Source organism: Mustelus asterias, unplaced genomic scaffold (genome assembly GCF_964213995.1).
Source record: "Mustelus asterias unplaced genomic scaffold, sMusAst1.hap1.1 HAP1_SCAFFOLD_655, whole genome shotgun sequence".
In the NCBI taxonomy this organism is placed as follows: Eukaryota; Metazoa; Chordata; class Chondrichthyes; order Carcharhiniformes; family Triakidae; genus Mustelus; species Mustelus asterias.
The window spans coordinates 1-139,711 of record NW_027590604.1 but is presented as its reverse complement, the minus strand read 5'-3'; the positions used below and the strand labels follow the sequence as shown (position 1 = coordinate 139,711).

Sequence of the window (139,711 nt, the reverse complement as noted above, 5' to 3'; positions counted from 1 at the left end):
CAGAGAGAGAGACAGAGAGAGACAGAGAGACAGAGACAGAGAGAGAGAGAGAGAGAAAGACAGATAGAGAGAGAGACAGAGAGAAAGACAGATAGAGAGAGAGACAGAGAGAGAGAGACAGAGAGAAAGGCAGAGAGAGAGACAGAGAGAGAGAGACAGAGAGAGAGAGACAGAGAGAGAGAGACAGAGGGAGAGAGACAGAGAGAGAGACAGAGAGAGACAGGGAGAGAGAGTCAAGGAGAGACAGAGAGACAGAGAAACAGAGGCAGAGAGAGATAATGCTGAAGCAAGGAGGGACAGCTGACTGTGTTGTGGGCGTTATGTGAATGCAGGTTGTTGTTGTAATGCACCCACACTGTTGTTGACAAGTCTTTATTTTCCTCCGCTCAGGTTCAAGTCTGCCGAGGTGATGGTGGGTCTGCTCGAAGGCATTACCTCCAGATTCTCCACCGAGGAGGACCTCGAGGAGGTCAGAATCCGCATGCTCAGCTCCGACACCGCGTCGACTCACTGACACAGTCTCCCACAGCCGACAGGAAGAGCCCCGCGTTTCTCTAACACTGCTTACGCTGTAGGGGGCGCCCCACGGAGAGTGAACCACGGCAAGAAATGTAGTTCCGTATGGGTAATGCGCAAAGCAAGATCCCACAAACAGCACTGACCCTCCCATAGTGCGGCGCTCCCTCAGCACTGACCCTCCCACAGTGCGGCGCTCCCTCAGCACTGACCCTCCCACAGTGCGGCGCTCCCTCAGCACTGACCCTCCCACAGTGCGGTGCTCCCTCAGCACTGACCCTCCCACAGTGCGGCGCTCCCTCAGCACTGACCCTCCCACAGTACGGCGCTCCCTCAGCACTGACCCTCCCGCAGTGCAGCGCTCCCTCAGCACTGACCCTCCCACCGTGCGGCGCTCCCTCAGCAATGACCCTCCCGCACTGCGGCGCTCCCTCAGCACTGACCCTCCCGCAGTGCGGCGCTCTCTCAGCACTGACCCTCCCACAGTGCGGCGCTCCCTCAGCACTGACCCTCCCACAGTGCGGTGCTCCCTGAGCACTGACCCTCCCACATTGCGGCGCTCCCTCAGCACTGACCCTCCCACAGTGCGGCGCTCCCTCAGCACCGACCCTCCCATAGTGCGGCGCTCCCTCAGCACTGACCCTCCCACAGTGCGGCACTCCCTCAGCACTGACCCTCCCACAGTGCGGCACTCCCTCAGCACTGACCCTCCCACAGTGCGGCACTCCCTCAGCACTGACCCTCCCACAGTGCGGCGCTCCCACAACACTGACCCTCCCACAGTGCGCACTCCCTCAGCACCGACCCTCCCACAGTGCGGCGCTCCCTCAGCACTGACCCTCCCACAGTGAGGCACTCCCTCAGCACTGACCCTCCCACAGTGCGGCACTCCCTCAGCACTGACCCTCCCACAGTGCGGCGCTCCCACAACACTGACCCTCCCACAGTGCGGCACTCCCTCAGCACCGACCCTCCCACAGTGCAGCGCTCCCTCAGCACTGACCCTCCCACAGTGCGGCGCTCCCTCACCACTGACCCTCCCACAGTGCGGCACTCCCTCAGCACTGACCCTCCCACAGTGCGGCGCTTCCTCACCACTGACCCTCCCACAGTGCGGCGCTCCCTCGGCACTGACCTCCCACATTGCGGCGCTCCCTCAGCACTGACCCTCCCACAGTGCGGTGCTCCCTCAGCACCGACCCTCCCACAGTGCGGCGCTCCCTCAGCACTGACCCTCCCGCAGTGCGGCGCTCCCTCAGCACTGACCCTCCCACAGTGCGGTGCTCCCTCAGCACCGACCCTCCCACAGAGCGGCGCTCCCTCAGCACTGACCCTCCCACAGTGCGGCGCTCCCTCAGCACTGACCCTCCCACAGTGCGGCGCTCCCTCAGCACTGACCCTCCCACAGTGCGGCGCTCCCTCAGCACTGACCCTCCCACAGTGCGGCGCTCCCTCAGCACTGACCCTCCCACAGTGCGGCGCTCCCTCAGCACTGACCCTCCCACAGTGCGGCGCTCCCTCAGCACTGACCCTCCCACAGTGCGGCGCTCCCTCAGCACTGACCCTCCCACAGTGCGGCGCTCCCTCAGCACTGACCATCTGACATCACTCAGCCAAACTCACAGTGAAACCAAGCGCTGTTCCCGTTACCAGGGAAACGATACCCAACTTGGCTTCTGGAAGGTTGTCCCAGAATTGGCGGGGCAGAAGGGGGCGGGGGGGGTGCAGTGGGTGTAGGGTGGGGTCGGGAGCGTGACGGGCAGTAGGTGATTGAGTGGAGTGGGCAGGGGGTTAGAATCGAACTGGGCACACCCACCCCACTCCCCATCACCACCCAGCTGGCACTTACTGGGGGCAGAGCGAGGTTGGGGGACATTGGTTGACACCACCACTGGGGGGGAACTTGGCTGAGAAGTCACCAAGAGGTCAACGGTTGACCACTTTTGCCCCCCCCCCCCACCCCCACCCGCCCCAATTCGCCAAGCCCCGAGTGATTGTCCGGCTGCGCGAGGTGGCTGAGAGATGGGAACCGCTGTCCAGTGTGCCCTTCCCCTGCCCGCGTGCACCTCCTTGGCATGGCGGCCATCTCGACCACCCCCTCTCCCCCGCACGCACCCTCACCTTGCTTTGCAGCCATCTTGACCGCCCCTCCCCCCCAGGCATGCCCTCACCTTGGCATGTTGGCCATTTTGACTGCCCCCCCCTCCTCCACATGTGCCCTCACCTTGGCATTGCGGCCTTCCTGACCACACCCCCCCCTCCCCCACTCCCCCGCACGCGCCCTCACCTTGGCATGGCGGCCATCTTGACCACCCCCCCTTCCCTGCGCGCCCCCTCAACTTGCCACGGCGGCCATCTTGATCGCCCCCCACTCCCCCGCGCGCGCCCTCACCTTGGCATGGCGGCCATCTTGACTGCCCCCCCCACCCTGTGCCCTGACACTCTTCTCGCTCTTTCCCCTGCAGCTCCAGCACTTCAAGGAGACCCTGGAGACCGGCGGGTATCACTTCACCAATCGCATCCTGACCAAGGCCATGGAGAGGACCAGGTCCTACATCCAGTGGAGAAAGGAGAACGAGGCCGCCATCGACCAGTGGGTTCAGAACAACCTGTGAATGCCCCAGGCGTTCCACGTCCCTCCTACCCCTAGTATTTCGGTTGGCCCTTCACCCTCTCCCCCCACCCTCTGTCCCCCCCCTCCCCCTCGTAGACCCTCCACCAGTGTTGGAGACGCCATTCTTCACTCCAGTGGGAGATGCCAACCTCACCATGTTGGCCTGACAGTTGGTGCCCCCAGTGGGTGAGGCCAACCCCGTCCCCGCCAATCCCATTGCCTCTTTCTCTCCCCTCCTCCCACTCCTCCTGCGGACAATCCTTCTCCCATTGGCACCAGATTGCCACTGTAGAGGGGGGGGCGTCTTCACTGGCGTCACCTCTTGCAGCCCACCAGGCAGCCAATGGGCGGCCCCGCTCAGGAGTGTGCGAGGGAGGGCCGAAGGTGAACGCGACTCGTGGCCATTCTCCCCGCCTCCCCCCTCCCTCCTGTCCCTCCGGCACCGATCGGGAGGGCCGCGAAGAAAGTAGGCCTCAGGCTTCTGCGGCTTCGATCCACACCGGCCTTCCAGACATTCTCTTCCCCAAGAGACATCGAATTCCGCTTCCCCTGTCAACAGGGATGAGGCCGAGTGGGATGCGTAGTCAACGCCCCCTCAACCGCCATCGCAAACACTTTCCCCCCCCCCCCCACTTCACGTGGGTCCTCCCCAAACGGACACAGCTCCTGACAACGGATGGCAGGCCTTCAGAATCCATTAACTGGTCAATTCTACTTCAGTGGACCCGGGCAAGGCCTGATGGTTGATGACTCCGGGCTGAGGGAGGGGGGAAGCAAGGGGGGTTGGTTTCCATACATGTCCCAGTTGGAATTTGGCGTCCATTCGGAATGCTCCCGTCCAAAGAAGTCATGGGGGTTTTTTTTCCGGGATGACGTTTCTTCTCGATGGCCTCCACTTGAGGCCCCACACAAGCCGGGCGTGGCAGAGCCAGGGTGGCTAACGGAAGCCATGTTGGAGGATCGTCATTGGCGTTAGTTGTCCCCAGTGGCTTTCCCTGGGTGAGGAAGCCATTATGTCTGTGTCACTCCTCGTGTCTCGAACTCCCTGGCATGCAGTTTTCAGGGAAGCCTCTCTCCACTACCACATGTCCAATCGGACATCCGTTGGCATGAGTCACAAGCGAGGATGTCCACCCCAAACCAACTACCTCATGGAAAGAACTATTTTGCCACACTCTTATCAAATAATTAAAATTCTTTTGCCATTTGTTGAAATTGGGTGTCGTTATTCTTGTTCCTCCCTCCTGAACCCTGAACTCCTTCCTACGGTGGTCCAGCAGAACTTTAACTGGGCTTCACGGTGGCACAGCGCCTAGCACTGCAGCCTCACAGCGCCAGGGACCCGGGTTCGATCCCCGGCTCGGGTCACTGTCTGTGTGGAGTCTGCACGTTCTCCCCGTGTCTGCATGGGTTTTCTCCACACGGGGACTGACTGATGTCCAATAACAATCCTGGAACTCCCTCCCTAACAGCACTGTAGGTGTACCTACCCCACACACGAGGACTAAATGATATCCAATAACAATCCCAGAATTCCCACCCGAACAGCACTGTGGGTGTACCTACCCCGCACACAGGGACTGACTGATGTCCAATAACAATCCTGGAAATCCCTCTCTAACAGCGCTGTGGGTGTACCTACCCCACACACGGGGACTGACTGATGTCCAATAGCAATCGTGGAACTCCCTCCCTAACAGCACTGTGGGTGTACCTACCCCACACACGGGGACTGACTGATGTCCAATAATAATCCTGGAAGTCCCTCTCCAACAGCACGGTGGGTGTACCTACCCCACACACGGGGAATGAGTGATGCCCAATAAGAATCATGGTACTCCCTCCCTATCAGCACTGTGGGTGTACCTACCCCACACACAGGGACTAACTGATGCCCAATAATCATCCTGGAACTCCCTCCCTAACAGCACTGTGGGTGTACCTACCCCACACATGGGGAATGACTGATGTCCAATAACAATCCCGGAACTCCCTCCCTAACAGCACTGTGGATGTACCTACCCCACACACGGGGACTGAGTGATGTCCAATGACAATCCTTGAACTCTCTCCCTAACAGCACTGTGGGTGTACCTACCCCACACACGGGGACTGACTGATGTCCAATAACAATCCTGGAACTCCCTCCCTAACAGCACTGTGGGTGTACCTACCCACACATGGGGAATGACTGATGTCCAATAACCATCCTGGAACTCCCTCCCTAACAGCACTGTGGGTGTACCTACTCCACACACGAGGACTGACTGATGTCCAAAAACAATCCTGGAACTGCCTTCCTAACAGCACTGTGGGAGTACCTACCCCACACACAGGGACTGACTGATGTCCAATAACAATCCCGGAACTCCCTCCCTAACAGCACCGTGGGTGTACTTACCCCACTCGCAGGGACTGACTGATGTCCAATAACAATCCCGGAACTTCCTCCCTAACAGCACTGTGGGTGTACCTACCCCACACACGGGGACTGACTGATGTCCAATAACAATCCTGGAACTCCCTCCCTAACAGCACTGTGGGTGTACCTACCCCACACACGGGGACTGACTGATGTCCAATAACAATCCTGGAACTCCCTCCCTAACAGCACTGTGGGTGTACCTACCCCACACACGGGGACTGACTGATGTCCAATAACAATCCTGGAACTCTCTCCCTAACAGCACTGTGGGTGTACCTACCCCACACACGGGGACTGACTGATGTCCAATAACAATCCTGGAACTTCCTCTCTAACAGCACTGTGGGTGTACCTACCCCACACATGGGGACTGACTGACGTCCAATAACAATCCTGGAACTTCCTCTCTAACAGCACTGTGGGTGTACCTACCCCACACACGGGGACTGACTGAAGTCCAGTAACAATCCCATAACTCCATCCCTAACAGCACTGTGGGTGTACCTACCCCACACGGGGACTGAGTGATGTCCAATAACAATGCTGGAAATCTCTCTCTAACAGCACTGTGGGTGTACCTACCCCACACGGGGACTGTCTAATGTCCAATAACAATGCTGGAACTCCCTCCCTAACAGCACTGTGGGTGTACCGACCCCACACGGGGACTGACTGATGTCCAATAACAATGCTGGAACTCCCTCCCTAACAGCACTGTGGGTGTACCTACCCCACACGGAGACTGACTGATGTCCAATAACAATGCTGGAACTCCCTCCCTAACAGCACTGTGGGTGTACCTACCCCACACGGGGACTGACTGATCTCAAATAGCAATCCTGGAACTCCCTCCCTAACAGCACCGTGGGAGTACCTACCCCAGATGCGGGGACTGACTGATGTCCAATAACAATCCTGGAGCTCCCTCCCTAACAGCATTATGGGTGTACCTACCCAACACACACGGGGACTGACTGATGTCCAAAAACAATCCTGGAACTGCCTCCCTAACAGCACTGTGGGTGTACCTACCCCACATGGGGACTGACTGATATCCAATAACAATCCTGGAACTCCCTCCCGAACAGCACTGTGGGTGTACCTACCCCACTCACAGGGACTGACTGATGTCCAATACCAATCCTGGAACTTCCTCCCTAACAGCACTGTGGTGTACCTACCCCACACACGGGGACTGACTGATGTCCAAAGACAATCCCAGAACTCCATCCCTAACAACGCTGTGGGTGCACCTACCCCAGACACGGGGAGTGACTGATGTCCAATAACAATCCTGGAACTCCCTCCCTAACAGCACTGTAGGTATACCTACCCCACACACGAGGACTAAATGATATCCAATAACAATCCCAGAATTCCCACCCGAACAGCACTGTGGGTGTACCTACCCCGCACACAGGGACTGACTGATGTCCAATAACAATCCTGGAAATCCCTCTCTAACAGCGCTGTGGGTGTACCTACCCCACACACGGAGACTGACTGATGTCCAATAGCAATCGTGGAACTCCCTCCCTAACAGCACTGTGGGTGTACCTACCCCACACACGGGGACTGACTGATGTCCAATAATAATCCTGGAAGTCCCTCTCCAACAGCACGGTGGGTGTACCTACCCCACACACGGGGAATGAGTGATGCCCAATAAGAATCATGGTACTCCCTCCCTATCAGCACTGTGGGTGTACCTACCCCACACACAGGGACTAACTGATGCCCAATAATCATCCTGGAACTCCCTCCCTAACAGCACTGTGGGTGTACCTACCCCACACATGGGGAATGACTGATGTCCAATAACAATCCCGGAACTCCCTCCCTAACAGCACTGTGGATGTACCTACCCCACACACGGGGACTGAGTGATGTCCAATGACAATCCTTGAACTCTCTCCCTAACAGCACTGTGGGTGTACCTACCCCACACACGGGGACTGACTGATGTCCAATAACAATCCTGGAACTCCCTCCCTAACAGCACTGTGGGTGTACCTACCCACACATGGGGAATGACTGATGTCCAATAACCATCCTGGAACTCCCTCCCTAACAGCACTGTGGGTGTACCTACTCCACACACGAGGACTGACTGATGTCCAAAAACAATCCTGGAACTGCCTTCCTAACAGCACTGTGGGAGTACCTACCCCACACACAGGGACTGACTGATGTCCAATAACAATCCCGGAACTCCCTCCCTAACAGCACCGTGGGTGTACTTACCCCACTCGCAGGGACTGACTGATGTCCAATAACAATCCCGGAACTTCCTCCCTAACAGCACTGTGGGTGTACCTACCCCACACACGGGGACTGACTGATGTCCAATAACAATCCTGGAACTCCCTCCCTAACAGCACTGTGGGTGTACCTACCCCACACACGGGGACTGACTGATGTCCAATAACAATCCTGGAACTCCCTCCCTAACAGCACTGTGGGTGTACCTACCCCACACACGGGGACTGACTGATGTCCAATAACAATCCTGGAACTCTCTCCCTAACAGCACTGTGGGTGTACCTACCCCACACACGGGGACTGACTGATGTCCAATAACAATCCTGGAACTTCCTCTCTAACAGCACTGTGGGTGTACCTACCCCACACACGGGGACTGACTGACGTCCAATAACAATCCTGGAACTTCCTCTCTAACAGCACTGTGGGTGTACCTACCCCACACACGGGGACTGACTGAAGTCCAGTAACAATCCCATAACTCCATCCCTAACAGCACTGTGGGTGTACCTACCCCACACGGGGACTGAGTGATGTCCAATAACAATGCTGGAAATCTCTCTCTAACAGCACTGTGGGTGTACCTACCCCACACGGGGACTGTCTAATGTCCAATAACAATGCTGGAACTCCCTCCCTAACAGCACTGTGGGTGTACCGACCCCACACGGGGACTGACTGATGTCCAATAACAATGCTGGAACTCCCTCCCTAACAGCACTGTGGGTGTACCTACCCCACACGGAGACTGACTGATGTCCAATAACAATGCTGGAACTCCCTCCCTAACAGCACTGTGGGTGTACCTACCCCACACGGGGACTGACTGATCTCAAATAGCAATCCTGGAACTCCCTCCCTAACAGCACCGTGGGAGTACCTACCCCAGATGCGGGGACTGACTGATGTCCAATAACAATCCTGGAGCTCCCTCCCTAACAGCATTATGGGTGTACCTACCCAACACACACGGGGACTGACTGATGTCCAAAAACAATCCTGGAACTGCCTCCCTAACAGCACTGTGGGTGTACCTACCCCACATGGGGACTGACTGATATCCAATAACAATCCTGGAACTCCCTCCCGAACAGCACTGTGGGTGTACCTACCCCACTCACAGGGACTGACTGATGTCCAATACCAATCCTGGAACTTCCTCCCTAACAGCACTGTGGTGTACCTACCCCACACACGGGGACTGACTGATGTCCAAAGACAATCCCAGAACTCCATCCCTAACAACGCTGTGGGTGCACCTACCCCAGACACGGGGAGTGACTGATGTCCAATAACAATCCTGGAACTCCCTCCCTAACAGCACTGTGGGTGTACCTACCCCACACACGGGGACTGACTGATGTCCAATAACAATCCTGGAACTCCCTCCCTAACAGCACTGTGGGTGTACCTACCCCACACGGGGACTGACTGCTTTCCAATAACAATCCTGTAACTCCCTCCCTAACAGCGCTGTGGGTGCACCTACCCCACACATGGGGACTGACAGATGTCCACTGACAATCCTGGAACTCCTTCCCGAACAGCACTGTGGGTGTACCTACCCCAGATGCGGGGACTGACTGATGTCCAATAACGAGCACGGAACTCCCTCCCTAACAGCACTGTGGGTGTACCTACCCCACACACGGGGACTGACTGATGTCCAATAACAAACCTGGAACTCCCTCCCTATCAGCACTGTGGGTGTACCTACCTCACACGATGACTTACTGATGTCCAATAACAATCCTGGAACTCCCTCCCTAACTGCACTGTGGGTGTACCTACCCCACACACAGGGACTGACTGATGTCCAATAACAATCCTGGAACTCCCTCCCTAACAGCACTGTGGGTGTACCTACCCCACACGGGGACTGACTGATATCCAATAACAATCCTGGAACTCCCTCCCTAACAGCACTGTGGGTGTACCTACCCCACACGGGGACTGACTGATATCCAATAACAATCCTGGAACTCCCTCCCGAACTGCACTGTGGGTGTACCTACCCCACACACAGGGACTGACTGATATCCAATAACAATCCTGGAACTCCCTCCCGAACTGCACTGTGGGTGTACCTACCCCACTCACAGGGACTGACTGATGTCCAATAACAATCCTGGAACTTCCTCCCTAACAGCACTGTGGGTGTACCTACCCCACACACGGGGACTGACTGATGTCCAATAGCAATCGTGGAACTCCCTCCCTAACAGCACTGTGGGTGTACCTACCCCACACACGGGGACTGACTGATGTCCAATAATAATCCTGGATGTCCCTCTCCAACAGCACGGTGGGTGTACCTACCCCACACACGGGGACTGAGTGATGCCCAATAAGAATCATGGTACTCCCTCCCTATCAGCACTGTGGGTGTACCTACCCCACACACAGGGACTAACTGATGCCCAATAACCATCCTGGAACTCCCTCCCTAACAGCACTGTGGGTGTACCTACCCCACACACAGGGACTAACTGATGTCCAATAACCATCCTGGAACTCCCTCCCTAACAGCACTGTGGGTGTACCTACTCCACACACGAGGACTGACTGATGTCCAAAAACAATCCTGGATCTGCCTCCCTAACAGCACTGTGGGAGTACCTGCCCCACACACAGGGACTGACTGATGTCCAATAACAATCCCGGAACTCCCTCCCTAACAGCACTGTGGGTGTACCTACCCCACACACGGGGACTGACTGATGTCCAATAACAATCCTGGTACTCCCTCCCTAACAGAACTGTGGGTGTACCTACCCCACACACGGGGACTGACTGATGTCCAATAACAATCCTGGAACTCCCTCCCTAACAGCACTGTGGGTGTACCTACCCCACACACGGGGACTGACTGATGTCCAATAACAATCCTGGAACTCCCTCCCTAACAGCACTGTGGGTGTACCTACCCCACACACGGGGACTGACTGATGTCCAATAACAATCCTGGAACTTCCTCTCTAACAGCACTGTGGGTGTACCTACCCCACACACGGGGACTGACTGAAGTTCAGTAACAATCCCATAACTCCATCCCTAACAGCACTGTGGGTGTACCTACCCCACACGGGGACTGAGTGATGTCCAATAACAATGCTGGAAATCCCTCTCTAACAGCACTGTGGGTGTACCTAGCCCACACGGGGACTGTCTGATGTCCAATAACAATGCTGGAACTCCCTCCCTAACAGCACTGTGGGTGTACCTACCCCACACGGGGACTGACTGATGTCCAATAACAATGCTGGAACTCCCTCCCTAACAGCACTGTGGGTGTACCTACCCCACACGGGGACTGACTGATGTCCAATAACAATGCTGGAACTCCCTCCCTAACAGCACTGTGGGTGTACCTACCCCACACGGGGACTGACTGATCTCAAATAGCAATCCTGGAACTCCCTCCCTAACAGCACCGTGGGAGTACCTACCCCAGATGCGGGGACTGACTGATGTCCAATAACAATCCTGGAACTCCCTCCCTAACAGCATTATGGGTGTACCTACCCCACACACACGGGGACTGACATGTCCAAAAACAATCCTGGAACTGCCTCCCTAACAGCTCTGTGGGTGTACCTACCCCACATGGGGACTGACTGATATCCAATAACAATCCTGGAACTCCCTCCCGAACAGCACTGTGGGTGTACCTACACCACACGGGGACTGACTGATGTCCAATACCAATCCTGGAACTTCCTCCCTCACAGCACTGTGGTGTACCTACCCCACACACGGGGACTGACTGATGTCCAAAGACAATCCCAGAACTCCATCCCTAACAACGCTGTGGGTGCACCTACCCCAGACACGGGGAGTGACTGATATCCAGTAACAATCCTGGAACTCCCTCCCTAACAGCACTGTGGGTGTACCTACCCCACACACGGGGACTGACTGATGTCCAATAACAATCCTGGAACTCCCTCCCTAACAGCACTGTGGGTGTACCTACCCCACACACGGGGACTGACTGATGTCCAATAACAATCCCGGAACTCCCTCATTAACAGCACTGTGGGTGTACCTACCCCACACACGGGGACTGACTGATGTCCAATAACAATCCTGGAACTCCCTCCCTAACAGCACTGTGGGTGTACCTACCCCACACACGGGGACTGACTGATGTCCAATAACGAGCACGGAACTCCCTCCCTAACAGCACTGTGGGTGTACCTACCCCACACACGGGGACTGACTGCTTTCCAATAACAATCCTGTAACTCCCTCCCTAACAGCGCTGTGGGTGCACCTACCCCACACATGGGGACTGACAGATGTCCACTGACAATCCTGGAACTCCTTCCCGAACAGCACTGTGGGTGTACCTACCCCACACACGGGGACTGACTGATGTCCAATAACAATCCTGGAACTCCCTCCCTAACAGCACTGTGGGTGTACCTACCCCACACATGGGGACTGACTGCTTTCCAATAACAATCCTGTAACTCCCTCCCTAACAGCGCTGTGGGTGCACCTACCCCACACATGGGGGCTGACAGATGTCCACTGACAATCCTGGAACTCCCTCCCTAACAGCACTGTGGGTGTACCTACCCCACACGGGGACTGACTGATGTCCAATAACGAGCACGGAACTCCCTCCCTAACAGCACTGTGGGTGTACCTACCCCACACACGGGGACTGACTGATGTCCAATAACAAACCTGGAACTCCCTCCCTAACAGCACTGTGGGTGTACCTACTCCAAACACAGGGACTGACTGAAGTCCAATAACAATCCCGGAACTCCCTCCCTAACAGCGCTGTGGGTGTACCTACCCCACACGGGGACTGACTGATATCCAATAACAATCCTGGAACTCCCTCCCGAACTGCACTGTGGGTGTACCTACCCCACTCACAGGGACTGACTGATGTCCAATAACAATCCTGGAACTTCCTCCCTAACAGCACTGTGGGTGTACCTACCCCGCACACGGGGACTGACTGATGTCCAGTAACAATCCCAGAACTCCATCCATAACAACGCTGTGGGTGTACCTACCCCACACACGGGGAGTGACTGATGTCCAATAACAATCCTGGAACTCCCTCCCTAACAGCACTGTGGGTGCACCTACCCCACACACGGGGAGTGACTGATGTCCAATAACAATCCTGGAACTCCTCCCGAACAGCGCTGTGGGTGTACCTACCGAACACACGGGGAATGACTGATGTCCAATAACAATCCTGGAACTCCCTCCCTAACAGCACTGTGGGTGTAACTACCCCACACACGGGGACTGACTGATGTCCAATAACAATCCTGGAACTCCCTCCCTAACAGCACCGTGCATGTACCTACCCCAATGGGGACTGCAGCGGGTCACCCACCACCTTCTCAAAGGGGCAATTAAGGATGAGAATGAATGCTGGCGCCTTAGCCAACGAGGTCTACAATCCCGTGAAAGAATTAAAAACACTGGGATGAGCGGGAAAGTGGGACTTGTCGATGTGGGATGCTATTGGGATCAAGGGAGCGAGCGGGAATGTGGGATGAGAGACATGTGGCTTGTTTGCGGGGATTTTTTCTGTAAAATGCGACATTGTTAATGGGAAGGGGGAGCGACGTGAGACCGGAAATATTCACCCTGTATCTTTGGGACTGCACGGTGACACAGTGGGTTAGCACTGCTGCCTCACAGCACAGGGACCCGGGTTCAATTCCTGGCTTGGGTCACTGTCTGTGCGGAGTTTGCACGTTCTCCCCGTGTCTGCGTGCGTTTCCTCCGGGTGCTCCGGTTTCATCCCACAATCCAAAAGACATGCGGGTTAGGGGGATTCGCCATGCTAAATTACCCCTTAGTGTCCAAAGATATGCAGGTTGGGTGGATTGGCCATGCTAAATTGCCCCTTAGTGTCCAAAGATGTGCAGGTTAGGGGGATTGGCCATGCTAAATTGTCCCTTAGTGTCCAAAGATGTGTAGGTTAGGGGGATTGGCCGTGCTAAATTGTCCCTTAGTGTCCAAAGATGTGTAGGTTAGGGGGATTAAGGGCTATGGGGAGAGAGCGGGTAAATGGAGTTGAAATCAACCATGATTAAATTGTCCCTTAGTGTCCAAAGATGTGTAGGTTAGGGGGATTGGCCGTGCTAAATTGTCCCTTAGTGTCCAAAGATGTGTAGGTTAGGGGGATTGGCCATGCTAAATTGTCCCTTAGTGTCCAAAGATGTGTAGGTTAGGGGGATTGGCCATGCTAAATTGTCCCTTAGTGTCCAAAGATGTGTAGGTTAGGTGGATTGGCCATGCTAAATTGCCCCTTAGTGTCCAAAGATGTGTAGGTTAGGGGGATTGGCCGTGCTAAATTGTCCCTTAGTGTCCAAAGATGTGTGGGTTAGGTGGATTGGCCGTGCTAAATTGTCCCTTAGTGTCCAAAGATGTGTAGGTTAGGGGGATTGGCCGTGCTAAATTGTCCCTTAGTGTCCAAAGATGTGTAGGTTAGGGGGATTGGCCATGCTAAATTGTCCCTTAGTGTCCAAAGATGTGCAGGTTAGGGGGATTGGCCATGCTAAATTGTCCCTTAGTGTCCAAAGATGTGTAGGTTAGGGGGATTGGCCATGCTAAATTGTCCCTTAGTGTCCAAAGATGTGTAGGTTAGGGGGATTGGCCATGCTAAATTGCCCCTTAGTGTCCAAAGATGTGTAGGTTAGGGGGATTGGCCATGCTAAATTGTCCCTTAGTGTCCAAAGATGTGTAGGTTAGGGGGATTGGCCGTGCTAAATTGTCCATTTGGGTCAGGGGGACTAGCAGCGTAAATGTGTGGGGTTATGGGTGTAGGGGCTGGGTGGGATTGTGGTCGGTAAGGCTCGATGGGCCGAATGGCCTCCTTCTATCGGGATTCTCTGATCTCTCTCCACAGACATTACTGGGACTTTCCAGAACTTTCTATTGCAAATTTCCAGCATCTGCAGTATTTAACATTAATTATCGAGCTTTTCCAGTCAGTTTGAACTTTATTTGATTGTAGGGGGCTGTAGAAAGATGCTGTTAAGGGAACACTGTTGTCCATTCACATCTTTATGTGTTTATTGCTCAGGACAATTGGATTCTATTTCTGATGCCCTCTGGATCCAGCTCCCCTCCCCCTTTTATGGGTGGCTCTCCTTTACCAACATGGCAGCCCGCCACCTGAGGCCGCCCCACTCCGCCCACGCTCCACGCCTTTATCCTAATGATGGAAGGTGGCCGTCCCTCGCACTCCCTTAACTGAATGAGGGCGACCTACCTGTACAAAGATGGCCGCCGCACACACTTTGAGGGGAGATGGCTGAGACTGCGCATGCTCATTATGGATAATCCCCCTTTACGAAGATGGCGGCTGCGCATGCCCATAATGGAAAAAACGCTGCCACGGAACTCTACTCGGCGTGCTCAACGTACAGATGCCCCTTGCACAAATATGGCGGCCGCCATAGTGTAAAATAACCCTCTACAGAAATCCACTACATATGCCTCCTCTACAAAAATGGCGCCCGCGCTTGCTCATCGTTGCGTAATATCGCACCCTCAAAGTGCAGCTGCCCCCTCCACAAAGCTGGCCCCCGCGCATGCCCACAATGCAAAAAGCGGCTACAGATATCCACTGCGCATGCTCAACCTACATCTTCCCTCCCCCTTCCTTTCCCGCGCATGCTCATCGTCGCACCTGAACATCTCCGAAAACGGAAGGTGCTGGCTGCGCGCATGCTCCTTGCCCAGCCGGCGGATCTGACCATTACAAAGATGGCGATGTTCGAGGTGCAGCAGCTTCAAAAGCAGAGAGAGAGAGAGAGAGGACGGGCTTTACAAAGGTGGCGGCCGCGCATGCTCAGAGCAGCAGAAGCAAGATGGAGTTTGCAGAGAGACATCTGAGGGAGCAGGGCTGGAGCTGGGGTAAGAGATAGAGTTATATCCCCATCAAACACATGGAGACAGACAGATACACATCATATATTATAGTTATATCACAGAGTGAGATTTCATATCATAGAGAAATATCATATTATAATTATATAGCAACAGAGAGAGATTTTATATCATATAAAGTAAAGAGATATGTATGAATAGTGAGAGATAGTGTGTGAATAACATGGTTTCTTTCCAGGGAAAGGATTGGGAAGGCATGAGGATGGGATGTCTGAAGCCCTGAAGGTGAAGGTCAAATGTGACAAAACAGGGGTAAGATATCTTTACAATTCATCCCAATGCTCTCCCTCGGGGAGATATCTGTACCCTGACTGGTGTCTCTCAGTCCCCTCTCTCTCTCTCTCAGGGAGATATCTGTACACTGACTGGTGTCTCTCAGTCCCCTCTCTCTCCCTCGGGGAGATATCTGTACACTGACTGGTGTCTCTCAGTCCTCTCTCTCTCTCTCAGGGAGATATCTGTACACTGACTGGTGTCTCTCAGTCCCCTCTCTCTCCCTCGGGGAGATATCTGTACACTGACTGGTGTCTCTCAGTCCTCTCTCTCTCTCAGGGAGATATCTGTACACTGACTGGTGTCTCTCAGTCCCCTCTCTCTCGGGGAGATATCTGTACCCTGACTGGTGTCTCTCAGTCCCCCCTCTCTCCCTCGGGGAGATATCTGTACCCTGACTGGTGTCTCTCAGTCCCCCCCTCTCTCCCTCGGGGAGATATCTGTACCCTGACTGGTGTCTCTCAGTCCCCCCCTCTCTCTCTCTCCGGGAGATATCTGTACACTGACTGGTGTCCCTCAGTCCCCTCTCTCTCTCTCCCTCGGGGAGATATCTGTACCCTGACTGGTGTCTCTCAGTCCCCTCTCTCTCTCTCTCTCTCTCTCTCTCTCAGGGAGATATCTGTACCCTGACTGGTGTCTCTCAGTCCCCTCTCTCTCAGGGTGATATCTGTACACTGACTGGTGTCTCTCAGTCCCTCTCTCTCAGGGAGATATCTGTACACTGACTGGTGTCTCTCAGTCCCCTCTCTCTCTCCCTCGGGGAGATATCTGTACCCTGACTGGTGTCTCTCAGTCCCCCCTCTCTCTCTCTCCCTCGGGGAGATATCTGTACCCTGACTGGTGTGTCTCAGTCCCCTCTCTCTCTCTCCCTCGGGGAGATATCTGTACCCTGACTGGTGTCTCTCAGTCCCCTCTCTCTCTCCCTCGGGGAGATATCTGTACCCTGACTGGTGTCTCTCAGTCCCCTCTCTCTCTCTCCCTCGGGGAGATATCTGTACCCTGACTGGTGTCCCTCAGTCCCCTCTCTCTCTCCCTCGGGGAGATATCTGTACCCTGACTGGTGTCTCTCAGTCCCCTCTCTCTCTCTCCCTCGGGGAGATATCTGTACCCTGACTGGTGTCTCTCAGTCCCCTCTCTCTCTCCCTCGGGGAGATATCTGTACCCTGACTGGTGTCTCTCAGTCCCCTCTCTCTCTCTCTCCCTCGGGGAGATATCTGTACCCTGACTGGTGTCTCTCAGTCCCCTCTCTCTCTCAGGAAGATATCTGTACACTGACTGGTGTCTCTCAGTCCTCACTCTCAGGGAGATATCTGTACACTGACTGGTGTCTCTCAGTCCCCTCTCTCTCTCTCTCTCTCTCTCAGGGAGATATCTGTACCCTGACTGGTGTCTCTCAGTCCCCTCTCTCCCTCAGGGAGATATCTGTACACTGACTGGTGTCTCTCAGTCCCCCTCTCTCTCTCAGGAAGATATCTGTACACTGACTGGTGTCCCTCAGTCCCCTCTCTCTCAGGGTGATATCTGTACACTGACTGGTGTCTCTCAGTCCCCTCTCTCTCTCTCTCAGGGTGATATCTGTACACTGACTGGTGTCCCTCAGTCCCCTCTCTCTCAGGGTGATATCTGTACACTGACTGGTGTCCCTCAGTCCCCTCTCTCTCCGGGTGATATCTGTACACTGACTGGTGTCTCTCAGTCCTCTCTCTCTCCCTCAGGGAGATATCTGTACACTGACTGGTGTCTCTCAGTCCCCTCTCTCTCTCTCTCCCTCAGGGAGATATCTGTACACAGACTGGTGTCTCTCAGTCCCCTCTCTCCCTCAGGGAGATATCTGTACACTGACTGGTGTCTCTCAGTCCTCTCTCTCCCTCAGGGAGTTATCTGTACACTGACTGGTGTCTCTCAGTCCCCTCTCTCTCTCTCAGGGAGATATCTGTACACTGACTGGTGTCTCTCAGTCCCTTCTCTCTCTCTCTCAGGGAGATATCTGTACACTGACTGGTGTCTCTCAATCCCCTCTCTCTCTCAGGGAGATATCTGTACACTGACTGGTGTCTCTCAATCCCCTCTCTCTCTCAGGGAGATATCTGTACACTGACTGGTGTCTCTCAGTCCCCTCTCTCTCTCAGGGAGATATCTGTACACTGACTGGTGTCTCTCAATCCCCTCTCTCTCTCAGGGAGATATCTGTACACTGACTGGTGTCTCTCAATCCCCTCTCTCTCTCAGGGAGATATCTGTACACTGACTGGTGTCTCTCAGTCCCCTCTCTCTCTCTCAGGGAGATATCTGTACACTAACTGGTGTCTCAGTCCCCTCTCTCTCTCTCTCTCTCTCAGGGAGATATCTGTACACTGACTGGTGTCTCTCAGTCCCCGCTCTCTCTCCCTCAGGGAGATATCTGTACACAGACTGGTGTCTCTCAGTCCCCTCTCTCCCTCAGGGAGATATCTGTACACTGACTGGTGTCTCTCAGTCCCCTCTCTCCCTCAGGGAGATATCTGTACACTGACTGGTGTCTCTCAGTCCCCTCTTTCTCTCTCTCGGAGATATCTGTACACTGACTGGTGTCTCTCAGTCCCCTCTTTCTCTCTCTCTGGGAGATATCTGTACACTGACTGGTGTCTCTCAGTCCCCTCTCTCTCTCTCAGGGAGATATCTGTACACTGACTGGTGTCTCTCAGTCCTCTCTCTCTCCCTCAGGGAGATATCTGTACACTGACTGGTGTCTCTCAGTCCCCTCTCTCTCTCTCTCCCTCAGGGAGATATCTGTACACAGACTGGTGTCTCTCAGTCCCCTCTCTCCCTCAGGGAGATATCTGTACACTGACTGGTGTCTCTCAGTCCCCTCTCTCCCTCAGGGAGATATCTGTACACTGACTGGTGTCTCTCAGTCCCCTCTTTCTCTCTCTCGGAGATATCTGTACACTGACTGGTGTCTCTCAGTCCCCTCTTTCTCTCTCTCTGGGAGATATCTGTACACTGACTGGTGTCTCTCAGTCCCCTCTCTCTCTCTCAGGGAGATATCTGTACACTGACTGGTGTCTCTCAGACCCCTCTTTCTCTCTCAGGGAGATATCTGTACGCTGACTGGTGGCTCTCAGTCCCCTCTCTCTCGGGGAGATATCTGTACACTGACTGGTGTCTCTCAGTCCTCTCTCTCTCCCTCAGGGAGATATCTGTACACTGACTGGTGTCTCTCAATCCCCTCTCCCTCAGGGAGATATCTGTACACTGACTGGTGTCTCTCAGTCCCCTCTCTCTCTCTCTCCCTCAGGGAGATATCTGTACACAGACTGGTGTCTCTCAGTCCCCTCTCTCCCTCAGGGAGATATCTGTACACTGACTGGTGTCTCTCAGTCCCCTCTCTCTCTCTCCCTCAGGGAGATATCTGTACCCTGACTGGTGTCTCTCAGTCCCCTCTCTCTCTCAGGAAGATATCTGTACACTGACTGGTGTCTCTCAGTCCTCACTCTCAGGGAGATATCTGTACACTGACTGGTGTCTCTCAGTCCCCTCTCTCTCTCTCTCTCTCTCTCTCTCTCTCAGGGAGATATCTGTACCCTGACTGGTGTCTCTCAGTCCCCTCTCTCCCTCAGGGAGATATCTGTACACTGACTGGTGTCTCTCAGTCCCCCTCTCTCTCTCAGGAAGATATCTGTACACTGACTGGTGTCCCTCAGTCCCCTCTCTCTCAGGGTGATATCTGTACACTGACTGGTGTCTCTCAGTCCCCTCTCTCTCTCTCAGGGTGATATCTGTACACTGACTGGTGTCCCTCAGTCCCCTCTCTCTCAGGGTGATATCTGTACACTGACTGGTGTCTCTCAATACCCTCTCCCTCAGGGAGATATCTGTACACTGACTGGTGTCTCTCAGTCCCCCCTCTCTCTCTCTCTCTCTCTCTCAGGGAGATATCTGTACACTGACTGGTGTCTCTCAGTCCCCTCTCTCTCTCCCTCAGGGAGATATCTGTACACAGACTGGTGTCTCTCAGTCCCCTCTCTCCCTCAGGGAGATATCTGTACACTGACTGGTGTCTCTCAGTCCCCTCTCTCCCTCAGGGAGATATCTGTACACTGACTGGTGTCTCTCAGTCCCCTCTTTCTCTCTCTCGGAGATATCTGTACACTGACTGGTGTCTCTCAGTCCCCTCTTTCTCTCTCTCTGGGAGATATCTGTACACTGACTGGTGGCTCTCAGTCCCCTCTCTCTCGGGGAGATATCTGTACACTGACTGGTGTCTCTCAGTCCTCTCTCTCTCTCCCTCAGGGAGATATCTGTACACTGACTGGTGTCTCTCAATCCCCTCTCCCTCAGGGAGATATCTGTACACTGACTGGTGTCTCTCAGTCCCCCCTCTCTCTCTCTCTCAGGGAGATATCTGTACACTGACTGGTGTCTCTCAGTCCCCTCTCTCTCTCTCTCTCCCTCAGGGAGATATCTGTACACAGACTGGTGTCTCTCAGTCCCCTCTCTCCCTCAGGGAGATATCTGTACACTGACTGGTGTCTCTCAGTCCCCTCTCTCTCTCTCCCTCGGGGAGATATCTGTACCCTGACTGGTGTCTCTCAGTCCCCTCTCTCTCTCAGGAAGATATCTGTACACTGACTGGTGTCTCTCAGTCCTCACTCTCAGGGAGATATCTGTACACTGACTGGTGTCTCTCAGTCCCCTCTCTCTCTCTCTCTCTCTCTCAGGGAGATATCTGTACCCTGACTGGTGTCTCTCAGTCCCCTCTCTCCCTCAGGGAGATATCTGTCCACTGACTGGTGTCTCTCAGTCCCCCTCTCTCTCTCAGGAAGATATCTGTACACTGACTGGTGTCCCTCAGTCCCCTCTCTCTCAGGGTGATATCTGTACACTGACTGGTGTCTCTCAGTCCCCTCTCTCTCTCTCAGGGTGATATCTGTACACTGACTGGTGTCTCTCAGTCCCCTCTCTCTCTCTCTCCCTCAGGGAGATATCTGTACACAGACTGGTGTCTCTCAGTCCCCTCTCTCCCTCAGGGAGATATCTGTACACTGACTGGTGTCTCTCAGTCCCCTCTCTCCCTCAGGGAGATATCTGTACACTGACTGGTGTCTCTCAGTCCCCTCTCTCCCTCAGGGAGATATCTGTACACTGACTGGTGTCTCTCAGTCCCCTCTTTCTCTCTCTCTGGGAGATATCTGTACACTGACTGGTGTATCTCATCCCCTCTCTCTCTCTCTCTCAGGGAGATATCTGTACACTGACTGGTGTCTCTCAGACCCCTCTTTCTCTCTCAGGGAGATATCTGTACGCTGACTGGTGGCTCTCAGTCCCCTCTCTCTCGGGGAGATATCTGTACACTGACTGGTGTCTCTCAGTCCTCTCTCTCTCTCTCTCTCTCTCAGGGAGATATCTGTACACTGACTGGTGTCTCTCAGTCCCCTCTCTCTCTCTCTCTCAGGGAGATATCTGTACACTGACTGGTGTCTCTCAGTCCCTTCTCTCTCTCTCTCAGGGAGATATCTGTACACTGACTGGTGTCTCTCAATCCCCTCTCTCTCTCAGGGAGATATCTGTACACTGACTGGTGTCTCTCAATCCCCTCTCTCTCTCAGGGAGATATCTGTACACTGACTGGTGTCTCTCAGTCCCCTCTCTCTCTCAGGGAGATATCTGTACACTGACTGGTGTCTCTCAATCCCCTCTCTCTCTCAGGGAGATATCTGTACACTGACTGGTGTCTCTCAATCCCCTCTCTCTCTCAGGGAGATATCTGTACACTGACTGGTGTCTCTCAGTCCCCTCTCTCTCTCTCTCTCTCTCAGGGAGATATCTGTACACTGACTGGTGTCTCTCAGTCCCCGCTCTCTCTCTCTCAGGGAGATATCTGTACACTGACTGGTGTCTCTCAGTCCCCTCTCTCTCTCTCGGGGAGATATCTGTACACTGACTGGTGTCTCTCAGTCCCCTCTCCCTCTCTCAGGGAGATATCTGTACACTGACTGGTGTCTCTCAGTCCCCTCTCCCTCTCTCAGGGAGATATCTGTACACTGACTGGTGTCTCTCAGTCCCCCCTCTCTCTCTCTCTCAGGGAGATATCTGTACACTGACTGGTGGCTGTGTGTGTGATTAGTTGTCAGTGAGAGGCCGTGTGTTGTGTTTTACCAGGTTGGTCACCACGCTGGGGAACAGTTTACCTTTCACTGGTGGGATCACGTTTTCAATAAGGCTGCGACGAACATCACCGTGGAAACCAAAGAGGTGCTGATGTATAATTAGATCGTTCAATCACTGTGCATGAATCCCGTAACATCTCACTCCTCATCTCCCCCCTCCAGCCCCTACACCTCCTCCCTACCTCCGTAACCTCCTCCAGCCCCTACACCCCCTCCCTACCTCCGTAACCTCCTCCAGCCCCTACACCTCCTCCCTACCTCCGTAACCTCCTCCAGCCCCTACACCCCCTCCCTATCTCCGTAACCTCCTCCAGCCCCTACACCCCCTCCCCATCTCCGTAACCTCCTCCAGACCCTACACCCCCTCCCTATCTCTGTAACCCCCTACACTCCCTCCCTATCTCTGTAACCTCCTCCAGACCCTACACCCCCTCCCTATCTCTGTAACCCCCTACACCCCCTCCCTATCTCTGTAACCTCCTCCAGCCCTACATTCCCCCCGCTCCCCTCCCTATCTCTGTAACCTCCTCCAGCCCCTACACACCCTCCCTATCTCTGTAACCCCCTCCAGTCCCTACACCCCCTCCCTATCTCTGTAACCTCCTCCAGCCCCTATACCCCCTCCCTATCTCTGTAACCCCCTCCAGTCCCTACACCCCCTCCCTATCTCTGTAACCTCCTCCAGCCCCTATACCCCCTCCCTATCTCTGTAACCTCCTCCAGCCCCTACACCCCCTCCCTATCTCTGAAACCTGCTCCAGCTCCTACATCCCCTCACTTTCTCTGTAACCTCCTCCACCCCCTCCTTATCTCTGTTACCCCCTCCAGCCCCTACACCCCCTCCCTTTCTCTGTAACCTCCTCCACCCCCTACACCCCCTCCTTATCTCTGGACCCTCCGACAACCCCTCCCTGTCTCTGTAACCTCCCCCACCCCCTCCCTATCTCTGTAACCTCCTCCAGCCCCGACACCCCCTCCCTATCTCTGTAACCTCCTCCAGCCTCTACACACCCTCCCTATCTCTGTAACCCCCTCCAGTCCCTACACCCCCTCCCTATCTCTGTAACCTCCTCCAGCCCTACACCCCCTCCCTATCTCTGTAACCTCCTCCAGCCCCTACACCCCCTCCCTATCTCTGTAACCTCCTCCAGCTCGTACAACCCTATAAGATCTTTGTTCTTTGAAAGATCTATCCAATAACTCCCCCCACTCTTTTCCCCCATTTCTCTGCACGTTTTCCTCCCCCCCCCCCCCCCCCCCCCGCTCTCTCTCTCTCTCTCTCTCTCTCCTCTCTCTCTCTCTTTCCCCCCCCCCCTCCCCCCCTCATGAATCCCCCCTCGATTAAATCTGCTTTTCTCCAGCGAGGATTGTCTCTGAGACTCTTGACTGTCTTGGCAGGATGGTGCGGAGGTGAAGGAGGTCAGCAAAGACGGAGGACTGTCCGTTTCAAACAAGAAGCCACGGAAAGCCCAACTCTGCAAGGAGCTGCTGTATGGGCGGTTCGTTCAGGTACCTTCACTCCTGGGACGCACGGGAGGGAACTGGTCCCCTTCATCTTGTCAAATCATACAATCCCTACAGTGCAGGAGGAGGCCATTCGGCCCATCGCGTCTGCAACAACAATTCCACCCAGGCCCTATCCCCGTAGCCCCACATATTTAACCCATCAATCCCCCTAACCCGCACATCTTTGGACACCAAGGGGCAATTTAGCACGGCCAATCCATCTAACCTTAGTAAAGTAAAATTTATTTATTAGTGTCACAAGTACATTACATTAACACTGCAATGAAGTTATTGTGAAAATCCCCAGTCGCCACACTTTGGTGCCTGTTCGGGTTACACTGAGGGAGAATTTAGCACGGCCAATGCACCCTAACCACGTCTTTCGGACTGTGGGAGGAAACCGGAGCACCCGGAGAAAACCCACGCAGATACGGGGAGAACATGCAGATTCCACACAGACAGTGACCTGAGCCGGGAATCGAACCCTGGTCCCTGGTGCTGTGAGGCAGCAGTGCTAACCCACTGTGCCACCGTGTTGCCCTGCACATCTTTGGACACTGAGGGAAAATTTTAGCACGGCCAATCCACCTAACCTGCACGTCTTTCGGACTGTGGGAGGAAACCGGAGCACCCGGAGGAAACTCACACAGACACGGGTGGGAGAACATGCAGACTCCACACAGACAGTGACCCGAGCCAGGCATGTTAGGTGCATTGGCCATGCTAAATTGCCGCTTAGTGTCCAAAGACGTGCTGGTTAGGGTGCATTGGCCGTGCTAAACTCTCCCTCAGTGTAACCTGAACAGGCGCTGGAATGTGGCGACTAGGGGATTTTCACAGTAACTTCATTGCAATGTTAATGTAAGGCTTACTAATAAATGACACTTATAACTAAACTTTAGATAGGGCGAACAGTTGGAAGCTTTTTCCCAGGGTGGAAATGACAATTACAAGGGGGGCACAAGTTCAAGGTAAGGGGGGAAGGTTCAGTGGAGGTGTGCGGGGGAAGTTTTTTTACACAGAGGGTGGTGGGGGCCTGGAATGCACTGCCAAGTGCTCCAGTTTCTTCCCACAGTCCGAAAGACGTGCTGGTTAGGTGGATTGGCCGTGCTAAATTCTGCCGGAGTGTGGCGACTAGGGGATTTTCACAGTAACTTCATTGCAGTGTTAACGTAAGCTGACTTGTGACTAATAAATAAACTTTTTTTTAAAAAGTGAGGTGGTTGAGGCAGTTACGTTAGCGACAGTTAAGACACATCTGTGTAGACACATGAACAGAGGGATATAAGCGGTTGGTCTAGATAGGACATCACGGTCGGCGCAGGCTTGGAGGGCCGAAGGGCCTGTTCCTGTGCTGTACTTTGTTCTAAATTGCTCCCCCTTTCCTTCATGATTCTAAACTTGTTGCTTTTCTTGCAGGCAGCCACGCTGATGCCAGGGAGTGAGGCAGTGGAGGCAACTCCGGACAGCTCTGACGACAGTGAGGCTGATGATAAGCTCGACCTCTCCTCAGCCACACGGTGTGAACTTTCAGAACTTCAACACCCCCCCCCCCCCCATTCCCCCATTCCCCCCCGTGGGAGCGAGTCCCACAATTCTCCCCCCCCCACTCCCCCCATGGGAGCGGGTCCCACATTCTCTCCCCACTCCCCCCCCCCCCCCCCCCCCCTATGGGAGCGGGTCCCACATTCTCTCCCCACTCCCCCCCCCCCCCCCCCCACCCCCCCCCCCCTATGGGAGCGGGTCCCACATTCTCCCCCCACTCCCCCCCCCCCCCCCCCCCCCCCCCCCCGTGGGAGCGGGTCCCACATTCTCCCCCCACTCCCCCCCCCCCCCCCCCCCCCCACTCCCCCCGTGGGAGCGGGTCCCACATTCTCCCCCCACTCCCCCCGTGGGAGCGGGTCCCACATTCTCCCCCCACTCCCCCCGTGGGAGCGGGTCCCACATTCTCCCCCCACTCCCCCCGTGGGAGCGGGTCCCACATTCTCCCCCCACTCCCCCCGTGGGAGCGGGTCCCACATTCTCCCCCCACTCCCCCCGTGGGAGCGGGTCCCACATTCTCCCCCCACTCCCCCCGTGGGAGCGGGTCCCACATTCTCCCCCCACTCCCCCCGTGGGAGCGGGTCCCACATTCTCCCCCCACTCCCCCCATGGGAGCGGGTCCCACATTCTCCCCCCACTCCCCCCGTGGGAGCGAGTCCCACATCTTCCCCCATTCCCCCTCGTGGGCTCGTGTCCCACATTCTCCCCCCCCACTCCCCCCGTGGGAGCGGGTCCCACATTCTCCCCCATTCCCCCCCGTGGGAGCGGGTCCCACATTCTCCCCCCACTCCCCCCGTGGGAGCGAGTCCCACATCTTCCCCCATTCCCCCTCGTGGGCTCGTGTCCCACATTCTCCCCCCCCACTCCCCCCGTGGGAGCGGGTCCCACATTCTCCCCCCATTCCCCCTCGTGGGAGCGGGTCCCACATTCTCCCCCCACTCCCCCCGTGGGAGCGGGTCCCACATTCTCCCCCCACTCCCCCCCGTGGGAGCGGGTCCCACATTCTCCCCCCGTGGGAGCGGGTCCCACATTCTCCCCCCACTCCCCCCGTGGGAGCGGGTCCCACATTCTCCCCCCACTCCCCCCGTGGGAGCGGGTCCCACATTCTCCCCCCATTCCCCCTCGTGGGAGCGGGTCCCACATTTCTCCCCCCACTCCCCCTGTGGGAGCGGGTCCCACAATTCTCCCCCCCCCCCCCCCCCCCCCCCAATCCCCACTCCCCCCGTGGGAGCGGGTCCCACATTCTCCCCCCACTCCCCCGTGGGAGCGGGTCCCACATTCTCCCCCCACTCCCCCCGTGGGAGCGGGTCCCACATTCTCCCCCCACTCCCCCCGTGGGAGCGGGTCCCACATTCTCCCCCCACTCCCCCCGTGGGAGCGGGTCCCACATTTCTCCCTCCCTCCCCCCTCCTCCCCCCCCCCCCACACTCCCCCCATGGGAGTGACTCCGAAGCTCAGAAGTAGGGACCTGGGTGTCCTCGTACACCAGTCACTGAAAGCAAACAGCTAGAAAAGTGTGTGGTATGTTGGTTTTCACTGCAAGAGGACTTGAGTACAGGAGCAAGGATGTCTTACTGCAACTGTACAGGGCCTTGGTGAGACCACACCTGGAGTACTGTGCGCAGTTCTGGTCTCCTTATCTAAGAAAGGAAATACTTACCACCGAGGGAGCGCAGTGAAGGTTCACCAGACTGACTGCTGGGATGGCAGGATTGTCTTGGGAGGAGAGATTGGGTCGATTGGGCCTGTCTTCACTGGAATGGAGAAGAATGATCTGGTTTGATTTATTATTGTCACATGTATTGGGATACAGTGAAAAGTATTGTTTCTTGCGAGCTATACAGACAAAGCATACCGTTCATAGAGAAGGAAAGGAGAGGGTGCAGAATGTAGTGTTCCAGTCATAGCTAGGGTGCAGAGAAAGATCAACTTAATGCGAGGTAGGTCCATTCAAAAGTCTGACAGCAGCAGGGAAGAAGCTGTTCTTGAGTCGGTTGGTACGTGATCTCAGACTTTTGTATCTTTTTCCCAACAGAACAAGGTGGAAGAGAGAATGTCCGGGATGCGTCGGGGGTCCTTGATTATGCTGGCTGCTTTTCCCCGAGGCAGCGGGAAGTGTAGACAGAGTCAATGGATGGGAGGCTGGTTTGCGTGATGGATTGGGCTACATTCACGACCCTTTGTAGTTCCTTGCGGTCTTGGGCAGAGCAGGAGCCCATACCAAGCTGTGATACAACCAGAAAGAATGCTTTCTATGGTGCATCTGTAAAAGTTGGTGAGAGTTGTAGCGGACATGCCAAATTTCCTTAGTCTTCTGAGAAAGTAGAGGCGTTGGTGGGGCTTTCTTAACTATAGTGTCGGAATGGGGGGACCAGGACAGGTGAGAGGGAATCTCATGGAACTGTATAACATTCTGACGGGGCTGGACAGACTGGATGCAGGGAGGGTGTTTTTCCCTGGTAAGGGGGGTTCATAAGTTCATAAGATATAGGAGCAGAATTAGGCCATTCGGCCCATTGAGTCCGATCATGGCTGATAAGTTCCTCATCCCCATTTTCCTGCCTTCTCCCCGTAACCCTTCAGCCCCATTCCCAATTAAAAATCTGTCTAACTCCCTCCTTTAATGTACTCACTGTCCCAGCATCCACCGCACTTTGGGGGGCAGCGAGTTCCACAGATTCACAACCCTTTGGGAGAAGTAGTTTCTCCTCCAACTCTGTTTTAAATTTGCTGCCCCTTATCCGAAGACCCCCTCGTCCTAGGATGTCCCACAAGGGGAAGCATCCGCCCCCACGTCTACTTTACCCAGACCTTGTTCTGGAACAAGGGGGTCACGGGTTTCAGGACACGGGGTAGACCATTTGGGAGCATGAGGAGTAATGTCTTCACCCAGCGGGTGGGGAACCTGTGGATTTCTGTCCCGCACAAAGCTGTGGAGGCCCCGTCGCTGAGCGTATTTAAGAATGAGGTATTTTTTAAATAGATTTTCATGCCTCTCGGGGCCTGGGGAGAAAGCGGGGATGTGGCTGTGAGATTGAGGATCAGTTGTGATCGTGCTGAATGGCGCAACAGGCTCAAAGGGCCGAATGGCCTACTCCCGCTCCCAGGTTCAACGTTTCAATTGTTATAAAGGTTGATTCCCCCCACCCCCCCCCCCCCCTCTGAGAACCAATACCCAAACCCCCAAAGAGGAGTACCTCACCCTATGATCTGTAAAAAGTCTGTGTGAAGTACGGCAGGGCAAGGTTTATAATTGGGGGAGGGGTAATTATGATGCGATTAGGCAAGAATTAGGGGGCATAAGATGGGAACAGAAACTGTAAAGGAAAGGCACAAATGAAAAGTGGAGCTTTTTCAAGGAACAAATACTGGGTTGTCCTTGATAGGTATGTCCCTGTCAGGCAGGGAGGAAATGGCCGAGTGAGGGAACCATGGTTCACAAAAGAGGTGGAATGTCTTGTAAAAAGGAAGAGGAAAGCTTATGTAGGGATGAGGAAACAAGGTTCAGATGGCTCGATTGAGGGTTACAAGTTAGCAAGGAACGAGCTGAAAAAGGGGCTTGGGAGAGCTAGGAGGGGGCATGAGAAGTCCTTGGCGGGTCGGATCAAGGAAAACCCCAAGGCTTTTTACTCTTATGTGAGGAATAAAAGAATGACCAGGGTGAGGTTAGGGCCGGTCAAGGACAGTAGTGGGAACTTGTGTATAGAGTCAGTAGAGATAGGAGAGGCGATGAATGAATACTTTTCTTCAGTGTTCACCAAGGAGAGGGGCCATGTTTTTGAGGAAGAGAAGGGGTTACAGGCTAATAGGCTGGAGGAAATAGATGTTCGGAGGGAGGATGTACTAACAGTTTTGAATAGACTGAAGGTCGATAAGTCCCCTGGGCCTGATGAAATATATCCTAGGATTCTTTGGGAGGCAAGTGATGAGTTTGCAGAGCCTTTGGCTTTGATCTTTGGGTCCTCACTGTCCACGGGGATAGTGCCAGAGGACTGGAGAATGGCGAATGTTGTTCCTCTGTTTAAGAAAGGGAATAGAAATGACCCTGGTAATTATAGGCAGGTTAGTCTGACTTCGGTGGTTGGTAAGTTGATGGAAAAGGTCCTTAGGGATGGGATTTATGACCATTTAGAAAGATGCGGATTAATCTGGGATAGTCAGCACGGATTTGTGAAGGGCAAGTCGTGCCTCACAAATTTGATAGAATTTTTTGAGGAGGTAACTAAGTGTGTTGATGAAGGTGGGGCAGTTGATGTCATATACATGGATTTTAGTAAGGCGTTTGATAAGGTCCCCCATGGTCGGCTTATGATGAAAGTAAGGAGGTGTGGGATAGAGGGAAAGTTGGCCGATTGGATAGGTAACTGGCTGTCTGATCGAAGACAGAGGGTGGTGGTGGATGGAAAATTTTCGGATTGGAGGCAGGTTGCTAGTGGAGTGCCGCAGGGATCGGTGCTTGGTCCTCTGCTCTTTGTGATTTTTATCAATGACTTGGAGGAGGGGGCTGAAGGGTGGATCAGTAAATTTGCTGATGACACCAAGATTGATGGAGTAGTGGATGAGGTGGAGGGCTGTTGTAGACTGCAAAGAGACATAGATAGGATGCAAAGCTGGGCTGAAAAATGGCAGATGGAGTTTAACCCTGATAAATGTGAGGTGATTCATTTTGGTAGGACTAATTTAAATGTGGATTACAGGGTCAAAGGTAGGGTTCTGAAGACTGTGGAGGAACAGAGAGATCTTGGGGTCCATATCCACAGATCTCTAAAGGTTGCCACTCAAGTGGATAGAGCCGTGAAGAATGCCTATAGTGTGTGAGCTTTTATTAATGGGGTTGGAGTTTAAGAGCCGTGGGGTTATGCTGCAACTGTACAGGACCTTGGTGAGACCACATTTGGAATATTGTGTGCAGTTCTGGTCACCTCACTATAAGAAGGATGTGGAAGCGCTGGAAAGAGTGCAGAGGAGATTTACCAGGATGCTGCCTGGTTTGGAGGGTAGGTCTTATGAGGAAAGGTTGAGGGAGCTTGGACTGTTCTCTCTGGAGCGGAGGAGGTTGAGGGGAGACTTAATAGAGGTTTATAAAATGATGAAGGGGATAGATAGAGTGAACGTTCAAAGACTATTTCCTCGGGTGGATGGAGCTATTACAAGGGGGCATAACTATAGGGTTCATCGTGGGAGATATAGGAAGGATATCAGAGGTAGGTTCTTTACGCAGAGAGTGGTTGGGGTGTGGAATGGACTGCCTGCAGTGATAGTGGAGTCAGACACTTTAGGAACATTTAAGCGGTTATTGGATAGGCACATGGAGCACACCAGGATGATAGGGAGTGGGATAGCTTGATCTTGGTTTCAGATAAAGCTCGGCACAACATTGTGGGCCGAAGGGCCTGTTCTGTCCTGTACTGTTCTATGTTCTAAGTGGTGTGACCTGCTCTTCAGCAACCTCTAGTGGTTAAATACAAAATAAATCCTCTCTCTAAAATCAACACCTAACAATTTATTATCTAACCAACAGCGAGCAAATTAACTAAACTATTAAACCGAATACATCCCTTCTAACTATTCACAAATATAACAAGATTCTAATGGAATGCTGGTCAAATAAGTACAAGTCTGATGACACGAAGGTTGGAGGTGTTGTGGATAGTCTGGAGGGATGTCAGAAGTTGCAGCGAGACATTGATAGGATGCAAGACTGGGCGGAGAAGTGGCAGATGGAGTTCAACCCAGATAAGTGAGAGGTGGTTCATTCTGGCAGGTCAAATAGGATGGCGGAATATAATATTAATGGTAGGACTCTTGGCAGAGTGGAAGATCAGAAGGATCTTGGGGTCCGAGTTCATAGGACGCTCAAAGCAGCTGTGCAGGTTGAGGCTGTGGTTAAGAAGGCGTATGGTGTACTGGCCTTCATCAATCGAGGAATTGAGTTTAGGAGTCGTGAGATAATGTTGCAGCTATATAAGACCCTGGTCAGACCACTGAGTACTGTGCTCAGTTCTGGTCGCCTCATTACGGGAAGGATGTGGAAGCCATAGAAAGGGTGCAGAGGAGATTTACAAGGATGTTGCCTGGGTTGGGGGGGCATGCCTTATGAGGATAGGTTGAGTGAGCTCGGCCTTTTCTCCTTGGAGAGACGAAGGATGAGGGGTGACCTGATAGAGGTGTATAAGATGTTGAGAGGTATTGATCGAGTGGATAGTCAGAGGCTTTTTCCCAGGGCTGAAATGGTTGCCACAAGAGGACACAGGTTTAAGGTGCTGGGGAGTAGGTACAGAGGAGATGTCAGGGGTAAGTTTTTCACGCAGAGGGTGGTGGGTGCGTGGAATCGGCTGCCGGCAACGGTGGTGGAGGCGGATTCGATAGGGTCTTTTAAGAGACTTTTAGATAAGTACATGGAACTTAGTAAGATAGAGGGTTATAGGTAAGCCTAGTAATCGCTAAGGTAGGGACATGTCCAGCACAACTTTGTGGGCTGAAGGGCCTGTATTGTGCTGTAGTTTTTCTAAGTCTCACTCATTCACAAAAATAGAATTTAGTCACTCTCTCTAAATTACAACCAGGTTTTGTCTCTCCCGGAATATTCTGGGCTTTCTCGGTTGATTCTTCTGTCTGGAACGTTCTTCTTTGCTATCTCGATGGTGCTTACTCTGAGACATAGATTCATCTATGCGAGGCAGCAATTCTCTCTATCTGAGAGCTGGCAGGTGGTAGTTGCTCTCCCTTTTAAGAACATAGAACATAGAAAGCCACAGCACAAACAGGCCCTTCGGCCCACAAGTTGCGCCGATCATATCCCTACCTCTAGGCCTATCTATAGCCCTCAATCCCATTAAATCCCATGTACTCATCCAGAAGTCTCTTAAAAGTCCCCAACGAGTTTGCCTCCACCACCACCGACGTCAGCCGATTCCACTCACCCACCACCCTCTGAGTGAAAAACTTACCCCTGACATCTCCTCTGTACCTACCCCCCAGCACCTTAAACCTGTGTCCTCTCGTAGCAACCATTTCAGCCCTTGGAAATAGCCTCTGAGAGTCTACCCTATCCAGACCTCTCAACATCTTGTAAACCTCTATCAGGTCACCTCTCATCCTTCGTCTCTCCAGGGAGAAGAGACCAAGCTCCCTCAACCTATCCTCATAAGGCATGCCCCCCAATCCAGGCAACATCCTTGTAAATCTCCTCTGCACCCTTTCAATGGCTTCAACATCTTTCCTGTAATGAGGTGACCAGAACTGCGCGCAGTACTCCAAGTGGGGTCTAACCAGGGTCCTATAAAGCTGCAGCATTATCTCCCGACTCCTAAACTCAATCCCTCGATTAATGAAGGCTAGTACGCCGTACGCCGCCTTGACCGCATCCTCCACCTGCGAGGCCGATTTAAGAGTCCTATGGACCCGGACCCCAAGGTCCTTCTGATCCTCTACACTGCTAAGAATGGTCCTAGACATGGTCGTCACCACTTGTACGTGCCGCTAGTCCCATAATGAGAACCACCACTTGCTTGAACAAGCCAAGAAAATCACCATGTGTTGACTTTAGACATTAAAAACTTTTTTCTTTAATTTATTATTTCCCTTCTCTTATACCTGTGATGACCTATCAATATTTCCCACAATAGGATTGGTCCTACGTTGTCAAAACCATCAAATTTCAATTGAATCTGATGGTTTTGACCTGTTGAAGAGCCGGTCACGCCACTCCGCGCACAGCTTTTACAGATTATAAGGTGAGGTACTCCTCTACAAAGCATTTAGACAGTTACATGGGTACGATGGGTATAGCGGGATATGGGCCAAATGCGGGCAATTGGGATTAGCTTAGGGGTTTTAAAAAGAAAATGGGTGGCATGGACAAGTTTGGCCGAAGGGCCTGTTTCCGTGCTGTAAACCTCTGACTAATAGGTTCTTGGTATCTAAGTGCCTGATTCAAATTGGTTGGCTAAATTCAAAAGGCTGTTGTCTTGGTAACCCTGCTGCTTGGCCTTCCGATATAAATGTTTCAGTCTGGGCTCTCTGTGTACCCTCTAAGCACAGAAAAGGCACAACGGGACCGCGCAGTGTTCACCCACCCTCCCCCTGCCCCCCCCCCCCCCAAAGCATCTTACAAACACCAATCTATAATTACTCTTCCCCCACTTTGCAACACTATACAGTATGTGTGTGTTTTTCAATACAGACTGACGGATGAAGAGTTGCTACGGGTTTGCGGGGGACGCACTGGCCACAAGTGAGTAGTCACCTCTTCGCTGAGCCTTGCCTGGTTTCCTTGCCGGAGGGGGGGGGGGGAGGCGTTGTTAGGACCCAACCCTCCCTGCGGAGGTCCCTCTGCAGAGACACCCTCCCCCCACAACACCGGGACCTGGGGGTGGAGGGTAGCGCACGTAGCAGTTCCATACTGTGTGTGGGGCGGCACGGTGACACAGTGGGTGAGCACTGCTGTCTCACAGCACCCGGGACCCGGGTTCGAGTCCTGGCTCGGGTCACTGTCTGTGCGGAGTCTGCACGTTCTCCCCGTGTCTGTGTGGGTTTCCTCCGGGTGCTCCAGTTTCCTCCCACAGTCTGAAAGACGTGCTGGTTAGGGTGCATCGGCTGTGCTAAATTCTCCCTCGGTGTAACCCGAACTGGAGCCGGAGTGTGGCGACTAGGGGGATTTTCACAGTAACTTCATTGCAGTGTTAATGTAAGCCTACTTGTCACACTAATAAATAAACTTCAAACTACATAAGAACTAGGAGCAGGAGTAGGCCATCTGGCCCCTCGAGCCTGCTCCGCCATTCAATAAGATCATGGCTGATCTTTTCGTGGACTCAGCTCCACTTACCCGCCCGTCCACCATAACCCTTAATTCCTTTACTGTTCAAAAATCTATCTATCCTTGCCTTAAAAAACGTTCTAAGAGGGTGGCTCAGTGGTTAGCACTGCTGCCTCACAGCACCAGGGACCCGGGTTCGATTCCCGACTCGGGTCACTGTCTGTGTGGAGTCTGCACGTTCTCCCCGTGTCTGCGTGGATTTCCTCCGGGTGCTCCGGTTTCCTCCCACAGTCTGAAAGATGTGTGGGTTAGGGGGATTGGATGTGCTAAATTGTCCCTTAGCGTCCAAAGATGTGAAGGTTAGGTGGATTGGCCGTGCTAAATTGTCCCTTGGTGTCCAAAGATGTGTAGGTTAGGGGATTGGCTATGTTGAATTGACCGGAGTGTCAGAGGGACTAGCCAGGGTAAATATGTGGGGTTACGAAAATAGGACCTTGGTGGGATTGTGGTCGGTGCAGACTCGATGGGCCAAATGGTCTCCTCCTGCACTGTAGGGATTGTATGAACCACATTTTGGTTTAATGTTGTAAGTTTCCTTTACACTTTTTTTGTTTTGGGGAGGTCCCCTCCTTATTTTATTCCATAGCTTCTTTGCTTTAGTTTAATTACTTTTATTGAAAGGAAGTTTGGACCTGATCCCGTAACCCTTTCTCCTCCCTCTCCGTCCCTCCCTCCTCCAGAGGTGCCCGCCACGGTGTGACAATGAGTGCCAAGCTGCTCCGGCTCGAGGAGCAGGAGCGCCAGTTCCTGGCCAGGTACAGGCCGGTCTGCCAGTCGGGCGCCGTGTCCCAGGTGGCGGCAGAGGCGGAGTGCCCGCCTGGCCAGGTGACGGAAGGCGGGGTGACGCAGAAGAAGAAGAAGAGAAAGAGGGAGCGGGTCGCCCCTCGCCAGGAGGCCGACGGGAGCGAGACGGCAAGAGGGCGGCAACGCGACGGCGAGAGCCAATACGCGGGCGCCGAGCCCGAATCTGGGGTGCCAATTACCAGCGGGCGGGACTTGGCGCCCGAACTGGGACACGGAGGGTCGGAGGGGAAGCGTAAACGCAGGAAACGGGAGACGGCGGCGCAGAGCGAGGATTGCGGACGCAAGCGGAAGAGGAGTAAAGGCGAGCGTTGCCCTCTGGGCTGAGCGCTGTCCATTTCCCACATCTTGCAGGATCAGCATACTCTGACTCCGCGCGCCTGCCCAGGACAGTGACTGAGGAGGGCGGAGCACACGACAACTGAGAGGCTGTTAATAAAAGCGGGATTTTATTTAAATTTTGTCACTTGCCCCTCGGGCTGCCTAAATGGACTTTTTGTTTATTCATTACTGGGACACGGGCGTTGCTGGCTGGGTCCAGCATTTATTGCCCATCCCTCGTTGTCCTTGGAGGGCAGTTGAGAATCAACCACATTGCTGTGGCTCTGGAGTCACATGTAGGCCAGACCGGGGTAAGGACGGCAGATTTCCTTCCCTAAAGGGAACCAGATGGGTTTTTTCAGCAATCGGTCATCAGTAGATTCTTAATTCCAGATATTTTTTATTGAATTCAAATTCCACCAACGGGTGGCGGGATTCGAACCCGGGTCCCCAGAACATTAGCTGAGTTTCTGGATTAATAGTCTAGTGATAATACCACTCGGCCATCACCTCCCCTCAATAAAGATGGAAGTGTCAGGATCGTGATGTTTCTCCCAGCGCCTTTCGCGATCCCCGCTGGTCCCCATGGCGCGTCGCGATCCCCGCTGGTCCCCATGGCGCGTCGCGATCCCCGCTGGTCCCCATGGCGCGTCGCGAGGACCAGGAGGCCATTCGGCCCATTGAGTCTGCACCCAACACAATCCCACCCAGGCCTATCCTTGGAAGGTTATATAATCCCCCAACACTAAGGGACAATCCCACCCAGAGCTGTTCCCTGTAACCCCAAGTATTTACCCCGCTCTTCCCCCTAACCTACATGTCGTTGGACACTGAGGGACAATTTAGCATAGCCAATGCACCCTAACCCGCACATCTTTGGACTGTGGGAGGAAACCGGAGCACCCGGAGGAAACCCACGCAGACACTGGGAGAATGTGCAGACTCCACACAGACAGTGACCCGAGCCGGGAATCGACCCCGGGTCCCTGGCGCTGTGAGGCGGCAGTGCTAACCACTGTGCTGCAAACTCTGAACAGAGCCAGGAGGAACAACTTTGTTTATTTGCACACCGCTAGTGTTTGGGAGTGGCAGATCGATTCGATTCATCGACAGTTCCAGCACCACAGGAGGTCATTCAGCCCCTTTTTTATATATATATTCATTCGTGGGACATGGGCATCCCTGGCTGGGAGCAGCATTTATTGCCCATCCATAGTTGCCCTTGGCTTGAATCGCTGTAATTCACGTACTGTGGGATGGCCCACAGTGCCGTTAGGGAGGGAGTTCCAGGATTGTTATTGGACATCAGTCAGTCCCCGTGTGTGGGGTAGGTACACCCACAGTGCAGTTAGGGAGGGAGTTCCAGGATTATTGTTGGACATCAGTCAGTCCCCGTGTGTCGGGTAGGTACACCCACAGTGCTGTTAGGGAGGGAGTTCCGGGATTTTGACCCCAGCGACTGTGAAGGAACGGCCGATATATTTCCAAGTTGGGATGGTGAGTGGCTCGGAGGGGGAGCTTGCAGGTGGTGGGTGTTCCCCATGTGTCTGCTGCCCCCCCTGTCCTTCTAGATGGTAGAGGTGGCGGGTTTGGAAGGTGCTGTCGAAGGAGCCCTGGTGAGTCGCTGCGGTGCATCTTGTAGATGGTACACACGGCTGCCACTGTGCGTTGGTGGTGGAGGGAGTGAGTGTTTGTGGTTAGCGTGTCGATCGAGCGGGGCTGCTTTGTCCTGGATGGTGTCGAGCTTCTTGTGTTGTTGGAGCCGCACTCATCCAGGCAAGTGGAGATTGTTGTTGGAGCCGCACTCATCCAGGCAAGTGGAGATTGTTGTTGGAGCCGCACTCATCCAGGCAAGTGGAGATTGTTGTTGGAGCCGCACTCCTGACTTGTGCCTTGTAGATGGTGGATGGGCTTTGGGGAGTCAGGAGGTGAGTTTCTCTCCGCAGGATTCCCAGCCTCTGACCTGCTCTGGGAGCCACAGTATTTATATGGCTGGATCCAGTTCAGTTACTGGTCAATGGTAACCGCCAGGGTGTTGATAGTGTCCAAAGATGTGCGGGTTCGGGGGATTGGCCATGCTAAATTGTCCCTTAGTGTCTAAAGATGTGTAGGTTAGGGGGATTAGCAGGGTAAATACATGGTGTTACAGGGATAGAGTAAGATGCTCTGTCAGAGTCGGTGCAGACTCGATGGGCCGAATGACCTGCACTGTAGGGATTCTATGAAGAGGAAACATTCTCTCCACATCCCCCCTGTCGAGACCCCCCCTCAGGATCTTTAAGCTTTCAACCGAGTCGCCTCTCGCTCTGCTAAACTCCCAGCGGATACGACCCTAACCTCTCCGACCTCTCCTCATCAGGCCACTCGCTCCGACCCTGGTGTTAGTCTGGGAAACCTTCTCCAAACTGCTCCCAACACATTGACATCTTTCCCTTAAATATGGAGACGGATCCTGTTCACAATATTCCAGATGTGCTCTCGCCAACGCCCCGATACAACTGGAGCGTAACCTCCCTACTCCTGTAATCAGTTCCCCCTCACAATAACATTCCATTCACTTTCCCAATCTCTCGCTGTACCTGTACACCGGCCTTTTGTGATTCATGCACCGGGAGACCCAGATCCCTCTGCCACCTCACAGCTCTGCAATCTCTCACCGTTTAGATAATAAGCTTTTTTATTAATTCTTCCTGCCAAAAATGGACAATTTCACATTTGCCCCACATGATAATCCATCTGTCACATCTCTGCCGACTCGCCTAATCTATCAATGTCCCTTTGTAGCCTCCTTACGTTCACTTCACCACATACTGTCCCACCTATTTTTGTGTCATTAGCAAATTTAGCCACCATCCCTTCATCCAAGTTGTTGATATAAATTGTATACAATTTGAGGCACGCCACTCTCTCAATCCACCAACCAGAAAATCACCCATTTTTACCTACTCTCAATCTCAACTTTCCAGCCAATGTGTTACTCCCTACACTCAAAGCCTGTGGTAATATAATCGGGGCCTAGTTTTAAGGCCGATTAAATTGGATATCCTAAATTGAAGAACTGGGCATATTAAGTCCAAATGCAATGTTAGCATTCATGTCGAGAGAGCTAGAATACAAGAACAGGGATGTACTTCTGAGGCTGTATAAGGCTCTGGTCAGACCCCATTTGGAGTATTTTGAGCAGTTTTGGGCCCTGTATCTAAGGAAGGATGTGCTGGGCCTTGGAAAGGGTCCAGAGGAGGTTCACAAGAATGATCCCTGAAATGAAGAGCTTGTCGTATGAGGAACGGTTGAGGACTCTGGGTCTGTACTCGTTGAGGTTTAGAAGGATGAGGGGAGGGGATCTTCAGAGAATCCCTAAGTGCAGAAGGAGGCCATTCAGTCCATCGAGTCTGCACCGACAACAATCCCACCCCTCGTTAATCCCTCTAACCTACACATTCCCTGACACTAAGGGGTAATTTAGCATAGCCAATCCGCACATCTTTGGGCAGTGGGAGGAGACAGGAGCACCCGGAGGAAACCCATGCAGACACGGGGAGAAAGTGCAGACTCCACACAGACAGTGACCCAAGCCGGGAATTGAACCCGGGTTCCTGGAGCTGTGAGGCAGCAGCCCTAACCATGCCGCACCAACCACTGTACCACCGTACCGCCCCGTATCCTATAGAAACTTACAGGATACTGCGAGGCCTGGATAGAGTAGACGTGGAAAGGATGTTTCCACTAGTAGGAAAAACTAGAACCAGAGGGCACAACCTCAGGCTAAAGGGACGATCCTTTAAAACCGAGATGAGGAATTTCTTCAGTGGTGAATCTGTGGAACTCTTTGCCGCAGAAGGCTGTGGAGGCCGGGTCATTGAGTGTCTTTAAGACAGAGATAGATAGGCTCTTGGTTAATAAGGGGGTCAGGGGTTATGGGGAAAAGGCAGGAGAATGGGGATGAGAAAAATATCAGCCATGATTGAATGGCGGAGCAGACTCGATGGGCTGAGTGGCCTAATTCTGCTCCTATGTCTTATGGTCTTATTAAAATCAAACAGTCAAACCTCGGGCAGGCCAGACTTGACTAAGGTCAAATATAGATAGGACACAGAAACATGTCTGGGCCTGTCCCATCAATCACCCAAAGATCATCGCACTGAGACCCAGCGGGAGTTCGCCGCACGTCATTGAAATGCAACGGCCGATTGTTATCAGGCCAGACTTTCTGTCGCCTGGACTTCCTGCGGTTATCTTATCTGGCAACAGGTTACAGGTGAGCAACAGCATGGAGTTGGACACCTGGGGAGCGGGCCCCGGTGTCCTGTCAGGCAGACATCCAGAAACCCACCGGGTATTGGGAACACCCCCTTCCCGGGACCTCGTTGGGCGGAAGCCAGAGAAGTTTCTGGAAAGGCGGGGAGGGAGGGAGGGGGATGAAGGTACACATCTCGGACACACCAGCAGCGAAGACTCGACGAGGGAGGTGACCTTGAACATCCGGAAGGATGACCAGAGAAGGACGAAGTTGCCATCAAAACTGGCCTTGGCGACGATGGAGCAGAGGGACTTCGAATCGGGCCTGCAGTTTAACCGAACCATCTTTATGGGTAGTACACTTGAATCTGGAGTATCCTCTTGTTTGACGTGGGTAATTTAAGGGTTAATCATGTTATTATTAATAAACTTATTGAGAACTTTTACTTGTGTTTGTTCTTTGTCCACCTTGCAAATAAGGGCACCGGGGTAAAACTTCTGATTAAGTAAACTGGTCGGAGGTCTCTGAGGTTTTACAGGTACAACAAGCCCTTAATTTCCGCAATAGCCTTCGATAGAGTCATAGAGATTTACAGCATGGAAACAGGCCCTTCGGCCCAACTTGTCCATGCCGCCCCTTTTTAAAAAAAAATGGACCTCTTTTGTATCTCTCCCCTCTCTCCTTAAACCTATACCCTCTAGTTTTAGACTCCCCTACCTTTGGGAAAAGTTTTTGACTATCCAGCTGATCTGTGCCCCTCATTATTTTATAGACCTCTATAAGCTCAGCCTCCGATGCTCCAGAGAAAAAAGTCCCAGTCTATCCAGCCTCTCCTTATAACTCAAACCATCAAGTCCCGGTAGCATCCTAGTAAATCTTTTCTGCACTCTTTCTAGTTTAATAATATCCTTTCTATAATAGGGTGACCAGAACTGCACACAGTATTCCAAGTGTGGCCTTACCAATGTCTTGAACAACTTCAACAAGACCTCCTAACTTCTGTGTTCAATGTTCTGAGCAATGAAGTAAGAAGTTTAACAACACCAGGTTAAAGTCCAACAGGTTTATTTGGTAGCAAAAGCCACACAAGCTTTTGCTACCAAATAAACCTGTCGGACTTTTAACCTGGTGTTGTTAAACTTCTTACTGTGTTTACCCCAGTCCAACGCCGGCATCTCCACATCATGACTGACCAATGAAACCAAGCTTGCTAGACCAGCATTTATTGCCCATCCCTCGTTGCCCCTTGAGAAGGTGGCGGTGAGCTGCCTTCTTGAATCGCTGCAGTTCATGTGCTGTGGCTTGCCGCACAATGCCGTTAGGGAGGGAATTCCAGGATTTTGACCCCCAGCGACTGCGAAGAAACGGCCGTTATGTTTCCAAGTCGAGATGGTGAGTGTCTTGGAGGGGAACTTGCAAGTTCCCCATGTATCCACTGCCCTTGTCCTTCTAGATGGAAGTGGTCGTGGGTTTGGAGGGTGCTGTCTAAGGATCTTTGGTGAATTGCTGCAGTGCATCTTGTTGGTGTACACTGCTGCTACTGAGCATCGGAGGGAGTAGATTTTTAAAAATTCATTTCTGGGACATGGGCATCGCTGGCTGGGCCAGCATTTACTGCCCAACCCCAGTTGCCCTTAAATTGAGTGGCTTGCGAGGTCATGTCACAGTCAAGTGCATTGCTGTGGCTCTGGAGTCACATGTAGGCCAGGCCGGGGTAAGGACGGCAGATTTCCTTCCCTAAAGGGAACCAGATGGGTTTTTCCGACAATCGATTATCAGTAGATTCTTTAAGAACAAAGAAAATTCCAGCACAGGAACAGGCCCTTCGGCCCTCCAAGCCTGCACCGACCATGCTGCCTGACTTAACTAAAACCCCCTACCCTTCCGGGGACCATATCCCTCTATTCCCATCCTATTCATGTATTTGTCAAGACGCCCCTTAAAAGTCACTATTGAATCTGCTTCCACCACCTCCCCCGGCAGCGAGTTCCAGGCACCCACCACCCTCTGTGTAAAAAATCTGCCTTGTACATCTCCTTTAAACCTTGCCCCTCACACCTTAAACCTGTGCCCCCTAGTAAGTGACTCTTCCACCCTGGGGAAAAAGCTTCTGACTATCCCCTCTGTCCATGCCCCTCATAATCTTGTAGACTTCTATCAGGTCTCCCCTCAACCTCCGTCATTCCAGTGAGAACAAACCAAGTTTCTCCAACCTCTCCTCATAGCTAATGCCCTCCATACCAGGCAACATCCTGGTAAATCTTTTCTGTACCCTCTCCAAAGCCTCCACATCCTTCTGGTAGTGTGGCGACCAGAATTGAACACTATATTCCAGATTTTTTTTATTGAATTCAAATTCCACCATCTGCCGTGGCGGGATTCGAACCCGGGTCCCCCAGACCATTAGCTGAGTTTCTGGATTGATAGTCTAGCGATAATACCACTAGGCCATCGCCCTCCCGATATTTGTAGATGTGGTGCCAATCAAGAAGGCTGCTTTGTCCTGGATGGTGTCAAGCTTCTTGAGTGCTGTTGGAGCTGCATCCATCAATTAGCCATGATGTGGAGATGCCGGCGTTGGACTGGGGTAAGCACACTAAGAAGTCTCACAATACCAGGTTAAAGTCCAACAGGTTTATTTGGCAGCACTAGCTTTCGGAGCCTGAAGCTCCTTCATCAGGTGAGTGAGGACTTGTGTTCACAAATAGGGCATATAAAGACACAAACTCAATTTACAAGATAATGGTTGGAATGCGAGTCTTTACAGGTAATCAAGTCTTTAAAAGTACAGACAATCTGAGTGGAGAGAGGGCCAAGCACAGGTTAAAGAGTTGTGTATTGTCTCCAGCCAGGACGGTTAGTGAGATTTTGCAAGCCCAGGCAAGTCGTGGGGGTTACAGATAGTGTGACATGAACCCAACATCCTGGTTTAGGCCGTCCTCATGCGTGCGGAACTTGGCTATCAGTTTCTGCTCAGCGACTCTGCGCTGCCGTGTGTCGTGAAGGCCGCCTTGGAGAACGCTTACCCGAAGATCAGAGGCTGAATGCCCGTGACTGCTGAAGTGTTCCCTGACTGGAAGGGAACACTCCTGCCTGGTGATTATCGAGCGGTGTTCATTCATCCGTTGTCGTAGTCCTTACTCACCTGATGAAGGAGCTTGAGGCTCCGAAAGCTAGTGCTGCCAAATAAACCTGTTGGACTTTAACCTGGTGTTGTGAGACTTCTTACTGTCCATCAATTAGATCATGGCTGATCTGTGGCCTAACTCCATGTATCTGCCCTCAGCCCAGATCCCTTGACATCCCTGCTCGATTAAAAAATGTCTATCTTAGACTTAAACCTAATTGAACGATCACCATCTGAGGAAGAGAATTCCAAACCTCCCCCACTCTCTGCGTGCGGAAATGTTTTTAAGCATCTTTCTGAATGGTTTGGCCCCAATTTTTTTAGAATATGGCCCCTGGTTCTACAGTCTTCAACCAGTGGAAACTTATCCACCCTGTCCTTCCCTGTAAATAATTTGTAGACTTCTATCAAAGTCCTTCTGAATTCGAGGGAATAAAGGCCTAATTTGTCTAATCTCTCCTAACTTAACCCCTGAAGTCCAACTTTCATTCTTGTTGGCCTGCATTGAATTCTCCCCAGGGCTAAAACATCCTCCCTGAGGTGTGGTTCCCATACCTGCTCACTAAGTGGGGTCTAAGTAGGCTCTTGTACAACTGTGGCATAACATCCGCATCTTTACCTTCAGTAATAGCTTTGAACATTGTCCCATTCACACTCGTTGTGGAGTTGAGTTTGCGAAGTGTGGTCCCTTTAAGAGCTGGTTTTGTGTCAGCGCTCGGACGTTTAAAATGCAGGTGCATACAGGGTACACAGAGTGCAACATTTGTAACAAGGACCAAGCATCAGGGTTGCCTCGGTAACGGGCTCTGCAGGCTTTTGAATTCTGACAGCCTATCGGTTTGAAGAGAACACTCAGCTATCAGGGACCTATCAAATTTGAATTTGCTGTTTTTGACAACATCTGACCAATCCTGGTTTTGGAACGTTGATTAGATCATCAGGGTTATAAAGAGGAACTCAACTGCCTGCCTGCAGTTCAGCTGAAGAGCTGCCACCTCTCAACACCTAGAGAGGGCAAGAGCAGCTCCCTGTCAGCTTAGAATATCTCTTAAGAGAACTCTCCATCTATCTAACGAAGGGTACCAAATCGGAAAGAGCTTACAGACAGCCGAATCAACAGAAGAACTCCAAAGGTTTGTCCAAAGCCACAAAACCTGGTTGTATATTTGTTTTGAGAGTGGCTAAGTTCTGGGTTTTTTTTGGTGATGAATGATCCTTGTATTTATTTGAACAGCATTCCAGTATCTTACTTTAATCGATATGTTACTTGTTTAAAGTTCCCGGTTGGTTAAATAAATAACTTGTTAATTATTCATTCACAGCGCGTGTTGGGTATTTCTGTTAATGAACCTCTAAACGTTAATGAAGAACAGTTCACACCTTCCCAAACACTTTTGATAGATTACGAAATGAGAGATTCCTCTTTGTGGGGTTTGCTGTGGCTCCGCAAAAGGGGTTAGCCTCTGCGTCTTAACAACACCATATAGAATCCACAGGGCACAGCAGATGGGATGTAGCTGGAGGCCTTTCGGCCCCTCTATAGAACGAGGAGCAGTAGTCCATTCGGCCCCTCGAGCCTATTCCATTCGATAAGATCGCAGCCAATCGGATTGCGACCTTAACTCCGCTCTCCTGGCTGCCCCCCTCGACCCACCATTGTCGATCAACTCTCTAACACACTCTTAAATATATTCAGTAACCCCCCCCCCCCCACCCCACCACACCCCCCAGTGCTCTCTGTGGGGAGAGAATTCCACAGACTAACTGATCTCTGAGCGAAGAAATTCCTCCCCATCTCCAGTGGGAAACCCCCTTATTCGGAATCTTTGTGCGCGAGTGTGTGTGTGTGGCTCATTCTAGATCACCACCCCCCCCCCCCCCCCCCCCCCCCCCACAAGGAGGGGGGGCTGGGGGAGTGCGTCCTCTCAGTACCAAGGTGACACGGTGGTTAGCACTGCTGTCTCTCAGCACCAGGGACCCACATTCGATTCCGGCCTCAGGTCACCGTCTGAGAGGCCATGGTAAATTGCCCCTAGTGCAGGTTAGGTGGATTGGCCATGCTAAATTGCCCCTTAGTGTTCAAAGATGTGCAGTTTAGGGGATTGGCCATGCTAAATTGCCCCTCAGTATCCAACGATGTGCAGGTTAGGTGGATTGGCCATGCTAAATTGCCCCTTAGTGTCCAAAGATGTGCAGGTTAGATGGATTGGCCATGCTAAATTGCCCCTTAGTGTCCAAAGATGTGCAGGTTAGATGGATTGGCCATGCTAAATTGCCCCTTAGTGTCCAAAGATGTGCAGGTTAGATGGATTGGCTATGCTAAATCCTCCCTCAGTGTACCTGAATAGGCACCAGAATGGGATTAGCAGGGTAAATATGAGGGTTAAATACAGGATAGGGCCTGGGTGGAATTGTTGCTGGTACAGGCTTGATGGGCTGAATGGCCTCCTTCTGCACTGTAGGTGTTCTATGATTCTATCCACCCTGTTAAAGCCTCCCCCCCACCCCCACAATCAATAAGATCACATCTTCCAAACTCCCAGGAGTACAGGCCCAACGTGTTCAACAGCGGAGAGGTGTTAAGACCATAATAGTCTCGAAGACATAGGAGCAGAATTAGGCCATTCGGCCCATCGAGTCTGCCCCGCCGTGGCTAAGTTTCTCAACCCCATTCTCCCGGTTTCTTCCCCGTAGCCTTTGACCCCCTCACCAATCAAGAACCGATCTATCTCTGTCTTAAAGACACTCAATGACCCGGCCTCCTCTGTGGCGATGAATTCCACAGATTCACCCACCCTCTGGCTGAAGAAATTCCTCCTCAGCTCGGTTCTAAACCTTTTCTCTGAGTCTGCGCCCTCAGATCCTGGTCTGTCCAACTAATGGAGACATCTTCCCCACGTCCACTCTATCCAGGCCTTTCATTATTCTGTAAGTTTCAATAAGATCCCCCCCCGTCATCCTTCTAAACTCCATCGAGTACAGACCCAGAGTCCTCAACCGTTCCTCATACGACAAGCTCTTCATTCCAGGGATCATTCTTGTGAACCTCCTCTGGACCCTTTCCAAGGCCCGGCACATCCTTCCTTAGATACGGGGCCCGACACTGCTCACGATACTCCAAATGGGGTCTGACCAGAGCCTTATACAGCCTCAGAAGTACATCCCTGCTCTGGTATTCTAGCCCTCTCGACATGAACGCTAACATTGCATTTGCCTTCCGAACTGCCGACTGAACCTGCACGTTAACCTGAAGAGAATCTTGAGCAAGGACTCCCAAGCATCCTTCCTTAGATACAGGGCCCAAAATTGCTCACAATACTCCAAATGTGGTCCGGCCTAATCTAATCCAGGCTGCTGTTGTTCCTCTCCTTGGGGCATCTCCACTGATCGCATTAATCGCATGGTTACTGACTCAGAACCACGGCGTCGGTAGCATGTGTGCACGCGGGATAATCCCGGTCGGATCTTCTCGGAACAGCGACGGGCGGCTCCCGGGCTCAGTTTCTCCGCCGCAGCCGTGATCAATAATGTTTGATTTCAAAAGCTCCCACCTGCCGGCCTCCACCCGAGTCTGGATGTTTGGAAATTAAATATCGGACGACTCGCGCCGGATTGGGTGCCAGACGTCAGGCTGTCTGAAAGCTGGACTGTCCGGTTATGAATCCGAATCAACTTCACACCACCGACACCAGACGGGGAGGCGATGGCCTTGTGGTTTTATCGCATGACTCTTACAAAGAACAGTACGGCACAGGAAGAGGCCGTCCGGCCCTCCAAGACTGTGCCGATCATGATGCCCTAACCAAAGTACAAAAAAAACCTTCTGTCCTTCCTCGGGCCGTATCCCTCTATTCCCTCCCTATTCATGAACCCATCCAGATGCCTCTTAAATGTTGCTAATGTGTCTGCTTCCACCACCTCCTCCGGCAGCGCGTTCCAGGCACCCACCACTCTCTGCGTGAAAAACTTCCCCCCCTCTCACCTTGAACCTGTGTCCCCCCCCCGTCATTGATCCTTCCACCCTGGGGAAAAGCCTCTGACAATCCACCCTGTCTACGCCTCTCATCATTTAAAGTTTATTTATCAGCGTCACAAGTCGTCTTACATTAACACTGCAATGAAGTTACTGTGAAAATCCCCCTAGTTGCCACATTCCGGCGCCTGTTCGGGTTACACTGCGGGAGAATTTAGCACGGCCAATGCACCCTAATCGGTACGTCTTTTGGACTGAGAGAGGAAACCGGAGCACCCGGAGGAAACCCACGCAGACACGGGGGAGAATGTGCAGACTCCGCACAGACAGTGACCCGAGCCGGGAATTGAACCCAGGTCTCTGGCGCTGTGAGGCAGCAATGCTAACCCACTGTGCCACCATTTTGTAGACCAGGTCTCCCCTCAGCCTCCGTCTTTCCAGTGGAAACAATCCCAGTTTATTCAACCTCTCCTCATAGCCGACACCCTCGAGACCAGACAACATTCTGGTGAACCTTCTTTACACTCTCTCCAAAGCTTCCTTCTGGTAGTGTGGCGACCAGAACTGCACGCAATACTCCAAAGGCACGGTGGCACAGTGGGTTAGCGCTGCTGCCTCACAGCGCCAGGGACTGGGTTCGATTCCTGGCTCGGGTCACTGTCTGTGTGGAGTTTGCACGTTCTCCCCCGTGTCTCCGTGGGTTTCCTCCGGGTGCTCCGGTTTCCTCCCACAGTTCGAAAGATGTGCTGGTTAGGAAGCATTGGCCGTGCTAAATTCTCCCTCAGTGTACCCGAACAGGCGCCGGAGTGTGGCGACTAGGGGATTTTCATAATAACTTCATTGCAGTGTTGATGCAAGCCTACTTGTGACACTAATCAATAAACTTTAAACGAGGCCTAACTAAGGTTTTATAAAGCTGCAACGCGATTTCCCAACTCTTTATCCAGAAACTCAGCTAATGTTCTGGGGGACCCGGGTTCGAATCCCGCCACGGCAGACGGTGGAATTTGAATTCAATAAAAAATATCTGGAATTAAGAATCTACTGATGACCCATTGTCAGAAAAACCCATCTGGTTCCTTTTTGGGAAGGAAATCTGCCGTCCTTACCCTTTGGGATGGCACGGTGGCACAGTGGGTTAGCACTGCTGCATCACAGCGCCAAGGACCTGGGCTCGATTCCCGGCTCGGGTCACTGTCTATGCGGAGTCTGCACGTTCTCCCCGTGTTTGCGTGGGTTTCCTCCGGGTGCTCCGGTTTCCTCCCAAAGATGTGCAGGTTAGGTGGATTGGCTATGCCAAATTGTCCCTTAATGTCCCAAAGATGTATAGGTTAGGTGGATTGGCCATGCTAAATTGCCCCTTAGTGCCCAAAGATGTACAGGTTAGGGAGATTGGCCATGCTAAATTGTCCCTTAGTGCCCAAAGATGTGCAGGTTAGGTGGATTGGCCATGCTAAATTGTCCCTTAGTGTCCAAAGATGTACAGGTTAGGGGGATTGGCCATGCTAAATTGTCCCTTAGTGTCCAAAGATGTACAGGTTAGGGGGATTGGCCATGCTAAATTGTCCCTTAGTGTCCAAAGATGTACAGGTTAGGGGGATTGGCCGTGCTAAATTGCCCCTTAGTGCCCAAAGATGTGCAGGTTAGGGGGATTGGCCATGCTAAATTGCCCCTTAGTGCCCAAAGATGTGCAGGTTAGGTGGATTGGCCGTGCTAAATTGCTCCTTAGTGTCAGGGGGACTAGCTAGGGTAATTGCATGGGGTTACGGGGATAGGGTCGGAGTGGAATTGTGGTCGGTGCAGAATCGATGGGCCGAATGGCCTCCTTCTGCATTGTAGGGATTCTATGATTCTACCCAGTCTGGCCTAATCGTGACTCCAGAGTCACAGCAATGTGGTTGACTCTCAACTATCCTGGGGCAACTAAGGATGGGCGCTGCTGCCTCACAGCGCCAGGGACCTGGGTTCAATTCCCGGCTCGGGTCACTGTCTGTGCGGAGTCTGCATGTTCTCCCCGTGTCTGCGTCGGTTTCCTCCGGGTGCTCCGGTTACCCCCCCACAGTCCAAAAGACGTGCTGGTTAGGGAGGATTGGCCGTGCTAAATTCTCCCTCAGTGTAACCTGAACAGGAGTGTGGCGACCGGGGGATTTTCACAGTAATTTCATTGCAGTGTTAATGTAAGCCTTACTTGTGACTAATAAATAAACTTTACATTAAATGCTGGCCAGCCAGCGACACCCATGCCTCACGAATGAATGAAAAAACACTGGGGGGGAAGAATTACAAAACAATAAGAGGTTATTTGTGCTATCAGCAGGAAACAAACTGTGGTGATAGAGTCATAGAACAACACAGTGCAGAAGGAGGCCATTCGGTCCATCGGGTCTGCACCGACCACAATCCCATCCCAGACCCTATCCCCGTAACCCCACATATTTACCCACCAATCCCTCTAACCTGCACATCTTTGGACACTAAGGGACAATTTAGCATGGCCAATCCACCTAACCTGCACATCTTTGGACACTAAGGGGCAATTTAGCATGGCCAATCCATCTAACCTGCACTCTTTGGGCACTAAGGGACAATTTAGCATGGCCAATCCATCTAACCTGCACATCTTTGGACACTAAGGGACAATTTAGCATGGCCAATCCACCTAACCTGCACATCTTTGGACACTAAGGGGCAATTTAGCATGGCCAATCCATCTAACCTGCACTCTTTGGGCACTAAGGGACAATTTAGCATGGCCAATCCATCTAACCCGCACATTTTAGTTTCGACCCGGGGACCTTTCACGTGGTAGATGATTATGCTAACCACTCACTACACTACACACAGACACACACACACAATCATGCTGAAAAGAGTGACTGTCGAAGTTTTCCACCTTGCACTCATCAGGACAAATACAAGAATCCCAAACTTCCAACTCTCACAACAATTTATACTGCAGGAGAAAAGAATTGGCAACTTGACTCTGATTCCTGGAGAAAGCAACGGGGAACTTCCGGCTCCTGGGGAATTCTTAAAAAAGACAGGAGGCTTGAATGAGCCCCTTGCATTTGGCTAGAACCGGGTCCCCGCATCTGAATGTACGCCACCTCCAGTAAGCGTAAACGGGCCACGTTTCGAGCTTGACTGATTTGTCCTAAGTGGGTTGTTGGTGCAGCTGTTGGCGCACTAAGGATTGTCACGCGGGTGCTGCCCAATTGCGGAATCACATGCGACAGGGACCCAAAAACATCCAATTTAAGCAGAAAATTGTACATTAAGATTCTGAGGTCTCAGATTTACCAAAAACCCCCATCTGGTTCACCAATGTCCCCTTTAGGGAAGGAAATCTGCCGTCCTTACCTGGGTCTGGCCTGCATGTACGTCCTACAAGGATATGCCGGGCCTTGGAAAGGGTCCAGAGGAGGTTCACAAGAATGATCTCTGGAATGAAGAGCTTGTCGTATGAGGAACGGTTGAGGACTCTGGGTCTGTACTCGGAGTTTAGAAGGATGAGGCGGGATCTTATTGAAACTTACAGGATACTGCGAGGCCTGGATAGAGTGGACGTGGAGAGGATGTTTCCACGAGTAGGAAACACTAGAACCAGAGGGCACAACCTCAGGCTAAAGGGACGATCCTTTAAAACAGAGATGAGGAGGAATTTCTTCAGTGGTGAATCTGTGGAACTCTTTGCCGCAGAAGGCTGTGGAGGCCGGGTCACTGAGTGTCTTTAAGACAGAGATAGATGGGTTCTTGATGAATAAGGGGATCAGGGGTTATGGGGAAAAGGCAGGAGAATGGGGATGAGAAAAATATCAGCCATGATTGAATGGCGGAGCAGACTCGATGGGCCGAGTGGCCTCATTCTGCTCCTATGTCTTATGTGAATCCCAATCCCACTCTTAACTGACCACTGAAATGGGCCCAGCCAGACAACGGGAACGTGGTCTCATCCACGTTCCTGTTGAAGAATGAAGAGCAAATCAAATACCCGTGGTCAAAATGTCTTATTCCATCTCCCACCAGCCCAGAGGCAACGCTCAATGTTTTCCAACAGTTGGAGCAACGAGTGTAAGAAGTTGCTCGATCTGGGACATCAGCTTCTTAGCGTACGATTCTCCACTTCAATCAGGTTTTTAAAAATTCATTTGTGGGACATGCGCGTCGCTGGCTAGGCCAGCATTTATTGCCCATCCCTAGTTGCCCTTGGAGAGGCAGTTGAGAGTCAGCTGTGGCTCTGGAGTGACATGTAGTCCAGACCGGGATAAGGATGGCAGATTTCATAGATACACTACAGTGCAGAAGGAGGCCGTTCGGCCCTTTGAGACGGCACCAACCAACCAGGCCCTAACCCCACATATTTACCCTGTCAGTCCCCCTGACACTAAGGGGCAATTTAGCATGGCCAATCCACCTAACCTACACATCTTTGAACACTAAGGGGCAATTTAGCATGGCCAATCCACCTTACCTGCACATCTTTGGACATTACAGGGCAGTTTAGCATGGCCAATCCACCTAACCTGCACATCTTTGGACACTAAGGGGCACTTTCCTTGAAAGTGGAGTCACAGGTGGACAGAGTGGTGAAGAAGGCATTCGGCATGCTTGGTTTCATTGGTCAGAACATTGAATACAGGAGTTGGGCGTCTTGTTGAAGTCGTACAAGACATTGGTAAGGCCACACTTGGAATACTGTGTACAGTTCTGGTCACCCCATTATAGGAAGGATATTATTAAACTAGAAAGAGTGCAGAAAAGATTTACTAGGATGCTACCGGGACTTGATGGTTTGAGTTATAAGGAGAGGCTGGACAGACTGGGACTTTTTTCTCTGGAGCGTAGGAGGCTGAGGGGTGATCTTATAGAGGTCTATAAAATAATGAGGGGCATAGATCACCTAGATAGTCAATATCTTTTCCCAAAGGTAGGGGAGTCTAAAACTAGAGGGCATAGGTTTAAGGTGAGAGGGGAGAGATACAAAAGGGTCCAGAGGGGCAATTCTTCCACACACAGGGTGGTGAGTGTCTGGAACAAGCTGCCAGAGGCAGTAGTAGAGGCGGGGACAATTTTGTCTTTTAAATAACGTTTAGACAGTTACATGGGTAAGATGGGTATCGGGGGATATGGGCCAAACGCAGGCAATTGGGGTTTAAAAAGAAAGGACGGCATGGACAAGTTGGGACAAAGGGCCTGTTTCCATGCTGTAAACCTCTATGACTCTATTTAGCACGGCCAATCCACCTAACCTACACATCTTTGGACTGTGGGAGGAAACTGGAGCACCCGGAGGAAACCCACGCAGACACGGGGGAGGCTGGAATGGAATTTGGGTCCCTGGTGCTGAGAGGCAGCAGTGCTAACCACCTACTTGTTACACTAATTAATAAATAAAATTTGCCATGGTCAATCCACCTAATCTACACATCATCGTACACTAAGGGGCAATTTAACATGGCCAATCCACCTAATGTGGGCATTTTTGGAGTGTGGGAGGAAACCGGAGCACCCGGAGGAAACCCACGCAGACACGGGGAGAACGTGCAGACTCCACACAGACAGTGACCCGAGGCCAGGAATGGAACCCGGGTCCCTGGCGCTGTGAGGCAACAGCGCTAACCCACTGTGCCGTTCCTCCCCTAAAGGGAACCAGATGGGTTTTTCCGACAATGGGTCATCAGTAGATTCTTAATTCCAGATATTTTTTATTGAATTCAAATTCCACCATCTGCCGTGGCGGGATTCGAACCCGGGTCCCCAGAACATTAGCTGAGTTTCTGGATTAATAATCTAGCGGTAATACCACTAGGCGGCACGGTAGCACAGTGGTTAGCACTGCTGCTTCACAGCTCCAGGGACCGGGGTTCGAATCCCGGCTCGGGTCTCTGTCTGTGTGGAGTTTGCACATTCTCCCCGTGTCGGTATGGGTTTCCTCCGGGTGCTCCGGTTTCCTCCCACAGTCCAAAGATGTGTGGGTTAGGTTGATTGGCCGTTCTAAATTGCCCCTTAGTGTCCCGGGATGCATAGGTTAGAGGGATTAGTGGGTAAATATGTAGGGATATGTGGATAGGGCCTGGGTGGGATTGTGGTCGGTGCAGACTCGATGGGCCGAATGGCCTCTTTCTGTGCTGTAGGATTCTATGATTCTAGGCCATCGCCTCCATCAGGTTACACTCTCGCTGAGGGGAGGGGCATGCTGAAGGTTTTGCCTTTTACGCTGTTCGGAGAGTGTACGTGCGACTCTCCCCAGCGCAGTGGGGAGACCCAAGTCCGCCGGTGCTCAGATGTGCGGACCACTGAGCTAAAGACAAAGGTCAGTTTTATTCAATTACCTGAATATTGAATCAATACAATCCCTACAGTGCAGGAGGCCATTCGGCCCTTCGAGTCTGCACCGACCACAATCCCACACAGGCCCTATTGTGTAACCCTGTGCATTTACCCCACTAATCCCCCTAAGCTGCACATCTTCGAACACTAAGTGGCGGCACAGTGGCACAGTGGTTAGCACTGCTGCCTCACAGCGCCAGGGACCCGGGTTCAATTCCGGCCTCTGGTCACTGTCTGTGTGGAGTCTGCACATTCTCCCCGTGTCTGCGTGGATTTCCTCCGGGTGCTCCGGTTTCCTCCCACAGTCCGAAAGATGTACAGGTTAGGTGGATTGGCCATGCTAAATTCTCCCTCAGTGTACCTGAACAGGCGCCGGAGTGTGACAACCAGGGAATTTTCACAGTAACGTCATTGCAGTGTTAATGTAAGCCTACTTGTGACACTAATAAATAAAAATATTTAGTACTACCTATCCCCTAATTTACAAATCTTTGGACACTAAGGGGCAATTTAGCATGGCCAATCCACCTAACCTGCACATCTTTGGACACTAAGGGGCAATTGAGCATGGCCAATCCACCTAACCTGCACATCTTTGGACACTAAGGGGCACTTTCCTTGAAAGTGGAGTCACAGGTGGACAGAGTGGTGAAGAAGGCATTCGGCACGCTTGGTTTCATTGGTCAGAACATTGAATACAGGAGTTGGGACGTCTTGTTGAAGTTGTACAAGACATTGGTAAGGCCACACTTGGAATACTGTGCAGTTCTGGTCATCCTATTATAGAAAGGATATTATTAAACTAGAAAGAGTGCAGAAAAGATTTACTAGGATGCTATCGGGACTTGATGGATTGAGTTATAAGGAGAGGCTGGATAGACTGGGACTTTTTTCCCTTGGGGCTTAGGAGGCTGAGGGGTGATCTTATAGAGGTCTATAAAATAATGAGGGGCATAGATCAGCGAGATAGTCAATATCTTTTCCCAAAGGTAGGGGAGTCTAAAACTAGAGGGCATAGGTTTAAGGTGAGAGGGCAGAGATACAAAAAGGTCCAGAGGGGCAATTTTTTCACACAGAGGTAGTAGTAGAGGCGGGTACAATTTTGTCTTTTAAAAAGTATTCAGACAGTTACATGGGTAAGATGGGTATAGAGGGATATGGGCCAAACACGGGTAATTGGGATTAGCTTTGGGGTTTTAAAAAAAGGGGCAACATGGACAAGTTGGGCTGAAGGGCCTGTTTCCACGCTCACTCAATTTAGCATGGCCAGTCCACCTAACCTGAACCTCTTTGGACTGTGGGAGGAAACCGGAGCACCCGGAGGAAACCCACGCAGACACGGGGAGAATGTGCTGACTCCGCACGGACAGTGACCCGAGACCAGGAATCGAACCCGGGTCCCTGGCACCGCGAGGCAGCAGCGTTAACCACGGTGCCATTCCTGCCCTAAAGGGAACCAGATGGGTTTTTCCGACAATGGGTCATCAGTAGATTCTTAATTCCAGATATTTTTTACTGAATTCAAATTCCACCATCTGCCGTGGGCGGGATTCGAACCCGGGTCCCCAGAACATTAGCTGAGTTTCTGGATTAATATTCTAGCGATGATACCACTAGGCCGTCACCTCCATCAGGTTACACTCTCGCTGAGGGGAGGGGCATGCTGAAGGTTTTGCCTTTTACGCTGTTCGGAGAGTGTACGTGCGACTCTCCCCGGCGCAGTGGGGAGACCCAAGTCCGCCGGTGCTCAGATGTGCGGACCACTGAGCTAAAGACAAAGGTCAGTTTTATTCAATTACCTGAATATTGAATCAATACAATCCCTACAGTGCAGGAGGCCATTCGGCCCTTCGAGTCTGCACCGACCACAATCCCACACAGGCCCTATTGTGTAACCCTGTGCATTTACCCCGCTAATCCCCCTAAGCTGCACATCTTCGAACACTAAGTGACGGCACGGTGGCACAGTGGGTTAGCACTGCTGCCTCACAGCGCCAGGGACCCGGTTCAATTCCGGCCTCTGGTCACTGTCTGTGTGGAGTTTGCACGTTCTCCCATGTCTGCGTGGGTTTCCTCCGGGTGCTCCGTTTTCCTCCCACAGTCCGAAAGATGTACAGGTTAGGTGGATTGGCCATGCTAAATTCTCCCTCAGTGTACCTGAACAGGCGCCGGAGTGTGACAACCAGGGAATTTTCACATTAACTTCATTGCAGTGTTAATGTAAGCCTACATGTGACACTAATAAATAAAAATATTTAGCACTACCTATCCCCTAATTTACAAATCTTTGGACACTAAGGGGCAATTTAGCATGGCCAATCCACTTAACCAGCACATCTTTGGACACTAAGGGGCAATTTAGCATGGCCAATCCTCCTAACCTACACATCTTTGGACACTAAGGGGCAATTTAGCATGGCCAATCCACCTAACCCGCACATCTTTGGACAGGAAGGGCCAATTTAGCATGGCCAATCCACCTAACCTACACATCTTTGGACACGAAGGAGCAATTTAGCATGGCCAATCCACCTAACCCACACATCTTTGGACACGAAGGAGCAATTTAGCATGGCCAATCCACCTAACCCTCACATCTTTGGACACTAAGGAGCAATTTAGCATGGCCAATCCACCTAACCCTCACATCTTTGGACACTAAGGAACAATTTAGCACGGCCAATCCACCCAACCCACACATCTTTGGACACTAAGGGGCACATCCTTGAAAGTGGAGTCACAGTTGGACAGAGTGGTGAAGGCGGCATTTGGCACGCTTGGTTTCATTGGTCAGAACATTGAATACAGGAGTTGGGATGTCTTGTTGAAGTTGTACAAGACAATGGTAACATAGAACATAGAACATAGAAACCCTACAGTGCAGAAGGAGGCCATTCGGCCCATCGAGTCTGCACCGACCACAACCCCACCCAGGCCCTCCCCCCACATATTTTACCGACTAATCCCTCTAACCGACGCATCCCAGGACTCTAAGGGACAATTTTTAACCTGGCCAATCAACCTAACCCGCACATCTTTGGACTGCGGGAGGAAACCGGAGCACCCGGAGGAAACCCACGCAGACACGAGGAGAATGTGCAAACTCCACACAGACAGTGACCCGAGCCGGGAATCGAACCCGGGATCCTGGAGCTGTGAAGCAGCAGTGCTAACCACTGTGCTACCGTGCCGCCCCCACATATTTACCCGCTAATCCCTCCAACCTACGCATCTCAGGACTCTAAGGGGCAATTTTTAACCTGGCCAATCAACCTAACCCTCACATCTTTGGACTGTGGGAGGAAACCGGAGCACCCGGAGGAAACCCACACAGACACGAGGAGAATGTGCAAACTCCACACAGACAGTGACCCGAGCCGGGAATCGAACCCAGGACCCTGGAGCTGTGAAGCAGCAGTGCTAACCACTGTGCTACCGTGCCGCCCTTAGTAAGGCCACACTTGGAATACTGTGTACAGTTCTGGTCACCCTATTATAGAAAGGATATTATTAAACTAGAAAGAGTGCCGAAAAGATTTACTAGGATGCAATCGGGACTTGATGGATTGAGTTATAAGGAGAGGCTGGATAGACTGGGACTTTTTTCCCTTGGGGCTTAGGAGGCTGAGGGGTGATCTTATAGAGGTCTATAAAATAATGGGGGGCACAGATCAGCTAGATAGTCAAAATCTTTTCCCAAAGGTAGGGGAGTCTAAAACTAGAGGGCATAGGTTTAAGGCGAGAGGGGCGAGATACAAAAAGGTCCAGAGGGGCAATTTTTTCACACAGAGGGTGGTGAGTGTCTGGAACGAGCTGCCAGAGGTAGTAGTAGAGGCGGGTACAATTTTGTCTTTTAAAAAGCATTTAGACAGTTACATGGGTAAGATGGGTATAGAGGGATATGGGCCAAACACGGGTAATTTGGATAGCTTCGGGGTTTAAAAAAAGGGGCAGCATGGACAAGTTGGGCTGAAGGGCCTGTTTCCATGCTGTAAATCTCTATGACTCTACGTAGCATGGCCAACCCACCTAACCTGAACCTCTTTGGACTGTGGGAGGAAACCGGAGCACCCGGAGGAAACCCACGCAGACACGGGGAGAACGTGCAGACTCCGCACAGACAGTGACCCGAGGCCGGGAATTGAACCCGGGTCCCTGGCACCGCGAGGCAGCAGCGTTAACCACTGTGCCATTCCTGCCCTAAAGGGAACCAGATGGGTTTTTCCGACAATGGGTCATCAGTAGATTCTTAATTCCAGATATTTTGTATTGAATTCAAATTCCACCATCTGCCGTGGGCGGGATTCGAACCCGGGTCCCCAGAACATTAGCTGAGTTTCTGGATTAATATTCTAGCGATGATACCACTAGGCCGTCACCTCCATCAGGTTACACTCTCGCTGAGGGGAGGGGCATGCTGAAGGTTTTGCCTTTTACGCTGTTCGGAGAGTGTACGTGCGACTCTCCCCGGCGCAGTGGGGAGACCCAAGTCCGCCGGTGCTCAGATGTGCGGACCACTGAGCTAAAGACAAAGGTCAGTTTTATTCAATTACCTGAATATTGAATCAATACAATCCCTACAGTGCAGGAGGCCATTCGGCCCTTCGAGTCTGCACCGACCACAATCCCACACAGGCCCTATTCCTGTAACCCTGTGCATTTACCCCACTAATCCCCCTAAGCTGCACATCTTCGAACACTAAGTGACGGCACGGTGGCACAGTGGGTTAGCACTGCTGCCTCACAGCGCCAGGGACCCGGTTCAATTCCGGCCTCTGGTCACTGTCTGTGTGGAGTCTGCACATTCTCCCCATGTCTGCGTGGGTTTCCTCCGGGTGCTCCGTTTTCCTCCCACAGTCTGAAAGATGTACAGGTTAGGTGGATTGGCCATGCTAAATTCTCCCTCAGTGTACCTGAACATGCGCCGGAGTGTGACAACCAGGGAATTTTCACATTAACTTCATTGCAGTGTTAATGTAAGCCTACATGTGACACTAATAAATAAAAATATTTAGCACTACCTATCCCCTAATTTACAAATCTTTGGACACTAAGGGGCAATTTAGCATGGCCAATCCACTTAACCAGCACATCTTTGGACACTAAGGGGCAATTTAGCATGGCCAATCCTCCTAACCTACACATCTTTGGACACTAAGGGGCAATTTAGCATGGCCAATCCACCTAACCCGCACATCTTTGGACAGGAAGGGCCAATTTAGCATGGCCAATCCACCTAACCTACACATCTTTGGACACTAAGGAGCAATTTAGCACGGCCAATCCACCCAACCCGCACATCTTTGGACACTAAGGGGCACATCCTTGAAAGTGGAGTCACAGTTGGACAGAGTGGTGAAGGCGGCATTTGGCACGCTTGGTTTCATTGGTCAGAACATTGAATACAGGAGTTGGGATGTCTTGTTGAAGTTGTACAAGACAATGGTAAGGCCACACTTGGAATACTGTGCAGTTCTGGTCACCCTATTATAGAAAGGATATTATTAAACTAGAAAGAGTGCCGAAAAGATTTACTAGGATGCAATCGGGACTTGATGGATTGAGTTATAAGGAGAGGCTGGATAGACTGGGACTTTTTTCCCTTGGGGCTTAGGAGGCTGAGGGGTGATCTTATAGAGGTCTATAAAATAATGGGGGGCACAGATCAGCTAGATAGTCAAAATCTTTTCCCAAAGGTAGGGGAGTCTAAAACTAGAGGGCATAGGTTTAAGGCGAGAGGGGCGAGATACAAAAAGGTCCAGAGGGGCAATTTTTTCACACAGAGGGTGGTGAGTGTCTGGAACGAGCTGCCAGAGGTAGTAGTAGAGGCGGGTACAATTTTGTCTTTTAAAAAGCATTTAGACAGTTACATGGGTAAGATGGGTATAGAGGGATATGGGCCAAACACGGGTAATTTGGATAGCTTCGGGGTTTAAAAAAAGGGGCAGCATGGACAAGTTGGGCTGAAGGGCCTGTTTCCATGCTGTAAATCTCTATGACTCTACGTAGCATGGCCAACCCACCTAACCTGAACCTCTTTGGACTGTGGGAGGAAACCGGAGCACCCGGAGGAAACCCACGCAGACACGGGGAGAACGTGCAGACTCCGCACAGACAGTGACCCGAGACCAGGAATCGAACCCGGGTCCCTGGCGCTGTGACGCAGCAGCGTTAACCACTGTGCCATTCCTGCCCTAAAGGGAACCAGATGGGTTTTTCCGACAATGGGTCATCAGTAGATTCTTAATTCCAGATATTTTGTATTGAATTCAAATTCCACCATCTGCCGTGGGCGGGATTCGAACCCGGGTCCCCCAGAACATTAGCTGAGTTTCTGGATTAATATTCTAGCGATGATACCACTAGGCCGTCACCTCCATCAGGTTACACTCTCGCTGAGGGGAGGGGCATGCTGAAGGTTTTGTCTTTTACGCTGTTCGGTGAGTGTACGTGCGACTCTCCCCGGCGCAGTGGGGAGACCCAAGTCCGCCGGTGCTCAGATGTGCGGACCACTGAGCTAAAGACAAAGGTCAGTTTTATTCAATTACCTGAATATTGAATCAATACAATCCCTACAGTGCAGGAGGCCATTCGGCCCTTCGAGTCTGCACCGACCACAATCCCACACAGGCCCTATTCCTGTAACCCTGTGCATTTACCCCGCTAATCCCCCTAAGCTGCACATCTTCGAACACTAAGTGTCGGCACGGTGGCACAGTGGCTAGCACTGCTGCCTCACAGCGCCAGGGACCCGGGTTCAATTCAGGCCTCTGGTCACTGTCTGTGCGGAGTCTGCACGTTCTCCCCATGTCTGCGTGGGTTTCCTCCGGGTGTTCCAGTTTCCTCCCACAGTCCGAAAGATGTGCAGGTTAGGGTGGATTGGCCATGCTAAATTCTCCCTCAGTGTAACCCGAACAGGCGCCGGAGTGTGGCGACTAGGGTATTTTCACAGTAACTTCATTGCAATGTTAATGTAAGCCTACTTGTGACACTAATAAATAAATAAAATTTAGCATGGCCAATCCCCCTAACCTGCACATCTTTGGACACTAATCATAGAAACCCTACAGTGCAGAAGGAGGCCATTCGGCCCATCGAGTCTGCACCGACCACAATCCCACCCAGGCCCTACCCCCACATATTTACCCGCTAATCCCTCTAACCTACACATCTGAGGACTCTAAGGGGCAGTTTAGCATGGCCAATCCACCCAACCTGCACATCCCTGGCGAAACTCACCATTAACAGGTCCAGGCAGCGGGTGATCGAGGGGGCCGTCCATCCTGACTGTCTGCCCCTCTACCGCGGCTACGTTTGCGGCCAGCTGTCCCTGGAGAGGGAGCATGCAATGTCCACGGGCGCGGTTGCCGCCTTCCGCGCCTGTTGGGCACCGCAGGGGCTGGGGTGCGTTATAGACCCCGATAATCACATTATGATTTGATGTTTTAAGTTTCCTTTCTACTTCTGTTCTGTTCGGGCTGTTCCCCCTCCTTTTGGGGAGCTGCCCCTTTTACTTTATCCCCGAGTTAATTTGAGTTGGTTTACCCTAAAAGAGGCCTAACCTGCACATCTTTGGGCACTAAGGGGCAATTTAGCATGGCCAATCCATCTTACTTACAAACCTATGCAAACTAAGGGACAATTTAGCATGGCCAATCCAGCTAACTTACACATCTTTGGACTGTGGGAGGAAACCGGAGCACCCGGAGGAAACCCATGCAGACACGAGTGGGGAGGGAGAACGTGCAGACTCCACACAGACAGTGACCCGGGGCTGGAATTATTTCAAATAGATTTGCCACAAACCCTTCGTGTAAAACCTGGACAGACCCTCTCCCTCTCAGGGAGAGGAACGGAGAGAGCGAGGAGCTCCCAATCTCGGAGCGAGTTGCTCACCTCGACCCCATTTCCCAAACTGATTTGCCGTCGTAAGATTCCTCCCTTACTCATGACAGGAGCGGTGTGCGGGGAGAAGATTTCTTTTTAATGGCTTTACAAAATGAAGGAGGGAAAGATAAGAGGGAGAGAGAGCAGGGCGGCAGTGCTATGTTCTTACTACGCGATGTTTTCACGGCGAGGGCAGTTCTGTAATGCGTTGGGAGACCAGTGGGGTCACACCTGGGGCTGGGTTCAGCCTTCGAGCCGGCCAGAAGTTGTCCGATTTCGTCCTGCCTCTCCAGTTTGTCCGGAGCACTTGTACGAGAGTGGAGAACGGTGCGGGCGCCCAGGGGATCTGCACCCCCCCCCCAATCACTGGAGGGCCACCTTCCGTCTTTGGAGTGCCCCTTTGGCCTCCCCCGGACATTCTCCGATCATTCCACGCTCGCGGAGAAAGTGCTGTAGCCCATATCCCCCAGCACGCCCAGGAGAAGAATCCAGAGGGGGATGAGGATCCAGGAGAGCTTCATGATGGCGTAGCGTTCCAGGCGGGCGCAGAGCGCCAGGAGGAAGCCCAGTTTGAGCAGCATGGCGCACAGGTACCAGACCTTGCGCTGCACATTGCCGCTGTGCCGGTCATAGCCCGCCTTGCAGCGACCCGCCAACCTGACCACCAGCACGACCAGCAGGACGGTGTCAAAGATCCAGAGCGGGATGAAGACCAGGAACCAGTTCCAGCCCAGCGTCTCGTCCAGTTTCAGCACCAGGATGATGAGAAAGAGGAGGGTGAAGAGCCACGTCAGTAAGACCCGCTGCGCCAGCGACATTTTCATCGGCCGTTATTCCTCCCTCTGGCGTGCCCCCGTGGGCAGAGTTCGTCCCTCTCCCCTGCGCTCGCTTTCCGGCCAGGCGAATCTGACCCAATCCTTCTCTTCACCTGCTGCGACTCGCCAAGAACACCGCAGCCGGGCTGGGTGAAAGGACGGGGGGAGGGGGGGGGGGGGGGGGGAGGGGGGCAAAAAACAATCACCTCAGGGTGCAGCACTGGGTGGACGGGGGAGTCATGGGTCGGAGGGAAGGTGTCTCACGTGATCGGGTAGTGGAGGTGGGGGGGGAGGAGAGGATTCGGTCACCCTTGACTCTATTGGCACCCAAGGAAAGGGAAGCCTGGCACCCAAGGGAGATCCTAGCACCCAAGGGTGAGGGGAGCTTGGCACCTGAGGGTGGGGTGAGGCTAGCACCCAAGGGTGGGGTGAGGCTGGCTCCCAAGGGTGGGGTGAGACTGGCACCCAAGGGTGGGGGGAGACCGGCACCCTGGGGTGGGGGAGACTGGCACCCAGGGTGGGGGAGACTGGCACCCAGGGGTGGGGGGAGACTGGCACCCAGGGGTGGGGGGAGACTGGCACCCAAGGGTGGGGGGGAGACAGACACCAAGGGTGGGGGGGAGACAGGCACCCAGGGGTGGGGGGGGAGACAGGCACCCAGGGGTGGGGGGGGGAGACAGGCACCCAGGGGTGGGGGGGGAGACAGGCACCCAGGGGTGGGGGGGGAGACAGGCACCCAGAGGTGGGGGGGGGAGACAGGCACCCAGAGGTGGGGGGGGGAGACAGGCACCCAGAGGTGGGGGGGGGGGAGACAGGCACCCAGAGGTGGGGGGGGGGGAGACAGGCACCCAGAGGTGGGGGGGGGGGGGAGACAGGCACCCAGAGGTGGGGGGGGGGGAGACAGGCACCCAGAGGTGGGGGGGGGGGAGACAGGCACCCAGAGGTGGGGGAGAAACCGGCACCCAGGGGTGGGGGAGAGCCAGTTACTCTGGGGGGGGGGGGGTTGGTCTGGCACCCCGGGGTGCTGCTGGGCTGAAACGGGCGGCGTCCAGTTGCTCTCCAGCGGCACTCGGGGGAGTGGGCGGGGCTAAACCCGGAACCATAGCAACCAGCAGATCACCCGGAACCGGAAGCCCAGCTTCCCCCGGAAGTTGTTTCCGAGGCCGAGCTTGGCGCTCTCTCCGCCGCTGTAACGGGGCCGGCGCGGGGCTCCCGGCGGCTGCTTATTGGCGCGTTTTTTTTGAAGGGGCGGCGGGGGTCATTCACTCCCTGAGCCGCTTCCACGCAGCTCCGCACTGGCGCAACATCCGGCCCGCCCTCCCGTTCTGCGCAGACGCAACATCAAGCCTGCCCTCCCGTTCTGCGCAGGCGCAACATCAAGCCTGCCCTCCCGTTTTGCGCATGCGCGATTTCCGCCTCCTCCCGCCTCGGGGGCGCTTACGAACTCCGCCCCCTTTCGGCGGAGGCGCACTTGTCGACCGTCAACCACCCTTCTGTGCTGGCGCACATTGTTGGCCCCGCCTCCTCCCTTCGGCGCAGGCGCTGTTGCCCTCCCTGTCACTGCGTTCTGCGCAAGCGCATTTGCCGAGCCTCATCTTTCTGCGCAGGCGCAGTTGTCCATTCAGCCTCACCTTTCTGCGCGGGCGCACTTGCCGATCCTTCCTCGCGCAAGCGCACCTGTCCTCCCGTCCTCTGCCTTATGCGCAGGAACATTTGGCCCTCTCGCGCCGTCGCCCTGTTGCGCAGGCGCACCTGCTCTCCCTCCCACTCCCCGCGCAGGCGCAACTGATGGCCGCTCCCACCTCCCCTGGCGCAGGCGCACGGAGGCCGCACGCCCCGCCCGCGCATGCGTGCCTCCGCCCCGGGTCGCGGCCCCGCCCGGCGGCTGCGCGCGCACTCGGTGAGGGCGGGCGGGCGCGGAGCGATGGCGGCGGCGGAAGGTTCTGGAAAGCGGCGGATTAAAGTCACCGTCAAAACCCCCAAAGACCGCGAGGAGTTCGCCGTGGAGGAGGAGGCGTCCGTGCGGGAGGTGAGAGGCCGGAGATGGGGGGAGACAGGCAGGGAGGCAGAGACACACTGTCCCCGCGGGGCCCCGGGCCTCTCACACTCCCACAGCCCGGGCCCCGCGGGGAGACCCGGCCCGGGCCCAGACCCTCAACCCCGCGGCCCAGACCCCCAACCCGCGGCCCCGGCCCGGACACCCAACCCCGCGGCAGCGGCACTGACTGCCGGAGACAGAGCCCCTCACACAGCCCCTCACACAGCCCCTCACACCCTCTACAATCCACACCCCCCTCACACCCTATACAATCCACACACCCCCTCACACCCTATACAATCCACACCCCTCACACCCTATACAATCCACACCCCCCTCACACACCCTATACAATCCACACCCCCCTCACACCCTATACAATCCACACACCCCCTCACACACCCTATACAATCCACACCCCCCCTCACACCCTATACAATCCACACCCCCTCACACCCTATACAATCCACACCCCCCTCACACCCTATACAATCCACACACACCCTCACACCCTATACAATCCACACACCCCCTCACACCCTATACAATCCACACACCCCCTCACACCCTATACAATCCACACCCCCTCACACCCTATACAATCCACACCCCCCTCACACCCTATACAATCCACACCCCCCTCACACCCTATACAATCCACCCCCCCTCACACCCTATACAATCCACACCACGCTCACACCCTATACAATCCACACCCCCCTCACACCCTATACAATCCACACCCCCCCTCACACCCTATACAATCCACACCACGCTCACACCCTATACAATCCACACCCCCCTCACACCCTATACAATCCACACCCCCCCTCACACCCTATACAATCCACACCCCCTCACACACCCTATACAATCCACACACCCCCTCACACCCTATACAATCCACACCCCCCCTCACACCCTATACAATCCACACCCCCTCACACCCTATACAATCCACACCCCCTCACACACCCTATACAATCCACACCCCCCTCACACCCTATACAATCCACACCCCCTCACACCCTCTACAATCCACACCCCCCTCACACCCTCTACAATCCACACCCCCCTCACACCCTCTACAATCCACACCCCCCTCACACCCTATACAATCCACACCCCCCCTCACACCCTATACAATCCACACCCCCTCACACACCCTATACAATCCACACCCCCCTCACACACCCTATACAATCCACACACCCCTCACACACCCTATACAATCCACACCCCCTCACACACCCTATACAATCCACACCCCCTCACACACCCTCACACACCCTATACAATCCACACCCCCTCACACACCCTATACAATCCACACCCCCTCACACACCCTATACAATCCACACCCCCTCACACACCCTATACAATCCACACCCCCTCACACACCCTATACAATCCACACCCCCCTCACACACCCTATACAATCCACACCCCCTCACACACCCTATACAATCCACACCCCCTCACACACCCTATACAATCCACACCCCCTCACACACCCTATACAATCCACACCCCCTCACACACCCTATACAATCCACACCCCCCTCACACACCCTATACAATCCACACCCCCTCACACACCCTATACAATCCACACCCCCTCACACACCCTATACAATCCACACCCCCTCACACACCCTATACAATCCACACCCCCTCACACACCCTATACAATCCACACCCCCTCACACACCCTATACAATCCACACCCCCCTCACACACCCTATACAATCCACACCCCCTCACACACCCTATACAATCCACACCCCCTCACACACCCTATACAATCCACACCCCCCTCACACACCCTATACAATCCACACCCCCCTCACACACACTATACAATCCACACCCCCCTCACACACCCTATACCATCCACACACCCCTCACACCCTATACAATCCACACCCCTCACACACCCTATACAATCCACACAACCCCTCACACCCTATACAATCCACACCCCCTCACACACCCTATACAATCCACACACCCCTCACACCCTATACAATCCACACACCCCTCACACCCTATACAATCCACACACCCCCTCACACCCTATACAATCCACACACCCCCTCACACCCTATACAATCCACACCCCCTCTCACACCCTATACAATCCACACACTCCCTCACACCCTATACAATCCACACCCCCTCACACACCCTATACAATCCACACCCCCCCTCACACACCCTATACAATCCACACCCCCCCTCACATCCTATACAATCCACACCCCCCCTCACATCCTATACAATCCACACCCCTCTCACACCCTATACAATCCACACCCCCCTCACATCCTATACAATCCACACCCCCCTCACACCCTATACAATCCACACACCCCTCACATCCTATACAATCCACACAACCCCTCACACCCTATACAATCCACACCCCCTCACACACCCTATACAATCCACACACCCCTCACACCCTATACAATCCACACACCCCCTCACACCCTATACAATCCACACCCCCCCTCACACCCTATACAATCCACACCCCCTCTCACACCCTATACAATCCACACACCCCCTCACATCCTATACAATCCACACCCCCCTCACACCCTATACAATCCACACACCCCTCACATCCTATACAATCCACACAACCCCTCACACCCTATACAATCCACACCCCCTCACACACCCTATACAATCCACACACCCCTCACACCCTATACAATCCACACACCCCCTCACACCCTATACAATCCACACACCCCCTCACACCCTATACAATCCACACCCCCTCTCACACCCTATACAATCCACACACCCCCTCACACCCTATACAATCCACACCCCCTCACACCCTATACAATCCACACACCCCTCTCACACCCTATACAATCCACACCCCCTCACACCCTATACAATCCACACCCCCTCACACCCTATACAATCCACACCCCCCTCTCACACCCTATACAATCCACACACCCCCTCACACCCTATACAATCCACACCCCTCACACCCTATACAATCCACACACCCCTCTCACACCCTATACAATCCACACCCTCACACACCCTATACAATCCACACCCCCTCACACACCCTATACAATCCACACACCCCTCACACACCCTATACAATCCCCACCCTCTCACACACCCTATACAATCCACACACCCCTCACACACCCTATACAATCCACACCCCCTCACACACCCTATACAATCCACACCCCCTCACACCCTATACAATCCACACACCCCTCACACCCTATACAATCCACACACCCCTCACACACCCTATACAATCCACACACCCCTCACACACCCTATACAATCCACACACCCCCTCACACACCCTATGCAATCCACACACCCCCTCACACCCTATACAATTCACACACACCCCTCACACCCTATACAATCCACACACCCCTCTCACACCCTATACAATCCACACCCTCACACACCCTATACAATCCACACACACCCTCACACCCTATACAATCCACACCCTCACACACCCTATACAATCCACACACCCCCTCACACCCTATACAATCCACACAGCCCCTCACACACCCTATACAATCCACACAGCCCCTCACACACCCTATACAATCCACACAGCCCCTCACACCCTATACAATCCACACAGCCCTCACACACCCTATACAATCCACACACCCCTCACACACCCTATACAATCCACACACCCCCTCACACACCCTATACAATCCACACCCCCCTCACACCTTATACAATCCACACCCCCTTCACACACCCTATACAATCCACACCCCCCCCTCTACTCATCCTATACAATCCACACAGCCCCTCACACACCCTATACAATCCACACAGCCCCCTCTACACACCCTATACAATCCCCACCCCCCTCACACACCCTATACGGTAGCACAGTGGTTAGCGGCGGCACGGTAGCACAGTGGTTAGCACTGCTGCTTCACAGCTCCAGGGTCCTGGGTTCGATTCCCGGCTTGGGTCACTGTCTGTGTGGAGTTTGCACATTCTCCTCGTGTCTGCGTGGGTTTCCTCCGGGTGCTCCGGTTTCCTTCCACAGTCCAAAGATGTGTGGGTTAGGTTGATTGGCCATTCTAAAATTGCTCCTTAGTGTCCTGAGATTTGTAGGTTAGAGGGATTCGCGGGTAAATATGTAGGGATTTGGTGGTAGGGGCTCGGTGGGATTGTGGTCGGTGCAGACTCGATGGGCCGAATGGCCTCTTTCTGCACTGTAGGGTTTCTATGATTCTATGATGATAGACAATCCACCACCCCTCACACATCCTATACAATCCGCACCCCCCTCTACACACCCTATACAATCCACACAGCCCCTCACACACCCTATACAATCCACACAGCCCCCTCGACACACCCTATACAATCCACACCCCCCTCTACACACACCCCTGACACACACCCTCACCCCCCCTCTACACACCCCCTCACCCCCCCTCTACACACCCTATACAATCCACCCCCCCTCACACACCCTATACAATCTGCACAGCCCCCTCTACACCCTATACAATCCACACCCCCTCACACACCCTACACAATCCGCACAGCCCCTCTACACACCCTATACAATCCACCCCCCCTCACACACCCTATACAATTCACACACCCTATACAATCCACACAGCCCCTCACACCCCCTATACAATCCGCACAGCCCCCTCTACACACCCTATACAATCCACACAGTCCCTCACACACCCTATACAATCCACACAGCCCCTCACACCCTATACAATCCACACCCCCTCACACACCCAAACAATCTGCACAGCCCCCTCTACACACCCTATACAATCCACACAGCCCCCTCACACACCCTATACAATCCACACAGCCCCTCACACACCCTATACAATCCACACAGCCCCTCTCACACCCTATACAATCCCCACCCCTATACATTCCCAACCCCCCTCACACACCCTATACAATCCACACACCCTATACAATCCACACAGCCCCCTCTACACACCCTATACAATCCACACACCCCTCACCCTATACAATCCACACCCCCCTCACACACCCTATACAATTCACACAGCCCCCTCTACACACCCTATACAATCCCCACCCCTCACACACTCTATACAATCCACACACACCCTCACACACCCTATACAATCCGCCCAGCCCCTTTACACACCCTATACAATCCACACACCCCACACACCCTATACAATCCACACACCCCCTATACAATCCGCACAGCCCCCTCTACACACCCTATACAATCCACACACCCTATACAATCCACACACACCCTCACACACCCTATACAATCCACACCCCCCTCACACACCCTATACAATCCGCACAGCCCCCTCTACACACCCTATACAATCCCCACCCCCTCACACACCCTATACAATCCGCCCAGCCCCCTCTACACACCCTATACAATCCACACCCCCCACACACCTATACAATCCACACACCCCCTCTACACAATCCACACCCTCCCCCTCTACATACCCTATACAATCCACACAGTCCCTCACACACCCTATACAATCCACACAGTCCCTCACACACCCTATACAATCCACCCCCCTCACACACCCTATACAATCCACACAGCCCCTCACACCCTATACAATCCGCACAGCCCCCTCTACACACCCTATACAATCCACACAGTCCCTCACACACCCTATACAATCCACACACCCTCACACACCCTATACAATCCACACCCCCTCACACCCTATACAATCCACACCCCTCACACACCCTATACAATCCACACCCCTCACACACCCTATACAATCCACACACCCCTCACACACCCTATACAATCCACACCCCCTCACACCCTATACAATCCACACACCCTATACAATCCACCCCCCTCACACACCATATACAATCCACACCCTCTCACACACCCTATACAATCCACACACCCCCTCACACACCCTATACAATCCACACAGCCCTCACACACCCTATACAATCCACACACCCCCTCACACATCCTATACAATGCACACAGCCCCTCACACACCCCATACAATCCCCACCCCCTCACACACCCTATACAATCCACACACCCCTCACACACCCTATACAATCCACATACCCCTCACACAGCCTATACAATCCACACACCCCCTCACACACCCTATACAATCCACACACCCCTCACACCCTATACAATCCACACACCCCCTCACACACCCTATACAATCCACCCCCCCTCTATTCATCCTATACAATCCACACAGCCCCTCACACACCCTATACAATCCACACAGCCCCCTCTACACACCCTATACAATCCCCACCCCCCTCACACACCCTATACGGTAGCACAGTGGTTAGCGGCGGCACGGTAGCACAGTGGTTAGCACTGCTGCTTCACAGCTCCAGGGTCCTGGGTTCGATTCCCGGCTTGGGTCACTGTCTGTGTGGAGTTTGCACATTCTCCTCGTGTCTGCGTGGGTTTCCTCCGGGTGCTCCGGTTTCCTCCCACAGTCCAAAGATGTGTGGGTTAGGTTGATTGGCCATTCCAAAATTGCTCCTTAGTGTCCTGAGATGTGTAGGTTAGAGGGATTCGCGGGTAAATATGTAGGGATTTGGGGGTAGGGGCTCGGTGGGATTGTGGTCGGTGCAGACTCGATGGGCCGAATGGCCTCTTTCTGCACTGTAGGGTTTCTATGATTCTATGATGATATACAATCCACCCCCCCTCACACACCCTATACAATCCGCACCCCCCTCTACACACCCTATACAATCCACACAGCCCCTCACACACCCTATACAATCCACACAGCCCCTCACACACCCTATACAATCCACACCCCCCTCACACACCCGATACAATCCACACATCCCTCACCCTATACAATCCACACTCCCCTCACACACCCTATACAATCCACACCCCCCTCTACACACCTCCCCTCACACACCCCCTCACCCACCCTCTACACACCCCCTCACCCCCCCTCTACACACCCTATACAATCCACACACCCCTCACACACCCTATACAATCCGCACAGCCCCCTCTACACCCTATACAATCCACACCCCCTCACACACCCTATACAATCCGCACAGCCCCTCTACACACCCTATACAATCCACACCCCCTCACACACCCTATACAATCCACACCCCCCTCACACACCCTATACAATCCACACACACCCTCACACACCCTATACAATCCACACAGCCCCTCACACCCTATACAATCCGCACAGCCCCCTCTACACACCCTATACAATCCACACAGTCCCTCACACACCCAATACAATCCACACAGCCCCTCACACCCTATACAATCCACACCCCCTCACACACCCTATACAATCTGCACAGCCCCCTCTACACACCCTATACAATCCACACACACCTCACCCTATACAATCCCCACCCCCTCACACACTCTATACAATCCACACCCCCCTCACACACCCTATACAATCCGCACAGCCCCCTCTACACACCCTATACAATCCACACCCCCCACACACCCTATACAATCCACACACACCCTCACACACCCTATACAATCCGCACAGCCCCCTCTACACACCCTATACAACCCACACACCCCCCCACACACCCTATACAATCCACACACACCCTCACACACCCTAAACAATCCACACAGCCCCTCACACACCCTATACAATCCCCACCCCCTCACACACCCTATACAATCCACACACCCCCTCACACACCCTATACAATCCACACCCCCCTCACACACCCTATACAATCCGCACAGCCCCCTCTACACACCCTATACAATCCACACCCTCCCCCTCTACACACCATATACAATCCACACCCTCCCCCTCTACACACCCTATACAATCCGCACAGCCCCTCACACACCCTATACAATCCACACAGTCCCTCACACACCCTATACAATCCACACACACCCTATACAATGCACACAGCCCCTCACACCCTATACAATCCGCACAGCCCCTCCACACACCCTATACAATCCACACAGTCCCTCACACACCCTATACAATCCACACACCCCCTCTCACACCCTATACAATCCACCCCCCCTCACACACCCTATACAATCCGCACACCCCCCTCACACACCCTATACAATCCACACAGCCCCTCACACACCCTATACAATCCACACAGCCCCTCACACCCTATACAATCCCCACCCCTATACAATCCCCACCCCCCTCACACACCCTATACAATCCACACACACCCTCACACACCCTATACAATCCACACAGCCCCTCTCACACCCTATACAATCCCCACCCCCTATACAATTCCCACCCTCCTCACACACCCTATACAATCCACACACACCCTCACACACCCTATACAATCCACACACCCCTCACACACCCTATACAATCCACACACCCCCTCACACACCCTATACAATCCACACCCCCCTCACACCTTATACAATCCACACCCCCTTCACACACCCTATACAATCCACACCCCCCCCTCTACTCATCCTATACAATCCACACAGCCCCTCACACACCCTATACAATCCACACAGCCCCCTCTACACACCCTATACAATCCCCACCCCCCTCACACACCCTATACGGTAGCACAGTGGTTAGCGGCGGCACGGTAGCACAGTGGTTAGCACTGCTGCTTCACAGCTCCAGGGTCCTGGGTTCGATTCCCGGCTTGGGTCACTGTCTGTGTGGAGTTTGCACATTCTCCTCGTGTCTGCGTGGGTTTCCTCCGGGTGCTCCGGTTTCCTTCCACAGTCCAAAGATGTGTGGGTTAGGTTGATTGGCCATTCTAAAATTGCTCCTTAGTGTCCTGAGATTTGTAGGTTAGAGGGATTCGCGGGTAAATATGTAGGGATTTGGTGGTAGGGGCTCGGTGGGATTGTGGTCGGTGCAGACTCGATGGGCCGAATGGCCTCTTTCTGCACTGTAGGGTTTCTATGATTCTATGATGATAGACAATCCACCACCCCTCACACATCCTATACAATCCGCACCCCCCTCTACACACCCTATACAATCCACACAGCCCCTCACACACCCTATACAATCCACACAGCCCCCTCGACACACCCTATACAATCCACACCCCCCTCTACACACACCCCTGACACACACCCTCACCCCCCCTCTACACACCCCCTCACCCCCCCTCTACACACCCTATACAATCCACCCCCCCTCACACACCCTATACAATCTGCACAGCCCCCTCTACACCCTATACAATCCACACCCCCTCACACACCCTACACAATCCGCACAGCCCCTCTACACACCCTATACAATCCACACCCCCCTCACACACCCTATACAATTCACACACCCTATACAATCCACACAGCCCCTCACACCCCCTATACAATCCGCACAGCCCCCTCTACACACCCTATACAATCCACACAGTCCCTCACACACCCTATACAATCCACACAGCCCCTCACACCCTATACAATCCACACCCCCTCACACACCCAAACAATCTGCACAGCCCCCTCTACACACCCTATACAATCCACACAGCCCCCTCACACACCCTATACAATCCACACAGCCCCTCACACACCCTATACAATCCACACAGCCCCTCTCACACCCTATACAATCCCCACCCCTATACATTCCCAACCCCCCTCACACACCCTATACAATCCACACACCCTATACAATCCACACAGCCCCCTCTACACACCCTATACAATCCACACACCCCTCACCCTATACAATCCACACCCCCCTCACACACCCTATACAATTCACACAGCCCCCTCTACACACCCTATACAATCCCCACCCCCTCACACACTCTATACAATCCACACACACCCTCACACACCCTATACAATCCGCCCAGCCCCTTTACACACCCTATACAATCCACACACCCCACACACCCTATACAATCCACACACCCCCTATACAATCCGCACAGCCCCCTCTACACACCCTATACAATCCACACCCCCCACACACCCTATACAATCCACACACACCCTCACACACCCTATACAATCCACACCCCCCTCACACACCCTATACAATCCGCACAGCCCCCTCTACACACCCTATACAATCCCCACCCCTCACACACCCTATACAATCCGCCCAGCCCCCTCTACACACCCTATACAATCCACACCCCCCACACACCCTATACAATCCACACACCCCCTCTACACAATCCACACCCTCCGCCTCTACATACCCTATACAATCCACACAGTCCCTCACACACCCTATACAATCCACACAGTCCCTCACACACCCTATACAATCCACCCCCCTCACACACCCTATACAATCCACACAGCCCCTCACACCCTATACAATCCGCACAGCCCCCTCTACACACCCTATACAATCCACACAGTCCCTCACACACCCTATACAATCCACACACCCTCACACACCCTATACAATCCACACCCCCTCACACCCTATACAATCCACACCCCTCACACACCCTATACAATCCACACCCCTCACACACCCTATACAATCCACACACCCCTCACACACCCTATACAATCCACACCCCCTCACACCCTATACAATCCACACACCCTATACAATCCACCCCCCTCACACACCATATACAATCCACACCCTCTCACACACCCTATACAATCCACACACCCCCTCACACACCCTATACAATCCACACAGCCCTCACACACCCTATACAATCCACACACCCCCTCACACATCCTATACAATGCACACAGCCCCTCACACACCCCATACAATCCCCACCCCCTCACACACCCTATACAATCCACACACCCCTCACACACCCTATACAATCCACATACCCCTCACACAGCCTATACAATCCACACACCCCCTCACACACCCTATACAATCCACACACCCCTCACACCCTATACAATCCACACACCCCCTCACACACCCTATACAATCCACCCCCCCTCTATTCATCCTATACAATCCACACAGCCCCTCACACACCCTATGCAATCCACACAGCCCCCTCTACACACCCTATACAATCCCCACCCCCCTCACACACCCTATACGGTAGCACAGTGGTTAGCGGCGGCACGGTAGCACAGTGGTTAGCACTGCTGCTTCACAGCTCCAGGGTCCTGGGTTCGATTCCCGGCTTGGGTCACTGTCTGTGTGGAGTTTGCACATTCTCCTCGTGTCTGCGTGGGTTTCCTCCGGGTGCTCCGGTTTCCTCCCACAGTCCAAAGATGTGTGGGTTAGGTTGATTGGCCATTCCAAAATTGCTCCTTAGTGTCCTGAGATGTGTAGGTTAGAGGGATTCGCGGGTAAATATGTAGGGATTTGGGGGTAGGGGCTCGGTGGGATTGTGGTCGGTGCAGACTCGATGGGCCGAATGGCCTCTTTCTGCACTGTAGGGTTTCTATGATTCTATGATGATATACAATCCACCCCCCCTCACACACCCTATACAATCCGCACCCCCCTCTACACACCCTATACAATCCACACAGCCCCTCACACACCCTATACAATCCACACAGCCCCTCACACACCCTATACAATCCACACCCCCCTCACACACCCGATACAATCCACACATCCCTCACCCTATACAATCCACACTCCCCTCACACACCCTATACAATCCACACCCCCCTCTACACACCTCCCCTCACACACCCCCTCACCCACCCTCTACACACCCCCTCACCCCCCCTCTACACACCCTATACAATCCACACACCCCTCACACACCCTATACAATCCGCACAGCCCCCTCTACACCCTATACAATCCACACCCCCTCACACACCCTATACAATCCGCACAGCCCCTCTACACACCCTATACAATCCACACCCCCTCACACACCCTATACAATCCACACCCCCCTCACACACCCTATACAATCCACACACACCCTCACACACCCTATACAATCCACACAGCCCCTCACACCCTATACAATCCGCACAGCCCCCTCTACACACCCTATACAATCCACACAGTCCCTCACACACCCAATACAATCCACACAGCCCCTCACACCCTATACAATCCACACCCCCTCACACACCCTATACAATCTGCACAGCCCCCTCTACACACCCTATACAATCCACACACACCTCACCCTATACAATCCCCACCCCCTCACACACTCTATACAATCCACACCCCCCTCACACACCCTATACAATCCGCACAGCCCCCTCTACACACCCTATACAATCCACACCCCCCACACACCCTATACAATCCACACACACCCTCACACACCCTATACAATCCGCACAGCCCCCTCTACACACCCTATACAACCCACACACCCCCCCACACACCCTATACAATCCACACACACCCTCACACACCCTAAACAATCCACACAGCCCCTCACACACCCTATACAATCCCCACCCCCTCACACACCCTATACAATCCACACACCCCCTCACACACCCTATACAATCCACACCCCCCTCACACACCCTATACAATCCGCACAGCCCCCTCTACACACCCTATACAATCCACACCCTCCCCCTCTACACACCATATACAATCCACACCCTCCCCCTCTACACACCCTATACAATCCGCACAGCCCCTCACACACCCTATACAATCCACACAGTCCCTCACACACCCTATACAATCCACACACACCCTATACAATGCACACAGCCCCTCACACCCTATACAATCCGCACAGCCCCCTCTACACACCCTATACAATCCACACAGTCCCTCACACACCCAATACAATCCACACAGCCCCTCACACCCTATACAATCCACACCCCCTCACACACCCTATACAATCTGCACAGCCCCCTCTACACACCCTATACAATCCACACACACCTCACCCTATACAATCCCCACCCCCTCACACACTCTATACAATCCACACCCCCCTCACACACCCTATACAATCCGCACAGCCCCCTCTACACACCCTATACAATCCACACCCCCCACACACCCTATACAATCCACACACACCCTCACACACCCTATACAATCCGCACAGCCCCCTCTACACACCCTATACAACCCACACACCCCCCCACACACCCTATACAATCCACACACACCCTCACACACCCTAAACAATCCACACAGCCCCTCACACACCCTATACAATCCCCACCCCCTCACACACCCTATACAATCCACACACCCCCTCACACACCCTATACAATCCACACCCCCCTCACACACCCTATACAATCCGCACAGCCCCCTCTACACACCCTATACAATCCACACCCTCCCCCTCTACACACCATATACAATCCACACCCTCCCCCTCTACACACCCTATACAATCCGCACAGCCCCTCACACACCCTATACAATCCACACAGTCCCTCACACACCCTATACAATCCACACACACCCTATACAATGCACACAGCCCCTCACACCCTATACAATCCGCACAGCCCCTCCACACACCCTATACAATCCACACAGTCCCTCACACACCCTATACAATCCACACACCCCCTCTCACACCCTATACAATCCACCCCCCCTCACACACCCTATACAATCCACACCCCTCACACACCCTATACAATCCGCACACCCCCCTCACACACCCTATACAATCCACACAGCCCCTCACACACCCTATACAATCCACACAGCCCCTCACACCCTATACAATCCCCACCCCTATACAATCCCCACCCCCCTCACACACCCTATACAATCCACACACACCCTCACACACCCTATACAATCCACACAGCCCCTCTCACACCCTATACAATCCCCACCCCCTATACAATTCCCACCCTCCTCACACACCCTATACAATCCACACACACCCTCACACACCCTATACAATCCACACAGCCCCCACTACACACCCTATACAATCCACACACACCTCACCCTATACAATCCCCACCCCCTCACACACTCTATACAATCCACACCCACCTCACACACCCTATACAATCCGCACAGCCCCCTCTACACACCCTATACAATCCACACAGTCCCTCACACACCCTATACAATCCACACAGCCCCTCTCACACCCTATACAATCCCCACCCCTATACAATCCCCACCCCCTCACACACCCTATACAATCCACACACACCCTCACACACCCTATACAATCCACACAGCCCCCTCACACCCTATACAATCCCCACCCCCTATACAATCCCCACCCCCCCTCACACACCCTATACAATCCACACACACCCTCACACACCCTATTCAATCCGCACAGCCCCCTCTACACACCCTATACAATCCACACCCTCCCCCTCTACACACCCTATACAATCCACACAGTCCCTCACACACCCTATACAATACACACCCCTCTACACACCCTATACAACGCACATAGCCCCTCTACACACCCTATACAATCGACACAGCCCCTCACACACCCTATACAATCCACACAGCCCCTCACACACCCTAAACAATCCACACACACCCTCACACACCCTATACAATCCTCACAGCCCTCACACCCTATACAATCCACACAGCCCTCTCTACACACCCTATACAATCCACACAGCTCCTCACACACCCTATACAATCCCCACAGCCCCTCACACCCTATACAATCCACACAGCCCCCTCACACACCCTATACAATCCACACAGCCCCTCACACACTCTATACAACCCACACAGCCCCTCACACACCCTATACAATCCACACAGCCCCCTCACACACCCTATACAATCCACACAGCCCCTCTCTCACCGTATACAATCCACACCCCCCTCTACACACCCTATACAATCCACACAGCCCCTCTACACACCCTATACAATCCCCACAGCCCCTCACACACCCTATACAATCCCCACAGCCCCTCTACACATCCTATACCATCCACACAGCCCCCCTCACACACCCTATACAATCCCCACAGCCCCCTCTACACAGCCAATACAATCCACACACACCCTCACACACCCTATACAATCCACACAGCCCCTCACACCCTATACAATCCGCACAGCCCCCTCTACACACCCTATACAATCCACACAGTCCCTCACACACCCTATACAATCCACACAGCCCCTCACACCCTATACAATCCACACCCCCTCACACACCCTATACAATCTGCACAGCCCCCTCTACACACCCTATACAATCCACACAGCCCCCTCACACACCTTATACAATCCACACAGCCCCTCACACACCCTATACAATCCACACAGCCCCCTCTACACACCCTATACAATCCACACACACCTCACCCTATACAATCCCCACCCCCTCACACACTCTATACAATCCACACACACCTCACCCTATACAATCCCCACCCCCTCACACACTCTATACAATCCACACCCCCCTCACACACCCTATACAATCCGCACAGCCCCCTCTACACACCCTATACAATCCACACCCCCCACACACCCTATACAATCCACACACACCCTCACACACCCTATACAATCCGCACAGCCCCCTCTACACACCCTATACAACCCACACACACCCCCACACACCCTATACAATCCACACACACCCTCACACACCCTAAACAATCCACACAGCCCCTCACACACCCTATACAATCCCCACCCCCTCACACACCCTATACAATCCACACACCCCCTCACACACCCTATACAATCCACACACCCCCTCACACACCCTATACAATCCGCACAGCCCCCTCTACACACCCTATACAATCCACACCCTCCCCCTCTACACACCATATACAATCCACACCCTCCCCCTCTACACACCCTATACAATCCGCACAGCCCCTCACACACCCTGTACAATCCACACAGTCCCTCACACACCCTATACAATCCACACACACCCCCACACAACCTATACAATGCACACAGCCCCTCACACCCTATACAATCCGCACAGCCCCTCCACACCCTATACAATCCACACAGTCCCTCACACACCCTATACAATCCACACCCCCCCTCTCACACCCTATACAATCCACCCCCTCACACACCCTATACAATCCACACCCCTCACACACCCTATACAATCCGCACACCCCCTCACACACCCTATACAATCCACACAGCCCCTCACACACCCTATACAATCCACACAGCCCCTCACACCCTATACAATCCCCACCCCTATACAATCCCCACCCCCTCACACACCCTATACAATCCACACACACCCTCACACACCCTATACAATCCACACAGCCCCTCTCACACCCTATACAATCCCCACCCCCTATACAATTCCCACCCTCCTCACACACCCTATACAATCCACACAGCCCCCACTACACACCCTATACAATCCACACACACCTCACCCTATACAATCCCCACCCCCTCACACACTCTATACAATCCACACCCACCTCACACACCCTATACAATCCGCACAGCCCCCTCTACACACCCTATACAATCCACACAGTCCCTCACACACCCTATACAATCCACACAGCCCCTCTCACACCCTATACAATCCCCACCCCCTATACAATCCCCACCCCCCTCACACACCCTATACAATCCACACACACACCCTCACACACCCTATTCAATCCGCACAGCCCCCTCTACACACCCTATACAATCCACACCCTCCCCCTCTACACACCCTATACAATCCACACAGTCCCTCACACACCCTATACAATACACACCCCTCTACACACCCTATACAACGCACACAGCCCCTCTACACACCCTATACAATCGACACAGCCCCTCACACACCCTATACAATCCACACAGCCCCTCACACACCCTAAACAATCCACACACACCCTCACACACCCTATACAATCCTCACAGCCCTCACACCCTATACAATCCACACAGCCCTCTCTACACACCCTATACAATCCACACAGCTCCTCACACACCCTATACAATCCCCACAGCCCCTCACACCCTATACAATCCACACAGCCCCCTCACACACCCTATACAATCCACACAGCCCCTCACACACTCTGTACAACCCACACAGCCCCTCACACACCCTATACAATCCACACAGCCCCCTCACACACCCTATACAATCCACACAGCCCCTCTCTCACCCTATACAATCCACACCCCCCTCTACACACCCTATACAATCCACACAGCCCCTCTACACACCCTATACAATCCCCACAGCCCCTCACACACCCTATACAATCCCCACAGCCCCTCTACACATCCTATACCATCCACACAGCCCCCCCTCACACACCCTATACAATCCCCACAGCCCCCTCTACACAGCCAATACAATCCACACACCCCCTATACAATCCCCACAGCCCCCTCACGCACCCTATACAATCCCCACAGCCCCCTCACACACCCAATACAATCCATACACCCCTCACACACCCTATACAATCCCCACAGCCCCCTCACACAGCGTATACAATCCCCACAGCCCCTCTACACACCCTATACAATCCCCACAGTCCCCTCTACACACCCTATACAATCCCCGCAGCCCCCTCACACACCCTATACAGTCCACACAGCCCCTCACACACCCTATACAATCCCCACAACCCCCTCTACACAGCCTATACAATCCACACACCCCTCACGCACCCTATACAATCCCCACCGCCCCCCTCACACACCCTATACAATCCCCACAGCCCCCTCACACACCCTATACAATCCACACAACCCCCTCTACACACCGTATACAATCCACACAGCCCCTCTCACACTGTATACAGTCCACACAGCCAGCACCAGGCTGTATAGAGTCTGCACACCCTATACTGTCTGAATGCATGGCAGACACCCTATGCAATCCATACACTCACCAGGCTGTATAGAGTCTAGGCAGCGTATATAATCTATACTGTCTGAACTCGAGGCAGGCGCCCTATACAATCCTTATTCTTAACACCCATTTCTATAGAGTCTACACACCCTATACAATCCATACTGTCTGAATGCAGAGCCGACACCCTGTACAATCCATATACTCAACTCCCGGCAGTATAGATCTAGACACCTTGTACAATCCATGCTGTGTGAACACCGGTGTGTAAAGAGCGCAGGCACCCCGATGTAATCTATAGTGTGCACACCAGAGTCTACAGACTATTTACACCCTATAGAATCCACACGCCAGAGTCCAGTGTATGGACATCCCTATAGAATCCATACAGTGTAAGCACCAGTCTATAAAGCATATAGGCGCCCTACATAATAGCACTCACGCTGTAAGCACCGGATTCTGTGACATATAGACACCCTATATAGGCCGTGAACTGTAAAGGCCAGTGTTTATTGAGTATCAACATCCTAAAGAATCCATACATTGCAAACCAGTGTCTATAGGGTATAGGTACCCCATAGGATCCAGACACGAAACACCAAAGTATATAGAGTATAAACACCTTATGGGATCCACACATTTAACATCAGTCTATGCCATATCGACACCCTATAGAATTAATGTGCCGTAAACAGTCCATAAAGTATGGCCACTCTATAGAAGTCATGATGTGGAGATGCCGGCGTTGGACTGGGGTAAACACAGTAAGAGTTTTAACAACACGTTAAAGTCCAACAGGTTTATTAGGTAGCAAATGCCATTAGCATTCGGAGCACTGCTCCTTTGTCAGATGGAGTGGATATCTGCTCTCAAACAGGGCACAGAGACACAAAATCAAGTTACAGAATACTGATTAGAATGCGAATCTCTACAGCCAACCAGTCTTAAAGATACAGACAATGTGAGTGGAGGGAGCATTAGGCACAGGTTAAAGAGATGTGTATCGTCTCCAGACAGGACAGCCAGTGAGATTCTGCAAGTCCAGGAGGCAAGCTGTGGGGGTTACTGATAGTGTGACATGAACCCAACATCCCAGTTTAGGCCGTCCTCGTGTGTGCAGAACTTGACTATCAGTTTCTGCTCAGCGACTCTGCGCTGTCGTGTGTCATGAAGGCTGCCTTGGAGAACGCTTACCCGAAGATCAGAGGCTGAATGCCCATGACCGCTGAAGTGCTCCCCAACAGGAAGAGACCAGTCTTGCCTGGTGATTGTTGAGCGGTGTTCATTCATCCGTTGTCGTAGCGACTATCACACTATCCGTAACCCCCACAGCTTGCCTCCTGGACTCGCAGAATCTCACTGGCTGTCCTGTCTGGAGACAATACACATCTCTTTAACCTGTGCTTAATGCTCCCTCCACTCACATTGTCTGTATCTTTAAGACCTGGTTGGCCGTAGAGATTTGCACTCTAATCAGTATTCTGTAACTTGATTTTGTGTCTCTGTGCCCTGTTTGAGAGCAGATATCCACTCCATCTGACGAAGGAGCAGCGCTCCGAAAGCTAATGGCATTTGCTATCAAATAAACCTGTTGGACTTTAACCTGGTGTTGTTAAAACTCTGACTGTGTTCACCCTATAGAATCCATACTCCAAACACCAGCCTCTATATCGAATCCATGCAGTGTAACCACCTCAGTCTCTACTATAAGTACCCCATAGAATCTTGATGCTGTAACACCAAGGTCTGTATAGAATACACACCGTGTAGAATCCATACTCTAAGTGCCAGAGCCTATATAATATGTACACCACATAGAATTCACGGTATAAACAACACAGTCCATAAAGTACAGGCACCCAATACAATCTATGCACTGTAACCACCAGGCCCTCTAGAGCCTTATACAATCCATACACTAAACACCAGAGCTATGGAGTATAGAACCCAGACAGTAACCACCAGAGCCTATAGCGTAGACACCGTATGTAATCCATGCACTCTAAAGTCTGAGTATAGGCACCTATAGAATCCATACAGACCAAAGTCTATAAGAGTGTAGGCACCACATAAAATCCACGCACTAAACATCAGAGTCCATAGTTTGGATGCCATGTAGAATCCATGCACTAGACACTCGATGGGTTTTAACACCATATCGAATCCAGGCTGTAAAGTCCAGAGTCTATAGAATCAATCATAGAAACCCGACAGTGCAGAAAGAGGCCATTCGGCCCATCGAGTCTGCACCGACCACAATCCCACCCAGGCCCTACCCCCATATCCCGACACTAATCCCTCTAACCTATGCATCCCGGGACGCTAAAGGGCAATTTAGCGTGGCCAATCCACCTAGCCTGCACATCTTTGGTCTGTGGGAGGAAACCGGAGCATCCGGAGCAAACCCACACTATAGAGTCTATAAGAGCTCAGACACCATGTATAATCCATGCACTAAACACCCGTACAAATCATATAGAATCCACGCACTAAAAGCCAGAGTCTATACAGTATAGACACTATATAGAACTATACAGTGTAACACCCTATAGAATCCATACTCCAAACACTGGAATCCATAGAATATCGACCTCATGTGGAATCTATACAGTATTGACAATAGAGTCTAAACACCATGTTGAATGGGAATGATCATTGTCTATAGGCATAATGGATAAGCCCCATACAGAATCTATATATGGAATATAAACATCTATACAGTGTGGACACCAGATAGAGTCGACACAATAACCATACAGGAAAATACAAGAGAAACCACATAGTCTGTACTGTACAAATGCCACATAATCTACATAGCACAATGCCCTATAGAATCCATACAGTACAACCATCATTTGTAGTCGACACAACACACACACCATGGGGTCTATGGAATCAACACCATAATAGAATCCATAAACTATAAAGATAACAGAATTTGATTTGTTATCGTCACATATCGGGATACAGTGAAAAGTATTGTTTCTTGCGCGCTACACAGACAAAACATACTGTTCATAGAATACATAGATTTGATTTATTAGACACTTTAGGAACATTTAAGCGGTTATTGGATAGGCACATGGAGCACACCAGGATGATGGGGAGTGGGATAGCTTGATCTTGGTTTCAGATAAAGCTCGGCACAACATCGTGGGCCGAAGGGCCTGTTCTGTGCTGTACTGTTCTATGTTCTATTGTTCACGTGCATTGGGATATAATGAAAAGTGTTTCTTGCGCGCTACACAGACAAAGCATACCGTTCATAGAGCAGGAAAGGAGAGGGTGCAGAATGTGGTGTTACAGTGATAGGGTGTAGAGAAAGATCAGCCCGAGGTGAAGTAGGTCCATTCAAATGGATGGGAGGCTGGTTTGCGTGTTGGACTGAGCTACGTTCACACGATGGCAGCAGGGAAGAAGCTGTTCTTGAGTCGGTCGGTACGTGCCCTCGGACTTCTGTATCTTTTTCCCGACGGAAGAAGGTGGAAGAGAGAATGTCCGGGGGTGTGTGGGGTCCTTGATTATGCTGGCTGCTTTTCCCGAGGCAGCGGGAAGTGTAGACAGGGTTGATGGATGGGAGGCTGGTTTGCGTGATGGATTGGGCTAAATTCACGACCTTTTGTAGTTCCTTGCGGTCTTGGGCAGAGCAGGAGCCCATACCAAGCTGTGATACACCCAGAAAGGATGCTTTCTATGTAATCTATACAATACAAATACCATGGAATCTATAGTATAAATACCATATTAGAATCCATAAACTATAAAGATAGCAGAATCTGTGCAGTGCAAACGCCATCTAGAATCTCTACAGCATTGAATCTATAGAATAAAAAGACTATATAGAATTTATAGGGTGTAAACATCTGCAGTGAATGGATATCAGACACACACATGTGAAATAGGAGCAGGAATAGGCCACTCGGCCCCTCGAGCCTGCCCCCCCGTTCGATAAGATCACGGCTGGTGTGTAGTGATTCAAGTTCCACATTCTCTGCTGGGGCAGAGAGTTCAAAGATCCTTTCTGCATCCACCTTGTCGAGACCTTTCAGGATGTTCTAAACTCCAATCAAACTAACGGGATTACAGGCAGATATGTCCCCGGGACCTGATGGCCTGCACCCCTAGAGGATTAAAGGAGGTGGCAGCAAAGGTAGTGGATGCATTGGTTGTGATACTTCCAAGTCCCAGTGGATTGGAAACTCGCTAATGTGATGCCCCTATTCAAAAAGGGAGAGAGGCAAAATTAAAGTTTGTTTATTAGTCACAATTAAGGCCTACATTAACACTGCAATGAAGTTACTGTGCAATTCCCTGAGTCGGCACCTGTTCGGGTCAATGCACCCTAACCGGCACGTGTCTCGTTAAAATTTAAATTGGGAAACTATAATCCAGTTAGCTTGACCTCTCGAGTTTTATTTATTAGTGCCACAAGTAGGCTTACATTAACACTGCAATGAAGTTACTTACTGCAATTAAATTCTCCCTCAGTGTGCCCTAGTCGCCACACACTGGCGCCTGTTCGGGTTACACTGAGGGAGAATTTAGCACGGCCAATCCACCCTAACCTGCACGTCTTTCAGACTGTGGGAGGAAACCGGAGCACCCGGAGGAAACCCATGCAGACACGGGGAGAACGTGCAGACTCCACACAGACAGTGACCCGAGCCGGGAATCGAACCCGAGTCCCCGGTGCTGTGAGGCAGTCGTGCTAACCCGCTGTGCCACCGTGGTGGGGAAGTTGCTGGAATCGATTTATTAAGGAGGGGATGAATGAGCAGTTGGAAAGACAAAGCTCAATGCACCATTGTCAGCGCGGCTTTATGAAGCGACAGTTATGCTTGACAAACTTGCTTGAGTTCTTTGAGGATGTAACCAACAAGGTGGATAGTGGGGAAGCTGTGGATGTGGTATATCTAGTCTTCCAGAAGGCGTTAGACAAGGTGCCGCATAAAAGACTGATCCAGAAGGTGAGGTCGCAGGGAATTGGGGGTAGAGTACTGGAATGGATTGAGGATTGGCTGACAGACAGAAAGCAGAGGGTTGGAATGAATGGGTCCTTCTCTGGCAGGCGAAATGTAACCAGCGGGGTGCCGCAGGGGTCAGTCCTCGGACCTCAACTATTCACAATCCATATAAATGATCTGCAAGCAGGGACAGAGCGTAACATAACATTTGCGGCATGGACGAGTTGGGCCGAAGGGCCTGTTTCCATGCTGTAAACCTCTATGACTCTGATACTAAAATAGGTGCAAAAGCAGGCAGTGAGGAGGATATAAAGATTCTACAGATGGATAGAGGGGGGCTAGGAGAATGGGCCAAAGTTTGGCAGATGGAGTTTAATGTGGATAAGTGTGAGGTTGTCTATTTTGGCAGAAAAAATAAAAAGGCAAATTATTTCCTATTTGGAAAGCAGATTCCAAATGTGTCCGGGCAGAGGGATCTGGGTGTCCTTGTTCTGGGCAGAGGGATCTGGGTGTCCTTGTTCTGGGCAGAGGGATCTGGGTGTCCTTGTTCTGGGCAGAGGGATCTGGGTGTCCTTGTTCTGGGCAGAGGGATCTGGGTGTCCTTGTTCTGGGCAGAGGGATCTGGGTGTCCTTGTTCTGGGCAGAGGGATCTGGGTGTCCTTGTTCTGGGCAGAGGGATCTGGGTGTCCTTGTTCTGGGCAGAGGGACCTGGGTGTCCTTGTTCTGGGCAGAGGGACCTGGGTGTCCTTGTTCTGGGCAGAGGGACCTGGGTGTCCTTGTTCTGGGCAGAGGGACCTGGGTGTCCTTGTTCTGGGCAGAGGGACCTGGGTGTCCTTGTTCTGGGCAGAGGGACCTGGGTGTCCTTGTTCTGGGCAGAGGGACCTGGGTGTCCTTGTTCTGGGCAGAGGGACCTGGGTGTCCTTGTTCTGGGCAGAGGGACCTGGGTGTCCTTGTTCTGGGCAGAGGGACCTGGGTGTCCTTGTTCTGGGCAGAGGGACCTGGGTGTCCTTGTTCTGGGCAGAGGGACCTGGGTGTCCTTGTTCTGGGCAGAGGGACCTGGGTGTCCTTGTTCTGGGCAGAGGGACCTGGGTGTCCTTGTTCTGGGCAGAGGGACCTGGGTGTCCTTGTTCTGGGCAGAGGGACCTGGGTGTCCTTGTTCTGGGCAGAGGGACCTGGGTGTCTTATGTTCATGAGTCGCAGAAAGTCAGTACGCAGGTGCAACATGTAATAAAAGGTTTACCAGGATGTTGCCTGGTATGGAGGGTCTTAGCTATGAGGAGAGATTGGGTAGACTGGGGTTGTTCTCCTTGGAAAGACGGAGAATGAGGGGAGATCTAATAGAGGTGTACAAGATTATGAAGGGTATAGATAGGGTGAACAGTGGGAAGCTTTTTCCCAGGTCGGAGGTGACGATCACGAGAGGTCACGGGCTCAAGGTGAGAGGGGCGAAGTATAACTCCGATATTAGAGGGATGTTTTTTACAGAGGGTGGTGGGGGCCTGGAATGCGCTGCCAAGTAGGGTGGTGGAGGCAGGCACGCTGACATCGTTTAAGACTTACCTGGATAGTCACATGAGCAGCCTGGGAATGGAGGGATACAAACGATTGGTCTAGTTGGACCAAGGAGCGGCACAAGCTTGGAGGGCCGAAGGGCCTGTTTCCTGTGCTGTACTGTTCTTTGTTCTTTGTAAAACAGGCAAATGGGATGTCAGCAATTATTACAAAGGGACTGGAGTATAAAAGTAGATGCGTGTTGTTGCGATTGTACAGGGTGTTGGTGAGACCACATCTGGAGTATTGTGTCCACTTTTGGTCTCGTTATCTGAGGAAGGATGTGGGGGCATTGGAGACAGTTCAGAGGAGGTTCACCAGGTTGATTCTGGGGATGAAAGGGTTGATGTACGAGGAGAGATTAAACAGTTTGGGCTTAGACTCGCTGGAGTTTAGCAGGGCGAGAGGGGGATTGAGTAAAGTAAATGTAGATCGAATGTTTCCCTCCTTGTGGGGCAATCTGGAACAACAGGTCACGGGGACAGGTTGAGAGACGGTAGATTTAAAACTGAGATGAGGAGGAATTACTTCTCGCAGAGGGTGGTGAATTTGTGGAACTCGCTGCCCCAGAGCGCGGGGGAGTCTGAATCATTGAGTGGTTTCAAGAAGGAGAGAGATATATTTCTAATAAAAAAGGGATCGGGGATGCGGGGAACAGGTGGGGAGTTGGATTTGAGACCAGGGAGAGATCAGCCATTGACTGGAGGAGCAGGCTCGAAGGGGCTGAATTTCCCCTCTTCTGCTCCTAATTCCGATGTTCCTAATCAAGTCACCCCCCTCATTCTCCTGAACTCCAGTGGAAACAAGCCCAGTCTGTCCAGCCTTTCCTCACAAGACAACCCACCCATTCCAGGGATTCATCTAGTAAACCTCCTCTGATCCGACTCCCAACACATTTACAGCCTTCCTTTAACAAAGAGACCAAAACTCTGCACAGCATTCAAAAAGTGTCCTGAATGAATTTTGATTTGATTTATTATTGTCACATGTATTGGGAGACAGTGAAAAGTATTGTTTCTTGCGCATTATACAGACAAAGCATATCATTCATAGAGAAGGAAAGGAGAGGGTGCAGAATGTAGTGTTACAGTCATAGCTCGGGTGCAGAGAAAGGCCAACTTAATGCGAGGTAGGTCCATTCAAAAGTCTGACAGCAGCAGGGAAGAAGCTGTTCTTGAATCGGTTGGTACGTGACCTCAGACTTTTGTATCTTTTTCCCGATGGAAGAAGGTGGAAGAGAGAATGTCCGGGGTGCGTGGGGTCCTTGATTATGCTGGCTGCTTTTCCCGAGGCAGCAGGAAGTGTAGACAGGGTTGATGGATGGGAGGCTGGTTTGCGTGATGGATTGGGCTACATTCAGGACCTTTGTAGTTCCCTGCGGTTTTCGGCAGAGCAGAAGCCCATTCCAAGCTGTGATACAACCAGAAAGAATGCTTTCTATGGTGCATCTGTAAAAGTTGGTGAGAGTCGTAGCTGACATGCCAAATTTCCTTAGTCTTCTGAGAAAGTTGAGGCGTTGGTGGGCTTTCCTAACTACAGTGTCGGCATGGGGGGCCAGGACAGGTTGTTGGTGATCTGGACACCTAAAAACTTGCAGCTCTTGACTCTTGCTACTTCGTCCCCGTTGATGTAGACAGGGGCATGTTCTCCTTTACGCTTCCTGAAGTTGGTGACAATCTCCTTCATTTTGTTGACATTGAGGGAGAGATTATTGTTGCCGCACCAGTTCACCAGATTCTCTCTCTCATTCCTGTACTCTGTCTCGTCATTGTTTGAGATCCGACCCACTACGGTGGTGTCATCAGCAAACTTGAAAATCGAATTGGTGCGGAATATGGCCACATAGTCATAGGATGTACAAGAAGTATAGTAGGGGGGCTGAGAACACAGCCTTGTGGGGCACCGGTGTTGAGGATGATCGTGGAGGAGGTGATTCTGAGCTGCGAGTTACGAAGTTCATGATCCAGTCGCAGAGAGAGCAGCCGAGCCCCGGAGTTTGGGAATGAGTCTGTGTCAGTGTATATAGAGTGTAACAGATGGGATATTGTATCTGTGTCAGTATCTATAGAGTGTAATAGATGGGATATTTTATCTGCGTCAGTCGACAGTGTAATGGATGGGATATTGTATCTGTGTCAGGAGAGTGTAATAGATGGGATATTCTATCTGTGTCAGTATAGAGTGTAATAGATGGGATATTGTATCTGTGTCAGTATCTATACAGTGTAATAGATGGGATATTGTATCTGTGTCAGTATAGAGTGTAATAGATGGGATATTGTATCTGTGTCAGTATCTATACAGTGTAATAGATGGGATATTGTATCTGTGTCAGTATAGAGTGTAATAGATGGGATATTGTATCTGTGTCAGTATCTATACAGTGTAATAGATGGGATATTGTATCTGTGTCAGTATAGAGTGTAATAGATGGGATATTTTATCTGTGTCAGCATAGAGTGTAATAGATGGGATATTGTATCTGTGTCAGTATATAGAGTGTAATAGATGGGATATTTTATCTGCGTCAGTCTAGAGTGCAATGGATGGGATATTGTATCTGTGTCAGGAGAGTGTAATAGATGGGATATTCTATCTGTGTCAGTATAGAGTGTAATAGATGGGATATTGTATCTGTGTCAGTATCTATACAGTGTAATAGATGGGATATTGTATCTGTGTCAGTACAGAGTGTAATAGATGGGATATTGTATCTGTGTCAGTATAGAGTGTAATAGATGGGATATTGTATCTGTGTCAGTATAGAATGTAATAGATGGGATATTGTATCTGTGCCAGTATAGAGTGTAATAGATGGGATATTTTATCTGTGTCAGTGTCGAGTGTAATAGATGGGATCTTGTATCTGTGTCAGTATCCATAGAGTGTAATAGATGGGATATTTTATCTGCGTCAGTATGGAGTGTAATAGATGGGTTATTGTATCTGTGTCAGTATCTATAGAGTGTAATAGATGGGATATTTTATCTGTGTCAGTATAGAGTGTAATAGATGGGATATTGTATCTGTGTCAGTACAGAGTGTAATAGATGGGATATTGTATCTGTGTCAGTATCTACAGAGTGTAATAGATGGGATATTTTATCTGTGTCAGTATAGAGTGTAATAAATGGGATATTGTATCTGTGTCAGTATAGAGTGTAATAGATGGGATGTTATATCTGTGCCAGTATAGAGGGTAATAGATGGGATATTTTATCTGTGTCAGTGTCGAGCGTAGTAGATGGAATCTTGTATCTGTGTCAGTATAGAGTGTAATAGATGGGATATTGTATCTGTGTCAGTCTAGAGTGTAATAGCTGGGATATTTTATCTGTGTCAGTATCTACAGAGTGTAATAGATGGGATATTGTATCTGTGTCAGTATAGAGTGTAATAGATGGGATATTGTATCTGTGTCAGTGTAGAGTGTAATAGATGGGATATTTTATCTGTGTCAGCATAGAGTGTAATAGATGGGATATTTTATCTGTCAGTATCTACAGAGTGTAATAGATGGGATATTGTATCTGTGTCAGTATAGAGTGTAATAGATGGGATATTGTATCTGTGTCAGTATTGAGTGTAATAGATGGGATATTATATCTGTGCCAGTATAGAGTGTAATAGATGGGATATTGTATCTGTGTCAGTATCTACAGAGTGTAATAGATGGGATCTTGTATCTGTGTCAGTATCTACAGAGTGTAATAGATGGGATATTGTATCTGTGTCAGTATAGAGTGTAATAGATGGGATGTTGTATCTGTGTCAGTCTAGAGTGTAATAGCTGGGATATTTTATCTGTGTCAGTATCTACAGAGTGTAATAGATGGGATATTTTATCTGTGTCAGTATAGAGTGTAATAGATGGGATATTGTATCTGTGTCAGTATAGAGTGTAATAGATGGGATATTGGATCTGTGTCAGTATAGAGTGTAATAGATGGGATATTGTATCTGTGCCAGTATAGAGTGTAATAGATGGGATATTGTATCTGTGTCAGTATAGAGTGTAATAGATGGGATATTGTATCTGTGTCAGTATAGAGTGTAATAGATGGGATATTGGATCTGTGTCAGTATAGAGTGTAATAGATGGGATATTGGATCTGTGTCAGTATAGAGTGTAATAGATGGGATATTGTATCTGTGTCAGTATAGAGTGTAATAGATGGGATATTGGATCTGTGTCAGTATAGAGTGTAATAGATGGGATATTGTATCTGTGTCAGTATAGAGTGTAATAGATGGGATATTGTATCTGTGTCAGTGTAGAGTGTAATAGATGGGATATTTTATCTGTGTCAGCATAGAGTGTAATAGATGGGATATTTTATCTGTCAGTATCTACAGAGTGTAATAGATGGGATATTGTATCTGTGTCAGTATCTATAGAGTGTAATTGATGGGATATTGTATCTGTGTCAGTATCTATACAGTGTAATAGATGGGATATTGTATCTGTGTCAGTATAGAGTGTAATAGATGGGATATTGTATCTGTGTCAGTATAGAGTGTAATAGATGGGATATTTTATCTGCGTCAGTCTAGAGTGCAATGGATGGGATATTGTATCTGTGTCAGGAGAGTGTAATAGATGGGATATTCTATCTGTGTCAGTATAGAGTGTAATAGATGGGATATTGTATCTGTGTCAGTATCGATAGAGTGTAATAGATGGGATATTGTATCTGTGTCAGTATAGAGTGTAATAGATGGGATATTTTATCTGTGTCAGTATAGAGTGTAATAGATGGGATATTGTATCTGTGTCAGTATAGAGTGTAACAGATGGGATATTTTATCTGTGTCAGTATAGAGTGTAATAGATGGGATATTGTATCTGTGTCAGTCCAGAGTTTAATAGATGGGATATTGTATCTGTGTCAATATAGAGTGTAATAGATGGGATATTTTATCTGTGTCAGTATCTACAGAGTGTAATAGATGGGATATTGTATCTGTGTCAGTATAGAGTGTGAGTGATGGGATTTTTATCTGTGTCAGTATAGAGTGTAATAGATGGGATATTGTATCTGTGTCAGTATCTACAGAGTCTAATAGATGGGATATTGTATCTGTGTCAGTATAGAGTGTAATAGATGGGATATTTTATCTGTGTCAGTATAGAGTTTAATAGATGGGATATTGTATCTGTGTTAGGATCTATAAAGTGGTATAGATGGGATATTGTATCTGTGTCAGTATAGAGTGCAATAGATGGGATATTGGATCTGTGTCAGTGTAGAGTGTAATAGATGGGATATTGTATCTGTGTCAGTATAGAGTGTAATAGATGGGATATTGTATCTGTGTCAGAATAGAGTGTAATAGATGGGATATTGTATCTGTGTTAGGATCGATAGTGTGTAATAGATGGGATATTGTATCTGTGTCAGTATCTATAAAGTGTTATAGATGGGATATTGTATCTGTGTCAGTATAGAGTGTAATAGATGGGATATTGGATCTGTGTCAGTGTAGAGTGTAATAGATGGGATATTGTATCTGTGTCAGTATAGAGTGTAATAGATGGGATATTGTATCTGTGTCAGAATAGAGTGTAATAGATGGGATATTGTATCTGTGTCAGAATAGAATGTAATAGATGGGATATTGTATCTGTGTCAGTATAATGTGTAATAGATGGGATATTGTATCTGTGTCAGTATAGAGTAATAGATGGGATATTGTATCTGTGTCAGAATAGAGTGTAATAGATGGGATATTGTATCTGTGTCAGAATGGAGTGTAATAGATGGGATATTGTATCTGTGTCAGTGCAGAGTGTAATAGATGGGATATTGTATCTGTGTCAGTATAGAGTGTAATAGATGGGATATTGTATCTGTGTCAGAATAGAGTGTAATAGATGTGATATTGGATCTGTGTCAGTATAGAGTGTAATAGATGGGATATTGTATCTGTGTCAGAATAGAGTGTAATAGATGGGATATTGTATCTGTGTCAGAATGGAGTGTAATAGATGGGATATTGTATCTGTGTCAGTGCAGAGTGTAATAGATGGGATATTGTATCTGTGTCAGTATAGAGTGTAATAGATGGGATATTGTATCTGTGTCAGAATAGAGTGTAATAGATGTGATATTGGATCTGTGTCAGTATAGAGTGTAATAGATGGGATATTGTATCTGTGTCAGAATAGAGTGTAATAGATGGGATATTGTATCTGTGTCAGTATAGAGTGTAATAGATGGGATATTGTATCTGTCAGAATATAATGTAATAGATGGGATATTGTATCTGTGTCAGTATAATGTGTAATAGATGGGATATTGTATCTGTGTCAGTATAGAGTGTAATAGATAGGATATTGTATCTGAGTCAGAATAGAGTGTAATAGATGGGATGTTGTATCTGTCAGTATAGAGTGTAATAAATGGGATATTGTATCTGTGTCAGAATAGAGTGTAATAGATGGGATATTGTGTCAGTGTAGAGTGTAATAGATGGGATATTGTATCTGTGTTAGAATGGAGTGTAATAGATGGGATATTGTATCTGTGTCAGTCTAGAGTGTAATAGCTGCGATATTTTATCTGTGTCAGTATAGAGTGTAATAGATGGGATATTGTATCTGTGTCAGTATAGAGTGTAATAGATGGGATATTGTATCTGTGTCAGAATAGAGTGTAATAGATGGGATATTGTATCTGTGTCAGTATAGAGTGTAATGGATGGGATATTGTATCTGTGTCAGAATAGAATGTAATAGATGGGATATTGTATCTGTGTCAGAATAGAGTGTAATAGATGGGATATTGTCTCTGTGTCAGTATAGAGTGTAATAGATGGGATATTTTATCTGTGTCAGCATAGAGTGTAATAGATGGGATATTTTATCGGTGTCAGTATAGAGTGTAATAGATGGGATATTTTATCTGTCAGTATCTACAGAGTGTAATAGATGGGATATTGTATCTGTGTCAGTATCTATAGAGTGTAATAGATGGGATATTGTATCTGTGTCAGTATCTATACAGTGTAATAGATGGGATATTGTATCTGTGTCAGTATAGAGTGTAATAGATGGGATATTGGATCTGTGTCAGTATCTATACAGTGTAATAGAATGGATATTGTATCTGTGTCAGTATAGAGTGTAATAGATGGGATATTTTATCTGTGTCAGCATAGAGTGTAATAGATGGGATATTGTATCTGTGTCAGTACAGAGTGTAATAGATGGGATATTTTATCTGCGTCAGTCTAGAGTGCAATGGATGGGATATTGTATCTGTGTCAGGAGAGTGTAATAGATGGGATATTCTATCTGTGTCAGTATAGAGTGTAATAGATGGGATATTTTATCTGTCAGTATCTATACAGTGTAATAGATGGGATATTGTATCTGTGTCAGTATCTATACAGTGTAATAGATGGGATATTGTATCTGTGTCAGTATAGAGTGTAATAGATGGGATATTGGATCTGTGTCAGTATCTATACAGTGTAATAGAATGGATATTGTATCTGTGTCAGTATAGAGTGTAATAGATGGGATATTGTATCTGTGTCAGTATAGAGTGAAATAGATGGGATATTTTATCTGTGTCAGTATAGAGTGTAATAGATGGGATATTGTATCTGTGTCAGTATAGAGTGTAACAGATGGGATATTTTATCTGTGTCAGTATAGAGTGTAATAGATGGGATATTGTATCTGTGTCAGTATGGAGTGTAATAGATGGGATATTGTATCTGTGTCAGTATGGAGTGTAATAGATGGGATATTTTATCTGTGTCAGTACAGAGTGTAATAGATGGGATATTTTATATGTGTCAGTATAGAGTGTAATAGATGGGATATTTTATCTGTGTCAGTATAGAGTGTAATAGATGGGATATTGTATCTGTGTCAGTATGGAGTGTAATAGATGGGATATTTTATCTGTGTCAGTATGGAGTGTAATAGATGGGATATTGTATCTGTGTCAGTATAGAGTGTAACAGTTGGGATATTGTTTCTGTGTCAGTATCCATAGAGTGTAATAGATGGGATATTTTATCTGTGTCAGTATGGAGTGTAATAGATGGGATATTTTATCTGTGTCAGTATCTACAGCGTGTAATAAATGGGATATTGTATCTGTGTCAGTATAGAGTGTAATAGATGAGATATTGTATCTGTGTCAGTATAGAGTGTAATAGCTGGGATATTTTATCTATGTCAGTATCTACAAAGTGTAATAGATGGGATATTGTATCTGTGTCAGTATAGAGTGTAATAGATGGGATATTTTATCTGTGTCAATATAGAGTGTAATAGATGGGATATTTTATCTGCGTCAGTATGGAGTGTAATAGATGGGATATTTTATCTGTGTCAGTATCTATAGAGTGTAATAGATGGGATATTTTATCTGTGTCAGTATAGAATGTAATAGATGGGATATTGTATCTGTGCCAGTATAGAGTGTAATAGATGGGATATTTTATCTGTGTCAGTGTCGAGTGTAATAGATGGGATCTTGTATCTGTGTCAGTATAGAGTGTAATAGATGGGATATTGTATCTGTGTCAGTATCTACAGAGTGTAATAGATGGGATATTGTATCTGTGTCAGTCTTGAGTGTAATAGATGGGATATTGTATCTGTCTCAGTCTAGAGTGTAATAGCTGGGATATTTTATCTGTGTCAGTATCTACAGAGTGTAATAGATGGGATATTGTATCTGTGTCAGTATAGAGTGTAATAGATGGGATATTGGATCTGTGTCAGTATAGAGTGTAATAGATGGGATATTGGATCTGTGTCAGTATAGAGTGTCATAGATGGGATATTGTATCTATGTCAGTATAGAGTGTAATAGATGGGATATTGGATCTGTGTCAGTATAGAGTGCAATAGATGGGATATTGTATCTGTGTCAGTATAGAGTGTAATAGATGGGATATTGTATCTGTGTCTGTATAGACTGTAATAGATAGGATATTGTATCTGTGTCAGTGTAGAGTGTAATAGATGGGATATTGTATCTGTGTCAGTACAGAGTGTAATAGATGGGATATTGTATCTGTGTCAGTATCTATAGAGTGTAATGGATGGGATATTTTATCTGTGTCAGTATAGAGTGTAATAGATGGGATATTGTATCTGTGTCAGTATCTACAGAGTGGAATAGATGGGATATTGTATCTGTGTCAGTATAGAGTGTAATAGATGGGATATTGTATCTGTGTCAGTCTAGAGTGTAATAGCTGGGATATTTTATCTGTGTCAGTATCTACAGAGTGTAATAGATGGGATATTGTATCTGTGTCAGTATCTATAGAGTGTAATAGATGGGATATTGTATCTGTGTCAGTATAGAGTGTAATAGATGGGATATTGTATCTGTGTCAGTATAGAGTGTAATAGATGGGATATTGTATCTGTGTCAGTATAGAGTGTAATAGATGGGATATTGGATCTGTGTCAGTATAGAGTGTAATAGATGGGATATTGGATCTGTGTCAGTATAGAGTGTAATAGATGGGATATTGGATCTGTGTCAGTATAGAGTGTAATAGATGGGATAATGTATCTATGTCAGTATAGAGTGTAATAGATGGGATATTGGATCTGTGTCAGTATAGAGTGTAATAGATGGGATATTGTATCTGTGTCAGTATAGAGTGTAATAAATGGGATATTGTATCTATGTCAGTATAGACTGTAATAGATGGGATATTGTATCTGTGTCAGTGTAGAGTGTAATAGATGAGATATTGTATCGGTCACTATAGAGTGTAATAGATGGGATATTGTATCTGTGTCAATATCTACAGAGTCTAATAGATGGGATATTGTATCTGTGTCAGTATAGAGTGTAATAGATGGGATATTTTATCTGTGTCAGTATAGAGTTTAATAGATGGGATATTGTATCTGTGTTAGGATCTATAAAGTGGTATAGATGGGATATTGTATCTGTGTCAGTATAGAGTGCAATAGATGGGATTTTTTATCTGTGTCGGTGTAGAGTGTAATAGATGGGATCTTGTATCCGTGTTAGGATCTGTAGTGTGTAATAGATGGGATATTGTATCTGTGTCAGTATAGAGTGTAATAGATGGGATATTGTATCTGTGTCAGCACCTATAAAGTGTTATAGATGGGATATTGTATCTGTGTCAGTATAGAGTGTAATAGATGGGATATTGGATCTGTGTCAGTGTAGAGTGTAATAGATGGGATATTGTATCTGTGTCAGTATAGAGTGTAATAGATGGGAAGTTGTATCTGTGTCAGAATAGAGTGTAATAGATGGGATATTGTATCTGTGTCAGTATAGAGTGTAATAGATGGGATATTGTATCTGTGTCAGAATAGAATGTAATAGATGGGATATTGTATCTGTGTCAGTATAATGTGTAATAGATGGGATATTGTATCTGTGTCAGTATAGAGTGTAATAGATCGGATATTGTATCTGTGTCAGAATAGAGTGTAATAGATGGGATGTTGTATCTGTCAGTATAGAGTGTAATAAATGGGATATTGTATCTGTGTCAGTATCTATAGAGTGTAATAGAAGGGATATTTTATCTGTGTCAGTATAGAGTGTAATAGATGGGATATTGTATCTGTGTCAGTACAGAGTGTAATAGATGGGATATTGTATCTGTGTCAGTATCTATAGAGTGTAATGGATGGGATATTTTATCTGTGTCAGTATAGAGTGTAATAGATCGGATATTGTATCTGTGTCAGTATCTATAGAGTGTAATGGATGGGATATTTTATCTGTGTCAGTATAGAGTGTAATAGATGGGATATTGTATCTGTGTCAGTACAGAGTGTAATAGATGGGATATTGTATCTGTGTCAGTATCTATAGAGTGTAATGGATGGGATATTTTATCTGTGTCAGTATAGAGTGTAATAGATGGGATATTGTATCTGTGTCAGTATCTACAGAGTGGAATAGATGGGATATTGTATCTGTGTCAGTATAGAGTGTAATAGATGGGATATTGTATCTGTGTCAGTCTAGAGTGTAATAGCTGGGATATTTTATCTGTGTCAGTATCTACAGAGTGTAATAGATGGGATATTGTATCTGCGTCAGTATCTATAGAGTGTAATAGATGGGATATTTTATCTGTGTCAGTATAGAGTGTAATAGATGGGATATTGTATCTGTGTCAGTATAGAGTGTAATAGATGGGATATTGTATCTGTCAGTATAGAGTGTAATAGATGGGATATTGTATCTGTGTCAGTATAGAGTGTAATAGATGGGATATTGTATCTGTGTCAGTATAGAGTGTAATAGATGGGATATTGGATCTGTGTCAGTATAGAGTGTAATAGATGGGATATTGGATCTGTGTCAGTATAGAGTGTAATAGATGGGATATTGGATCTGTGTCAGTATAGAGTGTAATAGATGGGATATTGTATCTATGTCAGTATAGAGTGTAATAGATGGGATATTGGATCTGTGTCAGTATAGAGTGTAATAGATGGGATATTGTATCTGTGTCAGTATAGAGTGTAATAGATGGGATATTGTATCTATGTCAGTATAGACTGTAATAGATGGGATATTGTATCTGTGTCAGTGTAGAGTGTAATAGATGGGATATTGTATCTGTGTCAGTGTAGAGTGTAATAGATGGGATATTGTATCTGTGTCAGTATAGAGTGTAATAGATGGGATATTTTATCTGTGTCAGCATAGAGTGTAATAGATGGGATATTTTATCGGTGTCAGTATAGAGTGTAATAGATGGGATATTTTATCTGTCAGTATCTACAGAGTGTAATAGATGGGATATTGTATCTGTGTCAGTATCTATAGAGTGTAATAGATGGAATATTGTATCTGTGTCAATATAGAGTGTAATAGATGGGATATTTTATCTGTGTCAGTATCTACAGAGTGTAATAGATGGGATATTGTATCTGTGTCAGCATAGAGTGTGATTGATGGGATTTTTATCTGTTTCAGGAGAGAGTGTAATAGATGGGATATTGTATCTGTGTCAGTATCTACAGAGTCGAATAGATGGGATATTGTATCTGTGTCAGTATAGAGTGTAAAAGATGGGATATTTTATCTGTGTCAGTATAGAGTTTAATAGATGGGATATTGTATCTGTGTTAGGATCTATAAAGTGGTATAGATGGGATATTGTATCTGTGTCAGTATAGAGTGCAATAGATGGGATTTTTTATCTGTGTCGGTATAGAGTGTAATAGACGGGATCTTGTATCTGTGTTAGGATCTATAGTGTGTAATAGATGGGATATTGTATCTGTGTCAGTATAGAGTGTAATCGATGGGATATTGTATCTGTGTCAGTATCTATAAAGTGTTATAGATGGGATATTGTATCTGTGTCAGTATAGAGTGTAATAGATGGCATATTGGATCTGTGTCAGTGTAGAGTGGAATAGATGGGATATTGTATCTGTGTCAGTATAGAGTGTAATAGATGGGATATTGTATCTGTGTCAGAATAGAGTGTAATAGATGGGATATTGTATCTGTGTCAGTATAGAGTGTAATAGATGGGATATTGTATCTGTGTCAGAATAGAGTGTAATAGATGTGATATTGGATCTGTGTCAGTATAGAGTGTAATAGATGGGATATTGTATCTGTGTCAGAATAGAGTGTAATAGATGTGATATTGGATCTGTGTCAGTATAGAGTGTAATAGATGGGATATTCGATCTGTGTCAGTATAGAGTGTAATAGATGGGATCTTGTATCTGTGTCAGTATCTACAGAGTGGAATAGATGGGATATTGTATCTGTGTCAGTATAGAGTGTAATAGATGGGATATTGTATCTGTGTCAGTCTAGAGTGTAATAGCTGGGATATTTTATCTGTGTCAGTATCTACAGAGTGTAATAGATGGGATATTGTATCTGTGTCAGTATCTATAGAGTGTAATAGATGGGATATTTTATCTGTGTCAGTATAGAGTGTAATAGATGGGATATTGTATCTGTGTCAGTATAGAGTGTAATAGATGGGACATTGGATCTGTGTCAGTATAGAGTGTAATAGATGGGATATTGTATCTGTGTCAGTATAGAGTGTAATAGATGGGATATTGTATCTGTGTCAGTATAGAGTGTAATAGATGGGATATTGGATCTGTGTCAGTATAGAGTGTAATAGATGGGATATTGGATCTGTGTCAGTATAGAGTGTAATAGATGGGATATTGGATCTGTGTCAGTACAGAGTGTAATAGATGGGATATTGTATCTATGTCAGTATAGAGTGTAATAGATGGGATATTGGATCTGTGTCAGTATAGAGTGTAATAGATGGGATATTGTATCTGTGTCAGTATCGAGTGTAATAGATGGGATGTTGTATCTATGTCAGTATAGACTGTAATAGATGGGATATTGTATCTGTGTCAGTGTAGAGTGTAATAGATGGGATATTGTATCTGTCACTATAGAGTGTAATAGATGGGATATTGTATCTGTGTCAGTGTAGAGTGTAATAGATGGGATATTGTATCTGTGTCAGTATAGAGTGTAATAGATGGGATATTTTATCTGTGTCAGCATAGAGTGTAATAGATGGGATATTTTATCGGTGTCAGTATAGAGTGTAATAGATGGGATATTTTATCTGTCAGTATCTACAGAGTGTAATAGATGGCATATTGTATCTGTGTCAGTATCTATAGAGTGTAATAGATGGGATATTGTATCTGTGTCAGTCCAGAGTTTAATAGATGGGATATTGTATCTGTGTCAATATAGAGTGTAATAGATGGGATATTTTATCTGTGTCAGTATCTACAGAGTGTAATAGATGGGATATTGTATCTGTGTCAGTATAGAGTGTAATAGATGGGATATTTTATCTGTGTCAGTATAGAGTTTAATAGATGGGATATTGTATCTGTGTTAGGATCTATAAAGTGGTATAGATGGGATATTGTTTCTGTGTCAGTATAGAGTGTAATAGATGGGATATTGGATCTGTGTCAGTGTAGAGTGTAATAGATGGGATATTGTATCTGTGTCAGTATAGAGTGTAATAGATGGGATATTGTATCTGTGTCAGAATAGAGTGTAATAGATGGGATATTGTATCTGTGTCAGTATAGAGTGTAATAGATGGGATATTGTATCTGTGTCAGAATGGAGTGTAATAGATGGGATATTGTATCTGTGTCAGTGCAGAGTGTAATAGATGGGATATTGTATCTGTGTCAGTATAGAGTGTAATAGATGTGATATTGGATCTGTGTCAGTATAGAGTGTAATAGATGGGATATTGTATCTGTGTCAGAATATAATGTAATAGATGGGATATTGTATCTGTGTCAGTATAATGTGTAATAGATGGGATATTGTATCTGTGTCAGTATAGAGTGTAATAGATGGGATATTGTATCTGTGTCAGAATAGAGTGTAATAGATGGGATGTTGTTTCTGTCAGTATAGAGTGTAATAAATGGGATATTGTATCTGTGTCAGTATAGAGTAATAGATGGGATATTGTATCTGTGTCAGAATAGAGTGTAATAGATGGGATATTGTGTCAGTGTAGAGTGTAATAGATGGGATATTGTATCTGTGTTAGAATGGAGTGTAATAGATGGGATATTGTATCTGTGTCAGTCTAGAGTGTAATAGCTGCGATATTTTATCTGTGTCAGTATAGAATGTAATAGATGGGATATTGTTTCTGTGTCAGAATAGAGTGTAATAGATGGGATATTGTATCTGTGTCAGTATAGAGTGTAATGGATGGGATATTGTATCTGTGTCAGAATAGAATGTAATAGATGGGATATTGTATCTGTGTCAGAATAGAGTGTAATAGATGGGATATTGTATCTGTGTCAGTATAATGTGTAATAGATGGGATATTGTATCTGTGTCAGCATAGAGTGTAATAGATGGGATATAGTATCTGTGTCAGAATAGAGTGTAATAGATGGGATGTTGTATCTGTCAGTATAGAGTGTAATAAATGGGACATTTTATCTGTGTCAGTATAGAGTGTAATAGATGGGATGTTGTATCTGTCAGTGTAGGGTGTAATAGGTGGGATATTGTATCTGTTTCAGTATAGAGTGTAATAGATGGTATATTGTATGTGTGTCAGTACAGAGTGTAATAGATGGGATATTGTATTTGTGTCAGTATAGAGTGTAATAGATGGGATATTGTATGTGTGTCAGTATAGACTGTAATAGATGGGATATTGTATGTGTGTCAGTGTAGAGTGTAATAGATGGGATATTGTATCTGTGTCAGTATCTGTAGAGTGTAATAGATGGGATATTGTATCTGTGTCAGTATAATGTGTAATAGATGGGATATTGTATCTGTGTCAGTCTAGAGTGTAATAGATGGGATATTGTATCTGTGTCAGAATGGAGTGTAATAGATGGGATATTGTATCTGTGTCAGCATAGAGTGTAATAGATGGGATATTGTATCTGTGTCAGTATAGAGTGTAATAGATGGGATATTGTATCTGTGTCAGTATAGAGTGTAATAGATGGGATATTGTATCTGTGTCAGAATAGAGTGTAATAGATGGGATATTGTATCTGTGTCAGTATAGAGTGTAATAGATGGGATATTGTATCTGTGTCAGAATAGAATGTAATAGATGGGATATTGTATCTGTGTCAGAATAGAGTGTAATAGATGGGATATTGTATCTGTGTCAGTATAATGTGTAATAGATGGGATATTGTATCTGTGTCAGTATAGAGTGTAATAGATGGGATATTGTATCTGTGTCAGAATAGAATGTAATAGATGGGATATTGTATCTGTGTCAGTATGGAGTAATAGATGGGATATTGTATCTGTGTCAGAATAGAGTGTAATAGATGGGATATTGTGTCAGTGTAGAGTGTAATAGATGGGATATTGTATCTGTGTCAGTATAGAGTGTAATAGATGGGATATTGTATCTGTGTCAGCATAGAGTGTAATAGATGGGATATTGTATCTGTGTCAGTATAGAGTGTAATGGATGGGATATTGTATCTGTGTCAGAATAGAATGTAATAGATGGGATATTGTATCTGTGTCAGAATAGAGTGTAATAGATGGGATATTGCATCTGTGTCAGTATAATGTGTAATAGATGGGATATTGTATCTGTGTCAGTATAGAGTGTAATAGATGGGATATAGTATCTGTGTCAGAATAGAGTGTAATAGATGGGATGTTGTATCTGTCAGTATAGAGTGTAATAAATGGGACATTTTATCTGTGTCAGTTTCGAGTGTAATAGATGGGATGTTGTATCTGTCAGTGTAGGGTGTAATAGATGGGATATTGTATCTGTGTCAGTATAGAGTGTAATAGATGGTATATTGTATGTGTGTCAGTATAGACTGTAATAGATGGGATATTGTATGTGTGTCAGTACAGAGTGTAATAGATGAGATATTGTATTTGTGTCAGTATCGAGTGTAATAGATGGGATATTGTATGTGTGTCAGTATAGACTGTAATAGATGGGATATTGTATGTGTGTCAGTGTAGAGTGTAATGGATGGGATATTGTATCTGTGTCAGAATGGAGTGTAATAGATGGGATATTGTATCTGTGTCAGCATAGAGTGTAATAGATGGGATATTGTATCTGTGTCAGTATAGAGTGTAATAGATGGGATATTGTATCTGTGTCAGTATAGAGTGTAATAGATGGGATATTGTATCTGTGTCAGTATAGAGTGTAATAGATGGGATATTGTATCTGTGTCAGAATAGAATGTAATAGATGGGATATTGTATCTGTGTCAGTATAGAGTGTAATAGATGGGATATTGTATCTGTGTCAGAATAGACTGTAATAGATGGGATGTTGTATCTGTGTCAGTATAGAGTGTAATAGATGGGATATTGTATCTGTGTCAGAATGGAGTGTAATAGATGGGATATTGTATCTGTGTCAGAATAGAGTGTAATAGATGGGATATTGTATCTGTGTCAGTATAGAGTGTAATTGATGGGATATTGTATCTGTGTCAGAATAGAATATAATAGATGGGATATTGTATCTGTGTCAGAATAGAGTGTAATCGATGGGATATTGTATCTATGTCAGTATAATGTGTAAAAGATGGGATATTGTCTCTGTGTCAGTATAGAGTGTAATAGATGGGATGTTGTATCTGTCAGTATAGAGTGTAATAAATGGGACATTTTATCTGTGTCAGTATAGAGTGTAATAGATGGGATGTTGTATCTGTCAGTGTAGGGTGTAATAGATGAGATATTGTATCTGTGTCAGTATAGAGTGTAATAAATGGGACATTTTATCTGTGTCAGTATAGAGTGTAATAGATGGGATATTGTATCTGTGTCAGCATAGAGTGTAATAGATGGGATATTGTATCTGTGTCAGTATAGAGTGTAATAGATGGGATATTGTATCTGTGTCAGTATAGAGTGTAATAGATGGGATATTGTATCTGTCAGAATAGAGTGTAATAGATGGGATATTGTATCTGTGTCAGTATAGAGTGTAATAGATCGGAGATTGTATCTGTGTCAGAATAGAATAATAGATGGGATATTGTATCTGTGTCAGAATAGAGTGTAATAGATGGGATATTGTATCTGTGTCAGTGTAATGTGTAATAGATGGGATATTGTATCTGTGTCAGTATAGAGTGTAATAGATGGGATATTGTATCTGTGTCAGAATAGAATGTAATAGATGGGATATTGTATCTGTGTCAGTATAGAGTGTAATAGATGGGATATTGTATCTGTGTCAGAATAGAGTGTAATAGATGGGATGTTGTATCTGTGTCAGTATAGAGTGTAATAGATGGGATATTGTATCTGTGTCAGAATGGAGTGTAATAGATGGGATATTGTATCTGTGTCAGAATAGAATATAATAGATGGGATATTGTATCTGTGTCAGAATAGAGTGTAATTGATGGGATATTGTATCTGTGTCAGTATAATGTGTAATAGATGGGATATTGTATCTGTGTCAGTATCGAGTGTAATAGATGGGATGTTGTATCTGTCAGTATAGAGTGTAATAGGTGGGATATTGTATTTGTGTCAGTACAGAGTGTAATAGTTGGGATATTTTAACTGTGTCAGTATCTACAGAGTGTAATAGATCGGATATTTTATCTGTGTCAGTATCTATAGTGTGTAATAGATGGGATATTGTATCTGTGTCAGTATAGAGTGTAATAGATGGGATATTGTATCTGTGTCAGTATAATGTGTAATAGATGGGATATTGTATCTGTGTCAGTATAGAGTGTAATAGATAGGATATTGTATCTGTGTCAGAATCGAGTAATAGATGGGATGTTGTATCTGTCAGTATAGAGTGTAATAGATGGGATATTGTATCTGTGTCAGAATAGAGTGTAATAGATGGGATATTGTGTCAGTGTAGAGTGTAATAGATGGGATATTGTATCTGTGTCAGTATAATGTGTAATAGATGGGATATTGTATCTGTGTCAGTATAGAGTGTAATAGATGGGATATTGTATCTGTGTCAGAATAGAGTGTAATAGATGGGATGTTGTATCTGTCAGTATCGAGTGTAATAAATGGGACATTTTATCTGTGTCAGTATAGAGTGTAATAGATGGGATGTTGTATCTGTTAGTGTAGGGTGTAATAGATGGGATATTGTATCTGTGTCAGTATAGAGTGTAATAGATGGTATATTGTATGTGTGTCAGTATAGACTGTAATAGATGGGATATTGTATGTGTGTCAGTGTAGAGTGTAATAGATGGGATATTGTATCTGTGTCAGTATCTGTAGAGTGTAATAGATGGGATATTGTATCTGTGTCAGTATAGAGTGTAATGGATGGGATATTTTATCTGTGTCAGTATAGAGTGTAATAGATGGGATATTGTATCTTTGTCAATATAGTGTGTAATAGATGGGATATTGTATCTGTCAGTATAATGTGTAATAGATGGGATATTGTATCTGTGTCAGTCTAGAGTGTAATAGATGGGATATTGTATCTGTGTCAGAATAGAATGTAATAGATGGGATATTGTATCTTTGTCAGAATAGAGTGTAATAGATGGGATATTGTATCTGTGTCAGTATAATGTGTAATAGATGGGATATTGTATCTGTGTCAGTATAGAGTGTAATAGATGGGATATTGTATCTGTGTCAGTATAGAGTGTAATAGATGGGATATTGTATCTGTGTCAGAATAGAGTGTAATAGATGGGATATTGTATCTGTGTCAGTATAGAGTGTAATAGATGGGATATTGTATCTGTGTCAGAATAGAATGTAATAGATGGGATATTGTATCTTTGTCAGAATAGAGTGTAATAGATGGGATATTGTATCTGTGTCAGTATAATGTGTAATAGATGGGATATTGTATCTGTGTCAGTATAGAGTGTAATAGATGGGATATTGTATCTGTGTCAGAATAGAATGTAATAGATGGGATATTGTATCTGTGTCAGTATAGAGTGTAATAGATGGGATATTGTATCTGTGTCAGAATAGAGTGTAATAGATGGGATGTTGTATCTGTGTCAGTATAGAGTGTAATAGATGGGATATTGTATCTGTGTCAGAATAGAATGTAATAGATGGGATATTGTATCTGTGTCAGAATAGAGTGTAATAGATGGGTTATTGTATCTGTGTCAGTATAATGTGTAATAGATGGGATATTGTATCTGTGTCAGTATAGAGTGTAACAGATGGGGTGTTGTATCTGTCAGAATAGAGTGTAATAGATGGGATGTTGTATCTGTCAGTATAGATTGTAATAAATGGGACATTTTATCTGTGTCAGTATAGAGTGTAATAGATGGGATGTTGTATCTGTCAGTGTAGGGTGTAATAGATCGGATATTGTATCTGTGTCAGTATAGAGTGTAATGGATGGGATATTGTGTCAGTGTAGAGTGTAATAGATGGGATATTGTATCTGTGTTAGAATGGAGTGTAATAGATGGGATATTGTATCTGTGTCAGTCTAGAGTGTAATAGCTGCGATATTTTATCTGTGTCAGTATAGAATGTAATAGATGGGATATTGTTTCTGTGTCAGAATAGAGTGTAATAGATGGGATGTTGTATCTGTGTCAGTATAGAGTGTAATAGATGGGATATTGTATCTGTGTCAGAATGGAGTGTAATAGATGGGATATTGTATCTGTGTCAGAATAGAGTGTAATAGATGGGATATTGTATCTGTGTCAGTATAGAGTGTAATTGATGGGATATTGTATCTGTGTCAGAATAGAATATAATAGATGGGATATTGTATCTGTGTCAGAATAGAGTGTAATCGATGGGATATTGTATCTATGTCAGTATAATGTGTAAAAGATGGGATATTGTCTCTGTGTCAGTATAGAGTGTAATAGATGGGATGTTGTATCTGTCAGTATAGAGTGTAATAAATGGGACATTTTATCTGTGTCAGTATAGAGTGTAATAGATGGGATGTTGTATCTGTCAGTGTAGGGTGTAATAGATGAGATATTGTATCTGTGTCAGTATAGAGTGTAATAAATGGGACATTTTATCTGTGTCAGTATAGAGTGTAATAGATGGGATATTGTATCTGTGTCAGCATAGAGTGTAATAGATGGGATATTGTATCTGTGTCAGTATAGAGTGTAATAGATGGGATATTGTATCTGTGTCAGTATAGAGTGTAATAGATGGGATATTGTATCTGTCAGAATAGAGTGTAATAGATGGGATATTGTATCTGTGTCAGTATAGAGTGTAATAGATCGGAGATTGTATCTGTGTCAGAATAGAATAATAGATGGGATATTGTATCTGTGTCAGAATAGAGTGTAATAGATGGGATATTGTATCTGTGTCAGTGTAATGTGTAATAGATGGGATATTGTATCTGTGTCAGTATAGAGTGTAATAGATGGGATATTGTATCTGTGTCAGAATAGAATGTAATAGATGGGATATTGTATCTGTGTCAGTATAGAGTGTAATAGATGGGATATTGTATCTGTGTCAGAATAGAGTGTAATAGATGGGATGTTGTATCTGTGTCAGTATAGAGTGTAATAGATGGGATATTGTATCTGTGTCAGAATGGAGTGTAATAGATGGGATATTGTATCTGTGTCAGAATAGAATATAATAGATGGGATATTGTATCTGTGTCAGAATAGAGTGTAATTGATGGGATATTGTATCTGTGTCAGTATAATGTGTAATAGATGGGATATTGTATCTGTGTCAGTATCGAGTGTAATAGATGGGATGTTGTATCTGTCAGTATAGAGTGTAATAGGTGGGATATTGTATTTGTGTCAGTACAGAGTGTAATAGTTGGGATATTTTAACTGTGTCAGTATCTACAGAGTGTAATAGATCGGATATTTTATCTGTGTCAGTATCTATAGTGTGTAATAGATGGGATATTGTATCTGTGTCAGTATAGAGTGTAATAGATGGGATATTGTATCTGTGTCAGTATAATGTGTAATAGATGGGATATTGTATCTGTGTCAGTATAGAGTGTAATAGATAGGATATTGTATCTGTGTCAGAATCGAGTAATAGATGGGATGTTGTATCTGTCAGTATAGAGTGTAATATATGGGATATTGTATCTGTGTCAGAATAGAGTGTAATAGATGGGATATTGTGTCAGTGTAGAGTGTAATAGATGGGATATTGTATCTGTGTCAGTATAATGTGTAATAGATGGGATATTGTATCTGTGTCAGTATAGAGTGTAATAGATGGGATATTGTATCTGTGTCAGAATAGAGTGTAATAGATGGGATGTTGTATCTGTCAGTATCGAGTGTAATAAATGGGACATTTTATCTGTGTCAGTATAGAGTGTAATAGATGGGATGTTGTATCTGTTAGTGTAGGGTGTAATAGATGGGATATTGTATCTGTGTCAGTATAGAGTGTAATAGATGGTATATTGTATGTGTGTCAGTATAGACTGTAATAGATGGGATATTGTATGTGTGTCAGTGTAGAGTGTAATAGATGGGATATTGTATCTGTGTCAGTATCTGTAGAGTGTAATAGATGGGATATTGTATCTGTGTCAGTATAGAGTGTAATGGATGGGATATTTTATCTGTGTCAGTATAGAGTGTAATAGATGGGATATTGTATCTTTGTCAATATAGTGTGTAATAGATGGGATATTGTATCTGTCAGTATAATGTGTAATAGATGGGATATTGTATCTGTGTCAGTCTAGAGTGTAATAGATGGGATATTGTATCTGTGTCAGAATAGAATGTAATAGATGGGATATTGTATCTTTGTCAGAATAGAGTGTAATAGATGGGATATTGTATCTGTGTCAGTATAATGTGTAATAGATGGGATATTGTATCTGTGTCAGTATAGAGTGTAATAGATGGGATATTGTATCTGTGTCAGTATAGAGTGTAATAGATGGGATATTGTATCTGTGTCAGAATAGAGTGTAATAGATGGGATATTGTATCTGTGTCAGTATAGAGTGTAATAGATGGGATATTGTATCTGTGTCAGAATAGAATGTAATAGATGGGATATTGTATCTTTGTCAGAATAGAGTGTAATAGATGGGATATTGTATCTGTGTCAGTATAATGTGTAATAGATGGGATATTGTATCTGTGTCAGTATAGAGTGTAATAGATGGGATATTGTATCTGTGTCAGAATAGAATGTAATAGATGGGATATTGTATCTGTGTCAGTATAGAGTGTAATAGATGGGATATTGTATCTGTGTCAGAATAGAGTGTAATAGATGGGATGTTGTATCTGTGTCAGTATAGAGTGTAATAGATGGGATATTGTATCTGTGTCAGAATAGAATGTAATAGATGGGATATTGTATCTGTGTCAGAATAGAGTGTAATAGATGGGTTATTGTATCTGTGTCAGTATAATGTGTAATAGATGGGATATTGTATCTGTGTCAGTATAGAGTGTAATAGATGGGGTGTTGTATCTGTCAGAATAGAGTGTAATAGATGGGATGTTGTATCTGTCAGTATAGATTGTAATAAATGGGACATTTTATCTGTGTCAGTATAGAGTGTAATAGATGGGATGTTGTATCTGTCAGTGTAGGGTGTAATAGATCGGATATTGTATCTGTGTCAGTATAGAGTGTAATGGATGGGATATTGTGTCAGTGTAGAGTGTAATAGATGGGATATTGTATCTGTGTTAGAATGGAGTGTAATAGATGGGATATTGTATCTGTGTCAGTCTAGAGTGTAATAGCTGCGATATTTTATCTGTGTCAGTATAGAATGTAATAGATGGGATATTGTTTCTGTGTCAGAATAGAGTGTAATAGATGGGATATTGTATCTGTGTCAGTATAGAGTGTAATGGATGGGATATTGTATCTGTGTCAGAATAGAATGTAATAGATGGGATATTGTATCTGTGTCAGAATAGAGTGTAATAGATGGGATATTGTATCTGTGTCAGTATAATGTGTAATAGATGGGATATTGTATCTGTGTCAGAATAGAGTGTAATAGATGGGATGTTGTATCTGTCAGTATAGAGTGTAATAAATGGGACATTTTATCTGTGTCAGTATAGAGTGTAATAGATGGGATGTTGTATCTGTCAGTGTAGGGTGTAATAGGTGGGATATTGTATCTGTGTCAGTATAGAGTGTAATAGATGGTATATTGTATGTGTGTCAGTACAGAGTGTAATAGATGGGATATTGTATTTGTGTCAGTATAGAGTGTAATAGATGGGATATTGTATGTGTGTCAGTATAGACTGTAATAGATGGGATATTGTATGTGTGTCAGTGTAGAGTGTAATAGATGGGATATTGTATCTGTGTCAGTATCTGTAGAGTGTAATAGATGGGATATTGTATCTGTGTCAGTATAGAGTGTAATAGATGGGATATTGTATCTTTGTCAGTATAGAGTGTAATAGATGGGATATTGTATCTGTGTCAATATAGTGTGTAATAGATGGGATATTGTATCTGTGTCAGTATAATGTGTAATAGATGGGATATTGTATCTGTGTCAGTCTAGAGTGTAATAGATGGGATATTGTATCTGTGTCAGAATGGAGTGTAATAGATGGGATATTGTATCTGTGTCAGCATAGAGTGTAATAGATGGGATATTGTATCTGTGTCAGTATAGAGTGTAATAGATGGGATATTGTATCTGTGTCAGTATAGAGTGTAATAGATGGGATATTGTATCTGTGTCAGAATAGAGTGTAATAGATGGGATATTGTATCTGTGTCAGTATAGAGTGTAATAGATGGGAGATTGTATCTGTGTCAGAATAGAATGTAATAGATGGGATATTGTATCTGTGTCAGAATAGAGTGTAATAGATGGGATATTGTATCTGTGTCAGTTTCGAGTGTAATAGATGGGATATTGTATCTGTGTCAGAATAGAATGTAATAGATGGGATATTGTATCTGTGTCAGTATGGAGTAATAGATGGGATATTGTATCTGTGTCAGAATAGAGTGTAATAGATGGGATATTGTGTCAGTGTAGAGTGTAATAGATGGGATATTGTATCTGTGTCAGTATAGAGTGTAATAGATGGGATATTGTATCTGTGTCAGCATAGAGTGTAATAGATGGGATATTGTATCTGTGTCAGTATAGAGTGTAATGGATGGGATATTGTATCTGTGTCAGAATAGAGTGTAATAGATGGGATGTTGTATCTGTGTCAGTATAGAGTGTAATAGATGGGATATTGTATCTGTGTCAGAATGGAGTGTAATAGATGGGATATTGTATCTGTGTCAGTATAGAGTGTAATAGATGGGATATTGTATCTGTGTCAGTATAGAGTGTAATTGATGGGATATTGTATCTGTGTCAGAATAGAATATAATAGATGGGATATTGTATCTGTGTCAGAATAGAGTGTAATCGATGGGATATTGTATCTATGTCAGTATAATGTGTAAAAGATGGGATATTGTCTCTGTGTCAGTATAGAGTGTAATAGATGGGATGTTGTATCTGTCAGTATAGAGTGTAATAAATGGGACATTTTATCTGTGTCAGTATAGAGTGTAATAGATGGGATGTTGTATCTGTCAGTGTAGGGTGTAATAGATGAGATATTGTATCTGTGTCAGTATAGAGTGTAATAAATGGGACATTTTATCTGTGTCAGTATAGAGTGTAATAGATGGGATATTGTATCTGTGTCAGCATAGAGTGTAATAGATGGGATATTGTATCTGTGTCAGTATAGAGTGTAATAGATGGGATATTGTATCTGTGTCAGTATAGAGTGTAATAGATGGGATATTGTATCTGTCAGAATAGAGTGTAATAGATGGGATATTGTATCTGTGTCAGTATAGAGTGTAATAGATCGGAGATTGTATCTGTGTCAGAATAGAATAATAGATGGGATATTGTATCTGTGTCAGAATAGAGTGTAATAGATGGGATATTGTATCTGTGTCAGTGTAATGTGTAATAGATGGGATATTGTATCTGTGTCAGTATAGAGTGTAATAGATGGGATATTGTATCTGTGTCAGAATAGAATGTAATAGATGGGATATTGTATCTGTGTCAGTATAGAGTGTAATAGATGGGATATTGTATCTGTGTCAGAATAGAGTGTAATAGATGGGATGTTGTATCTGTGTCAGTATAGAGTGTAATAGATGGGATATTGTATCTGTGTCAGAATGGAGTGTAATAGATGGGATATTGTATCTGTGTCAGAATAGAATATAATAGATGGGATATTGTATCTGTGTCAGAATAGAGTGTAATTGATGGGATATTGTATCTGTGTCAGTATAATGTGTAATAGATGGGATATTGTATCTGTGTCAGTATCGAGTGTAATAGATGGGATGTTGTATCTGTCAGTATAGAGTGTAATAGGTGGGATATTGTATTTGTGTCAGTACAGAGTGTAATAGTTGGGATATTTTAACTGTGTCAGTATCTACAGAGTGTAATAGATCGGATATTTTATCTGTCAGTATCTATAGTGTGTAATGGATGGGATATTGTATCTGTGTCAGTATAGAGTGTAATAGATGGGATATTGTATCTGTGTCAGTATAATGTGTAATAGATGGGATATTGTATCTGTGTCAGTATAGAGTGTAATAGATAGGATATTGTATCTGTGTCAGAATCGAGTAATAGATGGGATGTTGTATCTGTCAGTATAGAGTGTAATAGATGGGATATTGTATCTGTGTCAGAATAGAGTGTAATAGATGGGATATTGTGTCAGTGTAGAGTGTAATAGATGGGATATTGTATCTGTGTCAGTATAATGTGTAATAGATGGGATATTGTATCTGTGTCAGTATAGAGTGTAATAGATGGGATATTGTATCTGTGTCAGAATAGAGTGTAATAGATGGGATGTTGTATCTGTCAGTATCGAGTGTAATAAATGGGACATTTTATCTGTGTCAGTATAGAGTGTAATAGATGGGATGTTGTATCTGTTAGTGTAGGGTGTAATAGATGGGATATTGTATCTGTGTCAGTATAGAGTGTAATAGATGGTATATTGTATGTGTGTCAGTATAGACTGTAATAGATGGGATATTGTATGTGTGTCAGTGTAGAGTGTAATAGATGGGATATTGTATCTGTGTCAGTATCTGTAGAGTGTAATAGATGGGATATTGTATCTGTGTCAGTATAGAGTGTAATGGATGGGATATTTTATCTGTGTCAGTATAGAGTGTAATAGATGGGATATTGTATCTTTGTCAATATAGTGTGTAATAGATGGGATATTGTATCTGTCAGTATAATGTGTAATAGATGGGATATTGTATCTGTGTCAGTATAGAGTGTAATAGATGGGATATTGTATCTGTGTCAGAATAGAATGTAATAGATGGGATATTGTATCTTTGTCAGAATAGAGTGTAATAGATGGGATATTGTATCTGTGTCAGTATAATGTGTAATAGATGGGATATTGTATCTGTGTCAGTATAGAGTGTAATAGATGGGATATTGTATCTGTGTCAGTATAGAGTGTAATAGATGGGATATTGTATCTGTGTCAGAATAGAGTGTAATAGATGGGATATTGTATCTGTGTCAGTATAGAGTGTAATAGATGGGATATTGTATCTGTGTCAGAATAGAATGTAATAGATGGGATATTGTATCTTTGTCAGAATAGAGTGTAATAGATGGGATATTGTATCTGTGTCAGTATAATGTGTAATAGATGGGATATTGTATCTGTGTCAGTATAGAGTGTAATAGATGGGATATTGTATCTGTGTCAGAATAGAATGTAATAGATGGGATATTGTATCTGTGTCAGTATAGAGTGTAATAGATGGGATATTGTATCTGTGTCAGAATAGAGTGTAATAGATGGGATGTTGTATCTGTGTCAGTATAGAGTGTAATAGATGGGATATTGTATCTGTGTCAGAATAGAATGTAATAGATGGGATATTGTATCTGTGTCAGAATAGAGTGTAATAGATGGGTTATTGTATCTGTGTCAGTATAATGTGTAATAGATGGGATATTGTATCTGTGTCAGTATAGAGTGTAATAGATGGGGTGTTGTATCTGTCAGAATAGAGTTACATAGATGGGATGTTGTATCTGTCAGTATAGATTGTAATAAATGGGACATTTTATCTGTGTCAGTATAGAGTGTAATAGATGGGATGTTGTATCTGTCAGTGTAGGGTGTAATAGATCGGATATTGTATCTGTGTCAGTATAGAGTGTAATGGATGGGATATTGTGTCAGTGTAGAGTGTAATAGATGGGATATTGTATCTGTGTTAGAATGGAGTGTAATAGATGGGATATTGTATCTGTGTCAGTCTAGAGTGTAATAGCTGCGATATTTTATCTGTGTCAGTATAGAATGTAATAGATGGGATATTGTTTCTGTGTCAGAATAGAGTGTAATAGATGGGATATTGTATCTGTGTCAGTATAGAGTGTAATGGATGGGATATTGTATCTGTGTCAGAATAGAATGTAATAGATGGGATATTGTATCTGTGTCAGAATAGAGTGTAATAGATGGGATATTGTATCTGTGTCAGTATAATGTGTAATAGATGGGATATTGTATCTGTGTCAGCATAGAGTGTAATAGATGGGATATAGTATCTGTGTCAGAATAGAGTGTAATAGATGGGATGTTGTATCTGTCAGTATAGAGTGTAATAAATGGGACATTTTATCTGTGTCAGTATAGAGTGTAATAGATGGGATGTTGTATCTGTCAGTGTAGGGTGTAATAGGTGGGATATTGTATCTGTGTCAGTATAGAGTGTAATAGATGGTATATTGTATGTGTGTCAGTACAGAGTGTAATAGATGGGATATTGTATTTGTGTCAGTATAGAGTGTAATAGATGGGATATTGTATGTGTGTCAGTATAGACTGTAATAGATGGGATATTGTATGTGTGTCAGTGTAGAGTGTAATAGATGGGATATTGTATCTGTGTCAGTATCTGTAGAGTGTAATAGATGGGATATTGTATCTGTGTCAGTATAGAGTGTAATAGATGGGATATTGTATCTTTGTCAGTATAGAGTGTAATAGATGGGATATTGTATCTGTGTCAATATAGTGTGTAATGGATGGGATATTGTATCTGTGTCAGTATAATGTGTAATAGATGGGATATTGTATCTGTGTCAGAATGGAGTGTAATAGATGGGATATTGTATCTGTGTCAGCATAGAGTGTAATAGATGGGATATTGTATCTGTGTCAGTATAGAGTGTAATAGATGGGATATTGTATCTGTGTCAGTATAGAGTGTAATAGATGGGATATTGTATCTGTGTCAGAATAGAGTGTAATAGATGGGATATTGTATCTGTGTCAGTATAGAGTGTAATAGATGGGAGATTGTATCTGTGTCAGAATAGAATGTAATAGATGGGATATTGTATCTGTGTCAGAATAGAGTGTAATAGATGGGATATTGTATCTGTGTCAGTTTCGAGTGTAATAGATGGGATATTGTATCTGTGTCAGAATAGAATGTAATAGATGGGATATTGTATCTGTGTCAGTATGGAGTAATAGATGGGATATTGTATCTGTGTCAGAATAGAGTGTAATAGATGGGATATTGTGTCAGTGTAGAGTGTAATAGATGGGATATTGTATCTGTGTCAGTATAGAGTGTAATAGATGGGATATTGTATCTGTGTCAGAATAGAGTGTAATAGATGGGATGTTGTATCTGTGTCAGTATAGAGTGTAATAGATGGGATATTGTATCTGTGTCAGAATGGAGTGTAATAGATGGGATATTGTTTCTGTGTCAGAATAGAGTGTAATAGATGGGATATTGTATCTGTGTCAGTATAGAGTGTAATTGATGGGATATTGTATCTGTGTCAGAATAGAATATAATAGATGGGATATTGTATCTGTGTCAGAATAGAGTGTAATCGATGGGATATTGTATCTGTGTCAGTATAATGTGTAAAAGATGGGATATTGTCTCTGTGTCAGTATAGAGTGTAATAGATGGGATGTTGTATCTGTCAGTATAGAGTGTAATAAATGGGACATTTTATCTGTGTCAGTATAGAGTGTAATAAATGGGATGTTGTATCTGTCAGTGTAGGGTGTAATAGATGAGATATTGTATCTGTGTCAGTATAGAGTGTAATAAATGGGACATTTTATCTGTGTCAGTATAGAGTGTAATAGATGGGATATTGTATCTGTGTCAGCATAGAGTGTAATAGATGGGATATTGTATCTGTGTCAGTATAGAGTGTAATAGATGGGATATTGTATCTGTGTCAGTATAGAGTGTAATAGATGGGATATTGTATCTGTCAGAATAGAGTGTAATAGATGGGATATTGTATCTGTGTCAGTATAGAGTGTAATAGATCGGAGATTGTATCTGTGTCAGAATAGAATAATAGATGGGATATTGTATCTGTGTCAGAATAGAGTGTAATAGATGGGATATTGTATCTGTGTCAGTGTAATGTGTAATAGATGGGATATTGTATCTGTGTCAGTATAGAGTGTAATAGATGGGATATTGTATCTGTGTCAGAATAGAATGTAATAGATGGGATATTGTATCTGTGTCAGTATAGAGTGTAATAGATGGGATATTGTATCTGTGTCAGAATAGAGTGTAATAGATGGGATGTTGTATCTGTGTCAGTATAGAGTGTAATAGATGGGATATTGTATCTGTGTCAGAATGGAGTGTAATAGATGGGATATTGTATCTGTGTCAGAATAGAATATAATAGATGGGATATTGTATCTGTGTCAGAATAGAGTGTAATTGATGGGATATTGTATCTGTGTCAGTATAATGTGTAATAGATGGGATATTGTATCTGTGTCAGTATCGAGTGTAATAGATGGGATGTTGTATCTGTCAATATAGAGTGTAATAAATGGGACATTTTATCTGTGTCAGTATAGAGTGTAATAGATGGGATGTTGTATCTGTCAGTGTAGGGTGTAATAGATGAGATATTGTATCTGTGTCAGTATAGCGTGTAATCGATGGTATATTGTATGTGTGTCAGTATAGAGTGTAATAGATGGGATATTGTATGTGTGTCAGTATAGAGTGTAATAGATGGGATATTGTATGTGTGTCAGTATAGAGTGTAATAGATGGGATATTGTATCTGTGTCAGTATAGAGTGTAATGGATGGGATATTTTATCTGTGTCTGTATAGAGTGTAATAGATGGGATATTGTATCTGTGTCTGTATAGAGTGTAATAGGTGGGATATTGTATTTGTGTCAGTACAGAGTGTAATAGTTGGGATATTTTAACTGTGTCAGTATCTACAGAGTGTAATAGATCGGATATTTTATCTGTGTCAGTATCTATAGAGTGTAATAGATGGGATATTGTATCTGTGTCAGTATAGAGTGTAATAGATGGGATATTGTATCTGTGTCAGTATAATGTGTAATAGATGGGATATTGTATCTGTGTCAGTATAGAGTGTAATAGATAGGATATTGTATCTGTGTCAGAATAGAGTAATAGATGGGATGTTGTATCTGTCAGTATAGAGTGTAATAGATGGGATATTGTATCTGTGTCAGAATAGAGTGTAATAGATGGGATATTGTGTCGGTGTAGAGTGTAATAGATGGGATATTGTATCTGTGTCAGTATAATGTGTAATAGATGGGATATTGTATCTGTGTCAGTATAGAGTGTAATAGATGGGATAATGTATCTGTGTCAGAATAGAGTGTAATAGATGGGATGTTGTATCTGTCAGTATCGAGTGTAATAAATGGGACATTTTATCTGTGTCAGTATAGAGTGTAATAGATGGGATGTTGTATCTGTTAGTGTAGGGTGTAATAGATGGGATATTGTATCTGTGTCAGTATAGAGTGTAATAGATGGTATATTGTATGTGTGTCAGTATAGACTGTAATAGATGGGATATTGTATGTGTGTCAGTGTAGAGTGTAATAGATGGGATATTGTATCTGTGTCAGTATCTGTAGAGTGTAATAGATGGGATATTGTATCTGTGTCAGTATAGAGTGTAATGGATGGGATATTTTATCTGTGTCAGTATAGAGTGTAATAGATGGGATATTGTATCTTTGTCAATATAGTGTGTAATAGATGGGATATTGTATCTGTCAGTATAATGTGTAATAGATGGGATATTGTATCTGTGTCAGTATAGAGTGTAATAGATGGGATATTGTATCTGTGTCAGAATGGAGTGTAATAGATGGGATATTGTATCTGTGTCAGTGCAGAGTGTAATAGATGGGATATTGTATCTGTGTCAGTATAGAGTGTAATAGATGGGATATTGTATCTGTGTCAGTATAGAGTGTAATAGATGGGATATTGTATCTGTGTCAGAATAGAGTGTAATAGATGGGATATTGTATCTGTGTCAGTATAGAGTGTAATAGATGGGATATTGTATCTGTGTCAGAATAGAATGTAATAGATGGGATATTGTATCTTTGTCAGAATAGAGTGTAATAGATGGGATATTGTATCTGTGTCAGTATAATGTGTAATAGATGGGATATTGTATCTGTGTCAGTATAGAGTGTAATAGATGGGATATTGTATCTGTGTCAGAATAGAATGTAATAGATGGGATATTGTATCTGTGTCAGTATAGAGTGTAATAGATGGGATATTGTATCTGTGTCAGAATAGAGTGTAATAGATGGGATGTTGTATCTGTGTCAGTATAGAGTGTAATAGATGGGATATTGTATCTGTGTCAGAATAGAATGTAATAGATGGGATATTGTATCTGTGTCAGTATAGAGTGTAATAGATGGGATATTTTATCTGTGTCTATCCACGGAGTGTAATTTTAACTGTGAGTATCTGTTGTACACTATATTGGAGTGATATTTGGCGTGTGCGGGACATGTGAAATTGCAGCTGTGATGATGTTGGCTGGAACAGAGACCCAGGGTGGATTTTGTTGTGACGACATTAGTTGTGAGGGGTCTGTATAGCTTTGATGGGAATGGCCTCTTTACTTCAGCAGAGGTACCAGGCACCGGGGGCATGTTTTTCAAGTGATTGGTAGGAGGATTGGAGGGGAGGTGGGCGAATGGCTTTTCAGCCCGAGGGATTGTGAGGGTGTGGAAGTTACTGCCTGCAAAGCTTCGAGAGGAGTAACCCTCCGCTCGTTCAATAGGGTGTCTGAATGTGCATCTCAAGGGCTGTAACCCGTAGGCCAAATGATTTTGATTTGATTTATTATTGTCACATGTATTGGGATACAGTGAAAAGTATTGTTTCTTGCGCGCTATACAGACAAAGCATACCGTTCATAGAGAAGGAAAGGAGAGAGTACAGAATGTAGTGTTACAGTCATAGCTAAGGTGTAGAGAAAGATCAACTTAATGCGACGTAGGTCCATTCAAAAGTCTGACCGCAGCAGGGAAGAAGCTGTTCTTGAGTCGGTTGGTACGTGACCTCAGACTTTTGTACCTTTTTCCAGATGGAAGAAGGTGGAAGAGAGAATGTCCGGGGTGTGTGGGGTCCTTGATTATGCAGGTTCTGGGCTCACCCCCTCAACGCAGAGATGTGATGTCAAGCGACACTCCCATTGTCAGTGCTTTGGGAATATTGAGCTGTCGGAGGGTCAGTGCTGAGAGAGCGCTGCACTGTGGGAGGGTCAGTGCTGAGGGAGCGCCGCACTATGGAAGGGTCAGTGCTGAGGGAGCGCCGCACTGTGGGAGGGTCAGTGCTGAGGGAGCGCCGCACTGTGGGAGGGTCGGTGCTGAGGGAGCGCCGCACTGTGGAGGGTCAGTGCTGAGGCAGCGCCGCACTGTGGGAGGGTCAGTGCTGAGGGAGCGCCACACTGTGGGAGGGTCAGTGCTGAGGGAGCGCCGCACTGTGGGAGGGTCAGTGCTGAGGGAGCGCCGCACTGTGGGAGGGTCAGTGCTGAGGGAGCGCCGCACTGTGGGAGGGTCAGTGCTGAGGGAGCGCCGCACTGTGGGAGGGTCAGTGCTGAGGGAGCGCCGCACTGTGGGAGGGTCAGTGCTGAGGGAGCGCCGCACTGGGAGGGTCAGTGCTGAGGGAGCCCCGCACTGTGGGAGGGTCAGTGCTGAGGGAGCGCCGCACTGTGGGAGGGTCGGTGCTGAGGGAGCGCCGCACTGTGGGAGGGTCAGTGCTGAGGGAGCGCCGCACTGTGGGAGGGTCAGTGCTGAGGGGTATAGTGAGCGTGAACGAGTCATGACTTGTGATAATGAGGAATTGAGGCGAGGGTCTTCAGTTAAACAGTCTGTGAAGCAAGAGGCAGCAGCCTCTGGCAGACTGGACTTGGTGCTTATACTTCTAAAACTTTGCTGGTAGCGTTTGGGACAGATGTCGCCACTTGCTCGAGGGGCAGCACTTTCCTGCAAGAAACGTTTGCTGCAGTTTTTGTGCAGTGGGTGCAGGAGGGTTTCCTGACACAATATGTGGATAGGCCGACAAGAGGTGAGGCCACATTGGATTTGGTAATGGGAAATGAACGGCCAAGTGTTAGATTTGGTTGTAGGAGAGCACTTTGGAGATAGTGACCACAATTCGGTGTCTTTTGTTATTGCAATGGAGAGAGATAGGGCCATACGGCAGGGCATGGTTTAAAATTGGGGGAGAGGTAATTATGATGCGATTAGGCGAGAATTAGGGGGCATAAGTTGGGAACAGAAACTGTCAGGGAAAGGCACCAATGAAAAGTGGAACTTTTTCAAGGAACAAATACTGGGTGTCCTTGATAGGTATGTCCCTGTCAGGCAGGGAGGAAATGGCCGAGTGAGGGAACCATGGTTCACGAAAGAAGTGGAATGTCTTGTGAAAAGGAAGAGGGAAGCTTATGTAGGGATGAGGAAACAAGGTTCAGATGGCTCGATTGAGGGTTACAAGTTAGCAAGGAATGAGCTGAAAAAGGGGCTTAGGAGAGCTAGGAGGGGGCATGAGAAGTCCTTGGCGGGTCGGATCAAGGAAAACCCCAAGGCTTTTTACTCTTATGTGAGGAATAAAAGAATGACCAGGGTGAGGTTAGGGCCGGTCAAGGACAGTAGTGGGAACTTGTGTATGGAGTCAGTAGAGATAGGCGAGGTGATGAATGAATACTTTTCTTCAGTGTTCACCAAGGAGAGGGGCCATGTTTTTGAGGAAGAGAAGGTGTTACAGGCTAATAGGCTGGAGGAAATAGATGTTCAGAGGGAGGATGTCCTGGCAGTTTTGAATAGACTGAAGGTCGATAAGTCCCCTGGGCCTGATGAAATATATCCTAGGATTCTTTGGGAGGCAAGGGATGAGATTGCAGAGCCTTTGGCTTTGATCTTTGGGTCCTCGCTGTCCACGGGGATGGTGCCAGAGGACCGGAGAATGGCGAATGTTGTTCCTCTGTTTAAGAAAGGGAATAGAAATGACCCTGGTAATTATAGACCGGTTAGTCTTACTTCGGTGGTTGGTAAATTGATGGAAAAGGTCCTTAGGGATGGGATTTATGACCATTTAGAAAGATGCGGATTAATCCAGGATAGTCAGCACGGATTCGTGATGGGCAAGTCGTGCCTCACAAATTTGATAGAATTTTTTGAGGAGGTCACTAAGTGTGTTGATGAAGGTAGGGCAGTTGATGTCATATACATGGATTTTAGTAAGGCGTTTGATAAGGTCCCCCATGGTCGGCTTATGATGAAAGTGAGGAGGTGTGGGATAGAGGGAAAGTTGGCCGATTGGATAGGTAACTGGCTGTCTGATCGAAGACAGAGGGTGGTGGTGGATGGAAAATTTTCGGATTGGAGGCAGGTTGCTAGTGGAGTGCCACAGGGATCAGTGCTTGGTCCTCTGCTCTTTGTGATTTTTATTCATGACTTAGAGGAGGGGGCTGAAGGGTGGATCAGTAAATTTGCTGATGACACCAAGATTGGTGGAGTAGTGGATGAGGTGGAGGGCTGTTGTAGACTGCAAAGAGACATAGATAGGATGCAAAGCTGGGCTGAAAAATGGCAAATGGAGTTTAACCCTGATAAATGTGAGGTGATTCATTTTGGTAGGACTAATTTAAATGTGGATTACAGGGTCAAAGGTAGGGTTCTGAAGACTGTGGAGGAACAGAGAGATCTTGGGGTCCATATCCACAGATCTCTAAAGGTTGCCACTCAAGTGGATAGAGCTGTGAAGGAGGCCTATAGTGTGTTAGCTTTTATTAACAGGGGGTTGGAGTTTAAGAGCCGTGGGGTTATGCTGCAACTGTACAGGACCTTGGTGAGACCACATTTGGAATATTGTGTGCAGTTCTGGTCACCTCACTATAAGAAGGATGTGGAAGCGCTGTAAAGAGTGCAGAGGAGATTTACCAGGATGCTGCCTGGTTTGGAGGGTAGGTCTTATGAGGAAAGGTTGAGGGAGCTAGGGCTGTTCTCTCTGGAGCGGAGGAGGCTGAGGGGAGACTTAATAGAGGTTTATAAAATGATGAAGGGGATAGATAGAGTGAACGTTCAAAGACTATTTCCTCGAGTGGATGGAGCTCATACAAGGGGGCATAACTATAGGGTTCATGGTGGGAGATATAGGAAGGATATCAGAGGTAGGTTCTTTACGCAGAGAGTGGTTGGGGTGTGGAATGGACTGCCTGCAGTGATAGTGGAGTCAGACACTTTAGGAACATTTAAGCGGTTATTGGATAGGCACATGGAGCACACCAGGATGATGGGGAGTGGGATAGCTTGATCTTGGTTTCAGATAAAGCTCGGCACAACATCGTGGGCCGAAGGGCCTGTTCTGTGCTGTACTGTTCTATGTTCTATGTAAATATCAAATGCAAGGATTTCACAGTGATCAGCATGTTGGGATACAAATAATGGCAAAACATTGCAAAAGACAGGTATCCTTACTTGACGGAGTCAAAGTGAGAGTTTGACTGCATCCTGTTTATTGTCCTGAGGTCCAGAGTCTGTGTTTGGGTTGAGTTTATTAAATTCTCAATCATTTACATCCTATTGGTATGTTTTTGTGATGATACTGTGCCTTTAAGAAATGTATTTGTGTCATGTTTCTTGTGCAGAGTTGTTTTTTAGCAGTCTGTCCTATGTGTCGGTGCCACTTTGTCTGTAACTGGCAGCCTACGTGTTGTCACTGTAGCAGCACAATTGGTCCTAGTTGCTGGAATGTTCGTTTGTAATCTGGGCTGTGCCTTCCTGTTGTTTTTAGTGTTTTCCGCTGGGGTTTTTCAGAGTGGGGCATGATTAGGTTGGTTGACAGGAAAAGTCATGTGACTAGGGAGAAACCAACTCGGTTGCTGCTTGGGGGATGTGGAGAGAATTAGCCCTTAATCTCTCTGACGGATTGGAGACTGGAATCTGCCAGAAAATAGGTCTCTTTCTCTGAAGTTTGAAGTTAGATCTTTCTCTGGAAGCTGCTGTGTGGGAGTCAGAAGGCAGGTGTTTGTATCTGGAGCATATCTAGTTTTGTACTAACTGATTCTGAAGAAGGGTTTTGTGTCTGTGGGGATATTGCTTACATTGGAACAACAGAGATAGCTAGCTGTTAAGAATTAAAGTTTATTTATTGGTCACAAGTAAGGCTTACATTAACGTTGCAATGAAGTTACTGTGAAATTCCCCCAGTCGCCACACTCTGGCGCCTGTTCGGGTCAATGCACCCTAACCAGCACGTCTTTCAGACTGTGGGAAGAAATTTACCATGGCCAATCTACCCTAACCTGCACACCTTCGGACTGTGGGAGGAAACCGGAGCACCCGGAGGAAACCCACGCAGACACGGGGAGAACGTGCAGATTCCACACAGACAGTGACCCGAGCTGGGAATCGAACCCAGGTCCCTGGTGCTGTGAGGGGGAAGTTTTTTACACAGAGGGTGGTGGGGGCCTGGAATGCGCTGCCAAGTGAGGTGGTTGAGGCAGATACGTTAGCCACATTTAAGACTTATCTGGATAGACACATGAACAGGCGGGGAATAGAGGGATATAAACGGTTGGTCTACAGTAGCACGGTAGCACAGTGGGTTAGCACTGCTGCTTCACAGCACCAAGGACCTGGGGGTTCGATTCCCGGCCTCGGGTCACTGTCTGTGTGGAGTCTGCACGTTCTCCCGTGTCTGCGTGGGTTTCCTCCGGGTGCTCTGGTTTCCTCCCCTAGTCTGAATGATGTGCTGGTTAGGGTGGATTGACCCGAACAGGCGCCGGAGTGTGGCGACTGGGGGAATTTCACAGTAACTTCATTGCAGTGTTAATGTGAGCCTTGTGACTAATAAATAAGCTTGAAACTTTAGATAGGTAAATGTGATCGGTGCAGGTTTGGAGGGCCGAAGGGCCTGTTCCTGTGCTGTACTGTTTTTTGTTCTTATCCGCTCTGCGCCTTATTTTTGGGATGGCGTCTTTTTTCTACCATTCCATCATGTAGACTCATAGAGCAATACAGCATGGAAACGGGCCCTTCAGCCCAACTAGCCCATGGTGCCCTCCCAGCTAGTCCCAGTTGCCCGTGTTTGGCCCATCTCTCTCTAATCCATCCCCATCCATGTACCTATCCAAATGCTTATTAAATGTCGCTGTTGTACCTGCCTCAATCACTCCCTGACAGCTCATTCCATACACGCACCACCCTCTGCGTGAAGAAGTTGCCCCTCAGGTCCCTCTTAAATCTTCCCCCTCTCACCTTTTATCCATTCATCCCTGGGACATGGGCGTCGCTGGCTGGGCCAGCATTTATTGCCCATCCCTAGTTGCCCTTGGAGGGCAGTTGAGAGTCAACCACATTGCTGTGGCTCTGGAGTCACATGTAGGCCAGACCGGGGTAAGGACGGCAGATTTCCTTCCCTAAAGGGAACCAGATGGGTTTTTCCCACAATCGGTCATCAGTAGATTCTAGATATTTTAAAAATTAAATTCAAATTCCACCATCTGCCGTGGTGGGATTCGAACCCGGGTCCCCCAGAACATTAGCTGAGTTTCTGGATTAATAGGCTAGCGATAATACCACTAGGCCATCGCCTCACTTTAAACCTATGCCCTCTAGTTTTCGATTCCCTTCCCTGGGCAAAGGACTATGTGTGTTCATCCTATCGATGCCCCTCATGATTTTAACACCCCAGTAAGGTCACTCCTCATTCTTCTACATTTCAAGGAGTAAAGTCCTAGCCTGCTCCCTGTAACTCAAGCCCACCAGTCCTGGCAACATCCTCCTAAATCTTCTCTGCACCCTTTCCAGTTTATCAATGTCTTTCCTGTAATAGGGTGACCAAAACTGTACACCATACTCCAGCATCACCAACGGCTTATACAACTGTAACATGACGTCCCGACTCCTCCGATACTCAGTGCCCTGACTGATGGAGGCTAAACACCTTCACCACCCTGTCTACCTGTGACCGGGCGGCACAGTGGGTTAGTGCTGCTGCCTCACAGCATCAGGGACCCGGGTTCGATTCCCGGCTCGGGTCACTGTCTCTGCGGAGTCTGCACGTTCCCTCCATGTCTGCGTGGGTTTCCTCCGGGTGCTCCTGTTTCCTCCCACAATCCAAAGATGTGTAGGTTAGGTGGATTGGCCATGCTAAATTGCCCCTTAGTGTCCAAAGATGTGTAGGTTAGGTGGATTGGCCGTGCTAAATTTCCCCCTCAGTGTTACCCAAACAGGCGCCGGAGTGTGGCGACCAGGGGGTTTTCACAGTAACTTCATTGCAGTGTTAATGTAAGCCAACTTGTGACACTAATAAATAAACTTCACATGTTTGCCTCCCTGTGGTTTGTGACGAGTGTCAGTGCCAATGGGCGGGTGGAATTCGCGAGTTTGACCAAGGAGCGCGTGTCCAGTTGTTTGTTGGTGACAAAGTGTCTTGTAACGGGTTCCCGAGGATCAGTTTCACCGCTGGTTCTGGGGTCGTTCTGACCTCCTTTGCGTGCGCTTCGCTAACCCAGCCATTCCAAATGAGCGCAGCACGAAGTCTCACAACACCAGGATAAAGATCCAACAGGTTTATTTGGAATCACGAGCTTTCGGAGCGCCGCTCCTTCATCAGGTGAGCGGAGAGGTCGGTTTCACAAACATGGCGCATATAGGCCGAGACACAATAATGGTCGGAATGCGAGTCTTTACAGGTAATCAGTTACTAAGCCGTCCTCGTTCATCAGGAACATTATTTAAAGACATTAACATCTTGTTAGTGTCATTCCCAAGTTCCGCACGCATGGGGACGGCCTCAACCGGGATCTTGAGTTCATGTCACACTGTGTAAACCCCACCATTGGGCCTGGGATTGCAAAATTCTAACTGTCCCGGCTGGAGACAATTCTTTAACCTGTGATTATCCCTCTCTCCGTTCGCACTGTCTGTATGTGTAAAGACTTGATTACCTGTAAAGACTCGCATTCCAATTGCAATTGTGTCTTGGCCTCTATAAGCTGTGTTTGTGAAACCTACCTCTCCGCTCACCTGGTGAAGGAGCGGCGCTCCGAAAGCTCGTGATTCCAAATAAACCTGTTGGACCTTTAACCTGGTGTTGTGAGACTTCTCACTGTACCCCACCCCAGTCCAACGCCGGCATCTCCCCATCATTCCAAACGAGCGATGTGTATTAAACGCCTGCGGGTCTTGGAAAACTACTTATCCAATTGCTGAATGAGGGAGCGTTCAGAGGCACTGAAATGTTTTTTTAATTAAAGCAAGCCGGCTTCAATCCCGTCGGGTGACGGTTTTATCCTGTTTGTGCACTCGGGGTGACTCAGGCCTCCCCGCTCTGTGTCCAGTCCAGTGAGGCCTCAATCCCACCGGGTGACTGTGCGACGGGAGGGGGGTGGTGTTTGTGAACTCGGGGTTGAACAGGCCTCCCTGCTCTGTGTCCAGTCCAGTGGGGCTGTAGGTCAGCTTCACACTGCACTGTCCAGCGCTGCCGCAGTGCCAGGGCTGAGGTCTCTAACCTTCTCTTCTTCCCCCGCCAGTTTAAACATGAAATCTCCAAACGTTTCAAAGCCAAACAGGAGCAGCTGGTGCTGATCTTCGCCGGCAAGATTCTGAAGGACGGGGACACGCTGAACCAACACGGCATCAAGGACGGCCTCACCGTGCATCTGGTCATAAAGACAGCCCAGCGGTAAGAACTCCTGGCATCCCGGTACACCGTCCGACAGTACACTGAGGCTGCAGGGTGGGAGGGCGAGAGGGAGGGCGCGAAGTGTGCGCACGAGAGGGGGAAGAGTGTAGACACAGAGTAAAGCTCCCTCTACACTGTCCCCCATCAAACACTCCCAGGACAGGTACAGCACGGGGTTAGATACAGAGTAAAGCTCCCTCTACACTGTCCCCCATCAAACACTCCCAGGACAGGTACAGCACGGGGTTAGATGCAGAGTAAAGCTCCCTCTACACTGTCCCCCATCAAACACTCCCAGGACAGGTACAGCACGGGGTTAGATGCAGAGTAAAGCTCCCTCTACACTGTCCCCCATCAAACAAACCAGGACAGGTACAGCACAGGGTTAGATACAGAGTAAAGCTCCCTCTACACTGTCCCCCATCAAACACTCCCAGGACAGGTACAGCACAGGGTTAGATACAGAGTAAAGCTCCCTCTACACTGTCCCCCATCAAACACTCCCAGGGCAAGTACGAAACTGAGTGCCAGTCTGGATTCTGTGCTTAGGTCTCTGGGCTGGCCAGCTGATGCTGAGTTGGGAGCGCTGGGTCGTGGCTGATGCCTGGAAAAATCTCTGGTAATGGCTCAGTAGCAGGTTGTACACAAGAATGAGTACAGCACGCCGCACACGGTGTAAGGCTCCTGCCCTGATAAAACAGGCCCACAGATCTATTCAGGAGGGTGTAGGAGGGTCAGCAGTGCAGCCAGTTTAATAAAGCGTGGATATATTCTGTGCAGCAGTTCTGAGCTACACCTTGATGGAAATGTTGCTTGCGTACGGCCTGACTGCTGTCAGCTTCCAGAAGCTGCACGGGGAATTCACTCAGAGTAAACACCAATTTAAACGGTCCAGTGGGAGGAGGCAGCGAGCAAAACAAACATTCAAACACATAGGAGGAGGCGCCTGGCTCTCGGGGCAAGGGTTGCAAGCTGGATTCCAGACACCGCGCACAGCAGCCAAAGATAGATGCAGCAACAGAGAGAGAGGGAGAGGCTGTGCTCCCTCCACCTCACAGCGTGCAGCTGCTGTACCGTTTGGGACTGCTCCGTTCAGAGACAGGGACTGGGGATGGAATCCCGTATGGATTGCGCCACAGCACAAAGCCGCACTCTCATTCCGAGGCCGCTGCATGGATTGTCTCAGGAGATCGAAACCTGTGAGAAGAGGAGAGATCCACAGGAGGACGCAGACACATCAGTGCTTTACTCTGTATCTAACCCCGTGCTGTACCTGTCCTGGGAGTGTTTGATGTGGACAGTGTAGAGGGAGCTTTACTCTGTATCTAACCCCGTGCTGAACCTGTCCTGGGAGTGTTTGATGGGGGACAGTGTAGAGGGAGCTTTACTCTGTATCTAACCCCGTGCTGTACCTGTCCTGGGAGTGTTTGATGTGGACAATGTAGAGGGAGCTTTACTCTGTATCTAACCCCGTGCTGGACCTGTCCTGGGAGTGTTTGATGGGGGACAGTGTAGAGGGAGCTTTACTCTGTATCTATCCCCGTGCTGTACCTGTCCTGGGAATGTTTGATGGGGGACAGTGTAGAGGGAGCTTTACTCTGTATCTAACCCCGTGCTGTACCTGTCCTGGGAGTGTTTGATGTGGACAATGTAGAGGGAGCTTTACTCTGTATCTAACCCCGTGCTGTACCTGTCCTGGGAGTGTTTGATGGGGACAGTGTAGAGGGAGCTTTACTCTGTATCTAACCCCGTGCTGTACCTGTCCTGGGAGTGTTTGATGGGGGACAGTATAGGGGGAGCTTTACTCTGTATCTAACCCAGTGCTGTACCTGCCCTGGGAGTGTTTGATGGGCATGATCGGGGGTGGCACGGTAGGACAGTGGTTAGCACTGCTGCTTCACAGCTCCAGGGACCTGGGTTCGATTCCCGGCTTGGGTCACTGTCTGTGTGGAGTTTGCACATTCTCCTCATGTCTGCGTGGGTTTCCTCCGGGTGCTCTGGTGTCCTCCCACAGTCCAAAGATGTGCGGGTTAGGTTGATTGGCCATGCGAAAAAAATTGCCCCTTAGTATCCTGAGATGCAGATGTTAGAGGGATTAGTGGGTAAAATATGTAAGGATATTGGGGTATGGCCTGGGTGTGATTGTGGTCGGTGCAGACTCGATGGGCCGAATGGCCTCTTTCTGTACTATAGGGTTTCTGTGATGTCATGATCCTATGATGTGGAGATGCCGGCGTTGGACTGGGGTAAACACAGTCAGAGTTTTTACAACACCAGGTTAAAGTCCAACAGGTTTATTTGGTAGCAAATACCATTAGCTTTCGGAGCGCTGCTCCTTCGTCAGATGGAGTGGAAATGTGCTCTCAAACAGGGCACAGAGACACAAAATCAAGTTACAGAATACTGATTAGAATGCAAATCCCTACAGCCAGCCAGGTCTTAAAGATACAGACGATGTGAGTGGAGGGAGCATTAAACACAGGTTAAAGAGATGTGTATTGTCTCCAGACAGGACAGCCAGTGAGATTCTGCAAGTCCAGACAAGCTGTGGGGGTTACTGATAGTGTGACATGAACCCAACATCCCAGTTTAGGCCGTCCTCATGTGTGCGGAACTTGGCTATCAGTTTCTGCTCAGCGACTCTGCGCTGTCGTGTGTCGTGAAGGCCGCCTTGGAGAACGCTTACCCGAAGATCAGAGGCCGAATGCCCGTGACCGCTGAAGTGCTCCCCCACAGGAAGAGAACAGTTTTGCCTGGTGATTGTCGAGCGGTGTTCATTCATCCGTTGTCGTAGCGTCTGCATGGTCTCCCCAATGTACCATGCCTCGGGACATTCTTTCCTGCAGCGTATCAGGTAGACAACGTTGGCCGAGTTGCAAGAGTAGGTACCGTGTACCTGGTAGATGGTGTTCTCACGTGAGATGATGGCATCCATGTCGATGATCTTGCAGAGGTTGCTGTGGCAGGGTTGTGTGGTGTCGTGGTCACTGTTCTCCTGAAGGCTGGGTAGTTTGCTGCGGACAATGGTCTGTTTGAGGTTGTGCAGTTGTTTGAAGGCAAGAAGTGGGGGTGTGGGGATGTTCTTAGCGAGATGTTCGTCTTCATCAATGACATGTTGAAGGCTCCGGGGAAGTACTGGACGACGAAGGCATGGTACATTGGGGAGACCATGCAGACGCTACGACAACGGATGAATGAACACCGCTCGACAATCACCAGGCAAGACTGTTCTCTTCCTGTGGGGGAGCACTTCAGCGGTCACGGGCATTCAGTCTCTGATCTTCGGGTAAGCGTTCTCCAAGGCGGCCTTCACGACACATGACAGTGCAGAGTCGCTGAGCAGAAACTGATAGCCAAGTTCCGCACACATGAGGACGGCCTAAACCGGGATGTTGGGTTTATGTCACACTATCAGTAACCCCCACAGCTTGCCTCCTGGACTTGCAGAATCTCACTGGCTGTCCTGTCTGGAGACAAAACACATTTCTTTAACCTGTGCCTAATGCTCCCTCCACTCACATTGTCTGTATCTTTAAGACATGATTAGCTGTAAAGATTCGCATTCTAATCAGTATTCTGTAACTTGATTTTGTGTCTCTGTGCCCTGTTTGAGAGCAGATATCCACTCCATCTGACGAAGGAGCAGCGCTCCGAAAGCTAATGGTATTTGCTACCAAATAAACCTGTTGGACTTTAACCTGGTGTTGTTAAAACTCTTAGTGTTTGATGGGGACAGTGTAGAGGGAGCTTTACTGTGTATCTAACCCCGTGCTGTCCCTGTCCTGGGAGTGTTTGATGGGGACAGTGTAGAGGGAGCTTTACTCTGTATCTAACCCCGTGCTGTACCTGTCCTGAGAGTGTTTGATGGGGACAGTGTAGAGGGAGCTTTACTCTGTATTTAACCCCGTGCTGTACCTGTCCTGGGAGTGTTTGATGGGGGACAGTGTAGAGGGAGCTTTACTCTGTATCTAACCCCGTGCTGTACCTGTCCTGGGAGTGTTTGATGGGGACAGTGTAGAGGGAGCTTTACTCTGTATTTAACCCCGTGCTGTACCTGTCCTGGGAGTGTTTGATGGGGACAGTGTAGAGGGAGCTTTACTCTGTATCTAACCCCGTGCTGTACCTGTCCTGGGAGTGTTTGATGGGGACAGTGTAAAGGGAGCTTTACTCTGTATCTAACCCCGTGCTGTCCCTGTCATGGGAGTGTTTGATGGGGGACAGTGTAGAGGGAGCTTTACTCTGTATCTAACCCCGTGCTGTACCTGTCCTGGGAGTGTTTGATGGGGACAGTGTAGAGGGAGCTTTACTCTGTATCTAACCCCGTGCTGTACCTGTCCTGGGAGTGTTTGATGGGGACAGTGTAGAGGGAGCTTTACTCTGTATCTAACCCCATGCTGTACCTGTCCTGGGAGTGTTTGATGGGGACAGTGTAGAGGGATCTTTACTCTGTATCTAACCCCGTGCTGTACCTGTCCTGGGAGTGTTTGATGGGGACAGTGTAGAGGGAGCTTTACTCTGTATCTAACCCCGTGCTGTACCTGTCCTGAGAGTGTTTGATGGGGGGGACATTGTTGCGTGATGTAAAAGCTCTCCTGACTGTGTCACCTTCTCTCTCTCTCTCTCGCTTTGCCAGGCTCCAGGACTCCAGCACGCAGCCTTCAACGTCATCCAGTGCCCCCAGCGCTGAGGAGACCACCACGAGACCCGAGCCCACCACCGGCCCACCAGTCACCAGCACGAGCAGTCCGACCAACACAATCCCCCTCACAGGGGCGCCCACCTCCTCCCCGTCTGTATTGTGTAAGCTTCATGATTGTACTCCGGACCGCCTGCTTGGTTCCAGGAGCCAGGGAGAGGCGAGGGATAGAGAGAATGTGGAAAGAATGCTAAGAAATGGAGGACTGAGGGGATGAGGTTTGCTGCCAGTTTCGGGATCGATAGTTTAAGCAGCTGGTGGTATATCTCCGAGAGAGGATGGATTCTTGGGAGTTATCCAGGCCTCCCCCCCCCCCCCCCCCCAATTGATCATCATCCGCTGTTATAGAACATTACAGCGCAGTACAGCTCCGGTTTCCTCCCACAGTTCAAAGATGTGCGGGTTAGGTTGGCCATGCTAAAATTGCCCCTTAGTGTCCTGAGAAGCGTAGGTTAGAGGGATTAGTGGGTAAATATGTAGGGATATGGGGGTAGGGCCTGGGTGGGATTGTGGTCGGTGCAGATTCGATGGGCCGAATGGCCTCTTTCTGTACTGTAGGGTTTCTATGATTCTACAGGCCCTTCGGCCCTCGATGTTGCGCCGACCATTGAAACCAATCTAAAGTCCATCTAACCTACACTATTCCAACATCATCCATATGTTTATCCTTAATGTTGGCGAGTCCACGACTGCTGCAGGCAGGGATCAAGTTAGAAACACAGTGGGTTAGCGCTGCTGCCTCACAGCTCCAGGGACCCGGGTTCGATTCCCGGTTTGGGTCACTGTCTGTGCGGAGTCTGCACGTTCTCCCCGTGTCTGCATGGGTTTCCTCCGGGTGCTCCGGTTTCTTCCCACAGTCCAAAGATGTGCGGGTTAGGTGGATTGGCCGTGCTAAATTGCCCCTTGGTGTCCAAAGATGTGCAGGTTAGGTGGATTGGCCATGCTAAATTCTCCCTCAGTGTACCCGAACATGCGCCGGAGTGTGGCAATTGGGGGATTTTCACAGTAACTTCATTGCAGTGTTAATGTGAGCCTAACTTGTGAAACTGATAAATAAGATTTAAACCGTATAGCGGTTTATAAAATCACGCAGGGCATAGATAAGGTGAGTAGCTGAGATCTTTTCCCCCAGGGTAGGGGGAGAGTCTACAACCAGAGGGCAGAGGTTGAAGGTGAGAGGGGAAAGAGGAACCTGAGGGGCAACTTTTTCACACTGTGCGTGTGTGGAATGAGCTGCTAGAGGGGGTGGGAATTCAGGAGAAATGTGTTTACACAGAGCGTGGGGAGAGTGTGGGACTCGTTCCCGTGGGGGGAGAATGTGGGACTCGCTCCCACGGGGGGAGTGGGGGGAGAATGTGGGACTCGCTCCCACGGGGGGAGTGGGGGAGAATGTGGGACTCGTTCCCACGGGGGGAGTGGGGGAGAATGTGGGACTCGCTCCCACGGGGGGAGTGGGGGAGAATGTGGGACTCTCTCTCACGGGGGGAGTGGGGGAGAATGTGGGACTCGTTCCCACGGGGGGAGTGGGGGAGAATGTGGGACTCGTTCCCACGGGGGGGAGTGGGGGAGAATGTGGGACTCGTTCCCACGGGGGGAGTGGGGGAGAATGTGGGATGAGAGGGGGCAGGAACACCAGCACGGAGCAGAGGAGCCGAACAGCCGGTTTCTGTGTTGGGATGATGTATTGAGCATGGTGTTCTGTGTTGTGTTTTGCAGCTGGATTCGGGGGGATTCCGGGTCTCGGCAGCTTGGGAATGGGCTCGGCGAACTTCATGGAGTTACAGCAACAGATGCAGCGCCAGCTGATGTCGAACCCGGACATGCTCGCCCAGATCATGGAGAACCCCTTTGTACAGAACATGATGTCCAACCCCGACCTGATGAGGCAGATGATCATGGCCAACCCTCAGATGCAGCAACTGATGGAGCGGAACCCAGAGATTAGCCACATGTTGAATAACCCCGAGCTAATGAGACAGGTAGCAGAATCCCCTCACCCCCTCCCCAAATCCCCGCCCAGCCCCCCGTCACTGAGGGAGCGAGTGTGGCTCTCAGTGACGGCCTGGGCCACAAACAGCACCGCGGCAGAGAGCAGCAGGAGAGAGTAATCCCCTGTAATTCCCTCTCCCTGGGATTCCCTGTCACTGCCTCCTCCACCCCCCCACCCCCGCCTCCCCCACCCCCCCCTTATCTCCGCCTCCCCCACCCCCCCTTATCCCTGCCTCCCTTCCCCCCCCACCCTCCCCCCCCTCCCCGCCTTCCCCCCCTCCCCGCCTTCCCCCCCCTCCCGCCTTTCCCCCCCCTCCCCGCCTTTCCCCCCCTCCCCGCCTTTCCCCCCCTCCCCGCCTTTCCCCCCCTCCCCGCCTTTCCCCCCCTCCCCGCCTTTCCCCCCTCCTCCCCGCCTTTCCCCCCCTCCCCGCCTTTTCCCCCCCCTCCCCGCCTTTCCCCCCCTCCCCGCCTTTCCCCCCTCCCCGCCTTTCCCCCCTCCCCGCCTTTCCCCCCCCCCCCGCCTTTCCCCCCCTCCCCGCCTTTCCCCCCCTCCCCCGCCCTTTCCCCCCTCCCCGCCTTTCCCCCCCTCCCCGCCTTTCCCCCCCTCCCCGCCTTTCCCCCCCTCCCCGCCTTTCCCCCCTCCCCGCCTTTCCCCCCTCCCCGCCTTTCCCCCCTCCCCGCCTTTCCCCCCCTCCCCGCCTTTCCCCCCCTCCCCGCCTTTCCCCCCCTCCCCCGCCTTTCCCCCCCTCCCCGCCTTTCCCCCCCTCCCCGCCTTTCCCCCCCTCCCCGCCTTTCCCCCCTCCCCGCCTTTCCCCCCTCCCCGCCTTCCCCCCCTCCCCGCCTTTCCCCCCCTCCCCGCCTTTCCCCCCCTCCCCGCCTTTCCCCCCCTCCCCGCCTTTCCCCCCCTCCCCGCCTTTCCCCCCCTCCCCGCCTTTCCCCCCCTCCCCGCCTTTCCCCCCTCCCCGCCTTTCCCCCCCTCCCCGCCTTTCCCCCCCTCCCCGCCTTTCCCCCCTCCCCGCCTTTTCCCCCCCTCCCCGCCTTTCCCCCCCTCCCCGCCTTTCCCCCCTCCCCGCCTTTCCCCCCCTCCCCGCCTTTCCCCCCCTCCCCGCCTTTCCCCCCTCCCCCCGCCTTTCCCCCCCTCCCCGCCTTTTCCCCCCCCCTCCCCGCCTTTCCCCCCCCTCCCCGCCTTTCCCCCCCTCCCCGCCTTTCCCCCCCTCCCCGCCTTTCCCCCCCCTCCCCGCCTTTCCCCCCTCCCCGCCATTCCCCCCCTCCCCGCCTTTCCCCCCCTCCCCGCCTTTCCCCCCCTCCCCCGCTTTCCCCCCCTCCCCGCCTTTCCCCCCCTCCCCGCCTTCCCCCCCTCCCCGCCTTTCCCCCCCTCCCGCCTTTCCCCCCCTCCCCGCCTTTCCCCCCCTCCCCGCCTTTCCCCCCCTCCCCGCCTTTCCCCCCTCCCCCGCCTTTCCCCCCTCCCCCGCCTTTCCCCCCCTCCCCGCCTTTCCCCCCCTCCCCACCTTTCCCCCCCTCCCCACCTTTCCCCCCCTCCCCGCCTTTCCCCCCCCCCCCCCCCCCCCCCCCCCCCCCCCCCCAGCCCTCTCCCCTGAGAAGCAGGATTGTCACCGCTGTGGTGTAATCCACGTTATCGAAACTCTGTCACTGTCTGGTTCTGTCCACAGTGTAGCTTCGAGTGGGCAAGTGTCCGTGTGCTTTAACAATATAAGGGCGAATGTGTGTGCGGGCGCTCGTTTGTGTGTGCGGGCGTGTGTTCTTATACGTGCGTGTGTCTCTGGCTGCAAGTTCAGAGTGCACAGTTTCACTCAGTAACACTCGCTCCAACCAAATCGATCTCCCTGCAGACGATGGAACTGGCTCGAAACCCGCCATGATGCAGGAGATGATGAGGAATCAGGACCGGGCGCTTAGCAATCTCGAGAGCATCCCAGGCGGATACAACGCTTTGCGACGCATGTACACTGACATTCAGGAGCCCATGTTCAGCGCAGCCCGGGAACAGGTACCTGTCTGCACCCATCTGTCGCTGTATAACACTGGGGTACAATACTGGTGGGGATGGGTCTGTCACTGTATAACACTGGGGTACAATACTGGTGGGACGGGTCTGTCACTATAACACTGGGGTACAGTACTGGTGGGGACGGGTCTGTCTCTGTACAACACTGGGGTACAGTACTGGTGAGGACGGGTCTGTCACTGTATAACACTGGGGTACAGTACTGGTGGGGACGGGTCTGTCACTGTATAACACTGGGGTACAGTACTGGTGGGGACGGGTCTGTCACTGTATAACACTGGGGTACAGTACTGGTGGGGACGGGTCTGTCACTGTATAACACTGGGGTACAGTACTGGTGGGGACGGGTCTGTCACTGTATAACACTGGGGTACAGTACTGGTGGGACGGGTCTGTCACTGTATAACACTGGGGTACAGTACTGGTGAGGACGGGACTGTCGCTGTATAACACTGGGGTACAGTACTGGTGGGGACGGGTCTGTCACTGTATAACACTGGGGTACAGTACTGGTGGGGACGGGTCTGTCACTGTATAACACTGGGGTACAGTACTGGTGGGGACGGGTCTGTCAGCTTTGTCCCAGTGGTGTATGGACACTGGTCTGAGTGTCTCCCTCGTTCTGTGTGTGTGTTCCAGTTTGGGGCAATCCGTTTACGGCGCTGGGAGGAGGCTCTGACAGCAACGCGCAGCCATCGCGGACCGAGAATAGAGAGCCCTTACCCAACCCCTGGGTGCCGACGTCACCGGCTTCCCCCGCTGCCGGATCTGGAAGCGAAGGAGGGAACAGTAACAGCCAGAGCACGCCGCCCGTATCAAACCCTTCGGCATCAACGCAGGCAACCTCGGAAACGGTACGTAACTTCCAGAGAGGCCAGCCCACACCCAGCCCACACCCAGCCCAGCACTTCTGCAAGCACCAAACACTCCCAGGACAGGTACAGCGCGGGGTTAGATACAGAGTAAAGCTCCCTCTACACTTGCCCCCATCAAACACTCCCAGGACAGGTACAGCGCGGGGTTAGATACAGAGTAAAGCTCCCTCTACACTGTCCCCCATCAAACACTCCCAGGACAGGTCCAGCGCGGGGTTAGATACAGAGTAAAGCTCCCTCTACACTGTCCCCCATCAAACACTCCCAGGACAGGTACAGCGCGGGGTTAGATACAGAGTAAAGCTCCCTCTACACTGTCCCCCATCAAACACTCCCAGGACAGGTACAGCGCGGGGTTAGATACAGAGTAAAGCTCCCTCTACACTGTCTCCATCAAACACTCCCAGGACAGGTACAGCACGGGGTTAGATACAGAGTAAAGCTCCCTCTACACTGTCCCCATCAAACACTCCCAGGACAGGTACAGCACGGGGTTAGATACAGAATAAAGCTCCCTCTACACTGTCCCCATCAAAACACTCCCAGGACAGGTACAGCACGGGGTTAGATACAGAATAAAGCTCCCTCTACACTGTCCCCATCAAACACTCCCAGGACAGGTACAGCACGGGGTTAGATACAGAGTAAAGCTCCCTCTACACTGTCCCCCATCAAACACTCCCAGGACAGGTACAGCACGGGGTTAGATACAGAGTAAAGCTCCCTCTACACTGTCCCCATCAAACACTCCCAGGACAGGTACAGCACGGGGTTAGATACAGAATAAACCTCCCTCTACACTGTCCCCATCAAACACTCCCAGGACAGGTACAGCACGGGTTAGATACAGAGTAAAGCTCCCTCTACACTGTCCCTATCAAACACTCCCAGGACAGGTACAGCACAGGGTTAGATACAGAGTAAAGCTCCCTCTACACTGTCCCCATCAAACACTCCCAGGACAGGTACAGCACGGGGGTTAGATACAGAGTGAAGCTCCCTGTTCCCGAGTGTTCAAGGGTTTCTGTTGCATGGCCTGGCCTCTGGAGGGTGTGTGTGCGCAGCTTTTCCTGTTTGACCCGGGCCAGAGTTGGCTTGCCGATACCGCAGTGTGGGATAGTGGCAGCAGCCTTGCAATCCGGTGTGTGGACCTGGACAGCCCGTAAATCTCCTTCATACAATCTCTACCGTGCAGAAGGAGGCCATTCGGCCCATCGAGTCTGCACAGACCACAATCCCACCCAGGCCCTATCCCCGTAACCCCATGCATTTACCCGAGCTAGTCCCCCTGACACTAAGGGGCAATTTAGCACGGCGAATCCACCCTAAACCGCACATCTCCGGACTGTGGGAGGAATCCAGAGCACCCGGAGGAAACCCACGCAGACACGGGGAGAATGTGCAGACTCCACACAGACAGTGACCCGAGCCGGGAATCGAACCCGGGTCCTTGGCGCTGTGAGGCAGAGCAGCGCTAACCCACCGTGCCGCCCTCTCTAATTTCCCCCCTCTTGGTATCTGCCGCCCTCCCTGAACGTTGGAGGGACCTGACTGCGAGAGTGGACGGGTTGGTCAAAGGTTGCGGCGTGAGCCAATGGGCACTCAGATAGAGGGCGTACAATTGTTGCCACCCCCCTCCCCGCTCGCTGGGGTCAGGAACGGCAGCATCTGGGTGAAGGTTACAGTCGTGCAATGTACTGGACAGT

At 48.9% G+C, this 139,711-nt stretch overlaps 3 protein-coding genes across 3 annotated transcripts; 2 read left to right on the top strand and 1 right to left on the bottom strand.

Annotated features, from left to right (window-relative positions):
* The first annotated feature begins 15,619 nt into the window (after positions 1 to 15,619).
* gpatch4 (G patch domain containing 4) lies at positions 15,620 to 35,310 on the top strand. Its single transcript, XM_078205296.1, has 7 exons — positions 15,620 to 15,722; positions 15,934 to 16,007; positions 22,170 to 22,262; positions 23,576 to 23,686; positions 25,103 to 25,203; positions 33,411 to 33,461; positions 34,727 to 35,310. Exons 1-7 carry the CDS (start codon positions 15,677 to 15,679, stop codon positions 35,172 to 35,174), a joined length of 924 nt encoding a protein of 307 aa, XP_078061422.1. The 5' UTR covers positions 15,620 to 15,676; the 3' UTR covers positions 35,175 to 35,310.
* Positions 35,311 to 60,808: 25,498 nt separating this feature from the next.
* Positions 60,809 to 62,183, bottom strand: LOC144487225 (transmembrane protein 60-like). Its single transcript, XM_078205297.1, has one exon. The coding sequence runs from the start codon at positions 61,547 to 61,549 to the stop codon at positions 61,151 to 61,153; it is 399 nt and encodes a 132-aa protein (XP_078061423.1). The 5' UTR covers positions 61,550 to 62,183; the 3' UTR covers positions 60,809 to 61,150.
* Positions 62,184 to 63,411: 1,228 nt separating this feature from the next.
* On the top strand, positions 63,412 to 137,984 carry LOC144487221 (ubiquilin-4-like; the record flags this gene model as incomplete). Its single annotated transcript, XM_078205294.1, is given in 7 exon segments — positions 63,412 to 63,569; positions 128,268 to 128,419; positions 133,053 to 133,219; positions 134,832 to 135,094; positions 136,955 to 136,976; positions 136,979 to 137,112; positions 137,770 to 137,984. Coding segments are annotated over 7 exon segments (1,058 nt in total), but the record flags the coding sequence as incomplete, so codon positions are not given.
* Between the last annotated feature and the right edge of the window lie 1,727 nt (positions 137,985 to 139,711).

What these genes read in the sequence shown, in the direction of transcription:
- LOC144487225 (XM_078205297.1), bottom strand. Translation starts at nt 61,549, where the DNA reads ATGAAAATGTCGCTGGCGCAGCGGGTCTTACTGACGTGGCTCTTCACC.
- gpatch4 (XM_078205296.1), top strand. Translation starts at nt 15,677, where the DNA reads ATGGAGTTTGCAGAGAGACATCTGAGGGAGCAGGGCTGGAGCTGGG. An exon ending in GGAGCAGGGCTGGAGCTGGG is followed by an intron (nt 15,723 to 15,933) that starts GTAAGAGATAGA and finishes GTTTCTTTCCAG; the next exon opens with GGAAAGGATTGGGAAGGCAT. An exon ending in GGGGGACGCACTGGCCACAA is followed by an intron (nt 33,462 to 34,726) that starts GTGAGTAGTCAC and finishes TCCCTCCTCCAG; the next exon opens with AGGTGCCCGCCACGGTGTGA.